The 121,896-nt window shown below is 34.6% G+C and overlaps 4 protein-coding genes across 5 annotated transcripts; 3 read left to right on the forward strand and 1 right to left on the reverse strand.

Annotated features, from left to right (window-relative positions):
* Nucleotides 1-1,262: 1,262 nt before the first annotated feature.
* On the forward strand, nt 1,263-22,679 carry LOC102802218 (uncharacterized). The gene is made up of 13 exons (XM_006825520.3): nt 1,263-1,440; nt 6,926-7,122; nt 8,185-8,340; nt 9,261-9,366; nt 9,829-9,912; nt 11,245-11,313; nt 11,404-11,535; nt 12,361-12,468; nt 12,748-12,878; nt 14,765-14,830; nt 15,380-15,479; nt 20,702-20,893; nt 21,842-22,679. The coding sequence occupies exons 2-13, from the start codon at nt 6,953-6,955 to the stop codon at nt 21,920-21,922; spliced, it is 1,395 nt and encodes a 464-aa protein (XP_006825583.1). The 5' UTR covers nt 1,263-1,440; nt 6,926-6,952; the 3' UTR covers nt 21,923-22,679.
* Nucleotides 22,680-26,820: 4,141 nt separating this feature from the next.
* LOC100375556 (tyrosine-protein kinase Src42A-like) lies at nt 26,821-66,795 on the reverse strand. The gene is made up of 8 exons (XM_085493434.1): nt 66,064-66,795; nt 39,906-40,027; nt 37,212-37,375; nt 36,769-36,937; nt 35,466-35,624; nt 33,370-33,548; nt 31,328-31,484; nt 26,821-30,839 (listed from the first exon to the last, which is right to left on the reverse strand). Exons 1-8 carry the CDS (start codon nt 66,399-66,401, stop codon nt 30,628-30,630), a joined length of 1,500 nt encoding a protein of 499 aa, XP_085349560.1. The 5' UTR covers nt 66,402-66,795; the 3' UTR covers nt 26,821-30,627.
* Nucleotides 66,796-66,953: 158 nt separating this feature from the next.
* Nucleotides 66,954-102,903, forward strand: LOC102802095 (glucokinase regulatory protein-like). Of its 2 annotated transcripts, XM_085493431.1 has the most exons (17): nt 66,954-67,046; nt 75,999-76,068; nt 79,822-79,883; nt 81,759-81,827; nt 83,176-83,244; nt 85,910-86,050; nt 86,973-87,026; nt 88,521-88,656; nt 89,552-89,622; nt 89,973-90,190; nt 91,984-92,081; nt 92,668-92,744; nt 94,128-94,224; nt 96,774-96,886; nt 98,297-98,584; nt 99,416-99,550; nt 100,798-102,903. In XM_085493431.1, exons 2-17 carry the CDS (start codon nt 76,005-76,007, stop codon nt 100,906-100,908), a joined length of 1,803 nt encoding a protein of 600 aa, XP_085349557.1. In that variant the 5' UTR covers nt 66,954-67,046; nt 75,999-76,004; the 3' UTR covers nt 100,909-102,903. The 2 variants fall into 2 exon arrangements, with proteins under 2 accessions (XP_085349557.1, XP_085349558.1); XM_085493432.1 differs by lacking the exons at nt 66,954-67,046; nt 75,999-76,068; nt 79,822-79,883; nt 81,759-81,827; nt 83,176-83,244 and adding an exon at nt 85,234-85,642.
* A 2,979-nt stretch (nt 102,904-105,882) lies between these two features.
* LOC102801158 (kxDL motif-containing protein 1-like) lies at nt 105,883-107,594 on the forward strand. Its single transcript, XM_006825514.2, has 2 exons — nt 105,883-107,307; nt 107,418-107,594. The coding sequence occupies exon 1, from the start codon at nt 106,026-106,028 to the stop codon at nt 106,488-106,490; it is 465 nt and encodes a 154-aa protein (XP_006825577.1). The 5' UTR covers nt 105,883-106,025; the 3' UTR covers nt 106,491-107,307; nt 107,418-107,594.
* Nucleotides 107,595-121,896: the final 14,302 nt, after the last annotated feature.

Here is a 121,896-nt window from a genome sequence, read left to right on the forward strand (position 1 = left end):
GGATCTGATTATTTATGTTCAAAGATGGCCTCTGTTTTGGAGAAATGTGCCTTGCTGACTTTATCTCAACACTGAATCATTTATTACTTGTATCTGAACAGCCAAATAAATGTGAAAGTAGTTTTCTATTAAAAAAAAAACATTCAATCGTGGCATTGTGTACTTTCTATTTCCTTGTAGGTAATCAAAAAAAAATTTGGGTGCATTTTTCCAGCCAAGGCCAACTTATTCAGCTATGACCTTGCTACTATGCTGTGGCAAATCATGAATGTATATATCATTGACAATTTTGACTTGTGTTGCTGTATGTTGCACCAACTCGGTTTTACCTACCTCTCCAAGGTTGAATGTCTGACCTCTTTGTAGACTCGAGCATGTGTTCATGACGGCGTACGTTTCCATAGTTTTTCACAAGTAAATCATTTTGATAAAAATCTCCCAAATTTAACTAAATTTTTATAATTCTGATGGTGGAGATTCATAACAGTAATGCATCCCTCCTTTTAAAGCATCGAATTGGATTCATAGAAGATTCATTAACACTTTAAGCACCATATTGACATCTACAAAATAATTTTCAGTCTGCATGCTCCTTCCCACAGGAATTTGGATATCAATTTACAAACTGTTTGATCGAAAAGGTAAAGCAATGTCTGAAAATGTAAATTATAAAGACTGAGATGGCTCTTTGATGTACCAACTACACCAGGCACAAGAATAGTACATTTTGCAATATTGTAAACTGTTAATTTTCACTACCAGAAATGTTTTTATGGACAAGGATTTAAAAGAATTCGTCTTAATTCCACGAATGTCACCGACATTTTGTGTCAATAGAGTACATGTACTAGAGAAATTTTCACTGATTTTTGAAAATTTGTCTCCCATGCAAATTAAATAGTATACCTGCCAAGTCTCGCACATTGTGGATTTTGCCTCCATTCTGACAGATTTTGACATCAGCTGCTGTTTAATATGTCGACAAGTTTATTAAAACCCCCAAAATATTGACGCCATAATGTTGTTCGCCTTTGTACAGAAATGAAACAAAATTACTGAAAGTCTCTGCATGAGAAATGATTATCTGTTTCAACTTATTGGAATTTGAGTGGATATTTTATTCTTAGTTAGCCTGGTTACCTTCCTTTTTTTCCTCGCCACAGGTAACCACACCAGGCTGTATGAAAAACGTGCACATGTCGTATTTTTAACAAAGTTAGGTGGTCACTGTGACTATGGGAACCGCACGAGGGCGTACTAAATGACAGAACATAAACAGCTCAAGTGTAAAGTTTCAATCACAACGTCCCATGGCAAAAGTACTAATCCATGATAAGCTATAAAAAGTGGGACTTCACTCGGCTCTAGGCATGCTAACCTGTACCGCGACTGAAACTCCACGAACACAGTATTACCGTGCGCTGTCTGTTCGAAGCTGAGGTAAGTGAAAACTTAGTACTAGTATGGACCTAAGCATAAATAGACACGGGCGACGCGCTGAGTGGAAGAGATATTTTCCGAACAGATGAGTCCTACAAGTGTATCGACTTATGCTTGGACAGGTTTCACTTGAGCGCTCAATCAAAACACTACAGGCCGTGTGATTATTTTACACGCCAATCTTAGCACGAATAATCACCCCTCATACAAGTATTTTGTGATTGTGCGTTTGGCGATGGTAATCGCATTCCCCGTGTGTATTCGCTACCTTCCGCATATGCAGTGTTTTATAGTTTAGAAAACAAAAAACATAAGCACCGACGATATTGATTACCCTCATGAACCTTCGATTTGACAAAAGAACCGCTCCTAACTATAATTGTATTCATGTCACCGTGACAAAAATTTAACTTCGTATAATCTTCCGATCCGATTTGTGTGCCCCTTTTATCGGTGTAGTCTGACGCAAAGGTAAGCCCGTCTCCGATCAGTTCTCAAATTATTTAACGTAGCTTCCATGTATTTAGAATTAATGCGTGACCTTTCAGGGGAGGTTACAGTATTCTATGAAACTGAACGTTCTCTATCAAAAGACAATAGCCATTGTACCCCGCAACACAATACATAACTGTTGACTATTGTTATTTGTTTATAAGTAGTTTAAGGGTAGGCCAGTTGTACTTAGCGATGCATTCGTGATAATATAAGGCAACCATGACCCTCCCCAGCCAGACTGTATTTGCTCTCTCCGTTAGTAGTGCACTTACGTAAATTCCAAAAGTCTATAATCAAAATATGTTGGATTTAAATGATTCTGTATGCAATAAAGGCAAGACAGTTACAGTATTTATACTGTAAATAAATAAATAAATCAATCACTCAGCATGTTCAGAAGAGCAAATTCAGCTCAGGTCATTTTTGAGGTCTTCTAGGATTGACTATATCACACTCCAATTGAAGCACATATAAACTAAAAATCCCATTGACTGTATATTAATTCATTGATATAATATTTATTATGACTATAGAAAGATCTGTTTAATTCACATAGGCACATACATTATTAACAGAGCAGATGAAAAAATACAAAAGCTCAACATCTAGTCGACATTCTGGTTAGTGACAGCGATTAAATGTTACATTCAACATATGTCAATAAGCAAATAAAGAGTGGGTTTCCATGGCAACAATAACAACATTGTTAATATCTCTTGTACACTTAATAATTTGTATGTAATTTATTATAATGTAGATTGACCATTATTTCACATATTTCATAAACCGATGTCCTGCCTATGTGTCACACACTGTGAAACTCTATTGGTTGTAGGTCAGAAGAGGGTCCACTGAGGTGACATACTGTAAAACATGTCTTTTTCCCAAGCATGTCTTTTTAGCGAATTTAGCAAGAGAACTGATTCGCTAATTCGAGATGTATGACTTTATTATAAATTCAAAATGGCCAAGGCTTGGGGATTTGTATACAGTAATCCGAAACATAAAAATTTGGGGTGCTTCCTAATTACACTTGACAGTTTTTCTTTGTTTTTATGGAGGTGATAACTGCGCATTTGTTTTGGCACGCGACAGACAAGTATTGTGAGAAAAGGAAATCAACAACGACGATCAAACATTTCGCTATTACGTCATTTTACCGTACCACAATTCACTAAAATTGCATGTCGCTTTTTTAAAATGTTTTACAGTATGTTAAATTTTAATTCATCTCAAACAGTTAATAATACATATATTAACTAAGTTAACGATAAACATTATAGGGTCTATCGGCTAGCCTCAGGACACATCTCTATCAATTATCATCTAATTTGGGAGTAAAAGCTAAATATAATTATCAGTGATGTGTTTTAAGGAAAAAATCTATAAAGATAGATTATATTTAGTTACCCGGTACTTGTTAAGAGAAACAAAACTTTTGTTTTTCTGTGCCTTGTGAACACATATCTTAACAGCATATTTGAATTTCTTAGCAACACATAGCAACAGTCCAATTGATAAGTTAATTTTAGTATATTACCGGTAATTATTTTCTATTGTGACACAATAAACTCTAGTCATGGTTAATGGTTTATTCAAAGATAGAATCATACTTAAACATGAAAATACCCATAATTCAATGTGTTCTATGCTGATTACATACCAACAAAGATGCAGATATGAAAACAACAAAAATCAGTAGTATGTCATTGTTTTACAAACATTGTTAGTTATTATAGTTTCTGTATCAGTGGCCATTTTGTCAAAATTAGGATTCTGTATATGGATACTAGCAGTTTAATTTTTAGCGCTGTAAGTTTTCACTTTTTGAGGGTAGAATTTTGCGAATGTCACTATGACTCATTTTCTTAAAGATCTCGATGAAATGATTACAACTACAAAAGTTTGTGGTTTTCACAAAATTTGTGTTCTCACAAAAAAATGATAAAGAAATTTGTCATTGCTGTAAAAGCATTTCACCACCGGTTCCCTATTTTCATCACGAATTCACAAAATAGTCTCGTTTCTTTCAGAAGATTGGGAGGAAAATGGCCAAATCTTTTGTGAAAATCTGAAAATGGACTCAAATTTTGCCTGTTGGCTCCAAAATTAGGGTTCATTTCCAGAAATATTGAAAAATATAAGAAAACAATACAGGAAAAGTTATGCATGAAAGTCTGGTTGTGAAAAGATTAATTTTCACTGGCACTTTAATTTTGCGATTGACAAATACTCGTAAATTTATGAGTTAAGAAAATTTCATTCTTAAGAATCATGAAAATTTACAGCAATAAAAATCAAACTATTTACAGAATTTTGAACAAGGCGATAATATCGCTCATTTTTGTTTATGCAAATCAAATCAAACTTTTCTAAGCATTTACTGCATACTAATGTGTTGATATGCATAATAGGATCTTCTTCTGATATCATTATAAACTCATCATTATATACTATGAGGTTATTATGAGAATGCCTCAAAATATGCACAAAGCCAGTACAGCTGGAGTATCGGCCGAGTTCATACTTTGAGGTGTTCTCTAATAACCTTATTATTATACATCTTTTCCTTGCAAGGATTCATCATGGGAATGGCGAAATCAAACAGAATCAGCAAACTTCTTTGTATGGAGTCCGGTCAAACTCTGGTGGCAGCCATGTTTGTTTTTACTATTAGAGGGCACTTACGCGCGTAATATCATTTCATATTTGGAATTCGCATTTCCTCATATGGTCGGGTGAAAATATCCCATAAAATACCGCAAAATTACGGCACGCTGTAACTTATGGTGTTACAATGACAGATGTATAATAATAGTATTTAATACATGTCATACTGTTTTTTATTTTCTAATTTTTAGATTTTAGGAATACCAGTAGGTTAAAAATAAGGAATCTATCCTCAAAATGATCAGTACGTTTTACGTATCAATATATATTTTGGTGTATTTTCTAAAAAATAAGGTTGATTGAATTATGAAATTCAGGTTGCCTATTTATCCTATCAAAATGTGGAGTGTCTATATACAAGACAGGTAGACATGTTGCTACCTAGTAGCCTGTCACTGCATTAGACAGATTGCTTTTATATATACTGATCACTTTCATGTGTTGATTACATTGAGTGTATGTTGAGTGGCTAACTGTGAACAAGTGGTCTTTATATATCATACTGTAAAACCATTTATTTTCACTGACATTTAATTTCATTGATGTTTTGAGCGTATTCACTGTATTTTCACAGGTTTGTCAAGGAAACAATGAGTGTTCTTGTTATTTTACATGTTCTCGTAGTTTAAATCCCAGTGAATAATTAATGCATTTTATATAGTAATAGTGGACACTACATCAGGTTTGACTCCATTTACAAACAGGTTGTTTGTTTGTTTATTTATTTATTTATTGTGAAAACATAGGTACATTGAGCTTACTAATTTGTAAGCTTTTTAAATATTTTAAATTTACAGTCTTCTAAGAGTGGAGAAGCAACAGTCAAGGATGAGATGTTCTTCATCTTCCACAGTACCTGTGTTGCATTTTTTACACAATCTGTAGTTTGCCTCAATTCTTGGAAATTTTCTCCTGCCTAATTCTATTTCCAAATTATGGTCACTAAGTCAAAACTTTGTAACCGTTCTTCTCAAATTGAAGTCCTGAATTACTGTAAATGCATTAACTATTCGCTGGTTTTAATTTCGCTATTTCCGTTGGTGAGTAAAATTTGCTATCCATGTGAACATGTAGAGTAGCTATACAACTCATTGTTTCTCCGCCAAGCTTGTAAAATTAAACCCCCGCAAAAATTGCTCAAAACATAAAAATAGTGAAATTAAATGTCAGTAAAAATAAATGGTTCTACAGTATTATCCAGAGTCAATAATTCAAAAAGTATTATATGTACAATCAAAGACAAATTGTTAAAATCCTTACACTGTAGGCTTTGCATTTGAAGCAGCATTTTATAAATCTGGCTTTTTTATTAATTATATTATTTTTGTTCAATACTTTCAAAAGTTTTCTTTTCTCATCTTGGATCATAAAGTCAAGAAATGTATTTTTATATTTATGATATAGAAGTTTTTTTTTTTTGATTTATAAAATAGACAAGGTGTAGTGAAATTCATATTTTATGTCATCTTTCTTGCATAATCAAACAGAATATAAAACAACAAATATAAAATATTGTGATGCCTAAACCCTTGACTGTCGACAGTTGATCATACCTAATATTAATCTGTTATTATTATTAAATATTGTGTATAAACATAATAGGTGTGAATATATTGCGAACACTGGGACAGGAAGTATGGTAGGCACGACCGAGTGTTCGGTGCTGCAGTTCACTGTTAAGATTTCCTAACAGATCTGGGTACTTACATAAAAATATGAATAGTCGCGCAGATGTTTATCATTTTATCGTGGCCAATCGTGAAAAGGGTCAGGGGTCATCAGCTACTAGGATCGCCCACGACTTGCGCAAAGTTTGTTTTGACTGTACTATACGCGATCGCGACACGACCACAGCAGTTTTTGATATCATGTCACAAACAAATTTTGACGTGAACAACCAACGCATTCAGGGGGTCATTTAGAATAAATTTGCATGCATTATGTTAATATAATTTATTTCGTGGTGTCAGCATCAACTATGAGTTATTTATATCAACTAGAAACCTGCGGACACTCTCTCGGGACTAAAGTCCCTCGCGTGAAATGGTTCGCATTTCCAATCAAACACCTTCAGCATTCGAATGTCTAGGAAACGCAATTATATAGGCCCAAAGACTGTCAACAGTCTTACTAACCCCCTGTATCTGTGATTTCTTCTTGATAGAATATGTTTATGCCTGCAGAACCGCTGAATTCACCATTTCACGCAGATGATAGTTGATCACATAAACCCCAATCAAGAAACTGATCATTAGGCCCGATTATTCTTGACAATACATATTTATTTTATTATACAAGTATCATATTTTCTTCTTTTCAGATTTGTCATAAATTCTAAATCACCAAAATGAATTTACATACTTACTTGGATCCTGGACTTGTGGACAGTCATGCACATTTGATAAAGTTTGTACCATTGTCATGGAATGTTATGTCCAAGCCACCGTTTTATTTTCTGGATCTTAAGATGTGTCAGATTGCATCATTGGCGTATAATTTCAAATTCGGTGAAGAAAGGTAATGGATCAATACTTTATTTTCACTCGAAATGTTTTTCTTTGTATATTTAATAATTTTCTTTGCATATTTATTAGTTTTATTTGCATATCTACATTTCACTTGCTTATTGGCATTTACAGTTACATCTTTAATAGTTTAATTTGCATATTTAATAGTTGTATTTATATATGCAAGTTTCATAAATGCATGTTTAATAGTTGCATTTGCATATTTAATATTTTCACTTTCATATTTAATAGTTGCACATGTGTATTTATTTGTATCATTTGCATATTTAATGGATAATTTTAAAATTCCCAGGCTGCTACATTATTTAAGTGGTACTTGCAACAGAAAATATCGTGCGATCATATATTATTCCCTTGCATATTTTCACAGTCAAGAATAAAACTGAAGGCAAACATATCAAACATAATTTTGCTGACGCCATAGTGTTCTATTTTACGCCAATGACTTGTGTAGCAGTTCTGCTCATTTTTGATATTTAATTTCCCCAATTCACAAGAAGGCACTGAATAATGATTCTGAAAATGCACACACTCAGTAGTTATCGGATATGAACCCTGAAGATCCGGACAACCTTCAGTATGTGACGCCAAAGTATGTGTCTGTCCTAGTATTTCATGCACTGTGGAGATACACACATATTGTAAATATGATAAAGTACTGTAAAAGGATTAATTATTCACTGAGTTTTATTTTGCTTATTTCAATGCACTAAATTAAAACCCAGTCAGTAAAATTTAGCATAGAACACATTGTCTAAATGATAAAACCGTGAATTTTAAACCCACTGAATATGCCAGAAATGTTAAATCAGCAAAATTTAAACCCAGTGAAAATTAGTCAGTTTACAGTAATATATAGGATGAAATTGCATATTGCAGATGACTTAGAGGTGTATCAATGCCCTTTTCTGACAGGAACGTCAATGCGATACACATGATAACCAAGCCTCAAGACAACCAAAAACATTACTGTTAACCATGGTTGTCATCATCATCTAATGCATTCATACTAGTCAGTAATATTAAAGGACACTTTACATTTTTTTTTCAGCGTTTTGAGTCCCAGATCGGCTAATATAATAGAACAACCATCAAAATGTTTGAAATTGGATTTGTCTCTCAATGACTTATCAGTATTGGACAATGAAAGTTTATTTCCGTTTAAAGAATGCCGACATTTAGATGTGTCATTGAACAGACTCGAACGGTAAGAAATGATTCTTCTCCTCACTATGAATGTAGGTATATGTCACCGTTCATCTCAGTCACCACGGAGTTGCTAGGATACCAGCAATCAGGATTTTTGTGTGTAATCGCTTGTACCTTTGATGAGATCATCATAGATCACAGGTTTATTGCACAGTTTATATTAGTAATTATTTGGTCCAAATTCTGGGATTGTGTAAACCCAAAAATATGCAAAATAAATTTTAAATCCAATGTTTGCTAATTTAAAACTATGCTAAATATGTACCACATACATTTGTAACTAACATTTTTTATTTTTAACATTTTTTATTTTTACACTAACATTTTTAATTATATTCATTGACCCATAATCTGGGATTGTGTAAAATATGCAAATTATTTCAAATCCAATGTTTACTAATTTACTACTATGCTATATATGTACTACAATTCCTACCTACACTTAACATTTTCAATTATAATAATTTTGTTTAATTGCAAATTATTCTTTAAGGAAATGCAAATTAATAAATTCTATAAGCTACTTTTATTTTGCAAGAGTTAAATTTGAGACAGTAAGAATTTTTAGTTGGGAGTTTCACATTGTGAATATTTTATATCGAGTCATGAAAAATTCCCTTGAAGTCATTATGTTCCTGGCCAAAATTTTTTGAGAATTGGTCATATTTTTCGCATTATTCAATAATTTGTTTTTATGAATTTTAAATTATTTTAATAGCTATAGATCTTGATAAACGTTTTATAAATAATTTTTGAAAAAAAGTGACAAAAGTGTTTTTTTGAACCTGATTAAATTACACATTTAAGTAATCTTTCAAGATTTAGCATCTTCAAATATATTTCAGATGACAGCGTTCACACATGCCAAGTTAAGTTTTACAATCACACATTTTAATTTTTCTTCGATTGGTTCTTCAGGTTTACAGGGATTGAAGTCATGACACATCTTGTATTTATCAATTTGTCACATAATTTTATCCGAAAACTAGAAGGTCTAGATAATTGTAAAGATCTAGAAGAGCTGGTATGTACATTATTTAATATCACAAAGGTCAAAGGTCAATTGAATTGTCTAGCTCGGTTTATTTATTATTTTTTTAAATATTTTTGTGCCAGACGAAAGTTACGGACATTGAATGTCCCTGTTGTCTCTCCCAACCTTTTTTTTTATTTGCAAATTGCAAGTGTGTTAGTGCTGGTAGCATCTAGTCTTGATCAGTGCATACCAATATCAAATTTCAGACTCAAAATGAATGAACTTGGAGCACTCAATAATTTACCATCGAGTCATATAATAATTTATTAACTGCCAAGACCTAACACAAACCCCTTCATTGACAAAGTACATTTTCTTCTAGAATCTTGGAATGAATGAACTGAGAACACTTAATGGTTTACACTCAAGTCCTATAATAATTTATTAACTCTATTAATCTGCCAGGACCTAACACAAACCATATCATTGACAAAGTACATTTTCTTTTAGAATCTTGGAATGAATGAACTGAGAACACTTAATGGTTTACCAGCATTAAGAAGCATCACAGTGCTTCATTTAAACAATAACGTGGTAAGTATTGTTTTCCTACTTTTGGTTAGACTACAGAATTAAACTTGCATTCCTTCTTTGTATTATATGCAGAAAACCGTCCACTAATTATTATGTCCACCATGAGAAATAATAAAATCAGTTGTCATGGCAACAAATCCTTAAATATTAAGCGACCCTGCACTTGACATTAAAACAGGCTGTATTTTCTGATCACCAAATCAAATATCATTTGAGTCTGCATGGTTTTAATAATACTTTATTTTAGGAAAAATTCTCCAAATTTGAATTCAGGATTCCTTTGTATATGATTTCTCATGAACTACTAGTATACAAAATGCAAAATCTTATGATACTTACAGGAGACAGTGATTGATTTCTGAAGATCATACAAAGTGGGAATATAGGTTTAATTGATACATGTTCATTTATATTTTGTCTCCTATTCAAATTTAGGAATATGGAGAGCAATGCATTATGGGAGAGAACTTCCCATTGTATCATGGCAAACTATTATCACACTGAAAACACACTCACAATTAAATGTAAATTTTTTTGCAAAAGTTTTAACAATATTAGAATTCATATATCAACATTCAGATATGACTTTTTCATCTCTTGTCACATAGCAAAAATTCAAATTATGAAGTAATAATTTAACCATGGAAACCTGTTAAAGGACTTTTTTCATGACATTTCATGGTGACCCTATTTTTTTCAATCAAAGATTCTGATTGCCATTAACCCATATTATTATACGTCTATCACCGTAACACCATAAGTTACAGCGTGCCGTGATTTTGCGGTATTTTACGGGGTATTTTCACCCTACCATATAAGGAAATGTGAATTCCAAATATGGAATGATTACGTGCGTAAGCATCTTCTAATAATAAAAACAAACATGGCTGCCATCAGGGTTTGGTCGGACTCCACACAAAGAAGTTCGCTGATTCTGTTCTAAACCTTTTGGATTTCAGCATCCCATGATGTATCCTTGGAAGGAAAAGATATATAATAATAAGGTTATTATGAGGATACCTCAAAGTATGCGCTGTACTGTCTTCGTGCACACTTTGAGGTATTCTCGTAATAACCTCATAATAATGAAATGATGAGGAACATGAATATAATATTTTGTTTATAACCAACATGCATATGTTCATGACTATATACACATTTTTTATAGAAAAATCATACTTATATGTTTTATTTACATACTTTTTTTTACTTTACTATTATATATTATTGGCTCAAGTCAAAAATTTTTTAGTTGGAGAAATCTAGATTTGAGAAAAATCTGATATTTACCACGATTTCAACTTTAATGATAATTTGTATTGTTTTTTGTAGTTGGAATCCCTCAATGGTTTACAGGCACTACCAAAACTACAAGAACTTTATGTGCAGAAAAACAGACTAGTAAGTTTTAAGAATTTGAAGGAAACATTCATTACTACATTACACTAGTGGTTTGTGGGATACTGATGGTTTGTATTTTGTTTTTTCTAGCGTGATTTGAAGTCAGTTGCAAGTTCGTTCAATCTGATGATCTTGGATGCCTCTGACAACAAAATATCAGACAGTCATCATACAATTGCTATACTCAGGGGACTGCGAAGACTGACTGAATTACATCTCTATGTAAGTCATTGTTGAGTTATTAAATCACAATGACTGTCATTGGTGTAATGGCCAATCAGAGTGACTGTGTTAAGTCATTGGTGAGATAGCAAATCAGAGTGACTGTGAGTCATTGGTGTGATGGCCAATCAGAGTGACTGTGTTAAGTCATTGTTGAGTTAGCAAATCAGAGTGATGGTGGGGGATTGGTGTAATAGCCAATCAGAGTGACTGTGTTAAGTCATTGGTGAGTTAGCAAATCAGAGTGACTGTGAGTCATTGGTGTAATGGCCAATCAGAGTGACTGTGTTAAGTCATTGTTGAGTTATCAAATCACAGTGACTGTGTTAAGTCATTGGTGAGATAGCCAATCAGAGTGACTGTGTTAAGTCATTGGTGAGATAGCCAATCGGAGTGACTGCGTTAAGTCATTTGTGAGATGGCCAATCAAATTGAATGTGGTGTAAATTATTAGTGAGATGGCCAATCTGGACTATTTTATTTTAAGTCATTGGTAAGATAGCCAATCAAAGCTAATGTGGTGTAAGTCATTAGTGAGATATCCAATCAGTGATACTTCAGTGTAAGTCATTAGTTAAATGGCCAATCAGAATGCCTGTGGTATAAGTCATTGGTAAGATAACCCGAATTAGCATTCCCTGAAATTCCAGCAATGCTTTGATGTTTGCTACCTTTTCCAAATAATATTTGTGTTTCAAAACATCAATTTGTTTCTTGTTACCACACATGATGTCTCAATATGAGTAGACCTATACCCATTTGTGAGTGTTCTGCAAGTTAAAAGTAAACCACAGAGTGTGTTGACACATGTGATTGTTTCTTTAGGGGAATCCAATGCAGAAAGAAAATCATTACAAAGAAAATCTGTTCCATTCAACAACAGTGCAGATATTGGACGGTTTGACTTTAAGAAGTCCTTATCAACCGCCACCGGTGAGTCATTTAATTGTAAGACCATTAAAACTGGGCACAACTGGCGAAAATGGTGTTCACAAGTTATATTTTATTACTGATTGAAAGCTGACATATTGTGGTGTTTATCCATATGAAACTCATACGAAACATGACATGGTGTGACCACCATCGTCCTTTAAAAGCTCTAGAAGGGAAATATCCACTGCTACAAAAGGTTGTGATATAGGTATTCATGAATGACTTCTTTCGCAGTATTGAAGTCGATAACAGTATCCATTACATACATTCTATTGACAGGAAGTAGCAGTGGAGCATTTTGGTAAGGTGAACGGATTAAAAGCAGCAGCGAGAAGAGCATATCAAGAGCAACTTCATTTCCATAAACGAGAAGCAGATGAAACGATTAAATTCCTTCAAAAAAGAATTATGTAAGTATTAGTGCGCCCTCAAACAGGACTTAATTGTGAGGATCCCCAGTAATAATGAAATTCATCAAAATCGAGTTGGATCAGTTTTTTGGTTACTAAGTGGAGGAGAGGTTTTCAGTGATGAATAAACATCGTATGTGGCTGTAGATAACTCTTGAAGTCAAAACCTAAAATGTTGTTACATTTGATTTTTTATCTCATAGTCCTGCCAGTACAATTGATGTTAATACAATTGTGTTTTTGATTCACAGTGCGTTAGATTACACAACAGCATCATTAAACATGTTTGCATATCATAATTGCTCTATTAAAAGTGCATCTCAAATAGAATCACATGTTTACAAAAAATGTTTTATACTGAATCATTATAATATTACACTGTAGCCTCGTTATAACAAACTCTTTGGGGGACATACAATTAGTTTGTTATAGTGAAATGTTCACTATAATGAAGCACATAATACATTGGGTTTGTTGTGAGCGGGAGACACGCTATGTGTTCATTATATCGGGAAATTCATTATAACGGTGTTCATTATATTGAGGTTACAGTGTACTTATTTTGACCATAAAAACACCTCTATAGTTCATATAAGGGTATCTGCTACTCAGAGAGCTAATATCGTATATATATGTCCCGGTTGGCCGTAGTGCAAAAAATAAATAAAAGTGGAATACTGTAAAATACTTAATTTTAGCTGGAATACTTTGCCAGATATTTTCAGTAACTGTTCCTAATTTCCTATAAATCATGTTGCTACAAATTAGCTGCTAATTTAAACAAAGTCCTTTGCAGGAAAAACTTTGCAGTATTAAACCTGTCAGCAAATTGTCTGCAACTTGACCATAACACTTTGCGGAAAGGCCTAAATTTTTAAAATATATTTTTTGTGCCAGGCGACAGTTCTGATCATTGAGTGTCACTGTTGTCTCTCCTGACATTATTTTTTTGTATGTGCAAATTGCAAGTGCTAGTGCTGACACATAGTGCATTTTGCCACAGAAGTCATATTCATGTTTGGGACTACATGACAGGGCTGTGCGGCCATCTCTCTGTCAAATGGCAATTTTAATGCACTATCCTGGCGTCAATCAGGCTCGGTCGAACACAAGCACCTGTGGACCTTAACCAAGGTTCCCCCAAAGTCGCATTCATTAGTGAATGAATCTCGGCCAGTGGAATTGGCCTTTCCATTGAGTTTGTGGCATACTCACCCAGGATAGGGGTCGACTCTTTGATGTTTAGCCTAAGGTAGGATTTGAACTTGGGTCTATTGATCACGAGTCTGATGCGACAACCACTATGCTACCAGTGACTGGTCTAAGGCCTAAATTTTCATTGTGTTTCATCTACTTTAGTCCAACAACACTTTTTATCACAAAATTTGAACAAGTCATTAATTTTATCCATACTTGGTATACTGTAAAATGACTAATTTTCACTGGGTTTAAATTTCACTGATTTACCATTTCAGGCATATTCAGTGGGTTTTTAATTCACGGTTTTATCATTTAGATAATGTGTTCTATGCATATTTACTGGATTTTAATTTAGCACATTTTCCAGTCAGCGAAATAAGCTAAATTAAAACCCAGTGAATAATTAACCCCTTTACAGTACATGTATTACACATATTATTTTTTGTTTTATGGTTTGACTCAAAATGTCTAACTGGTATTGTGTATGACATTAGAACAATATTTTTGCTTGAAGGTGTGAGTTTGATTGAACATAACAGCATTATAAAAATAACATGTTAACATACTCTGCAAACATTTATTTATAATCTATCTACATCTTTCATCGTTTATAATTGCCACAGTCACTAAAAACTGTAGACTTGAGACTATTTCATTTACTGTACATTGACTTGATTATTTTGCAGGTCAATTAAAGAGCAGCACGGTGACTATGAGCAGAGAATGAAACGAGATCTAAATGCTTGTCTTAGGTGAGAAACATACTGTACGGCTTTAAATTTGCAAGGGACAAATAAGTTGTTGGTTGTATACAACTTTCTTGAAGTGGCATGTCATCAGAACAGCACAAGTGCGTTTTGTATCATCCTGTTATTATTGTTCCATTTTCTGGTTGTTTTTTTACTGATATTCCATGCACAAATATTACCGGTACTTATATAGTCATAACTGTAGTGATCATTAGCGCAAAAAACCTTCAATTATGACCAAGAATGAGTTAGTTAAGTTTGTCAATTGTTTGAAATTATAGCTTGCTTAGCTCGAAATTATCAAATAACATTCAAATTTGGTGGAAAAAATTCAATGGTTTTCAGAACTTAATTTACTTATTAAGTGTTTTTTTGAATAGGGGATATTAATTATACATTTGTCAGCATATCTCCATAAGTTACAGTGTGCCATAATTTTGTGATATCAAACCGAGTATTAACTGCATCCTACCTTAAAAGGCATCCTTGTAATAACTGCATATTAAAACATTTATGATTGTCCCTTATCGCATACTGTCATTCTATTGGTAGATACTTGGACCATGTCTCGTCTGATGATGTCTATAGAATTGATGACAGTTATTTACAAGACACTGCATTTAAGCCTTATATACCTAAACCATGGACACGGGTAAGACTATTAACTCACATATTTATTGCTCATTTATACTAATAATTTCACCTCTGTGTGTGCATATATGCATCCGTTCACACCTATATCTCAGACATATCTGGGCAGATTTCATTCAACTTCACACATACAGCACATAACATATCATGCATAATTTATGCACATGCGTTTGATTCATGTTCCAAATCCAGATATTCGAATGGTGGCCATTTTAGTGCTAAAAATCATCAAAATCAAGCATTTCTGTCATTCTGGAACCAAATCGTTCATGCATATATATTATTCATGAACATATATTACATTCAAACTTGGTATGTCCATCGAACATAATGAGTTCTTGATGCACATCATTTCTTTCACAGATGTGGATTAAAATGGCTGACTGATGGCCATTTTGTTTTTAATGAATGATGTTTTTGGAGCCATATTAATTAACATGGCTGGACTGATCATGTTCAAACTTTACACATACATCATGTAACACATTTGCACAGCCACTACTGAATATTCAGACAAAAAAAACATTGTGTGAAATGTATTACAGAAACAGTGTGTAGGCCAGTGCACATTGTTGAACTAGCAATGGTATTCTGAATAAAAAAGTAAGTGTTCAATTGTGGAAAGATGAATAATTCAACCTTTTCTATTACTGTAGAATACTTTATTTTCACTTGGAATTAATTTTCACTATTTTCGCTGAAGGAATGAGTGAAAATAAAATCCAGCGAATATAATTGTTTTCCTATATTTCACATTAAACTTGTCAAAAATCAGTGAAAATACATTCCATACAAAATACCCAAAATGTCTTTTCTGCGAAAATTAATTCCAGCTAAAAAAAAGTATTTTACAGTATGTTAATTCAATCCAAGTATGCCTTCTATGGCATAAAATAATATTTGTGTCATAATTGTTCCATCTAATTGTTGGTGCAAAATTTTTACAAAATGTTAATGTACTTGTTGATAATTTTTCAATAATTTGGGAATTTTCTATTAGCTACAGGGCTTGAACAAAATTTTTAAAAGTTTGAGAAAATATTTTTATGGGTTTTATGTTGTGAACGGTGGACAAATATTGGTTCTAAAAAAGTTGAAACATAACATGGTTACCAATGTAAGAACCACAAGCAAACATCCATTAAAATCAGACTAATAAACATAGAGAAACTATCTAAGCCTTGCCCATTATAAGAAAATCAGATTTTTGGGCGACTTATGTTTTACATCTGTGAATTAAGGTAGCGAGAAGGGAAATTTTCACTTTTTTCTTGATTTTTCAAAAATTGATAAAACGGTTACTTTAGACCTTGATACATCACCCCAGGTTTACAAAAGATCGAAATTGCGAAATAACGTTGTTCAAATTAGTGTTTTAAAACACTAGCAGAAAAGACTACAACTGCCGTTTCGTGGATATTTGCATAGTGTTTATCTTTGGAAGGAATTAAATGATAAAATCTTATCTGTATACTCTGTTGTTGACGATTCTGATATAACGGGTGATAAGCTTCCAGTTGCAAACAATGCGTGTTTATCTAACGTCCATTTCAGCATTATTGTCAGTCGAGACTTCGTCGGAGAATCATGGTCATACAGTACTCATTTCGCCCAACCTTCCGCTTTTACATCGACCGCTTATCGCTTAATTTCCGACCACGCGGTCTTGTCCGACCGGAAACCGACCGCATTTTAATCGCGTTTTTTTTTTCGCTCGCTCGCTTATTGAAAACATTGACCGCTCGCCCAAACACTGAAAACTGGCACATGGGTGGTCGAAATGGTGGTTTTGATAGTGAAGTGTGAACATACAACTAGTATTAACAATTATTACATTCTGAACGACACTTCAAATCTAATAGCTGTATTACACTTGTATCGTGAAAGCAACTGAACTGGGACCTCTTGTTACGTGTTTTGGGTGCTTGTTCTAGATGTAATATTTTTATTTTTATTTTAATGAGACAGTTACGTGAAAAAAGCCTAGGTAACTCCTTTTGACAGAGCAGAGAAACGAGGAAATGTTAGTGATTAATTCCAAAAATAACGATATCGAATCCACATCGGTCCACGTCTGGTAAAATTTGACATTCAATTTTTAAAATTAAGTCACGATCATTGAATGAGCTCGGTCTATACTGTATACGTACCGCAAAAGTGTTCCCACAAAAAATATTTTCGACTAAAAACGGCCACATGCCCTGAAAAAAATCGAACAGAGCTTGACATGTATGAATAATTTATTGGGCTTAAAAGAAAAACGTGTCAAATTTAGTTATAGCCATAACTATTTGGTGGCCAGTCGATGAACAATTCAATGTCCTTCAGGGCTGAAAATCATCGACGCTACTCTGGTTTACTTTATTTCACAACTTGCAGAGAAAACTGATTCGCGTGAGCTCTAATGTATCTTAGCCTAGTATTTTCTTTTTGAACTAAGGTCAAATTCCATCAGTTTGTCAAAATATGTTTTTCAGCGAATAATTTTGAAGCCTGTCACAGCACAAACAACAATGTGAATCGACGCCGGTGATTGGATTGTACGACGACCCTTCAATTAGCGTCAAATATGCTTTGTTACAACATCATTGATTGGCTGAGACGTATTATCAACAGGACTTTGCAAAATAACCACACCCACATTTTCAATCTTTTTTAGCGCGGAAGTTGCCAACAAATGTAAAAAAAATCGTGAATTTCATGGATTCGAATAAAATAAAGCAAGCGATTGATAAGGATGATTATTAATATTTTCCCCGATGCTCTTCGAATTTTTATTTTTTTTATTTCAAGGTAAGAAATGGCTAGTTGAAGTTGCATCGTCTTCAATGCGGTTGTTTCACCGCGAACAACTCTAGCTCTGTTTTGGGCATGGTTTAGTTTTGCGATGTAAAATAAAATATATATTAAAATAATAATACTTGATTAATTATTTGGGGTTTCAGCCCACAAATTACGGACATGATCTCCATGAATTACGGTCAATGTTTGTCTTCTCTCGGCTGATTGTCACGATGTTGATCGACGCCCTTCCTAAACTCAGTATGGAGAAACCAATGGGGATCGACATTCCAAACAAACAATCGAAATTATCAACGAAAGACGAGATTTTTCTAGATATTTACAAACATACTGTTATGACAAACATATGTAAAATTAACAAATACACAAAGAGGTGTAATATTAGGTTTTATTTTAGGCTTAGAAATATTTTCTTTCACTCAGCCCATGCATGTAACTGCTATTTAGCTTTACGGTCCTTCAGCATCGGGGGAAAACAACAATAATTATACAAAACACATTGCGAAGACTCAACAATCAGGAAAGAAACCCCAGACAACCATGTCGTACTTGTGTTGAAATACATTTTGTATTTCACGTCAGAATATTGTTTAAAATAAAATATTCAGTCCACGCCAAATCGAGGTCAAAGGGTCAGATTGCGTGCATATAATTATATACAGTTAAAACAAAAAGTATTCGAACTTTTGTCAGCTGCTCAAAATATCTATAAAAACCAGAAAGACAATTAAAGGACAATGTAAACCTCGGAAATTATTCTGTTAGTCCGAATTTTAAATGCGCGCGAGCGAGCAGGTGGGCGGTGATATTTCGGGGTTTGCGCGGTCGAAAAAAAGCGGAAATTGTCCGGTTGAATTCAACAAGCGGTCGCAAAAGCGAGAGAAAAAGGTGATTGGAAAGCGGAAGCGGGCGGGAGGTTGTGCGAAAGGAGTACTGTAACTTTGCACAACTTTCTTTTAAATCGTTTTATTTTCCAAGTCAATATTCTATTTTACTAATACATTTTTTTTCTAACGCAATGGCGAAGAAAAGAAAGAAAGCGTTGACAGACGAGGCAAAGAAAAATCTGCCACTCAGTGTCGCACTCTGACACAGCAATTTTTTTTCAAACATCGGCCATTTTGTTTCACCATGAAAACTGTTTTATTAGATGTCTTATCTGAGACACTTGAATGATTATCTTGTTTGTAAACTGTCAGCGTGTACAGTGGGACAGTAATGTTTGTCAGAGGATTATCCCTCGTTGTTCGTTTGCATAACAATGGAAAACCCGAACGTTCCTGGAGTACGGACTCAAATGCCAGCAGTTTTCTTCATTTTTCACGCTCGAGCTTGAAATTATTCATTATCTGACACTCTTTATGAGTTCTATGATATCAGTGGGTAATATGTTTGACCATTTTTAGTGTATATTTATAATAATGCAGCAAATCTACAGTGTTTTATTAACCAAAACTGTTTTTCGAGTTTTTCTCGAGTTGAAGTTTTGATCGAGAACGACTCATTGGGACCGCCGCCAAATCAAGTGCGTTCGGACTAGGACATTCAAACTCACAGTTATTGTTCAAAAGATAATGATGGTGCGAAATATGTCTGGGTTTTTAAAGAAAATGCTTTGTCACAGAATAATAGTCTGTTAAAGGTGCCAAGTATGAAATAATTTGGGGACAAAAAAACAAACCTGCATAGAAATCGGAATAATAGGTCTTTTGATTATCGGAGACGCATTTCAATGCACTTGATTACGAACAATGCATAATTTAAATTTCACCAGGAAATTCCGCAGTGTGCTCTCGCAATCATTTTTACAAGGTTCGCCATTTTTGATGTCACGTGATAATTATGTAAACAATGTCTGTCCAGTTTGTGCGAACTTGCACCTCTATACTTAGTCTTTTGATATATATAACCTAAATTACTGTTCTGAACGAGACAACAGACAGAGAATGTTTTATTTAAAAACGTCACAAAACCTTCTCGCTACCTTAAAACAGATTTTAATTGCTGTAAAAAAGATCTTTGGCAATTTATGTTGGTATTTGCATTCTATGTCAAGAAATCATGAATAGGAAACAGAATTATGTAAGGTAATTTATAATTGGGCTTCTGCTGAGGATGAAAATACTGTAAACCACGTCTTTTTAGCTAGCATGTTATTTTTAAGCTAATCTAGGTAATCTGTAATTTTTCTAATTCAAGATTTCACTAATTTAACAAAAAGTATACTGTCAGAATGAGATAGTTGACACTTTAGCTAAATTAAGATTCTTTTAACTCTTGCGTTGAGTCAAATTGCTGTTTTAACTAGGTTTACAGTAGCTGTCTTTATCCATGCCAGCAAAAGTATTGCTGCATGCATTTCAGAAAACGAAATTAATCAGAACCATTCGACTGAAGTTGTCCTTTAACTCTTTTGTTTAGGAACCTCGTCATTTACCAAGAGGGGATGACTATCTTAACAATGCATTTCCACGGCGACACAGAAGAGAAGCACCATTGGACACGCCGACAGACAGAGAAAGGCGATATGATTTGTTCCCAGATGATTATGAAACTTCGCAACTTATAGTCCCTCGAGGAAATTACCACAGGGGATTAAAACGAGCCGATGATGTGAGTATAGGAAATATGTACAATGTATATATTTTATAAATCAATGTTTATTGTTCAGCTTTGAAACATATGGCATTATAATTCGTCTGTCACGCCATAATTTACAGCGTGCCATAATTTTCTGCGGTATTTTCATCCTATCATATTAAGAAATGCAAATTCCAAATATGGAATGATTACATGCGTAAGCGTCCTGAATTAATAAAAACAAACATGGCTGCTATCAGGGTTTTGACTGGACTCCACACAAAGAAGTTTGCTGAGTCTGTTCTAAACGTTTTGGATTTCGGCATTCCCATGATGTATCCTTGGATCAAAAAGATGTATAATAATAAGGTTATTATGAGGATACCTCAAAGTATGCACGAAGACAGTACAACATTGCATTGACCAACGTGCATACTCCCGCTATACTGTGTTCGTGCATACTTTCAGGTATCCTCGTAATAACCTCATATTATACAACTGACACGAGAACATAGTTTTTGGATGAATTCAAATCTTCCTTATTCGGAAATAATGCGTCACATTCGAACACTTTCTTTGTTGACTTCCGACGTAGCAAGCAGGTGAAGGAAATAGAATCCCATCACTGAACGCAAATGTTCATACATTGTGAAACGTTTTTGTTGCTATTTCAGACTTATCTCTCATTAAATTATTACTATACAAGCAGGAAATAGCTGTATAATAATAATAATAAGGTTATCACATGGCATGTATGCCTTTATATGGGCATTAGGAAGACCATTATATCTCTCATTAAATTATTACCATACAAACAGGAAATAGATGTATAATAATAATAAGGTTATCACATGGCATGTATGCCTTTATATGGGCATTAGGAAAACCATATGATATGATTGTCTTTTACTGACCAATAGAAAACCAACATTATTATGCATGGTCTTTAATAAGTATTCATGGTTTTTTTTTTCATTTCAGGTTTTGGTAGCAGCAGCTGAAAGATTAAAAAGAGATAAAAATGTGTCTGGTGCTCACATGGCAGCGCTTGACGAAATATAATTGTCAGACGTTTTAATAGTGAATCAGTATCTCAGGATAAATCCATACATACAGGATAATGTTTAAAGGGCGGTGGTTGTCGCGCAGCGCGTGTTTGAATTTCATGTAAATAAACAATGTGTTTTACACGCGTTGTATACGTCGCTATGAGGCCCATATCGAACAGGACGCGGCGCAACGACTGTCGCGCAGTGCGTGTTCAAATTTCGTGTAAATAAACAATGTCTTTTACACGCGTTGTGTACGTTGCTATGAGCCCCATATCAAACAGGACACGGCACGACGACTGCCGCCCTTTAAATTAAACCATGTCTGTAATGCACTAACTCACTTTAACAGATCTGTATTTAACAATATCTATCATGGTGTACATTGATTCATGTCACATGATCACTATGATGTCATCACGTCACATCCTATGTCACTATACACAGGTCTACGCTAGTTTCAAACATGTCTTACATTTACATACAAATCATAATTTAATGCAATACAATTCGAATAAATATAATCAAAACTTAATATATTTTATTATCATGACACAATGTAATGCTTCTTTGCATATACTATGCAAATTAATACCATATTTAAAAAAAATTAAATCATGACTATTTCGTGTATATACTGTATCATAGCAATTTATTTTTGTATTTTAGAACAATTAGATCAAGAATTTTATTAACTCGCGGATTATTTAACTCTTTTTTTAAAGTTTTCTTATTTTCTAGGTATGTATTTAGTAAATTAATCAACTGTATTTGTATCTGTATAAAGTTCTTTACAAAGTAGAACTAGTAGATTTTGTGGGCCTTGACACGCGCTGGTACTTTATTCATGACCTTAAAAGGTCACACATCCTGGTACTTTTTCCATGACCCTTAAAGGTACTTTATTCATGATCCTTAAAGGTCAAACATCCTGGTACTTTATTCATGACCTTAAAAGGTCACACATCCTGGTACTTTTTTCATGACCCTTAAAGGTACTTTATTCATGACCCCTAAAGGTCACACATCCTGGTTCTTTATTCATGACCCTTAAAGGGAACCTCAATCCAAACAACATAATGACCCCTAAAGAAAAAGCTCCACAAATGTAGGAGAATGCAATTTACAGTTTTGTTGTATCACTTTTCATTCTCTAGATATTCCACTTTTCATCATTATTACGTAGTCAGCCATTTTGATTTTCAAGCAAAGGATTATGGGTAAAGTATGACATCATAGAATCTGTTGTCAGAAATTGAGAAAATGATTTCATCTATAACTTCAAAAGTTGAACTTCAAATTGGCTGAAAGTTTAGAAATTGGTAGCATACAGAACTGAAAATATTTATTTTTATGTTTTTCTACCAAATGCTAAAATTTCCTTATATTGTATACAATTTACCAATGTGAGTAGGTTATATAGGTGATATATCACATGTTGAGCACAAAAAGAGGACAAAAAGTGACATTCTATATTTCACAACTAAAATATTGATTTTTATTTTTTTAACGTTTTTAACAATATATCCATTTTATGTGTATTTGTAAAATTCCAATTTCCTTTACTATAATTATATGCATGAGTAATATGCACAACGAAAATTTGAACTAATTCGCATCAGTATTTCTCATGTTATAGATGAAATAATTTTCTCAATTTCTGACAACAGATTCTATGATGTCATACTTTACCCATAATCCTTTGCTTGAGAATCACGATGGCTGACTACATAATAATGATGAAAAGTTGAATATCTAGAGAATGAAAACTGATATAAAAAAAGTGTAAATTGCATTCTCCTACATTTGTAGAGCTTTTTCTTTAGGGGTCATTATGTTGTTTGGATTGAGGTTCCCTTTAAATGTCACATATCCTGATACTTTATTCATGACCTTAAAAGGTCACACATCCTGGTACTTTATTCATGACCCCTAAGTCTCGCCTCCTGGTAATTTGTGGGTGTTCAAGTTCAAATTCTAAATGAAACTAAAATAAATTGTTTACAGGTGAAATTTGACTCACAATAAATTACATTACTATTATAATGCAAAACTGGTTCCTTTTCTGATGTGTTATAAATCATGGTGCCTTTTTTTTCAGGTGATGTATTTTTTGATAGAATATTGAATAATAAAATCAACTTTAATGAATGTTGAGTGAATGAATGAATGAGATAATATCAACTTATTTTTCTTAAATAGTACCGGTATGTCTGATAAATGAGCTGAGAATACTTGCACCTGTCAACAAACATAGCAAAACTTTTGTAACCTTGCCTTTTATGAGAGTCTTTGGGCAGCAACCGTGCAAAATCTTTCCGGAATCGGCTGACTGCTTAGGTTTGACTAAACAGTTTGCTTTTCATTAACTTCCTGGCTCTCATGACAAATCTAAATTTGAAAAGGCTCTTTTCATCACAAATTCACAAAATAGTTCCATTTATAGTATGCTCTTTACTTTAAAATATTGGGACAAAAATAGGCAAATTGTTTGAGTGAAAAATGAAAGTTGCAGTCGAATTTGGGAGAGAAAGGCTAGTTAAGAAAAGGTTAAATGCAACATGTAAATATTAAATCTTGTCCACTTATGGTACGTAGTGGTTGCGAGCATTTGTCCATATGTATGAACAAAGTCATAGTTTGAAAGCTTACAAGACAATTCCCTTGAAAATTGCTGTCAGGCATGGTCTTATACTTACAGCACAAACTATTAGCGTACTTAGAGGGGGGCAAGGGTTATTTTCGTTCATCGTAATTGCAATATTTTTTTGTTCGTACAACGTAAATTGAAACGTAATCAATCAAATATTTGTTCGTACACTGTAAAAATGTTTCATTTTTCTCGGTATGTACAAGAATTTTCATCCAAATTAAAAAAGTCGTAAAGAAATAATCCAGGAAAATTACATTTTCGAAACTGTAAAACGACTAGATGACACAATTCACTGCAGAATTCAATTTTCACTGTAAACTGTAAAAACGTCTTTTTTTCCTTGTAAATTGTAAAAAGCCCTTTTTATTTCCCGTAAAACTGTACCAGCTACCCCCCTTCCCCCCTCCACTTACACCTGTTTGTTGGCCATCTGGCTGTCCACATGTATGTAGACTGATTCTCTTGAAACTGTGAGTCATGATTATTTTATCAGTGAAAATAAACAAATTTGTTGGTAAATATTGTTGCACTAACTAAAGTAAGTTTGGTTCTGGTTGTTGAATTCAATTTGATAAAAAAGGTAGTGTTTTTCTATTCATCTATAGAGGGCAGACTCACCAAAACCATACTACCACTACCAGTATTTAAATTTGTATCAAGACCATTTTTTTTTATAATTTCCCATTTGATCAAAAGTTCAGAATTTGTGGTGAAAACATGCTAGATTAGTGAAAAGCAAAACAAATCTGACTTTAGGTCAAATGCTTCTAAATCCACTAGTGGAAAGTCCTTGAGTGCAGTTCACTTTGTGTAATCATTGTGGAGCAGTCAAGAGGTTACAGATTTAAAAAATACAGCTTTTCTATGCAGATTTTGTCTATACGCTTAATTCTATATTTGTAACATTTTGAATAAAACCTGATGTAGGTATAAGCTCCAATGTTTTTTCTTTTAATTTCCATATTAATTATTTTGGTTTATGGCTATTTTTGGGGGGTTTACTTTCCAATATAAAGTTTTTGACTCCCATGTTTGAAACGCAAAATGGGGGTCTTTGTGGTTACCCTGTCTGTACGTATGTGTATATACATGTATTTATGTATGTCTGTTCCTTCAGTATCTCAAGAACCTCTGTTCGGATTTTGATGAAACTTGGTACATAGATAACTAAGAATACTGGGCAGAACTGGTTAGTTTTTCGTTGATATTCATGAATATTAATGATCTCATTTGCATCTTAATGAGCCAATTTTCAGCCATTTCACTGGTTTCGCAATAACAGTTAAAATATTTCAATGAAACTTTGTACAGATGCATTGGGATAATGCACAGACATATTTAGTTATTGGTTGCAATTAATGACCCAATTTGCATATTACTAGCCTGTTTGAAGTCCTTTCAACTACTCAACAGATTTCAATGAAACTTGATGCATACATGCATATTAAAAACTAATTTGCATAATTAACCAATTTTCTGCTTATATCTCATTACTGCATTTCAATGAGACTTGGTATATAATTTCCTTGGAACAAAGACCCGATTAATTCTCATTTTAAGGAAATTTGGCATGCAGATGTTCTTGAGAAAACCACACACATTAGTTACAAACCTGTGAACGGCAGACCAATATATTCACCAAGCTTCTTATTTGAAATGATAAATTTAAATTTTGGGTGTTTTCTAAACTTTTTTTTGATTTGTATAGTGTCTTGTTCGTCTTAAAACCTTTCAGATTATATTTGTTACTAAGCATCATTCTTTCTAACATAAAATGGAGGGCAACAAAGTTGAGTAAATGCGTTTAAGAGTATAATAAGAAATTGATAGGACTATCAGCATGCAGACTTCAGTGTTCAACTAGAGTCGATGTACTTTTGATCAATGGATTCAAGGGTGCACTCCTGCTGTTCACTAATATACATTTATCTCCAAACATCCATAACAGGTCTGCATTTTCACAGGGTTTTCTTGATACACAGACGTGCCAAATCCAAGTTATCAAAAGGTTTGGTACACACCCTACCCCCACTTACCTATATTTGCACTGGAATGGCCTTTGGCCTAAACAAAAATATTGCATGCTTACCACCAAAAAAATCTGTTATTACTTTCATTTTTACCACTGCATGTTGCAAATAAAATTCTCATTGGCCCATTAAAAAAAAAAATGTTTGGCATGAAACTTTTTTTGTGTGTGTGTGTAAGCCTTACTCTGGATTACTGTATTCAGAGTATTTAATTAATCAAACTCAAGCTAAGGTCAAATATTTGTTTTTATTAATTTCGCTTTTTTTATATATAAAAAAAATACATGGCACAAACAATGGGACTAATATGTAACTGTTTTGTAATTCACATATTGAAAGTAAAACACTCATTGCAATTAATACTATCAATAGAAAAATGTGGCAAAAATAGAAATATCGCACGATTATAAATCAATCAAATTGGCACAGTAAATCTACATGTACTGTATGAAAACAGACCGATAGAAACATGATTGCTATACATTTACCCCCCCCCCATTCTCCCAAAAAAGTCTCGTACAAGAAAATGATCTTTATATTATACAGTGCTAGAAGCAAGCATGATCAACGTAAAATGTGGCATGATCTGAGATACTGAATTATGAAGTACTAAATTCTAGTCTAGATTAAATGAAGTATTAAAAGCAAGCTTTTTCACCAATTTGTATCTATAATGGTTAGGATATATAGTTAGTTTTCATTGAAATATTATATACACCCCCTCCCCCAAATGTAGAAACTTTTTATATTAAACACTCCCAGCCAATGTTCCACAAGTGTTTACAAGTGTTTACAAGTAATTAACATACATAATTTGTTTTGTTTTTTAACAACTTGTGAATTAATTCAATTCTGTAACCGCATCAATTTCACAGGATTAATTTTAGCGAGTCTGGGAAATCGTAGACACCAGGTGCGACATTGAAATGTGTCATATTTGTCATCTTGCATGCCCATGGATTAGTGTTTAGGAGAATTCCATGTGCATCATCGACAAAAGAGTGTCAGTAACTCGTTCAAAAACTCAAAATTTTGCTGTTGCAGGCCACTAGTAAATTTTTAAACAGAAAATGTGCTTTCGATATGAGCAACCTTAAGTGAAACGTACTGCAAGGAAGTCGGTAGTCTTTCTATATCATTTGGCAAATAAAAAAGCGTTGTGTGAAACGCGACTATAGCAGAAAACAGAATGTAGATAGTGAGAAAACATTCGATTGTGCAATGGTGATATTGACAGCCTAAACAATATGGTAGCTATACCAGATGGAGATCACATTTTTTATAAGTGCTGGACATAGCGACTATGTGTGTTTGATGTGGGCTGAAAACTATGCATAGCAACATGTATGCATATGGGCCGGACAAGTGCTTTATTTACACAAAATTCAAACCCACACGACTGCAATGAACTAAGACTTAAAGGGGCAGTAATCACCGCACATGTGTAAATTTAAACAAAAGATGTACCCATGAACACCTGTGTCATCCATTTAAAAAATGTGACTGTTTTTAAATATGTCATGCCTCTACATTATCAGTAATAGTTTTCATACAGGAAATATATTGCTGTAAAAAAGTTAATTATTCTCTGGGTTTTAATTTTGCTTATTTCGCTGACTGGAAACTAAATTAAAACCCAGTGAATATGTAAAATTTAGCATAGAACACATTATCTAAATTATAAAACCGTGAATTTAAAACCCACTGAATATGCCTGAAATGGTAAATCAGCGAAATTTAAACCCAGTGAAAATTAGTCAGTTTACAGTACTGTGACTGATGTTTCGTAAACCTTCAATATTATCACTAATCCGCTGACAATACAGCTGTGGTACAAGCAATGTTACTTTAAAGAAAAGCCATCAGATCATTATCAGAAGTAGCTTGCAACACAGTTGTACTGTCAACCAATTAGCTGACAATAATACTGGTTGGGTATACAAAACAAATTCGCGGCCACAGAAAATCAAAACACTGTTTTGACAGGTGCTGACATCTACTGTCTAACCAAAAAAATTATGAAAGCGGTTACCCCAGCTCTACTTCAGGCTTGAAATTAGATAAAGTTCATATTTCTCTAAAACAAACTAAATCAGTATATTATAAAGTTGTATTAAGGGGTTTCCAAAAATAATACATCTTTGTAAATGGCACAGAAATTTTTGAATAAAACCACCTCCGAGTACTGTGAGCATTATAATAACAAATCCTGCTCTTGGCTTTTAAGAATAACAGATTTTTCTCACAGTGAAGTATACATAAACATCACAATAGACCTTTATCAAATTTGACTTTTTTTCCTACATTTAAGGACGTTTTTACATTGCATTTTACCTACACACCTTAAAAATCACAAACACTGACATTTAAAAGTTAATATTAAATTTCATCATTAAAGTCATTGCAACTGACGCTAATATAAAGACAATTCATTCATTCCACAGTTTTGTGTGCATCATTCTGACAAGCAACTTTTTGCAGTTGCAGACTAGAAGTAAATATTCAGACATGTGTTTTCAATATTCTTATGCGTACCTTGAAATATAATGCAAAGCCAAAACTCTGTGATAACACTTAATGGTTTACATGTAATTATGACAACTCTGGAACATACGATTACAACTGTCAACAAAAAATAGTGGTTTGAAGCAGATATTAAAGTAAATAATTTAAAACACAATTGCAAAATTTCTGATTTCATTAAAAATAGTAATTGCATTTCCATTTATCTACAGTAAATTTTAAAATCTTGGTTCCTGTGTTCCTTCTTAGCCTGACTTGAGTGCAACTTACTCAGTAACGTCGCCAACCTGTGCAGTAATATTTCATTATCAGCATGATTTTACACTAAATTATATATATTATATTTAATTTTCCTGGCAAAGTTTCTCAGTGGCAAATTAGCGGAAAGGAAACGCTGATCATATTAACTGTATTGATAAAGCTGTCATTGTCATCACAGTTACCATATTTTCTCTATTAGAAAGACATCTTTAACAAACGTGAGCTTGAATCAAAAATTGTATACTGAATCATTAGAATATGACTTAAGTGTATGCGCTTCTAATGAAGTAAATACAGTAAAACCATTTTGTTACTAAGTGTGGACAATAAATTTGGCCACATGTAGTATACCTATAAAGTTTGCAGATATATATACTGGCTGGAATGAGCGAAAACTACCCAGTGCTGCTGCTGCTGTCCAGGAACACCAACTCACTGAATGGTGAAATAAAAGAAAGTCCAAGGACATACAGGAATCAAGTAGACAGATGTGAACTACACACACTGGCCATAGATCTACACTAGCTGCCAATCTTCACTCAAATTAATTTGTTAAAGGCTGACCATACTTTTTTTTTCATGTTTCCCTTATGATCTAGAGCAAAGTAACCAGTCAGTCAAAAACAGAATAATAAAACAGGAAAAAATATTTGTTTGTTTTCAAACCAGGAGTTGAACGGTTTACCGGTATGAGTTTTATCATTTTTTGTCAGAGATAATAAATCAGAGTTGGTCAGATCATGAGATAAAACGATAAGGTACAATGTCATTATACATGTAGTTGTTCCTGGTAATATTGCCATAAAAATATGTGTAGTCTCGCACCTGCACTTCATTGTCAATAACCACATTCCATTGAGCAGATGAAACTTGATTTAATGAAAGGTGGTTTTACTTTACCTTCTACTGCGCAAAAAATGCAAGAAAAAATTGAGCATTCTACAGAAATCAGTTTAGGAGACTGACTTCGATTACAACTTTCTCTGATTTCTCCATGGAAAGTTTTGAATTGCAATAGCGCCACCTAGAGGCAAAACTCTGCTACTTTCACAGTGACATCACAAAATAAAAAATATACAAAGTATTATGCAAAGTATGTTATTGAGTATGTTATTTTGGCGTACAAACGATGCTATGTGTTGAATTGAAAGTCTGGAGGGGGTAATCAACAACCCCACAAACTCAAATGGTATTGCCGAATCCCAGCTTGTGTAATATACAAGTCGACCACACAATTATCGTACAGGGGGATTAGCTGACAACCCCTGCATCATGATAGTCCTGGCGTTCTAAAGTAAAGAAATCTTCCAGTTTCCACTGAAGTGTTTCAAACGTTGGTCTTTCCATTTCTTCTTTTTTCCAACATTCCAACATGATCTGATACAGAGCCTCTGGACAACCCGGCGGACATGGCATGCGGTATCCGTGGTCTACTTGATGTAAAACTTCAGCATTGGTCATACCTAAACAAAACAAACATATGTAATGTCAAGTTCATGCAGACATAGATTATTATTTTCACACTGCAGTACTTGCTTCATTTGAAGCACATCTCTAATATGAACATAAACATCATTTTTTTTATACATTGTATACTGGATCATTAAAATACAATTTACTTTGGATATATATATATATATATACTGGGTTGTAAATCCATAAATTTCCTGTGAAGGAGTTATAGCATCATTTCACAGGTTCAAGTGTATTTAATTTAGCGGATCCATATTAATGAGTGTTAATTTACCATGGATAAACCTTTGTCATTTATGTGAGCTACTGCCAGAGCAAATATACAATTAATATTATTACTTTTTCAGTCATGTGTAATGTAAATGAACCATATTGTGATCAGAAGTCCACAGCCTTGACAGAGGGGCATTTACCATCAACCATGAAATAGTTACAATATAATAAACTATACTGATCAAAGGCTGTAGCATTAACTCACCTGGATAAGGAACTCTACCATATGTAATTATTTCAGTAAGTAGGATAGCAAATGACCAGACATCAGATTTAATAGTAAACCTATTATAGTTGGCAGCTTCTGGTGCAGTCCATTTGATGGGAAACTTGGCACCAACACGAGCTTCATATTCATCCTCCTGAAATGAAATACTAAGGTTATTAACTGGTTTAAACAAGTCATTGAAAATGACACAGTCCCCGTTAAATTTTTGAAAGTTCTGTTTGCGCTCGTCATATTAAAGCAGAGGGGTTGTCGCAAGCGTGTCCTTGAAACTTGAGTTCCAAGTGGGGTATACAACAGATTGTTTATTTACATCAAAACATGTGTTCCGTGTAGTAGTAATATGGCCAAAAATAAAAACAGCGGTTATTCGGCCATCTTTGATCTGATTATGAAACACACTGAAATGTATGATGTATGTGCCAAATACAAATGAAAATGGTACATAAATTGTGGAAATAAAGTAGTAAGGCCAAAAAGTCAGATGGCTGTCAATCGGCCATCCTTGACCAGATTTTGAAACAAATTGTCATGGACATGCATCCTAACATGTATAAAGTACATGTATGTGCCAAATTTGAATGAAAACTGACAGAGCACGTCCAAGATACCGCATAAAAAAAAACAAGATGCCTACCAGTCAACCATCTTTGATCCAATTGCGAAATAAATCGTCATGGACATGTATCCTAACATGTATAATCTATGTACCAAGTTTGAATGACAACTAACAAAGCATGTCCAAAATACAACATTTTCAAAAAACAAGATGACTGCCAGTCGGCTATTTTGAATTGAATCGTTAAACCACTGCATGTGCATATGTACCACATAAGATACTAGGCACATGCAAAGAATGAAGGGAATCGGTCCACAGGATTCTGAAATATGACTGGACAGACTGACGGACGGACACACGGACGGACAGACTCAGGAACTCACGGACGGTCGGGGACATGTATCCTAACATGTATGATCTATGTACTAAATTTGAATGAAAACTGACAAAGCCTGTCCAAAATACAACATTTTCAAAAAACAAGATGGCTACCAGTCGGCCATTTTGAATCGAATCGCTAAACCAATGCATGTGCACATGTCCCACATAAAGTACTAGGCACATGCAAAGAATGAACGGAATCGGACCAAGGGATTCTGAGATATGGCTCTGAACGGACGCACAGACGCATGGACGGAGACCGAATTATAAGTCCCCGTTTTCGGACTTCGTCCGAACGGGGACTAAAAATCCTCAACTGTAAATACCCCCACCCCTACCCCTACCTAATTAACCCACCACTTGGATGCTCTCAACCCTAAATAACCCATCACCTAGATACCCTCAACCCCAAATAACCCCCCACCTGGACACCATCAATCGCAATTAACCCACCACTTGGATGCTCTCAACCCTAAATAACCCATCACCTAGATACCCTCAACCCCAAATAACCCCCCACCTGGACACCATCAATCGCAATTAACCCACCACTTGGATGCTCTCAACCCTAAATAACCCATCACCTAGATACCCTCAACCCCCAAATAACCCACTGCCTGGACATCCTCAACCCCAATAACCCACCACCTGTACACCTTCAACCCTAAATAAAGTACCACCTGCATGCCCTCAACCCCAAATATAACCCACCATCTGGATGCCTTCAACCCCAAATAACCCACTGCCTGGATGTCCTCAACCCCAAATAACCCACCACCTGTACACCTTCAACCCTAAATAAACTACCACCTGCATGCCCTCAACTCCAAATATAACCCACCATCTGGATGCCCTCAACCCCAAATATCTGACACCCTAGATGCCCTCAACTGCAAGACTGAAAACCAAAAATGACCCACCACATGAACTCCCTTAATACAGGCAATTTTAACACACCACCTAGATACCTTTAATCCAGAGAAGGCTCGGAACGCAGAAAATGCTCCACCACCTAAATTAGGGTAATTAGAGAATGTACTATTCACTACCATGCTCAGTCAATTCCTCTTACACGACTTACCTTGATAAGCCTTGCTAGCCCAAAGTCAGCTACTTTACAGATATTATTGTCCCCGACTAAAATATTCCTTGCAGCCAGATCTCTATGGATGTAATTCTGCGATTCTAAATAGGCCATACCAGATGCAATCTGAGCTGACATATCTATAAGTTGTGGTAATTTCAATTTTCTACCACCACCTATAATGATATATAACACAAGAGTTAGTCTATGGTGACCATAATTGTGGCTGTTACAAACAGCATGGCTCAGAGGTGCAAATAATGACTTGTACCACGGTAGTCCGATTAAAATGCGAACAAATGTGAACTTGGGTTTGCCCAATTGCTGTCAGTGGAAGTATACATTTGCATAACTGCGGTGATCACTAATCAGTATGTGACAAAACTGTGGCTGATAACAAATCTACGTAGAGACAAAGGACCAAGTGTGGAGTTACGGAAATAACCACACAGCCAGAACCGATAGGTCACATGACAAGAGTGATAAAATAACTACAAGAATACCACACAAAAACAAACGTAGTACAATGATAACACTGACTGATGTGTAGATGTGATGCACAAATACAGAAACCATCTTTAACACTTACAAACCATTCACTAACATTTCCAGACACGTCTACACAAGTCTTAACTTATCCATTGGCTAAACATAAATGATCTTTTTATTATTTATCATAGATTTATCAGACATGTTGGACACGGGCAGAACAGCTCTCAACTCAGTTATACATTTGCATTATATTGGTCATCAATTACCAGTGAGAAAATTTGTTGGCTCGGCTTAGGGGAACAAAGTGACCACCTGGTGGGAATGCCTTGCATGATCCCACCAAGACTAATGACCTCCTTCCAAAGAGGTTTTCAAGGATAACTCAGTATGCTGATTTCATACCGACCACATATTTACCAACTATAAGTCTGGCTACTACTATGCCTACAATGTCTAAACTTCTCACACATGTTCATTTGAGACATGGTTTACAGTAGTACTGGTTTAATGTAATTACTATAAAGGCAGTAATTCTCACTTGGTTTTAATTTCATGACTTTCACTGCTAAATTAAATCTGTGCGAACATTTCAAGTAACAGAACTCATTGTTTCACTGGCAAATGAGTGAATTTCAAACCCAGTGAGTTTCTCCAAATATCAAAACAGTGAAACCAGATTCTTTTACAGAAAACAAACTCTGTATTTTTCATCATTATATACATATCACACCAGCAGTGAATGCCTAAATTGCACAGATCAAGTAATCAACTGAAACTGATATAGTGCTCTCCGCAGACCAATCATAAATATGATGGTGCAACTTATGGAATAAAAATAATCAAACAACCCTTTCACACTGTAATAATTTCAGGCAAGACCAATTTTCAAAGTAAGTGAAAACTGTGAAATCCTGCAGCAGGGAAAATTTCTCGGGGTTCCTACATCACTGAGTATGAGCAACTTTCGCGTCATTTTGTAATCATGGAACTATAAAATCCTGAAACAGCGAAAAATGTTCAGTAGAGACAGTTTAAAGTATGTAAATTAGCTGAACATTTTACTGGAGAGTAAATTTTTACAGCTAATTCAGCAGAACATGGATTACTACTAACAAAGACTCAGTATTTTGAATGTAAAATGAATGACCAGAAGCAGAAACATAGTATTATTATTATTGCTGTTGACATCTATGAAGATGATACGATAGAAAATAGACATGCAGGAATGGTATCAAGATAAAAATAGACTAGTATGTTCAAATTTCATCCAAGAACTATTTTTAATAACAAGTTTTCAATAACACTTTTAATAAACAAATAAAAATGCAATAATTGTTGCTTGAAAGCAGCTGGGGAGGACATATGTTCAGAATTTTCAGAAGTCATGTTTTTTTGTTTCCTTGTAATTAACAACTCAATCTGTTAAAGGTAATATGTTAATCTCGAAAACAATTGTTTTTAAATATGCCCTTGTATGGCAATAAGCAATCTTTTCACAGCATATCATAAAACTGTATTGATCAGCCTTTATTTCATTTCAAGAATTAGCATGTTGACATGCGTAATAAAATGAATGAATTACAAGAGAGAAAGAAACATACCTTGCAAGTAATCTAACAAACTACCATTGTTCATAAGTTCCGTTACAATATAGATTGGTTCCTGCAGAGTACATACTGCATAGAGCTGCACTAATTTGGGATGCCTCAGTTTCTTCATAATCTCAGCTTCTCGCAGAAAATCACTTGGGTCCATGGTTCCTATACAAGGAAATACACACACACACAAGTAAGTGTATCATCAAATCCTAGTCTAGTCATGTTAGGAAAATGCTAATAATACTAAGTTGTGGCAGAATATACGCAGTGATGATTAGCCACGCTTATCCACTTGAAGTAAAAGGCATGCGGACAACAGTAAAGATAATCACTTCAAGGGCAGTTGTTGTGCTGCACATTGGCGAAATATGTATTCGCTATTAACAAAGTTAGCAACTTTGATTGTTGCACAGGTACAAAAAACATATATACACTATGAAGGTTTAATTAATTGCCGAGATGAGCACGACTATCCAAAGCACTCAAGAACCAAGATGGCATTCATGTATGTATGTTTGTTTCGCTGGGAATGGAATATCTTGTCAAAATAAATCAAAGATTATGTCTGTATTATACAAGTTATGTAATTTGTTGCTTTCTACAGGGCAGAAATCTGTTTCCACCATATTGGATTTTGCAAAGGATCATGGGTTGAAAATTGACCCACAGAGGGCGCTTCGAAGGAGGGATCTCGTATCTGTGCTAACACCAACTGTGAACCTCTTGTTTTCAGGCAACGTAAGTTTTTTTACGACTGTGTTCAAAATGCCATTTTAAATCTCTACTAGTAAGTATTCTGTTGGAACTCAAGCTGTGAAGAAAGTTTCAAAATCAGAGAGCTAACACTAAAGTAGTGTCAATAAGTGGAGTTAAGGTATGTATGTATCAGATTTGATGAGATGCAACAAACAATATCAGAGTGGATTATTCAACCAACAGCCACGAAAAGTATGCAAGGCAAAAATATGCTAGCTTCTTGAGGTTAACCTTCCAACCCTATGACATGAAAGCATTTTTTTTATTTAGTGTCCACCTTTGTTCCCACTCAAATTTGGGTAAATTTTTGGTAATTTTTTACTGAATTAAATTTTAATTTTGTACTAGACAAACAAAATGTGACATTGCTTCTAGTATTTGATAGACAAATTTCATTTGGAAGAGCAGGGACTATGAAATGTAACTATTTTGTGGATGGTGCCTGAAGTTGACTTTGGCGTGCAAAAGGTTAAAATGACCCAAGTAAATTATTTTCCACGGAACATTACACAGAAGCCATGTTTGTCTTACTGCCACAAACTAAATTTACCTTTTCTCAGTTGTTTAACAGCAACAGGTGTAGTAGTATTCCAAAGTCCTTCAAAGACATCACCAAACTGACCAGAACCTAGTTTACGTATTGTCGCCAGCGATTCTCTAGGTATTTCCCATTGATCTACTGTATTATAAGACATGCCCGCCGTCTGAGGCTTCTCCATCTAGGCAAAAAGAATCATTTTTGGTCATTAAGTAAGGAAATCATTAAACTTGTGTAAAACAAAAGCTAACAGTATTTTGAAGTATTTGTTATTATATTCACAATATTTGCTGTTGTACTCAACAAAAAGGCTTAGCACAAAGAAAATGTTATTGGCTCAAAGTTTCCCTTGGAAGAGTTGTAAGCAGAAATTTTCATATGATATTCATAATGCTTCTCATCATGGAATCAACAATGGCATGTACTCATTAGCATAGAAACTCAAATAATCTTACCATAACACATGGCTTCCTCAAATTGACACATAGCCCATCTGGTACTCGACTGTAGTGCTGTACCATTTCACTAAGCGTTGAAAACGTACACCGACGAGCGATAAAATAACCACCTTCATCTAGCTGACGTATCCTATAGTGTTTAACAGTATCGCCATCTCGTACTGAAAGAAATAGACAAACAAGACCAATATACTGTAAGCCAATTTTGTGAATCCAGAAAACTGATATTGTTAGAGCAGTGAAGATTTCATTGGGATGGTTAAAAGTACAATATCTTTCCCATTAGTAACATGAAATTGGGGAAATCACTAGACATCTACATGGATCCGAGGGGATAAAATTATATATGGCAGTTGCAGTGTTCTTCCCAGGTAAACAATTCAATCATCTAATTAATGTGTTAATGGGATTCATTTGTCCTATTCGTTTTCAAAAACCTAAGCCTTAGAGAATCTTCAGGAGAATGAAGAAGAGAAATTCAGCATCTTTTGAAAAAATGTCATCCTCACTAATATTCTCATTTAAAATGGAGAAAATTGACAGCGATGAAAATAAAGAGATTACAATTCTCATTTTATTGCACAAAACACCACTAAATAAATGCATTAATTATTGACTGGATAAATTTCTATTTCTATAAATTTTCACTGATAAATAAAATCCGCTAAATTAAATACACTTGAACCTGTGAAATGATGTTACAACTCCTTCACAGGAAATTTATGGATTTACAACCCAGTGAATATACTTCAGGGGTTGCATTAGTGTTCGATAATGTGGAGTCCCTGGGACCCACCCCTTATAAAATGTGTGGGTCCCTTAAAAATATGTGGGGTCCCTGCCGCTACCGCACTTTATTTTTCTAAAATAGTTTGTTGCACGAACTATTACACAATAAACATAAACAGGTAATCACATTTATATTGTACTTTATTTACATGTTCATTCCAGCCTTTACATGTCAGCAATCTGCATTATTTACATGGTTTACTTCTATTTTTACTGTTATTAAAATGTAATGCTGCTTGTGAAAATTTTAAATCATTACTGGGTTTACCTTCAAGTTCTTCATAAGCCAAGATAAATGAGCTGGTGTCTGACTTAACTTAGACTTAATACGATTCTGTCAAGAAAAGGCATTGCCACATGGAACCTGCCGGGGAGGCGATCTTGCAAATAACGAATCGATCCATGGCTTCTAGAAAAGTGATTTTTTTCCCCCCAAAGTCACTTGTATTATATAATTAAATAGTTCATTGTTTCGATTAATATTGCCCCCAGAAAACAATACACCAAAAATGTGTACATACTAGTACTCAGTAGTACCAGATTCTGAAGTAAATTCGCATCTGGGCAGTTATGGTTTTTAAAAAAAATTAAATGGGACCAAGAAATCGGCGATTTTTTGGCAGATTTTATTTAATATTTGTTATTTAAATATTTTGCCGTCATTTTTCGGACATTTCAATCTTTCCTGACGCCTAAAATAGAGTTTAAGTTTTTATTCAATTTCAAGAGTACGTTTTTTGTGACTAGCGTGAGTGCGCAAACTTCGTTTCGGTTCGAGTTGTTGTCACTGAAAATTATGTTAAATTAGTCTTCAAACGCTTAGTTTATCTTTTGAAAACAACTATTTTTTGATTCGAAAAAAAAAATCATGCCGTTTTCCCGTAAAAATCCAAGCCAAATGATCGTACTGCTACATCGGCAAATCTCTTCCGCGTTGTGTTAAATAACATTAACATATTTAAATGAACTATGGTAATTTGAACACGTTGGCGTTATCCAGCATTTTTATTGGTTAATTGGAGATTTGACCTATTAGGTCAACCATGTTAAATAACATTAACATATTTAAATGAACTATGGTAATTTGAACATGTTGGCGTTATCCAGAATTTTTATTGGTTAATTGGAGATTTGACCTATTAGGTCAACCATGCAAGACAAGGAACATGGCGGATACTCGACAGCATTGAGCGTTAATTTGCGACCGGAATTATTTGCTTACGACGAAACGAAGTTGAATTTTATTTGCATTTCATTACAATTCAACAAATTTGTTTTTTTTAAACTTTATTATAATCACTACTGAGTAATAATCAACAATTGTGAAACTCAACATGACTGGATTGCGCAACCGTGATCATTTGTTGCTCGGCAGTTGTGATCGTTTTTACTTTGTTTAGAATATAATTTCGTTACCAATTAAATTAGGAAAATAAAGTTTATTTCACGTACCAGGTTCGTTAAAGTAATTTTTTGGAGAAAAATTACCCTGGGTGACATTGTAAGTTTTAGGCGGTTAAATTAGCAGATCTCAGTATTGACTGTCTCGCCGTACTTCAGACGGGACTTCACACTTTCCATTGTGAATTGTAGATGCTAATAGGTGTTTTTGAAGACAATGGCACAGTAGTGTACGTGAATTTAAAAGCTCTATGAACTTTGTATGCGGGACAATGGCATCGCAGACGCACACAATGCCTTTAGACCTATCATAATACGACCGAGACGTGTGCTCACCGGATGCGTCCCAGGGACTCACCAGTTGAAAAATTCATGCGTCCCACAGAAAAACTATGCTTCCCGGACGCGTAATTCCGCGTTAACGCAATCCCTGTACTTACATCAAAAATCAAAATAGTGAAATTATAAAAACCAGAAAAATACAGATTCAGAGAAACTGACCTGACAGGGAGTACTCTCCTCGTCGGCTCTCACTATCTCGTATAAGAAACGAACCATGATCATTCTGGGGCAGTAGTAATTTTTTCTCAGCTTCAACCCTGGTTATCTTTCCAAAATACCATCTACAGAAGAAACAAAAGTTTATACAATATGAAAGTACACACAATTTTCCGATTCAAATCTCTGCTTAAGTAAAGTCATTGAATTTTGTAGCAGTAAAAATGTTACTAGAGCCAGTGGTTCTTAGCGACAAAATTAGTGGTTCTTAGCGGCAAAATTAGTGGTTCTTAGCGGCAAAATTAGTGGTTCTTAGCGCCAAAATTAGTGGTTCTTAGCGACAAAATTAGTGGTTCTTAGCGGCAAAATTAGTGGTTCTTAGCGGCAAAATTAGTGGTTCTTAGTGCCAAAATTAGTGGTTCTTAGTGCCAAAATTAGTGGTTCTTAGCGCCAAAATTAGTGAAACCAGACAGTCTGAGAAACAATTTTTTTAATTTCCAGCACATTTTACATGTATTCAAAATTATATTTAAACAAGCAGCCTATCGGCTGAGATAGCTCCGCTGTTAGCAATGCACATTTCAATTAAAGAACTGAAGACATCATTAGAAAATGAACAATATGAATAGTATCAAAGCAATCGGACTTACAGTTTTTAACAAGAAGTCGAAAATATCACTTTTTACCAAAAATTACAAAAATATTCACCAAAATAAATTAATTATAGAATTGAAGATATCATCACAAAACGAACAATCTGAGAGAGGTCCACATGTAGTACCTATATATGTAATATCAAAGCAATCAGACTTACAGTTTTCAACAAGAAGTCTATCGTTATTACCATGTGGATACATATATTTTTCATGTTATTTAACCATAACTTCGCTTCTTTTTATCAGATTTACTTCATTGTTGTATGTAATTATCAGTGTTTATTATCTCCAGTTATGTTGTCAAGATTGAGTAGTTATAATCAAAGTTTCTATAGATTTATGCTGTTTTCGTGATGCAAAGAAACACACTTTGGCCTGTATTCAGCCATTTCTATCAGTTTACATAAGTGTATTCTCCCTGATTGGCTCAATTAAAACAACCAATCATATTAATTGACGCCAAGGATTAAAATTCTAAGGTGTGAATCCACCCTTGTCTTTAAATTGACAAAGAGTGTTAATTAAGACAGACTTCATCCTTTGTACTCCAAGTGATACATTGTTCCAAATCGTCTGAGCGTATGTAGTTTTTCAACTAGCTCTATCTCGTTGCTGTACAACTGGATAAATGCGTGTTCACCATTAGAACATTGCACACTGGTATACCGTCTACTGCTTGATGTATCTACAGTCTATCTGGTGAGATTTAAAGATCCTATACTGTTTGTGGCAGTTTTCCCCCACAAAATTGGTGCCGAGACCAGGATTCTCAACCAGACCTCTACGACTCAACGTCAGATCACAGCAAGCAATCATGCCAAGAACAGTTCAACTCATCCAGAAGCAGGATAAAGCTCGGACGCAACTCCGAAGAGTCCTCGAACCAGTTGAACTACTAGTCAATCAGTTCAATGAGCTACAAGACAAAGAGACCGCTCATCAAAATATACGCGTGCAGCAAGTGACGATAGAAAGAAAACTTAACGATCTCATCGCCGCTAACAAAGCAGTCATGGACGTCGTCGATGTTGACAGCCAAGAATTTGACAAAACAGAGGCGTACTAAGTCAATGTCAGCCACCGATGCACCCGACGCACGCTATTCTTGGAGGAACAAAATGCGACAGCCCAACGCGGTCAGCAGACCCAACACGAGCCAGTCCAGCAAACCCAGGCAGCTAATCCGCCGCAACATCGACATAAATCAATACAATTACCCCAGCTCAAGATACCGACGTTCTATGGCGATTCACTACTATGGTCTTCATTTATTGACAGTTTCAACGCCGCTATTCACAATGATACGCAAATTCCACTGGTCCAGAAGTTTTCTTATTTGCGTAGTTTCACTGACGGAGAAGCTGGAAGACTAATCGACGGACTCCCGATCACCGAAGTAAACTACACAATCGCCTACGATCTCCTCAACAAAAGGTATGGACAAACCCAAGATATTATAAACGCTCACATGCGATCACTGTGGAACAGACCCGCACCGGAAAACAACCCAGCAAGCCTACGCCACTTTCACGATGATCTAGAAACGACCATCAGAGCATTAAGAGCCCTTGGACGTGACGAACAAAACTTCGGCGAGCTGCTAATACCAATGCTGTTAGACAAGTTACCTATCGATTTCCAGCGACAGTTAACGCGTGCGAAAGAAAGAAATGCGTGGACACTAACAACACTCAACGAAGCTATGATTAATGAGATAAGTGTACTTTCAGTCGGACATGAACCCACTATGTTTCAACCCGACACTTATCAACCAACCGTCTCTGCGTTCCGTACACAGGTAAATCGAACCCCAGTCGATAAATGTAACGAGAGCAATCCTCAGAATATATCTGCCTTCCACGGATCTTCACAGCGACGTCCCCCGAGACAGTCCACGACGCGATACTCGAAAGGGAAGAATTACCAAAACTGTGCTTTCTGTGAGGGACCACACAAGTCGCTCAATTGCACAACGTATAACAATTACAAAGATCGCATAGACATTGTGAAACGCAACTCGTTGTGTTTCAATTGCCTCGGCAAGCACGCAGTGCGAGCATGCAGATCCCGTTTTACGTGCAGACAATGCCAAGGTAAGCACCACACGTCATTGCATACGGACAATAGCAATTCAACTTCAAACCCCAAATCGTCCGAAGTGAACGTCCATTTCTCGCATGCTACTCGTAATTCTGAATCTCGGATTCAATCGGATCGAAGAACATATACTACGCCTGAGCCCAAACTACGCAGAACTCTGCTGAAAACAGCTAAAATTCCTACATCATATAATTCAAATACTTTACCCGCCACAGTGTTATTTGATGAAGGGGCCGACCGTAGCTTTGTTACTCAAGGGTTCGCCAACAAATTACGCGCTAACGTTCATTCATCAGAAGTTCTCAATCTCAAGGCGTTTAGCAACCCGCGTACCGGATATAAAACCATCCCGCGTACTACATTGAATTTACATAAACGTGATGGTACCACCGCTCCTATTGACTTGCTTTACGTCAACGAAATATCCGATGATCTGATGAACAATGTCACCGCGGACATTTTACAACTGCCGTACCTTCGAGAATTGGAACTAGCACATCCCACTTCAAGCGAACCAACGATAACAATTGATATTCTCATAGGAGTCGACAAATACTGGGATTTCGTTGGTGACCACATAATTCGTGGTCCAGGGCCTACAGCTGTTTCATCGGCGTTCGGCTACCTGCTTTCCGGACCAACACCCACTGGTGAACCTCGATCATCACGAGTGCAAACTTTCCACATCACCGCGTTGCCTTCAACCCAGGACCAACTAGAAGCAAACGTTACATCGTATTGGGATCTGGAAGCCATCGGTATACGTGACGCGATAACCACTTCGGACGAACTCACTAACAATCAAGAGCAGTATAAACAATACACTGACAATTGTTTATCACAACAAGATGGCAGATTCATCGCTAAACTACCATGGAAGGAGAATCACAACCCTCTGCCTACAAACTACAAGTCGGCAGAGAAACGCACACGTAACATGATCCACAAATTACCACGTGACATTGTCAGTATTTACGATAAGGTAATTTCTGACCAACTAAATCGTGGATTCTTTGAAGAAGTCAACAACGACAACCCATCCGTCGGTCACTACCTGCCTCATCGTTCGGTAAAACGTAACAGTGTCACCACACCGATACATGCAGTACCCGATGATGCAACAGACATTCCGAGCAATCACCGCGTGTTAAACCGCCGCTATCAACACATTGCTTCACTCCAACGCACTTTCTGGAAACGCTGGTCGGCGGAGTCTCTTACCGCTCTTCGAGAAAGACACCTACTCACCACGAAAGGCGTGACAAATAACACAGTCAAAGTCGGTGATATCGTGTTAATTCATGATGATATTCGGAAACGAATCAACTGGCAAATGGCCAAAATAACGCGACTGTTTCCAGGCAAAGACGGTATTGTTCGTGTAGTCGAGCTCAAGACGCGACATGGGATGACAAATCAAGCCATCGCAAAAATATATCCGTTGGAATTAAATGCCGGCGTCCCGACGAACACGCCTCCGCTCAACGATGGGGATATCCCCAGAAGTCATGTGCACGACTCCAGTCCCAGTTCGAAGAATCGAACGCTTCTTACACAACGCAAATCGAATCACGCAGACACTTCCCGTTTTCAACAAAAGCAGCGAAAGGCTTCTGTGTTGGCTAACAATCGCATTAATATGCTTATCAAGAAAGACCTCGTCTAAGGACATAAATGAGACTTTATATAGAAAACAACACTTTCTTCAAACTTTATTGACTCTTTAGTTATGTGACTAATCAGTCTCATTTGTCAACAAGTAATGTATAACTATTGTAAGCATTGCCTTATCGTACAATGACTATTTGCTGACATTATTATTATTATAGTTCTAGTAATAATTTTCGTATTTTCTTTTCAGCATTTTTTTATTTATTCTAGTATATAAATAACATTCATATCGTCCACATATGCCTTGTATCGTACAAGAGTATCTTCTCCGCCCCCGGGAGTATATCGTTATTACCATGTGGATACATATATTTTTCATGTTATTTAAGTTTTAACCATAACTTCGCTTCTTTTTATCAGATTTACTTCATTGTTGTATGTAATCATCAGTGTTTATTATCTCCAGTTATGTTGTCAAGATTGAGTAGTTGTAGTCAAAGTTTCTATAGATTTACGCTGTTTTCGTGACGCAAAGAAACACACTTTGGCCTGTATTTAGCCATTTATATCAGTTTACATAAGTGTATTCTCCCTGATTGGTTCAATTAAAACGACCAATCATATTAATTGACGCCAAGGATTAAAATTCTAAGGTGTGAATCCACCCTTGTCTTTAAATTGACAAAGAGTGTTAATTAAGACAGACTTCATCCTTTGTACTCCAAGTGATACATTGTTCCAAATCGTCCTAGCGTATGTAGTTTTTCAACTAGCTCTATCTCGTTGCTGTACAACTGAATAAATGCGTGTTCACCATTAGAACATTGCACACTGGTATACCGTCTACTGCTTGATGTATCTACAGTCTATCTGGTGAGATTTAAAGATCCTATACTGTTTGTGGCAGTTTTCCCCCACAAAGTCAAAAATATCACTTTTGACCAAAAATGACAAAAATATTCACCAAAATTAGAGAATTGAAGATATCATCACAAAATGAACAAATTTGAGAGAGGTCCACATGTAGTACCTATATATGTAATATCAAAGCAATCGGACTTGCGGTTTTTAACAAGAAGTCAAAAATATCACTTTTTACCAAAAATGACAAAAATATTCACCAAAATTAGAGAATTGAAGATATCATCACGAAATGAACAAACCTAAGAGAGGTCTACCCAAGGTACATATGCACCAAGTATCAAAGCATTTAGGCTTGTAGTTTTCAAGAAGAAGTCGAAAAAGTAAAACATTGCCACTGACGACGACGACGGACAATCACTCATATGATAAGCTCCGCTTGACAAAGTCGACAGCGGAGCTAAAAAACATTTCTTGGCGACAATTTATTTTTAAAGGAAACACTGACCAGTTGATTTTGCCTCATAAATATAGCTAAAATATTAACATGAATTATTAAAGTACAATACAATTATTTGCTCTATTAATAGAGCATAAACTTACGTAAATGAAACATTATCTATGGTCAAAATAATTCATAGTTTAATACTACAGAAAACAAATGAATTTTGGTTTCAATTTGCTTCTATTGAAGATGCACTTCTTATAGAGCAAATAGGGTAGTGCAGTTTGTATTTGCTTTTGTTAGTTTAAAAACAAAAGATTTCAAAAACATCAGTGTGAGGGCGCTGACACCTAAACTGATTATGATATGATTATGATATATAAAGTGGAATGCTTTATTTTTCACTTTTTTGGAGTACAAGTCATTTTGGTAGAAATAAAATTCAGTGAACGGCATCTTTTCCCCTCATCAGTGTAAATAAATAACATTACATAAAGTAAACCAAAATTGGAGGTTTCAGCAATATTAAAGCAAATGTACTTGGTAGCACACTACACTGTTCACGAAATAAACCCAGCATTCTGACAAGAAAGGCTGAGTAACAACGATGAGTAAGAATTTCACTTATAAAATGTACAACAAAATATAATTGTTTACACTTATCATTACCTTCAAACAAAGCTCTGATAAAGCAGCATTTCAGAAAAAACACCAAATGGCCAATATGATAACCATTTTGAACTTTTTGAAAACACAAAGGTCATTATACTCTCAACAAGGACATCGCCAGCAGGAACACTGATGACAACACATTGCCCGCTGATGCCGTTTGTTTTTCTATTTATTTTGGCTATCCATGGAGTCATTCAGCAAGCAACATTTTAAACTAATTGCTAAATATTATTATAATAATATTAACACTTTAAAACAAAAATAATCACTTTTAAGAGGTGAACGACAAATAAATACATTAATTTAAAAAAATTAGATTTAAGTGCCTGTTTTTCTTTTAAAAGCGAACAAATATGTTTAGTCTGGGATGTCAGTGACGATACAATGAATCATGAAATGATTAATTATAAATTACACGTTTAACATGTCTGAACATATGCTACCAAGCACATTTGTAAATTGAATTAAGGCTAAACCTCAAACAATTATTCTGATAACAAGTACCCTATCAATATTGCCTATCAATATATATCTGAACCAACCATTTAAATTTATTAGGGATGCATTTTTTTTTGTATGTACATGTAGCAAATCAACATGAAACGCAAGGTTTTATTTTCAGTAAGTCTTATATTTTCTCTATTAGAAGCACAGTAATTTCATAATACATGTAACTACATTGTAACTCAGCTAGGTTACATAACAGACACAGAATCTCTATTACTGTAAAATCTGTATTAGAAACCGTGGCTTCTAATAAGGGGATGCGGCTTCTATTAGAGCATCTACATACACATATGAGAAATGATGAATTTTTGGTTCTCAAACATTCAAAAAGAATGGGTGCGACTTCTATTAGGGATGCGGCTTCTAATACAGATTTTACGGTACTTGTACATTTTCTACAGTGAATGAACAGTTTCAAACTTTGTGTAATAAAAAAATTAAAATGATAATCAGGGGTTACTGTAAAGGGGTTAATTATTCACTGGGTTTTAATTTGGCTTATTTCGCTGACTGGAAAATGCGCTAAATTAAAACCCAGTGAATATGTAAAATTTAGCATAGAACACATTATCTAAATGATAAAACCGTGAATTTAAAACCCAAAGAATATGCCTGAAATGGCAAATCAGTGAAATTTAAACCCAGTGAAAATTAGTCATTTTACAGTATTCTACAAAATTGTTTAAAAGAGAGCACACCTTTGTTACCACTGATCATAATTACTCAGCCTGTGGTATGAGGGTGCTGCGCTCCGTTCACCTGTCTGGAAGAACCTCTGATATTACAGGAACTGGCATTAAGACAAATGAATTTTAACTCACTTGCCTCAATAAGACTATTATAAATATTCAGACAACATATATTTCAGACAAGTGAGTTTAAAAGTTAATGTCAAGCCCTGATAAGTATGTTCTATACATACTGAGCAGCAGAAATCATTCATCTCTATTCATTAAGTGTGTTGCTAATAAAATCTGTCAGACAGCATTTTCAGACTGGTGAACCAACGAAAATATAACTGCTATTTCAAATCTTCAACCCCCGTAAGTAAGTCTGTTACATGCAAAAGCTGTTCTGACATCGCCAATGCATATAATACATGATTCCACCTATTTCCTCCTGGGCTTACTGTTATTTCTAGTTTTAAATATAACACTTGCTGATGACTACAATTTTTTTTTTCTTTTACCTCAGGCTACCAACGTTAAAAGTGGTAGTATAAATGTAATTTTTACAAATTGATGATCATTGATGTGTTTTTTTTTAGACAAACACTAATCAGACTCAATCATTTGCATTAGTATTTCTAGAACTGTACGTGTATGCTTGTTGTGTGGCTTTGTGACCATCTTGCTATTCATGCATGGTTTTCTTGCATACCTTCTTATAAATTTATAATTATATGGATATTCAGTTAAAATACACCAGAATTTAAACTCTGTTTCAGTTGCAAGAGCGAGTTCCACCCACACTGTTCTGCATCAAGACAGAAGAATACTAAAACTGGTAAATTTTCCCACCACTCAATTTTAACAATTTCATGATTTGAGGGCATTCATGACAACAAAATTTCTAAAAATTCACTGAGACTTCATGTTTAAAAAGTCAGTGAATAGTTCACTGTTACAAAGTTGTGCAATTTTTCCCTACACAAATTTTTTTTTTTTTTTGGTGATAAATAAAGCTCAATCTCTCATCTATAGAATAGATGCAAATGAACACAGATTATTGTAATAAATCTAGTTGTATGAACATGGACGTAGCACACATTCTAGGTTGCTTGATTGCCTATTTACTGCACATGTATGTTCCTGGCAAATATTTTCTGTAATGACACAATTATATTGAGTGAAGTCGTATCCCTCAAACATTAGAGCTGCAAATTACTTTTCATACCAGTCTTGTCAAGGCAGACAAATTAAAAGTGTCTTACTGTACTGACGATTCCACAATCCCACAATTCCACAAGTTTGTTACGCATGTACAAATGTATAGTATTGCAGCAATCCCCACGAAATATCAATTTCACATGGCACTACTGTGAAAGGCTAACAAAACATGCTTTTGCACAGGTCTCACTGCAACTCTCCATAGACAGCAACATAAATTGTCAATGACACGTCCCCGTTCCGTTCATATTTGAGTGACATATACATTCAAAGCAGATCATGACCAAAATGCACCTGCATATGTACAACACATTGTACTAAATCTGAACAAAATCTATCCATACATGACTGAGATTCGGTTCCCGAATTGTGAAAATACGCGATTTTGATGCATTTTCGACCTTAAAATGGCCATTATTCAGATATTGTTAAGCGGATCATGAAACAAATGCACATACATGTATCTATTTGTGACATGATGTACCTTGTGTGTGTGAAGTTTGAACTTGATCAATCCAGACATGTCTCGGATACGGATCCAGAACTGAATTCTTTAAAACAAAAATGGCCGCCAGTCGGCCATTTCAAACTTGATCCGGAAAAAAAAATGATGTGCATCAAGGTCTTATTATGTTTAATGTATGTACCAAATTTGAACGAAATCCGTCCATGCATAACTGAGAACATGGTCCGGAATGGTGAAAATGTGCGATTTTGATGCATTTTTGGCCTTAAAATGGCCGCTTTTCGGCTATTGTTAATCGGATCATGAAAAAAATGCATGTGCATATGTCCCATTATAATGTGTGATGTACGAGTGAAGTTTGAACTTAATCGGTCCATGCATGTTCGAGATACAGGTGATCACGGACACACGCACGGACGCACGCACGCACGGACACACACAGGGCAAAACACAAGTCCCCATTTTCGGACTACGTCCGAACGGGGACTAAAAAGCAGGGCAGTGTTCATTACACATAGTCAAAATACAGTTTCCTCCCAAGTAAAGTAGCATAGGATTTCAGCTAACTTACATAACAATAACATATGCTAATTTCTTCTAGTGTGTTAATTGTTAAGCTAAATAACACCTATTGCTCATCCAAAAGTGAAGTTGGGAACTCTTACTCTATTATCTATAATGCAGTGTGTAGAATTCTGGAATACTGTAAAAGGATTAAGCATTCAATGGGTTTTAATTTTGTCGACTGGAAAATGCACCAAATTAAAACCCAGTGAATACTGTAAAATACTTATTTTCGCTGGAATTAATTTTCGCTGAAAAGGCTTTTTGATTGTTTTGTATGGAATTTATTTTTACTGATTTTTTATTAGTTTAATGTGAAATATAGGAAAAAATAATATATTCACTGGATATTATTTTCACGGAATCATCCCTTCAGCGAAAATAGCAAAAATAAATTCCAAGCGAAAATAAAGTATTCTACAGTACGTAAAATTTAGCATAGAAAACATTATCTAAATGATAAAACTGTGAATTTTAAACCCACTGAATATGCCTAAAGTTCAGGGTTCTCCCCAGGGCTTTTTAGCGCCGAGGTCCGCGGCGCTATACCTGTGAATCTCGGCGCTTCACTTGGGACCTCGGCGCTATGTGTTCCCACCTCGGCGCTTGATTTCATATTTGACATGCCAATATCAGATGTGAAAAAGCTTTGTTCGCCACGCCGGTCGGCGCCGACCGTCACTCAAAATTAGTGACCACCACGGAAATGCTTCCGACGAGGACTATTGTCTGATTGTTGGTATAATTACGTACCGACCGACACGCATCCTGCCAGTCGTGGATTATAATTTATAAACAATAGACCTAGTCGCACGATACGTAGCGGCTAGTCAAATTTGTGGAATTAGCACCTCTTTGTAAGTAAATACTTTCTGCGATAGACAGTCTTTAGATTGAAAGCTAAAATTATTTCAAAATCAATTCCACCTCGATATAACATGGTCAAATCGGAGTTCACGATCAGTTCACGCTACTCAAGAAAAAAACAACGTGTTTATTGCGTGATTTGGTAAAATACATTTGAACTGTTATCATTTCGAATCATGTAAAAACTCTTCTTTCAAGACCTAATTTACCTTTTAAAAATTGCAAATCACCTCTTTCGAAAGCTGTCATGCAGTTTTCAATTGAAATCGATGCCAACACATCGTGCTACGACATCGCTTTACTTCCGCAATGTAATTTTTATGATCACTACCATTCGGAAAACTTCGGGTTCTACCGGCATTACCATGCGGCATTTTGATTGGTTAATGGAATTCTTGACCCATCGGGTCAAAGGACACATGCTAATTTTTCACAAACATCATGGCGGGTCTGTTTTCTTTTACCGAAGCGATCAAGCGATCAAAAATAATCGCTCCCGATAAAAATAAGTCGGATTTTACTTACATTTCATATCAAAAAAAAAGAAGTAAAATTTGTTGAGGAATTATTGCTATAACTGGTGTATAACATGGCCAAGTAAGTTATGTCACGTCGTAACTTTGATGATCGTTTTGAAGCTTTATTTGTTCGCTCATTACTGTAATTGTAAACGTTTTAGAAGTTGATGGTACGAATAGTAAATTACAACAATACGTCAATTAATTACGTGATCGATTTTTTGAAGGAGAATGTTTTTGGAGTGAATAAAATTATGAGATTCGTGAACATAAATCTGGCTTAACGTTTTGAATGCGTTTCCTTCAACGTTTTACAAAACAATTAAATTGCAACAATAATGTATTTGTGTTTGTTTTTAGTCTGCAGCATTTGTATTTCGAGAATGTTTCAAACTCTTCTAAATTGTGAAACATAATGTGTTGATTCCATTAAAAAAAATATTTGCCCTGTGACTGAGCTCACTAATATTCATAATTGTAAATAAGTTCTGTTAATCAATGAAGAAAAGATATGTAAATGATATGCAAATTATTATGCAAATTAGCCCCGGCGCTATGCATTTTTTCTGGGGAGAACCCTGAAGTTGTAAATCATCAAAATTTAAACCCAGTGAATATTAGTCATTTTACATTCCATGTACTTTCATAGATGGCAGGTGCAGCTGGACAGGTTGGTCTGTGGTCAAGTAAGTCACATTTTAATAATCCCGGCAGTGTTCTCCCCAGGCCAAAATAGCGTCGCGGGCCCCGACGCAATCGGATTTGCCAGCGACGCTATGCGTTTCCTCCGCGATGCTATTATTTATCCCGTGATCTGATTTCTTCAGTCTCTCACAGACTGTAAAGTTTCCTGGCTAACTAGTTAAATCTACAAATGCATTGTATTAACGCCAATTTCCCGGGATAATCCCCTATTGTTTCTCATTGGTTGGATATCGTTTTAAAAAAACAAAGCAGTTCTATAAAGACAAAGCCGTAAGCCCCAGTGTCAAACGCTCTTTGCCAAACGTATATTCATATGCAAATGATATAGTCACACTTGGGGTCAAAAGCCACATGTTTCCGGTGTGTACAAAACGTATTTTCATTATTATTTTTAGAAATGTAGTCGTACTATTATTCCAAGTTTTGATTTTTGTCAGTATTTTTGATATTGTATTTGTTTTTTGAGATCAAAATGTGAAAAAATATATATTTATGATGTAAACAATTTTGACCTCGTGATTGTGAATTCAAGATGGCGTCACCCACGTAAGATCCAGCGAGCGTGAACTTCCCACTCGGATCGCATATCGTGCTCAGATTCGGATGAATTAAGTGAAGCATAATTGAAAATAATATATTTATCAAGAAATCGGGAATTCTAATCAAGAAACGTGTGGAAATTGGAGTGACACTTGTTTTGTTTTGTTTTATTTCCCCATATGACAAACAATATGTTAATTTATGCTAATTATTATGCAAATTAGCCGCGACTATGAAAAATTTCTGGGGAGAACACTGCCCGGCATACAATAAATTATTGGCTTATGTGTAGTTTTATTGGAGTTGTGCTTCTAATAAAGCAAATACAGTCAAACCTATGTTAACGACCACCTGTGCAGAGCGGCCACCTGCTCATAGCGACCACCTTAGTACAGTCCCTTCGCAATTTACACGTTAAAGACACTGGATATAGCGACCACCTGTCCAACGCGACCAGCGACCACCCTATTGTAGACCTATTCACACTTTAACCTTTGTATAACGACCACCAACATTTCCATCAGACTGTCTCAGCAAAAAGACAATAGCTACTTGCGAATCGCTAACAGGAAAGTGGCCATATGTTACGTTCAGATTACCGAGTACGCAATCTTTAAGGCTAATAGACAGGGGTACCATCGCAACTTGGTTTGTGAAGTTACGAAAAAGTAAAAAAAAAAAAGTTGAATATCATCTGAATGTAACGTCTAGAGACTGGAAAGATTTTAACAACAAATTAAAACAGTTTCATTCAAAGTTTGAAATGAAAAACTAGCTTGTTTCGGATCGGTACTACCCCCGGTATACTATCGATGCCCAGCAGGCCAGCGGCACTTCTGTGGACTGTCTCGCACATGAAGAGCAAATTCCCCCTGTCTCGAAAACAAAAAAAATGAACCAGTTTTATTAAATGAGAGATGTTTTATTTACCTTGTCAACATGAAATATCCAAACAAAATAATAAAACATTCGTTTATTTCGTTTTCATCGCGGGATTGCAAAATCCGACCTATTTTGGCCGCCATGTTGTTTGTTGTTGATCGTTATAAATTATGCTAATAAAGCTAGCGCATGGGCAAAACGTATTTTTACTGAGGGGTCATCTCGGGGTTATTCTCAACGAAAGATGTTTTCTATTTTGATCCTCTTTTTTTATAAACGGTAATATCAATATTTCGCAATCGAGAAAATTCGTTTGGGCAGTTTTGACACGTCGATGCTTGCAACAAATAACTGTAAAATTGCGTGTACGATCACCGTGTTTCATTTCCGGTTCGTTTGACTTTCTGATTCAACACCGAGAGTTGGAGCAATCGTTACGAGTTTGGTCAATTTTGTTTATTACCAATGCTTCTTCATTTTTAATGCTTGTTTGTTTTTTCAATCACGGCAACTTTGCCTGTGCATTTTGTCACAGTGTACAATCGACAATACTAACGATGGGACTGATTACCGCCTGTGATGGAATATGTGTAAGAGACTGGGGAATAAGACTGCTTGGCGAGAGTGTGAAAGTCCGAGCTGAAACGCCAATGCGACCGATCGTTGACAATTGTTCTTCTGCATTAAATACACCAATGAATCCATGGGCAGAATCACTTGGCTTCAGTGAATTTACATGATATAATTTGTAGTAAACAAGCAGCCTATCGGCTGAGATAGCTCCGCTGTTAGCAATGCACATTTCAATTAAAGAACTGAAGACATCATTAGAAAATGAACAATATGAATAGTATCAAAGCAATCGGACTTACAGTTTTTAACAAGAAGTCGAAAATATCACTTTTTACCAAAAATTACAAAAATATTCACCAAAATAAATTAATTAGAGAATTGAAGATATCATCACAAAACGAACAAATCTGAGAGAGGTCCACATGTAGTACCTATATATGTAATATCAAAGAAATTGGACTTGCGGTTTTTAACAAGAAGTCAAAAATATCACTTTTTACCAAAAATGACAAAAATATTCACCAAAATTAGAGAATTGAAGATATCATCACGAAATGAACAAATCTGAGAGAGGTCCACATGTAGTGCCTATATATGTAGTATCAAAGCAATTGCACTTGCGGTTTTTAACAAGAAGTCGAAAATATCAGTTTTTACCAAAAATGACAAAAATATTCACCAAAATTAGAGAATTAAAGATATCAACATGAAATGAACAAACCTAAGAGAGGTCTACCCAAGCTACATATACACCAAGTATCAAAGCATTTAGGCTTGTAGTTTTCAAGAAGAAGTCGAAAAAGTAAAACATTGACACGGATGACGAAGACGACGGACAATCACTCATATGATAAGCTCCGCTCGACAAAGTCGACAGCGGAGCTAAAAAGTAAAGCTGTGTAATTATCCAGATGAAAATGACTGACTTTTATTAAAAAAGACATTCATTGTAGGTTTGTTTTTATGTTTTGCTTATGATCTCCCTTAAAATTCCGGTCCTAATTAATATTCATGATTAAATGAATAAATTAGGCCATCTCCATATAAAGACCACCTGTCTATAAAAGACAGTTTGGCTCAGTCCACTGACTGTCCTTTATAGACAGGTTTGACTGTAATATATTATTGTCTTATCTGCATATCAATGGAAGTGTTTAGTATCATTATTGTATGTAAATGTTATGCTAATGAATGTCTCCACAGAAATATAACACTTGACACGCCCCTTTTTCCTGTTCATTTCGACTATCAGTGTTAATTGTTAAAATGTTCTGCTTGACTATTAAGCCAATAAGTCCTGTTCCCAATAAGTTTTCATAGGTAGAATACTGTCAAGCAAAAATAATACGTACAACTCAAAATTAAAGTCAAATCAACCATACTGACACCATTGGAAAAGTTGATTGACCCAATTAAGTTAGCAAAATGTATCAGCAGATAGACCAACAGACCATTTCTTTCACTACAAGATCCCACTTAATGCTGTCAAATGAAATGTAAAAACTGGACAAACAATGGTCATAGCATCATAGTGGCGTCAACACTTTACATGGGAATTGACAAAAGCAAACAAAAGTATTTTTGCTTACGATATTAATGTGTTATACATATTTGATGGCTACCAATTTTGCTGAAGTAAGACTATCACAACACCATATTTCCATCAGGAAGTTCAACATTTTGACCTTGAACTATAATTATAAGTAGTCTGTTTGCTAATATAGCATCACTATATACTTTTTTTACTAAAAATATTCATTGAAATTAAAAAAATTGAACTTATCACCACAAAATGAACAAAGGTGTCTACATACATGTATAAAATATTAAAGCACTCGGGCTAAGTTGATAAGAGACCTTTTATAAACTTGCATACAGTCCCCTATTAATTGTTGTTTTTTCAATAAAACAATATATTATGGGAATGTATAAATACACAAATTTCAAATATTTTCTTAATTAAAACAATTTATTGATGATGATTCATTGATGATTATCTAAAACATTACATCAAAATCGCCAAGATGTTTTTAAAGGGGAACTAAATAGAGACTAATTTGGTGTGTCTATTTATCAAGTTATGTATATTGATTATAAATTTTAAAAAGAAAATTAAAACAAATGATTATCTTTAGAGTTATGATGATTTAAATATGAGAAACTATAAACCTGCGAAAGACTTCTGTTTGCGCCATCTTGCCGTAAAAAAACGCCCTCATGAGGTATCAACAGGAAAGGTAACAAAGCATGACGAAATAGTATCTGATTAAATATAAACAACTTGGGGAGCCATAGTTGGCTGGACTGGTGAATTGACTTCTAGTTTAGGTTGTTTCGACTTTTAAGTTAATGTTATTTACAAGCATGTCAACCTACAAATATTATAGATGTGCGATTGATCGAGACAGGCATTTTTTTTTGTCTAACTGTCTAATAAATGCTGTTTCCAATACTGCACTGTGCGTGCAAATTATTTCAAAGTCTGGATGCTGGAGTATGCAATCTTGAGTTCGTAGGGTGGTGGTGGAAACATTTTCGTATTCACGGGGCTGCACTGGTAAATCATGGGACAAATGTCACAGACTTCCGAGTAATTTGAAATAAAACTATCATCCAAACAAGGGGCATCGTCGACAATATACTCTCATCACTCACACTGGACTGATTTAAATTTTCACAGTATACCGTACTTCCCTGATCATAATCATGAGGCATGAACACGTAAGGGAAAAGTAAGGGATGAGGCTTATACTCGAGGACCAACTCAGAAAAGATGATTTTGTTTTGGGGTTAAACACTGTAACCATCTTGCCAACAACGACAAATTATCCAAAAAAATTATTCATTCACCACGCCGGGCTGGGAAAAATACTTCTTTTTGAAAAAAAATGCGTCATTGATTTCAACGACACAATGAAGAAACAAACATGTTCATAACAAACACACATTTTATTAGAATACGATTTACATACCGTCTGAATTTACGGTGAAATAACGGGTAGGGTCTGTGGGGAAACAGTCGAAGGCATTTATCATTTTCTTCGTTTTGGTATGTTTTCAATCATACGCAAACTTTCAAAGCAAAACAATTTTTCACCATGAGGTTTTTTAGCACGATTTGACCTGAAACAACTTCTTTTGACTTAACAGGTCATGTCTTTCATTAACCAATCAAAATTGTGTGTCGTAATGATGAAATTTACCGATTATTGACGATGATTTTTTAACGCAATACGGAAGTAAATTAACGCAATGTTAAAATGTGATCTGTAGCACTGATTACAACGAAAAAAAACGATGATTTTTTCCTTAAAAACTGACGATTCGCAATTTCCGAAAAGTAAACGACGGTTAATAGTAATTGTGGGTAAACTGAGTGTGGAGGAAGAATTTAAGCACCTTTCACGGTCACCAACATGTTCAAACCCTAGGCCTGTCATGATAGTCTCAAAGTAAACCATGCACAATAACCAGGTACACGACTTAATGATCACATTTTTCGCTTTTCGAAAGCTACTACTCAAAGAAATGGGGATTACTCCAGAATTGCAACATCGGGGTTCATCCTGAGTAAATGACAAAATAGAAAGGATGCTAACCACGTTGCGTACGTCCGCCATGCACTCTGAAATTAAAAGCACAAACCAAACTACCATGCCAATCTTGATTATATTATGAAATGAAACACACTTTTTACACGCATATTTTAAAGAATATCGTTGACGCCCAGTAAAACCACTCTGGGCTTATAATTGTGAATGCCGTCAACTCGATAAATACCTAGTGAAAATAGAGGGATGGGCTTACGATCGGGGAAGTACGGTACTTTAACGCAATTGGGCATCTACTCTCAGAATACTGTGGTTCAAACGCATAATGCTCTAACCCAAGTTCTAAAAAGCACATTGTGCATATAAAAGTTGAGTTTATACTAGTAGTACACAATGCTTGGCAGCATGAACGGCTATGTACAATGGTGTAGTATACGAATGCGATCAGACACTAAAACGTCATAGCTTTGAAAAATACCCGGATGTTAAATATGTTCGTTCGTTATATATTCCCCTCCATGAATGGCCTCCATAGTGTTTAATTGCAAGCACTTCAAATGCATATCCAAGCTACAGTTATAATTAAAAACATAGTTGAACTCTGGTGACCTTGCCCTTTGTTATATAATATAATTCCCTTTATCATAGTTTGTTTCAATATAAATATGCATTGTCATAATTAATTTTGAATACAAACAAGTTTTGGGGTTGAACCAACAGTGGGGAATCAGTCTACCGAATGTCCTTAAAAGATGTAAATATCTTACAAAAACATTGGTGCCTTATTTGTTTAATTATTTTAAGGGACATAATTTCCAGCTTTCTTCAAGGTAGTTCATATATTTTAGTATAAAAACAAATGTCTCATTGAAAAAAAAAAGTGCTGCATTTAGATGTGAATAGATTCATAAAACATGCAAGATAACAGAAAATTTTAGCTGGCTTTAGTCCAAGTATTTTGTACAGGTGTCTGTCAAAAATTAATGATTCACTGAGACAAATATGAACTGCCTCATTGTGTGACTACTGTATTATATGAAAAGTAAAAAAAAACATCCTTTATGAATAGCTATCATGTTGCAAGCTCTGCTTTGTATGCAAATCAACTTAAATAGTTAGTTGGTGTCCAGTGGAGGGAGAAGTCAACAGTACTGTTGCCTCCTGAGAATCTACATCTTCAAACACTGCAATCTTTGAAGTGCGTTTTTAAACTAGTATTATAAAAACTATCATTCTGTTCTAATAGCTGAAACATATTCCTGTGAGTTTTCATTTGTCGAATGAACTGTTTGTCAAATACAGAATACATATATTTTAGAATAATTTTCTTTTTAAAATGTGGATGAAATGTTTTGCTTTTAATGTATTTTTTATGTATTGTTTTTGATTTGATAACTTTGAACTAAACAGATTTTCTATTAGCTTCAGATCTTGATCAAAGTTAGGCACCCAGTTCATAGCAGTGCTTATATTGATTTTCTGACATCTTGTTTTCTATAAAGATTTTATTGGTAGGTTTGCAAATGTGTATCAGACTGTGCAATCTCTCCATGAGTTGGTTTTGAAACCCAGTATGGGATTCTGAGATACATTACCAAGGATATTATTACAAGATAAATCATTTGCTTCATTGAACACATACAACAATGCATATTTCCACTGAGATCAGTGACCTTTGATGTGTATCACCAGTGATCAGTCAAGTAGAAACAGTCAAAATATTTTATCAGATTTTCTCAATTTTTGCATGATATTTTCATACAGGACATCTGTTGTTCAAACTCAGGGAAGACTTTATACTGATGAATAAGGTGACCAAGTTTGATAAAGTTTGGAATAGAATTAGTAAAGTTATTATGCACACAATAACAATTATTAACGACGACAACAACAATGACGACGACAACGCCGGACAAAATTTTTCCCTTAATATACCTTTCCCTTCCATCTTTGATGGTACAGGCAAGGTAACAAAATTAAACCACTGCAATATTATTAGACACTCAGTGGTCAATCCCAGTTTACAGACTGTATCCCAACAGGGTCTAAAACAAAATATTAATATTTGGTAAATATCCCTAGGACAAAAGTTTGTAGCTAAGCTCTGCGCTTTGGGCTACTGTTACATTTAATTTTGAGCATTATTAATATTAAATGATTGTGTCAAGTGAGAGTTGGGCAAGAAATGACACAGACAGACAGTGATATAACTTCAGTTCAGGTAGTTTTCAGAACTCAATAGAAATAAAACTATGGTCAACTAGGAATCCCTTTAAGTACTAAATTTCAAGTATTTTTTGACTAACCCTGAAAAGTGGCAGTGGAAACTGTACTTTTTTTAAGAGGTGATTCAATCGTTGGCTTTTCAGACGAAAATGCTATTTACAACTTATTGTTATTTGGAAACTGTATATTCACTGCCTGTCCTTCAGAGTAGAGTCCTTGTAACATACATCAATCACCGATCTAACTTGAATGCAAAGCGACAGCAAGCGGCAAATTACCAACTACCCATTCAACCACATTTAATTCCAAGTTAGAAAACAATTTTTGTTCTCATTCATGCAATATCAGACCTTACTTTCTCAGGCGAATGACCACTCACTTCGTTCTAAATCAAGTCCTGGAGGATCTAAATATCATTCTCCCAATCCACACTAGATTTCAATAGCACAGCTACCTAAATTACTCTCAATACTGAACAGCCATTTTTAGCTTCCACAACAGTTTCCAAAGGAACCGTACAGAGTATGATCATCAAACCAGGATTCACACAGGTAGCATTTCATATAACACGTATCTGTGGCAGAAAGGTTTTCAAGAGCAAGGGTATATGTAATATAAAACATGAACTCTGTTGACCCCAATGTTAATCAGGGTTTTAAATGTAGGATGTTGTTTTAAACATTGAAAAGATCATCTGGTGTCAAATTACAAAGTATGGTGTAGGTAATTATCCACTGGTAATCTAGGGTAGGATAGTACATTGTTCTCAGTACAAAGAACACAGTATGGCTACTTATTATAACTATCAAGGTAAAAAAGAAAAGGCAATCCTACTGACTTTAATCCTTCTCGAATCTTTTGTTTAATTCAATGTATACATCTGTTTTTCATCCAGGAGAACAGTTTAAACATCACTGCAGTCAGAAATCATTTGAACTATTATTTCCAATATCAAAACAGAGAAAACAATAAAAATCAAAGAAAGCTTAGAAAGAACTCCCATGTGCTGAGAGTATTGGAGACACATTAAATATAATTCGAAATTACTTAGCTGAAAACTAATTATGCAAATCAGAAAATTAATATGACCAGATTTGAGTGTAAAACTAATGAGGTCTGCGCAATGTAACAGAAAATCTATGTCTCCAAGTTTAATTGAAATGTGATTAGAACCAAAAAATTATGAATTATTATGCTTATTAGGGAATTAATATGAACAGATTTTTACCCCAAACTAATTAGGTTTGTACATTGTCCTAGAGCATCTTTGTACTAAGTTTCATTGAAATGGAATAATTAGCACCGTGAAAACTCCAAAATTTCGACCCCTCTAAAAATTTGACCGCCTATTTATTTGCCGGGTTTCGGTGTTTTATTTACCTCCAAATTTTCGACTCCACTAAAAATTGCCGACTCATTCTTATTCGAAAATTGCGACCAGTTTTAGTTTTCCCCCAAACGAAAAAAAAAACCGATGTGAGCGTTCAAACGGGACCTTTCTCAAAGGCATGAATCCGGGTTTCTGATTGACTGAGAGATTTTTATTTTATTGGTAACGAAAATATATTCTAAATAAACGAAGTTTCAAATAAAAACGAACACAAAAATCTCGGCATGCTGCGTTTCTGAATTGTTGATTATTACTGTACTCAGTAGTGATTATAATAATGTACACAAAATAAATTTGTTGAATGGTTATGAAATACAAATAAAAGTCAACTTAGTTTCATCGTAAGTGAATGATTCCGGTCTCGTATAAACGTTTGATGCTGTAGGATATCCGCCATGTTCTCTTAGGTCAAATAGGTCAAATCGCTAATTAACCAATCAAAAAGCTGGATGTTGCGAAAACGGCATGATTTTTTTTAAATAAAAAAATTAGTTGTTTTTAAAAAATAAACTGGTCATCTGAAGAATAATTTAACATTGTTCACAGTGATAACAGCTCATTCTCGAAAGGAAGCTTACCCGCTCACGCTAGTCACGATAAAAATCATACTCGTGTACTCTTGAATAGACAGACGTCAATGACTACGGTAAAACTTAGACTCTATTTTAGCCGGCAGGATTGATTGAAATGTCCGAAAAATGACGCCAAAATACACCTTAAAAGTCCCATTTTATTTTCTTAAATCCCATTATATTTTTTAATCCAAGGGCGAATTTACGGCAGAATTTGGTCCCTCAAATCACCGGTACGGTGCTCAAATAAGGGACACGTGAGCTTTGATTCTAACCGGATACATTGCACTGGGTCGGGGAGATCGTTTGCTAAACTTCCATGTATCTTTTGTCCAATGGGTACCTGTACTTCGAACATTCGCAAGTTTTCCTAGGTAGTGCGAGACAGCTTTGTCTTTTGACCTATTAGTTTTGTGCTGACCTCTTCTCCGCGTCTTGATGTTTTGTTTTGCTTGTCATAATACTCACTGATTGATGACTTTGTTTAGATTTTGAGTTACAACTTGGCCACGACCTTTGCTTTTACCGTGAAACATGAGGAAGTTTACGTCAATTGACGGACATTGCATTTTTTAAAAACTAATGAAGCACACTGTCTATCATCCCCATTTTTTTTTGCTGATTTCTATTCTGAAAAATTCGACTGTCCGAAAATGCACCTTAATTTTGACTCTAAAAACACGTCACATTTCTAACACAAATTATTTAAAACCAGTCGAAATTTTGGAGTTTTTACGGTACTTTAGATATCAGTGTGAAAGATTAAAATTGGTTAATTATGCAAATTAGGTAATTAATATGTACAGATTTTAACCCACAATTATTCAGGTCTGTCTATTGTCCTACAGCATCCATGTACATTCATTGATATGTGATGTATAGTACCTGAGATATCAGTGTGAAAGTTGGTTAATTATGCAAATTAGGTGATTAATATGCACAAATATTTACCGGAAACTAATTGGGTCTGCATAATTCTAGATTCATTGAAATATGATGATTAGTACTTTAGATATCAGTAGAAAAGCTGAAAATTAATTATGCAAATTAGGTAATTAATATGCACAATTATTTACCCTAAAACTAATCAGGTCTCTGCATAGTCCTAAAGGATCTATGTACCAAGTTTCATTGAAATGCGATGATTAGTACTTGAGATACCCGTGGAAAAGCTGAAAATTAACTAATTATGCAAATTAGGTGATTAATATGCACAAATATTTATCGAAAACAATCAATCTCTGCATAGTCCTTGAGTATGTAAGTACCAAGTTTCATTGAAATGTAATGCTAACTACTTATATCAAATGCTGAAAATTAATTAATTATGCAAATTAGGTAATTAATACGTACTGATATTACCATAAAAACTATCAGGTCTGTGCAGTGTCGTATGACATCTATGTACCAAGTTTCATTGAAATGTGATGATTAGTACTTGAGATATCAGTGGAAAAACCGAAAATTGACTAATCATTATGCAAATTAGGTAATTAGTATCCACGGATTATTACCAAAAACTAATCAAAACCTAGCATTAGTTCAGAGCATCTATGTACAAAGTTTCATCAAAATCCAATGAGTGGTTGTTTAGATATCAGTGGAACAGTCATGGAACCACTAAAAAATAGCTAATTATCATGCAAATTAGGTAATTAATATGCACGGATTTTTACCAAAAATTAATCAAATCTGCGCATATGTTCAGAGCATCTATGTACCAAGTTTCATCAAAATCCAATGAGTGGTTCTTTAGATATCAGTGGAACAGTCATAGAACAGCTAAAAATTAGCTAATTATCATGCAAATTAGGTAATTAACGAGCATGGATTTTTACCAAAACCTAATCAAATCTGCGCATTGGCCCAGAGCATCTATGCACCAAGTTTCATCAAAAACCGATGTATGGTTCTTGAGATAGCAGTGGAACAGTCGGACACACATACACACATACACACACACATACACACATACACACATACACACATACACACATACACACATACACACATACACACATACACACATACAGACACACTAACTGCAAAGACTCCCATTTTGTGCTTCGCACATGGGAGTCAAAAACAAAAATCTTATGTTACTGATATCTGAAGTTTTAGTAAAAAAAACATGCCAAAACTGAAAGCCATTTGTGGTAGGTCTGCTAAATTCTAAGTTCAGTGTGTGAAAGGTTGTTTTATAGCAGGCCTGTCAAAACAAAATGTTGCCCTTTTTCACCCCGTTTCCCAGTAAAATCTTCAAACTGATGTTCTGGATAAACAATGTTATGTACTAAAGTGTGTCAATGACAGTTATAATTTTGGAGATGTGGAGGAAATTATCCAGAGTTGATACATTTTACCTAGTCAGTACTTTGTGTATATTGTTAGGATGTTAACAGTATAAACATTTCAATAGTCATGTTTTGAAGGTTCTTTAGAAGCTATGCTAGACTGCCTGCTGATAGTGTTGGTTTCAGAATTGTGTTATTCTTTAAGAGGACTGGCACAGGAAGTAAAAAACAAAAGACTTTTGTGACAGCATGGGGAGGCGGGAGTTCATTTAAAAAAACATAACTCTTGTTTGTGATTGGTCCTGGTGTCATTTGTTGCAAATGCTGTGTACACATAACACAGCTGATGCTTCAAGATACTGTTTTGAGAGTGTCAGAGTCAAATATTGGTTATATTACAATTGTAGTATTGTTGCGAGTCACAGCCACACTTTGCCCTACCATGTTGTGAACACCATGTGTAAAATGCATTGTTTGTTTGCCCTTGACAGTTACAAAGTCAACTTAAGTAGCCAATCACAATATTGAATAAAAAAGTTTTCTACATTTTTTTAATAAACATTTTTGACCAAGACCTAGAGGTAAGATACAATTGCACTTATTCGGTTAAAAATTTACAATTTTTTTTTTAGAAAAACTATATTAAAATTCTGAATAAAATATTCTACTCAACTCTGAAAACAAAATAAATCAGGAAATGTTTGGTTGATGATATACCTTGAACATTACAAACTAAAAACTGTCATTTGTTTACCTGTTGCACATGTGTTTGATACGCTGACACAACGATTAATCCAATAGTTCGTGACACTCAATAGTTCAGGAATCCGTATACTTAAAATCAAACTGTTTTTAAAATATTAATTAATAATATCGATACTATTATTTCAACACATACCAAATGTGTCCCCATAATGTGCTGTAACCAACAACAATACACAAGTTTCGAGTTCTGCAGTTACCTTAGAAACTTGAACACTCTAGTGTGAAAACGTTCCATAAGTTTCACTTTGTGTGTTTGTGTGTTGATTTCACTCCATAAATGTTTGATAGCTCATCAGAATGCAGGTAACTATGTAAAAAATTGTGCAAGCTAGAAATCTAACCCCCCATTCTTGCCCGGATGGCACTCTTCTATTGAGATAATGGGTACAACATAAACTAAGCAGTTTTAAGAATACGGAATAGTGCACTTACTTTAGTTGAGTGTTCACCAGATATTGCCATGATAATGGGGCATGATTATAAATTAACATTTTTGAAACACTTCACAAATATGCCAGAACACAAGTCATTTAAATGATTTACAATTAAAATCTTAATATAAATAAAGTTGATGTACACATAACTTTCTTCAGCTTCTGATAACGACAATCTCAACCTGCCTGCGTCACTTTACTGTGGCTTTTCTGAGATTTATTGGAATCGCAAAGATGTTTATTGCCTGAACAAAGGCCGCGTTGAGTTATTTCGATGTCACAGCATTTATATAGTCAACTATTTTTGCATTTGTTTACTTATTTGTTTGAATTAAACATCATGAACGATTAACTACATTAAATTATGTTAAGGGACATCATTTGCAAACAAAGACATTTAAAAAGCGAATGTGGATAACTTTTTGGAAAATGCATCTTTAATAATTTAACTGAAAATTAAAGTAACTTTGTCAATAAATGTAGCAGGAAATAATGAAAACCCACATGTGTCACGCGTGCACCCTGGATTTATACAGGTAATTTCAAAGCATAATAAAGAGGGTATTTTCATTAATTCAATGCAAGAATAGAGTTATCTCTGTTGTCAAAACAAATTTTTGTATTTGACAATAATTTGTATCCCAATAATTTTAATAAGATATATTATCAAACAAAATTATTTAAACATACTAAAACCAAGAATATAAATTGCTTTTTACAATTTTACCTTTCTTGGTTTTTATAGCCAATAAACTTCATAAGCAGTAATGACTCAAAAAATACAATATATATTTTGACAGTACAGTTCCGCATGGTCAAAATCAGGACTACAGCAGTACCTGCATACAGTGATTTTGTTGAGAAAGTTAGTATAGTAAATATGTGATTATCACTAAAACATACACACCACACCTATTAAAGCATGCTATGTATGAATCATGTTTCCGTTCAAGGTCATGGACGCTGAGCTCTCTTGTAGTATTATTGCAATAATAGTACAATCACCCTGTAACAAAAATGTCAGAATTCACAGTGAAATGAAACATATCAACGAAGTGAATAGCAAAACTTACGGTTCTGACTCTAAAGATTGTAACTTCGCCACATAGTTGGATGGGATGTAGCCTTCCTTGCGACCTATGACAGACCGAGCATGCCACCAATCGCCGATGCTATCGTTCAAAATTTCCAAGTGATCCCCTTTTGCAAAACTCAAGTCTTCGGAAGTACGAGCTTCATAGTCAAATAACGCTACAAACAATTTTAACGGTGAAACAGGGGGCATAATCTGCTGAGGTGGCGGTGCGGGCAGTTGAGACTGAACCGTCGGCACCTCGCCATTTCTATGATCCGAATCATGCACTGCTGTGCCCGCTGTCGGCGCGTCCTCCCGTCCAAAACAGCCCCCCATTTTAACGAAGTTGGTCCAAGTCAGGAAAACATCGGCGTTTATACACACATAAACAAATTTCGTTGAAATAACTCTCAACCGTTCAGCGAACACGATATCTTCGATCAACCATCAGGAAGTACTGGGCACCTCAATATTTTTCTTCAGATTACCGAGCTCCTACCTCTTCACACAGTAAACAATTTTAAATGCTTTCCAAAAATATAATCCTACAATCGAACTTAACTGACAGTACTGGAGATTTTCCTTTGTGAAATTAAAGTAAGCTTATTTCAGATTTAAAGCTAAATTGAGGAACACCGACGAGAGAGTAATTTACCGCTAAAAGCAACACTAGTAATCTGACACAGAGTATTGACATCTACATACGCCCAAGTGAAACGTCAGTCGGGCGTGTGCTGTAAAGGGTGATAACGATAATACTGATTGGCTGACGACCGAGAGATCGAAATAGTGAAAATAAATAAACGAATCAGGGAGCCGGTTATAAACGAGCAAAAGTAATGTCTTCGGGATACGTCGGAAATTCTCGGAACAACATAGCGACTTCCGTTGTGGGAAAAAGTGTACTGATAAAAACGTGTAGATGAATCAGACGCCCTTGTTTTTCAGACGTCACCCACACAAGATGATTGGCAGTTGTTGGTGCGTAAACATATCATCGATATGTATTGTTATCAATGAGTCTTAACGCCAACCCAACTTAAAGAAAAGTTCACACTCTGACCTTTATTGTCGGGTGATTTTTCGGGTTAACATGGGGGCAAATAAATCTGCGTGTGCTATTCTTACCGCTTGTGGCGCTGCTCAATTTGTGAATCGCATACTGTAAAATACTTTATTTTTGCTTGGAATTAATTTTCGCTGAAGGAATGATTCAGTGAAAATAAAATCCAGTGAATATACCGTTTTTCCTATATTTAACATTCAACTTATCACAAATCAGTGAAAATAAATTCAATACAAAACACCCAAAAAGTCTTTTCAGTGAAAATTAATTCCAGCTAAAATAAAGTATTTGACAGTATCCAGTTATTATCCATTATAAATACTCATGTTTCTCATATTGGTAATACACAATATTTTCGTCCTGATTGGCACAGTTTAGGTTTTGTTTTTACAGACAATTTTTTAAAACTTCATACATACATTTTGTTTTGCTTCGAAAAGAAAATGGCTGTTACTAGAATTACGTGTGGTTTAGCGAGCTAAATCCTGGAAAAAAGAACTTCAAACAGATCATTTTTATCACAGATTTCATGCTGTTTGGTGATAGTTCCTGTTGCGTGCTATGAAAATGATGTTCTTTTATAGACTTTTATGCCATTTTGGCGTCACACGTTTGTGTTACGCAAGTCTATGGAAGATACCTTAGCTCTTCTGTATCAACAACCATCCTAATGTCTGAAAGTAGCAAATTTGATGACATCAAATGTATCAGATATGAGTAAAATACCATCACAAAGACTAAAGACTGACACAAGAAGAGCTATGGACATACAGCTATCTCAGCACATGCTATCTCAGCACATGTTATCTTGTTATTAGTTATTTAAAGGGGAAGTCAAGCCAAACAACATAATGTTCCACAATGAAAGAGCTCCACAAATGTAGGAGAATGCAATTAACAGTTTTTGTATATCACTTTTTCTAGATATTTGACTTTTCACCAATATTATGTAGTCCGCCATCTTGATTTTCTAGCAAAGGATTGTGGGTAAAGTATGACATCATATCCACTGTTGTGAGCAATTGAGAAAATGCTTTCATCTATAACGTGAAAAATACTGACGCGAATTTGTTCAAATTTTCGGTGTGCATATAACTCATGTATATCATTATAGTAATGGAAATTAGAATGTTACAAATGCACATAAAGTGAAGATATTGCCACAAACGTAAAAAAAAATAAAAATCATGTCTAGTCGTTGAAAATAGAATGGTACTTTTTAGTCCCCTTTTTGTGGTCAACAGGTTATATATCCAAGGGTTTCGTTAAGAGCCGGCCCTATGGCCTGCTATAAGCCCAAATTGGCCGTCTACTCTCTGCCCTCTCGACCGTCTACGCCGGTCTCACTGCAGCGCTTTGCACTGCTGAGAACCTTTTTATTTTTTTTTGGCCTGTTACAGAATGATGGCCTGCTATTATGTGCATTTGTGAAACCCCTGATATTACCTATATAACCTACTCACATCGATAAATTGTATACAATATTAGGTAATTTGAGCATTTAGTAGAAAAATACAAAAATGAATATTTTCAGTACTGTTGCTATGACAATTATTTTATATGCAAGTTTGGCACTGGTACATGTATGCTACCATGTTCTAAACTTTCAGCCAATTTTAAACCGGGACATACATACGATATATACATACATACATACTGCACTGAAGGCCTTATTTTCACACTGGCATAGGAGTGGGTTTAAAATTTGTGATGGTGACAAAAGATGCATTAAAGGATGATAAATGAGGGCCAGAGACTAAATTAGCTCCACAAGAACTAAACCTCTCTGTCCATCTCCAGACCTAGAATTTATTTTCTACATATTGATCTGCCATTTTCATTTCTGGTGAAATAAAATCTGTCTTTCTAGAATATTTTAACTTCTGCGACCTGTGTCTAACCATTTTCTCTTGGATGTATTTAGTGTGCTTACTAGTCAAATATCCAAATTCCATTCTGCTAAAAAAATTTATACAAACTTGCATTAACTTATTGAGTGCGCTTAATTTTATACCAAAATGTCATGGTACATTATTTACCACATTTTTAAAAATTAGTTTACATTTTTTTTCTAAATTTTGCACCAAATAAATTTAATAATAAATTTTCTTTGCAGTAAAGTAATAGTTCATGTTGCATGTTTCCATGAAAAATATTTCTGAAGGAAAGAAAAAAATTTTAATATACTCGCCTTGGTGATCCAGTCACTCATCTGTCAATAGTATTTTAAGTCTGCTTCCTTATAGTTTTGGTATCCGACTTAGCTTGTCACCAACTATAAATACTGGAATGTCCAAATATTGTGGTGGTTGCACTCAAGCTGTTGGGTTTAGAAAGGTTTTCATATTCCTATGATTCACATAATTTCTATACACATAATTTCTATGGTCAGCCTGAAAATATCAGTATCTAACTAAGTTTTAGGGTTGTGCCATTGTAGTGAATTCACAACCCACTTACAGGGTTACCTACAACCCCTATTGCGTAATGATAATGGTCTGTTCCATTTAGAGTGTTTAGCAAGCATAAGTGGACTGTTTATTATCATTTTGTGACAGTTTAGTGACAGGTTCAAAGGTTGAGCAAATTGTTCCAATTTCTAGTACAAGCGGCTATAGAGATTATTACAGGAAGTAATATAGCCTTGAGTGTGGTGAATCTCAGACTTGTTACAGATATCAGGCAAGTATATCAATCAGACTGATAACCAGCATTTCTGGACCAGATTAGTCTACCAGGAATTGACTGGTAGTATAATTTTGGAACTACAGAAATGTTGTTTCATACAGTGTACTTAGCTGTAGGCAGAAATGGTGATTCCCACATTTATACAGGGGGGGGGGGGGGGGGTCTGTTGTATACTGGTTTTATTGCAGCACAAATAACACTGGATATATGACAGGGTGATGAATTTACTGTTGATCAAAGTAAACATCTACTGGGTGGGTGACTCGAACCAATGCATGTTCTGCTCAGCCATATGACCCCCCCCCCCCCCCCCCCCCGAACAATATGCTTAAAGCGGGAGGATCGTCATCTGCGCATGCGCGGGAATTGAGTCCCAGGCGACGGTAACACACACTAAAAATGCAAAGGCTCATGGGTAGACGCTTGTTTGTAGACAATGACATGCTATGGCCAGCTGACGTATGTGCAGGTGAAATCTCATCTGCTTCAACAGCTTATGCCCAGAGACCCAATGGAATCTCTTACTTTCCTATGTTAGCAACAACTATGAGTTTAAAATAATACTAGTCTTTTTAGTTTTTTAGTTCATGTTTTTGAGAGAAATCCAGGGTTAGACACTCACTCACTCGCTCATTGTTTTAATGAATGGAAGGATAAGTACCCTTGGTTGTAATTCTTTATTAGGAAAAGAAAGGGGAAAATGTTCTGAGATGTGTGCTGAAAATATGACAGGCATGTAAGTGAGAGGATGTACCAATTTTAAGTTGTATATCATCAAATCATACAGTATCTTTGCCTGCACCCATACCAGAAATTTTGTAAGAAATACTGTGGCTGAGAAAAACTCACAAATTGTGGTTATGTGAATTCGAATACAAATCAAGAACTCGGTTTGATTGAGTAATAAAGTTGCTAGTTGTACACTAACGTTTTTGTCAGTTACAACTATCACAGGCGTGCAGACACACATCTCTGTACAGGGTACATATACCTGTCCCATTATCTCCATTCATGACTTACTGTTTCAGAACATTGCTATGTAAATGTTTCTATATTCAATTCAAAGTGATGGCAAAAAGAGACGACTATTGCAAAACGTAGCATGACCAGTAAGATTTTAGTTGGGATAGCATTTTTTCATGTTTGCTAGCCCTATTAGATAGTGATGAATTTTCTTGACTGTCTAACCCTGGAAATCACCTGAGTACATAAGTTGAGATGTTTATAATGGGTAAACAATTTGAAATCATGGGGGAGGGGAAATGTTTGTTTTTTTGTGTTTTCTTATTTGTTCATTTTTCTTGGATGTGGGAACATTTTTTTCCTGCAACACCTTGCATAAATTTTTTTTGGGGTGTCTATACCTTGCAAAATTTTGTTTTTACAAATCTTCCAGCTACCCCTCCCCCATCCCTTTGAGTCTCGTATTGTTCCTACCAGCAGGTTTATTTTATGAAAGTTTCATTGTCATTCTAAATGAGATAACCCTTTGAATGCCAAGTCAACTTTTGTTGCTTTTCACAATTTTTTTTTTTTAAATTATAGCAAATTATATTGTAAAAATTGCAAAATTGTAAATTGAGATTGTAAGAAATATATACATAAAAATATTCAAAATGACGCCCGTCTGTCCACACCGGTATCTCAGACATATCCTTACTACTATACTCATGCATTTGTTTTATGTTCAAATAGCGGCCATTTCACTACCATTAATTCATAAAATCACAATTCTACAAATTTGAAACTAGATCTCAAGTGTATGTTTTTGTTCTTACTTGGACATGTATTAGACATTAGGGGAACTAGATGCATGTCCTATGCCCCGTCATTTTGGTTCACAAATTGGACTCAAAATGGCCAAACGAATTCAGTTTATATACGTCATATCACACATATTCACAAACATTTGTTTCAAGAGCCAATTCAAGAAGGCCGGCTGGTGGCCATTAAAAATCGAGCAATGTTGTCTTTCTAAAATAAGATCTTGGTTATGCATGAACATATTTTATTCCAATTTTGTTCCAATTCCATTGGTCATCATGGGACCTTGATGCACGTCATTTTGATGAGAACCAAAATGGACAACTGGTGGACATTTTCTTTTAAAGAATGCTTTTCCTTGCCATATCTTTGATTATGTTCAAACTTCACCTATGCTAGACTTGCATATTATCCCTTGATTGGTTTTTGGTATTTTTCAATAAAATATTGAGTGTTATCTCATTCAAAACTACCATAAAAAGCCAACATATAGAGGAACACATTGAAGGTACTGTGTAGTAATTCTGTGATTAACAATAGCATTTTCAATTTATATTCCATGAAAACACGTCTTGTTGCATTGCATTGTTCTGTGTCTGGTTTAGCACAGACCCTAGAAACCAAGGATGTGAACATGCATGCAACTGTAGATATCCCTTTCATGTAGCCATATAATTAGTTATAATTCCCTACCCAATTCACACCATAGGATGGTGGATGCTTCATCCTCTCCTGTTCCATTAGCCAAACATGGCTGCTAGGGTGTAGCTACACAAAAGGAGCCAATTTGTGGTTAGAATATAATAAGATTTTTATCAAAAGTGAATGGCTCGATCAGTCAAATCTATTGATATGAGTAAAAACTAAACACTGCGATGGTAACAGTTTTTATTTCACTTTGAAAACAGGGAAAGGAAACAAAAAAAGGACATTTTTTCCTGCAAGTAACCAAAACTGCCTGGAAGTAAGCAATGGCTTATCAAAACTTTGTATTTTTATAACAAGTGTATTTTTATCATATATATAGTACTGATATAGCCCAGTCCACCTGTTATACTGTGATAAATATGAGTATATTGACACAGTATAACCAACAAACATATTAAAAATAGAAAGGTAACAGGTGTTTCATATATTAAATCTACCAGTTATAAGCTTTAATGGGATTAACTGTACTGGAGATTATCTACATTGCACACAGGAAGTTGGATTTTCTTTTGTCTGAAAAACGAGATGATATCCATGTTTTCTATGGTCTATTGTTTTAGTGAACTGCACGTCTCTATTCTTGCTTGTAAATAAAATTTTATTTTACAGTGATAATGATATTACCATGTTTCTTTAAAATTTTGCTGAATGATAAAATCTGTCACATTTACCAAACAGATCGTATATTTCTCATTTACAGGCAGGGATCATACATACATCATATTGTAAGAAAAACCCCCTGGGTTGCTAGGTAACCAACTTTCGCGGGACTTCAGCGAGTCCTTGCTGGCGGTTCTCTGCAATGGCCTCTAGCGAGTAGTACATTGCTGACGAGCTCCAAACTACTTTTCCTACTCGTCTTGTTGTCAACCAACAACCCCTTTGAGTCCACGTGATTACTGCATGGGCAGGGCGTGGCAGTGTTCTTGTTAGGAAATCGTGCCATCACAAAATCGCTACATATTCAACGATTTCCGTAATAATATCTTGCTTGACAATATTTGCACCCATCCCACTGACCTTTCCTGCCCTCAGTACATTTTGAGATGGTGTTACTCACACTAGCCACTCATTCGATTACAACAATGAGAGATGTTGACTTTTTCTTGACAACAACTGCTCCAAATGCTTTGATGTTTTATATGTAGACACCTTAAGTGGACCTAGTCAGATTTGTTTATTTTGTGACAATACTAAATTTTGGTAAAAATTGCTATTTTCAACTTCTACTTTAAAATGGCTTGCCCAATAACTTTGATTTTTTATATGTTGACACCTTCGGTGGACCACTGACAGATTGAATCATTTTGTGACAATGAGTTTAATTTTCTAGATTTAGTGACTATTTTTTGTCATTTTTGGTAAAAAAAAATTGTCAACTATTTAAGTATACACCGAACTATCAGTCAACAGGCTGCTTGTTTATCTAGTTTTCCACCCTGGAATCTTGTCAACTTTGATATACCCCATTCTGTTTAGAGTTTACCGTCCTTGACTCCATCCATAGGAGCAACTCAAGATACGAGGCAGACATGAATCAAACTGGATATGTGTTGTGATTGAGGTTCGTCTTCTGCATGACCCTAAATGTCTTACATCGTGGTACTTCTGGGGAGACAAATTGACTATCAATAATGACAATTAGTTTTTATTAAGTTTGAATAGTTGTTGTCGCTCAGCGCATGTTTGAATGTTGTGTTAACAAAAATGAATTTTACACACATGGAATAGAATGAAATAGAATGGAATAGAATAGAATAGAATAGAATAGAATAGAATAGAATAGAATAGAATAGAATAGAATAGAATAGAATAGAATGGAATAGAGTACATTATTATCACCATAAAGAAAGTTTGAAATTTTTTGGCATATATATGATAATAATGATTTGGTTAGAAAACAAATGGATGCCAATGGATTTCTTTGTGTGTCCCCCACCCCCCCCACCCCTATTTTGCCAAATTAATAAACTATTTATTTTTCATGTACCTATTTGTGTTTGTGTCATAAATACGGAAATAGTTTTTTTTATGCAGTGTAAGACAAGTTGACTTAAGGTTGACAGTGTCAGGTAGTACCAGTGTGTATGCAAATTAGTCATACAGTTCTTATTTCCTGCTTGGCTTTATTCATAGGTAGTCCCACTGAGAAATATAAACATTTGTTGATTCAATCTTCATATTTGTGTCCATGTTTACGTATTAATGACTTCAATCAATAATAATAACTTTATTGCCCCCTTGTAAATAATTTAACATTTGGCTATAGCAAAAAGTAATATTTTATCTGTACTCGTTTCCATGGAAAAAATAACTGTGATTTTCCCAAAGTGTTATATATAAACCCTACTGTGGTAGCTATTTTGAATTGAAAAATTGATCAAAATACGAACAGTCTCATAATTCAAAAACTACCAAAAGAATTTTTTTTTCAAACTTCAAATAACCAGTCAAAGAATAACTTTTCAAAATTTTAGAACATTCATGTTAAAAGTAAAATCAATGTTCAAGAACAAGACGTTAAAATAGGGTTTTTCATCCAGTCAATGGATAGGTGGTTATATTCGCTTTTCAGATGAAGCTCACAAATTGGGACGTAAAGATTCATGCATCTATGTATTTTCATCCATTTATTTGTGTAAATGTGCGTGCACTAAACTAATTGACGAAATAAAAACAATAACAATAATAAGAAAAAAATTCTTTGAAAGACTTCTTTTAATTGTTATGTTTGACAAACACAAGTTTGACATTTAATACATTTTTTATATTGTTTATTGTTACTATCTTATGTTACTGATCACACCTGCTAATCAAGTAACTTAGTATTTCTCTGTTTTGTAACATTTTCCTTTGTGAAACCCTTAATTTAAAGCGAGAGGATCGTCACCTGCACACATGCGGGAATCGAGTCTCAAGCGACGATAACAACACACGCTAAAAATGCAAAGGCTCATGGGTAGAGCCTTGTTTGTAAACAAAGACACGCTATGGCCACCTGACGCATGTGCAGGTGACGACTCCCCCGCTTTACCACTTCGAGTGCCATATTTTTCATACCAAAATTTTTTAGCATTATTTCACACATTTTTTTGTATTTTTCTACAATTTCTTTGTTAGTTTTGATTTTCATGGACATTATTTTTCACTGACTACACGATTTCATAAATTTTTTGCAAAAATCTGGAAAACATTATTTTGGTCCGAAACTGTGGAAGGTGACAAAAGTTTAATGACTTTGGTGATCAAAGTTGGTTCTGAATTATTCAAAAAGAATAGGTACGACTTCTATTGGGGATGTGGCTTCTAAAACAGATTTTACGGTAGTACTGATCAGTGGGAGTCATTTGTTATCAGAAATTTGCATACTGGTCGACATGTATGTCAATTTGTGACGGCCTATACAATAGGGATGTTGATTGAGTTTGATATACATACACCACCACCAATATTAAATGATAATTATTTTAATAATGTTTCAAACCATGCTAAAAGCCATGCACTATACTGGCCCCTACCCCAAACCTATAATTACTCTTCAGCAAAATCTTTAATTCTAAAATACTGCACCTGTGTCTTCAATTTCAGATAATTTGTTTCTTACAAACAAATGGGTCAAATATTGTGACAGAAAAGAGCTCTAATTCTATGTATCAAAGAATTCAGTGAATATTAAGCACACCTTGTTTATTTGTTTTTTTTCACAGGGGACTATGCAGCCTGTTACTGAAGCCTCCAATGACATCACACAGAATATTGATGTAGCATCACCCAAAGGTAATATATGGATATGATCAATGTACAACAAACAAACAATTGAAAGATCAGATAAGATGGACTATCATTGGATACTTTCAGTCTTCGCAGCTAGTGTATCTGTGTGTGTGTGCTAGTCTGTTCCTCTGACGTCTCAAGAACCAATTATCAGAATTAAATGAAACTTGGAAACTTGGTTCTGGAATATTGTGCAGACATGATTAGTTTTTTTGATAAAATCTGTGCATATTAATTGCCCAATTTGCATATTAATTAGCCTATTCTTAGTCTTTTTAATACTAGATATACTTTCTTTCTCATTTTCAAGTTATCTTCAAGTTATTTTCTCAGGGACTGTGCAGCAGATGTCAATGAAACTTGGCAGGTTGATGAACAAGTCTGTGTTACATATGTGCATAATTTTTTTTCCAGATCTGAAAATCCTAAGTGGGTCTTTTTCAAGATTTAGATCCAAAATTACCTCTCTCTACTACACTGACAGAGCAACTGAGCATGCTCAGAATAATTGATTCTGTTAAATTCAGATTCAGATTCATGAATTCCTGATTTCTGATTCACAAGTTTTACCTAATGTATTTGAACCTAACTAAATGAAACAGAAACTCAGTTTGCACTATACATCAAAAATACAGAGCTGTCACTAAGAAACCAAAAACACTTAGGACAACTGAGACTAAGAATTTGTGTGAAAATATTCACATGTATGAAATTACAGCATGCCTTATAACCATGAATTTTAAAATTATTATTATATATTATGTACTGTTTAAAATAATAAAAACTTTTTATTTCGAAAACATAATTTTTTTTCCAAAATTACCTCTGCCTACTGCACTGACAGAGCAGCTGAGCATGCTCAGAATAAATGATTAGCTTAGATTGTAATGCTAGGGTTTTTAGTGATGTTATGACCTTGATCTGAATCAGTGACAGATGGGTCGTAACATTACCAATCTCAGTGGAAAATCTTGAGGGCTCTCAGGCTACATTTTGATGGGAATTATAGTGGTGATACTGAAACAAACCCAGGTCCCGGTAATATACAAAGACCTGAATTAACAAAGAAGTCAAGTTGTTAATAAAGGTACATCAAGGTTTACTCAGATTTATGAATGCAGTTTCTCAAGCATTTATGAGACATAGTTTGGTTGCACTTGTGTTCTCTGAGATTTTGGACAGGGGTCAATGAAAGTTTTCAGTTATCAGATTAAGGGAAACATGTTATGATGAGTTGCACCCACATAGAGTACATATTAATTCACCTGTTTGCAGATGTTCCATGTATTATTTTAACATGAGTATTTTATAATTAAATAACGGGTCTGTGACATTTATGTCTTGTAATTTTTTTCTCATAAACCATTCAGCGGATTTCAATGAATCTTGATACACATGTGCTCTTGGATAATGCACAGACCTGATTGGTTTTTTTTGAAATACATGCTTATTAATGACCTATTATAGTTAGTTAGCACATTTTAAGCATTTTCACTTTCTCAAGTGCCATTCATCAGATTTTATTGAAATATGGCACATAAATGCTCCGGGATATTGAGCAAACCTGATTAGTTTTTGGTTGAAATCATGTGACCTCAATAATATGTTCAACTGTAATATCTTAAGTACTGTTGCAAATAGGGACATGCAACTGGTATTTTAATTTAATTTGTTGTCCTACAAAATGTGTAAATGCTGCATTTGCTCTTAGCTACTGTAGAATACTTTATTTTCGCCATTTTCGCTGAAGGGATGATTCCGTGAAAATAAAATCCAGCGAATATACTTTTTTTCCTATATTTCACATTAAACTCATCAAAAATCTGTGAAAATAAATTCCATACAAAACGCCCAAAAAGCCTTTTCAGCAAAAATTAATTCCAGCGAAAATAAAGTATTCCACAGTATGTGCTAACTGTAAATATAAATTATATACAGTATTCCTTATTTGTACTTTATGCCTCCAATGCACACAGAAGTTCTTTCTAAGCTTTCCTCAAATAGGTTTAAACTTCATCAAAATCATGCTGCCATTCCTTGGTCATGTATTTTATTCAGTCTTAGTACATACATTGGTCATTTTGTTTTTCTGATCGGTTTCAAAATGGCCTACTGGCGGCCATCTTTTTTAACAAATGCTGATCTCTGACATCATGACCAATCATGTTCAAACTTCATTAGATACATATCATGCATATGTATTTGTCAATTTCAAATGGTGGCCATTTTAATGTTAAAATTCATAAATTGTGTATTCTTTGATTGTCACAAAAAAATCTCTGTATTATGAGATTGAACTCTACTTTAGTCTTTCGATCTGTTGAATTCTCCTGATTTTGAGATTTCATGAGCTAATGAAAGCTCTATAAACGTAGGTAGCAGAAATAACCAAAAAATGAGCTGTTAGAAAAATTGTCATATATCTATGATTGATTTGTTGATTTTAATCCTAAACACAATGAACAATATGGTATTGCCTGTCACATATATAATTGCCACATTTGTTCTATTGAATAGTCTTCATGGAGCTATAGTTTGAATTAACGTGAGAGGTAAAAAAAAAAACCATAGTGGGCTCAAATTTTATGTGCATAGATTTCCTGTATTTATAAAGAGTATTTTTTGAGACAAAATTAAATAACCCTTTATCCCCAGGGCGGAACTACGTCACGAACATTCTACGTTGCTAAGACGCACACCACTGTACCACGTATTTCTATGGGCTTTGTGTGCGCTGCTGTGGAACGCCGGTCGAGCCGGTGAAAACTCGAGAAAACAACACAAACTCAACTTTGAAGTAATCCTGAACAACCAAATTCATATATGTTACACACGTAGGGCTAATCTTGTTGCACTGTTCAGGGGACTTTCAACGACCATCGCAAAGTACCGTTTTCTGTGAGTTTTTGGTCTTTGTTTTCACCGCGAGGGTTGCCAGGCGGTAGAAAATGCCCGGATGTCTGCCCCCCGAGGATAGGCAATTGAGTGCTTGTGTTAAACACTTACACTATATCATCATATTCTTGTGAGTAAACATCCTGGGATTTTCATCACATGGCAAAATAACAATCGAAAACTCTTCTTGTTTGAGACACTCTTGAAGAATGTAACAAAACTACCCCTATATATGCAACATATAGAAATTTGGTTGCCTGGATTACTTGAGAGTAGTTCTTGATATTAGTTGTTTTCACCAGCTCTTTGACCTGCATTCCACAGCAGCTTCCACAGAGCCCATAGAAATACATGGTACAGTGGTGTACATCTTAGCAACATGAAATGTTCTTTGACGTAGCTACGCCCCCAAGAATAACGATCTATTTATTGCTGATCGTATAATTTTAGTCTTTATGTAAACGTTTTAATTAATGATACATCCTTGGTAAATAATGATAGCTTTTTACATAGAAACTTATACACAGCTAAAAATGATATGAAACATACTTCAAAATTCAGAATCGCACTCTTATATATCATAAATGCATTTGTAAATTTATAGCCGTTCTGAGAATTATTCGAACATTCAGTTAGCAAAATGACTTGCAACTTTGCAAAACACTTCACACATCATTTTTTGTCCAATCTTACATTGACACATGCACAGTTTAGATCATGCCATTAATCATATGAGATAAGGGCAAATGCCAAAATGTTTTCAAAGTTGCGAGCCATCTTGCTAACTGACTGTGCTAATAATTCTCCGAATGCTTGTAATTGATTTTGAACTTTTCTTTTCACATGGTTTTATACTTTCAGAAATTGTCCAACTATTGTGTTCGTGCGATGTCGAAATTTTTGATGGTTGGCATGGTTACCCAGTAAGTGTAATTCTTCTACATTTTTTCCAGTTGATTTTGTAATACACTTCACTGAAAGCTACTGTAAAATAACTAATTTTCACTGGGTTTAAATTTTGCTGATTTACCATTTCAGGCATATTCAGTGGGTTTTAAATTCAGGATTTTATCATTTAGATAATGTGCTCTATGCTAAATTTTACATATTCACTGGGTTATAATTTAGCGCATTTTCCAGTAGGCAAAATAAGCTAAATTAAAACCCAGTGAATAATTAACCCTTTTACAGTATCCTCTCTTTCCACAATTGAACGTATTCACATTTACAATGCTATTACTTGTCTATATGCTGTTTTTGAATACATCTCAATAATGGCTTTTTGGATTTGCCAAATAAAAATCAAACGATGACCAACTTTTTCTTGCAGTATAATTCACTCTAGTGGCACTTAATTATTACAGTTTAGAAAACAAATTTTTTTTTTACTCGAGGCCAGTAACATCAATTGTCTTCTAAAAACCATTCTCTGTATAAGATGAGTTTGTCTTTCCAAAGTCTACATTGCATAATACTGTAAAATACTTTATCTTCGCTTGGAATTTATTTTCGCTGAAGGGATGATTCCGTGAAAATAAAATCCAGCGAATATACTTTTTTTCCTATATTTCACATTAAACTCATCAGAAATCAGTGAAAATAAATTCCATACAAAATGCCCAAAAAGCCTTTTCAGCGAAAATTAATTCCGGCAAAAATAAAGTATTCCACAGTAATTTTTCTATGTTTTCACCTTATATGTCATCCCAAAGATTGAAAAAAAATATCAGTATGGGATAATCACTTTAAAAAATAGTTGTTTGAGTATTTGAAATCAACTTTTTTTGGAGATTTAGAGAAGTAGAAAAAATGCTGTAACTGCTCAGGAAATGCTAAAAACCTATCCTTGCAGATTTTTCAAAAAAAGAAGAAGGAAACCAACTGTTTAACCACTGAGGGCAATATTTTAGTGACTTGTACTTTAAAAAATGTCACCTACATTTCTGTTTTTGCTTCACTCACCCTATTTTTTGACCATTTTTTTCTTTCATTTTGACAATATTTTGGCAGAAATCAGAAAGAAAAATTTGTGAGCGGATCCTTTATAATAATAATATTATCTTTATTGCATCCTTAGAAATAACATTTTCTATCGGTTAATAGCAATAAAATTAATGTAATAGTAAAAGGGAGAAAGTCAGTATTACAAATCAAGAGAATGCTCATTTCATCCTTTTGAACTAATGCTTATGATGACCAGAAATGTATTCATATACACATGTTCATATAGGTGATTGTTCATCTCCGTCGTTCGTCAACAATTAAATTGTCATATTATTGAAAACTACCAGCACTATTGCTTTGATACTTTGTACGTGGTGTCCATAGGTTGACCTCCATGAGATTTGTATCAAGATGGCAACAATTACCGGGTATAATTACCATGGCAACTACCACAGAAACTATACCATGGTTGTAATATGTTAGAACATTGTGGGAACACTTATAACCATGGAAAATAGTTAATAATATCTCATCCTGCAGAACATTTCCAACTTTATTTTGAGGAAGACACTCTACAAAAACGGCGGAGCTGTTTTAACCCTTGATTCATTTGTTTAATTTATCCTCAACTGATTTACTTCCTTACCTTTTAATCCCCAAATTTTTTCCTGCTTAAAATGATATAAATTTATGTATAAATTTTCACTGAATTCAATATTAATTTTGTACAATTTGCTTTCAGTTTTTGATCAAAACAATTGAAATTTTCGTAAACATTTTTCGTTGAAAAAATCAGACTGTAAATTGAGAGTTAAATAGTTTACAAGCATTTGTTTGTTGTTTATATTTGTCAGAATATTCATAGCAATGAAATCATCCATACCATAGGTGAAATCGCTACAGCTGGGGTGGAAATATTAAAGGTGAGCATCAGAATGTATTATTTTTGTTTTCATTCATGGTATTATTATATACACCTCTATTTGTGTCTAATGTCAGAAATGTTCATAGTGTTTCCACTGACTTTTTATGGCTATATGGTCAAAACTACATTGTATCTTGATTGTCTATTTTTAGCTCCGCTGTCGACTTTGTCGAGCGGAGCTTATCATATGAGTGATTGTCCGTCGTCGTCGTCCGTCGTCGTCATCCGTGTCAATGTTTTACTTTTTCGACTTCTTCTTGAAAACTACAAGCCTGAATGCTTTGATACTTGGTGTATATGTACCTTGGGTAGACCTCTCTTAGGTTTGTTCATTTCATGTTGATATCTTCAATTCTCTAATTTTGGTGAATATTTTTGTCATTTTTGATAAAAAGTGATATTTTCGACTTCTTGTTAAAAACCGCAAGTGCAATTGCTTTGATATTACATATATAGGTACTACATGTGGACCTCTCTCAGATTTGTTCATTTTGTAATGATATCTTTAATTTTCTAATTTTGGTGAATATTTTTGTAATTTTTGGTAAAAAGTGATATTTTCGACTTCTTGTTAAAAAACAATAGTTCAATTGCTTTGATATTACATATTTAGATACTACATGTAGACCTTTCTCAGACTTGTTCATTTCGTGATGATATCTTGAATTCTATAATTTTGGTGAATATTTTTGTCATATTTGGTAAAAAGTGATATTTTCGACTTTTTGTTAAAAACCAAAAGTTCAATTGCTTTGATATTACATATATAGATACTACATGTAGACCTTTCTCAGATTTGTTCATTTCGCGATGATATCTTCAATTCTCTAATTTTGGTGAATATTTTAGTCATTTTTGGTAGAAAGTGATATTTTCGACTTCTTGTTAAAAACTGTAAGTCCGATTGCTTTGATACTATACATATTGTTCATTTTCTGATGATGTCTTCAGTTCTTTAATTGAAATGTGCATTTCTAACAGCGGAGCTATCTCAGCCGATAGGCTGCTTGTTTTCTTTCACATTCCAAAGTGGACACATGAATGCATGATTTAGCGAAACAACTTCTGTATTTCCAAAAGTCAAATTTATCTCAAAGATGCTTTATTGTATGTCAAGACAGTAACCTTTCTTGTTACTGTGACAGCAAGTGCATTCAACTAAAAAACAAGTTGAGCTCATGCAGTAACATTGATTTTGATAATCAAGATAAAAATGATAACCCCAAATCCATATGAAAGACTTCCATTCATTCTGTGGCTACTTCTTAATGCTCTGGCTGATGAAATAAGACTATTTTTAAGACAGTAAATGTTTAATACTTTTTTCATCACATTTGGACTTACAGGACCCATCCAACAATATAATCGTTTTAAGTGGCTGTGGAACATCAGGAAGATTGGCCTTCATACTGTGTGTAAGAAATTTTTCTGATATATAAAATACTGTAAAATACTTTATTTTTGCTTGGAATTAATTTTCGTTATTTTTGCTGAAGGAATGATTCAGTGAAAATAAAATCCAGCGAATATACTTTTTTTCCTTTATTTTACATTCAACTCGTCAAAAATCATTGAAAATAAAATCCACACAAAACACCCAAAAAGTCTTTTCAGCGGGGTCTAATTCCAGCTAAAATAAAGTATTTCACAGTAGAATAAAAAAATAATGCAGAGTTTCCTAAGCAACCGATTATAATAAACAGAATCTTTCTTTTCCATATTTTTTCAAAAATTTTGTTCAAAACTTTTAAGCATTAGAAAGTTACATCCATTTGGTTCAAAATTAACCAAAAAAATATAGAAAAATATAAAAATTGAAAAAACATTCTACCAAATATTTAGTAGAAAAGGTAAAGGAATTGGTAAAGGGTTGATGTCTTATTCAAGATATCAAATTGTAAGAAGTAATAAATGTAATGTTTTTTTAATCATTAGGCACGACGTCAAAAGATCGATGTTGGATAAAAAACTTATTTGCTTCAGTTTGGGGGTGGGGGGTTTTTGACCTCCTACAAAAACAATTTTATTTTTAATGAAGCCAACAAAATCTTGGAGTATTTGTAGTTCGTTTTTTAGCTCCGCTGTCGACTTTGTCGAGCGGAGCTTATCATATGAGTGATTGTCCGTCGTCGTCCGTCGTCGTCGTCCGTGTCAATGTTTTACTTTTTCGACTTCTTCTTGAAAACTACAAGCCTAAATGCTTTGATACTTGGTGTATATGTACCTTGGGTAGACCTCTCTTAGGTTTGTTCATTTCATGTTGATATCTTTAATTCTCTAATTTTGGTGAATATTTTTGTCATTTTTGGTAAAAACTGATATTTTCGACTTCTTGTTAAAAACCGCAAGTCCAATTGCTTTGATATTACATATATAGGTACTACATGTGGACCTCTCTCAGATTTGTTCATTTTGTGATGATATCTTTAATTCTCTAATTTTGGTGAATATTTTTGTCATTTTTGGTAAAAACTGATATTTTCGACTTCTTGTTAAAAACCGCAAGTGCAATTGCTTTGATATTACATATATAGGTACTACATGTGGACCTCTCTCAGATTTGTTCATTTTGTAATGATATCTTTAATTCTCTAATTTTGGTGAATATTTTTGTCATTTTTTGGTGAAAAGTGATATTTTCGACTTCTTGTTAAAAACCGCAAGTCCAATTGCTTTGATACTACATATATAGGTACTACATGTGGACCTCTCTCAGATTTGTTTATTTCGTGATGATATCTTCAATTCTCTAATTTTGGTGAATATTTTTGTCATTTTTGGTAAAAAGTGATATTTTCGACTTCTTGTTAAAAACCGCAAGTGCAATTGCTTTGATATTACATATATAGGTACTACATGTGGACCTCTCTCAGATTTGTTCATTTTGTGATGATATCTTTAATTCTCTAATTTTGGTGAATATTTTTGTCATTTTTGGTAAAAACTGATATTTTCGACTTCTTGTTAAAAACCGCAAGTGCAATTGCTTTGATATTACATATATAGGTACTACATGTGGACCTCTCTCAGATTTGTTCATTTTGTAATGATATCTTTAATTCTCTAATTTTGGTGAATATTTTTGTCATTTTTTGGTGAAAAGTGATATTTTCGACTTCTTGTTAAAAACCGCAAGTCCAATTGCTTTGATACTACATATATAGGTACTACATGTGGACCTCTCTCAGATTTGTTTATTTCGTGATGATATCTTCAATTCTCTAATTTTGGTGAATATTTTTGTCATTTTTGGTAAAAAGTGATATTTTTGACTTCTTGTTAAAAACCGCAAGTCCGATTGCTTTGATATTACATATATAGGTACTACATGTGGACCTCTCTCAGATTTGTTCATTTTGTGATGATATCTTCAATTCTCTAATTTTGGTGAATATTTTTGTCATTTTTGGTAAAAAGTGATATTTTCGACTTCTTGTTGAAAACTGCAAGTCCAATTGCTTTGATATTACATATATAGGTACTACATGTGGACCTCTCTCAGATTTGTTCGTTTTGTGATGATATCTTCAATTCTCTAATTAATTTATTTTGGTGAATATTTTTGTAATTTTTGATAAAAAGTGATATTTTCGACTTCTTGTTAAAAACTGTAAGTCCGATTGCTTTGATACTATTCATATTGTTCATTTTCTAATGATGTCTTCACTTCTTTAATTGAAATGTGCATTGCTAACAGCGGAGCTATCTCAGCCGATAGGCTGCTTGTTTTTCTTTCCAATCATGGACAAAATAGCAGAAAATGAAAAAAAAACATCCAAGACGAGAAAATGGTTTGGTCAGAGTGTAAATACGGTATGTGCGTCAAATGAGGTCAATTTCAGGGCATGGACCTAGAGCCTGCACAGAACCAAGAAAAGTAGTTTGCGCTTGCGTATATTTCCCTTCATTATTACAACCAGCCATACTACTGTCGAATTATCAATTTGTATTTAATGGTGAATGTAGTCTGACGCCATGATCAATATTTATCAATTAAGTTTCAGTAGGGGGGGGGGGACTAAAGGAATTGAGTTTTTTTATCCTACATTGAACTTTTGATGTTGTCCATTACTCTCACAGAGATCATTTAATAAGCTGTTGAGAGAACAGGGCATGCAAGAATGTTATGAGTATGTGATAGCAGGGGGAGATAAAGCACTGTTTACATCACAAGAAGCTCCAGAAGATGACCCAGAAGCTGGAATACAGGCACTGAAACAGGTAAATACTGTAAACCACTTCATTTTTATTTATTGATGGCATTCGTGAAATTGGAACTTTGTGAAAGTCACTGATGCTGATAAGACCCAAGATAAATTTTAAGAATATTTGCTGACATGCGAAATTTGCGAAAAATTGTTTTTCCCACAATAAAAGCAATTTTCACTAAGTGAATGTAAACTTTGATTTTCAATGAAACACTGAAAGCTTTACTTCACTGTACTTGTTCTATTAGAAGCGCAACATACAGTATTTATGAAAACATTTGTTTTTTAATATCATATTTCAAACTATAGATTGAATTTGACTATTTATAAAAATGTTGTGTTTGCAAGACACACAACAGTATGACCAATGAGTGGTTAGCAAGAGGTTAGCATGTTTGCTTTGCATCTACTGTTGTGCAACTTGTGGCTTCCAGATCTCTAATTGATTTGTGCAATGAAAATTTGCTGACCATTTTCAACTAGTCGACCGTTCATGCCCACCCCTTCTGATCACCTCTAATGAGTAGTACTGTAAAATCTCTATTAGTAGCTGCGGCTTCTATTAAAATGGTACAATTCAACCGAGGGGATGCGGCTTCTATTAGAGCATCTACACATATGACAAATTGTGAATTTTGGTTCTCAATTGTTCAAAAAGAATGGGTGCGGCTTCTATTAGGGATGCGGCTTCTAATACAGATTTTACGGTAGTACTGATGAATCCTGGCCATAAGACATTGATTGTTTCTTTGCCTATTTTTTCTCAAGGTTGCTTGAAAAACCATGTACCAAAATTGTCAGGGTTGGGGTCACTGAGCACTAAGACAATAAAATGGTGTAATTTTCTACAGTATTTAGTGTGTGTGACATTGCATTGATATAATATAATTTTCTGTTTGATAACTACATGTATAAACATCATTTTTGTTTTGAAGGTATCTCAGGGAAAGAGAAAAGTGTTGTTTATTGGTATTACATGTGGTTTATCAGTGAGTACCAGCAAGTTTATCATTTTTTATGTTCGAGTTTTATGTCTAGTCACTAAAGTGTTTGTGTGGACAGAAAGTTGTGAAGTAACTGGCACCCTGTCATAGGAATCTTCATGCCTGTGCACGGCTACAAAATGTTTTCTGTGAATGTTCCTTGCAAAATTAAACAAGTGTATCAACCAGCCACAGTGTCCAGTGTTGGATTGTTTTTACATTCAGCAATTTGCATTTGTCCTCCTGGCAGTATACATTCTGCTTCATCTGGATACAAAATGCATTTAAGGTAGAAATGCAGTTTACCTGACAGGTATTTTAATTAGTTAATTAGGAAACCAAGATGACCTCCCTTGTCCACAAAACTATATATTTTCGGAAAGCTTATTGTATGAATTTAAAAATTTAAAAATGAATTTAAAAGTATTTTTTTTTTTTTATGGACACTTTAGTTTGAAATATGCACAAAAATGTGTTTTTTTGGTCAAAAGTGATTTAAAAAAAATTAGCTTCTAAACCATGCCTCTGTTTCCTGTCAAAATTGGTTTAAGGGTACATATGTTTGTTATGAAGAAAGTGTCATCTTGAAAACTGTCTACCAGTTGTCATTTTTGCAGGGTAGCAGCTCAAATTTCACTCATTCAAGTTTATGCATAAATTAACACCCAGGCTAGTTGTCTGTACGATTGTTGTAACACTGTTCAACCAAAAACAATGCCCAACGGCGTTTTGAAGATTTGTCAATCATTTGTGAAAATTTCAAAGTAAAAGGTCAAAGCGTCTAGGAGCTATTTTTTTTTAAAGTTCTGAGATGTGCACTAAATACAAGCTGAGATAATTGCTAATTTGCATAACAGTTCACTCAGTAAGAAGTTTGCTAATGCTCATAATTAAAAATGGCTGTAACAAGTTTCGAACTTAAATGTATTATTGTTTAGTGAAAAGTTAAATATAGTGCATAATATGGAGATCCCGTCATTACTTTTTTCACCATGTTTCTTTTTTATTATTTTTGTACAGCCTTGCTAAATCTTGCTAAGCATTCATAAGAGAGAATGTTTGCACCTGTTATCTATATTTTAAAATCTTCTTTTGAGTACGGTATGTTCCACTATTCAAAATTCTACAAAATTTTAACAGTCTATAGCCATGACTGTTTGGATAATAAAAAAAAAATTTCACTCCCTAGTGCCCACGAACCTGCATCTCTACCTTAAAGTGAACTTTTCTATACTGGCGACCGAATATGGACTTTTGTGCCCAAGCACAGGTGATATTTGCCCACTGTTAGAATAACTTCTCTGCATGGCAATGGATATTGCCAGCTTTATTTAATATACAACTAAATACTACAGATTTTCTTATTTGGAAATTACATTTGCATGAAAGTTTTTTGATAATTGCAGAAATATATTTATAAATCTTCACTGCGCGCTGTCACTCAGAAAATGCATCATTGTTCATTTACTTGTGAAATATTGATGTACAATTTCATTTCAGGCGCCATTTGTAGCTGGACAGTTGGATTACTGCATGGATAATCTTGATAAATTCACTCCAGTTTTACTAGGCTTTAATCCTCTTAATCTAGCTAGAGATTTACCAATAGAGAATTGGAATAAAACATTCCTTCAAGGTGAGATGTAAGGGATATAGCATTAGAAACTCTAAGGGGGAGGTGGTAATAATTGGTTGATGTACATCTATTATTAAGTACTTACTTAGGGTTTGCAACGTGCATAGTACTGTATGGTGACATCATGCCAAGATCCCATTCAAGTCTCATCTCGTAGATAGCGAGACTGATGCTACGACTTTCTGACATGACATAGGCAGTTTGTAATTAAACAATAAAACATGTATTACCACATTCATAGTGAAAAAATGTAATACCGGTACATCGAAAATGTACAGAAAATATAGTTATCGTAATACGTGATATCGTGAGCAGCTATTTTGATCCATGTGCAAAACAACATATGTTTTTTTGTAGTCTTGTTTTGACGTAGAATAAAAATGGTGCCCAGTTTGATGCTTGTATGAAAACAATTATTTTTTCCCAAATAAATGTCCCATTTCTGATACAATTAAAAATGCATAATTATCCTATCCAGAGCACTATTGCAGATAGAGACATTCAACCAGTGCTTTATTGAAGACTTTACACACTAGATCTGATCAGCATATATTTAAGGATTATATATGGTCATGTTATCTCATTAAAACTTCATAAATATCATATTTGGATCACTATTGCCATCTGCCATCTCCGATGGCTTTCTTGTTCTTGTTATATTTCTATGACACAATTGCCTTTATGCTAATCCTAACTCTGTTTGGGTGGTTTTACAGGCACGTCCAATCAGATCTGTGTATTTTAGCGAGATCGAATATTGACCTTTCGGGAGAACAAGTTTGTGAAAGAATGCATATGTTTATCTCTAATTTGCAAATCTATTTGGATGGTGGTTCAATTATATGTTCGATTTAAAACAAAAATTTGATTTGTTAATGTTTATTTTTCTTTTCAGTAACAAAGAGATTGGAAGATCTTTGCCAGAAACACTCAGATAAATGCTTTATATTGAATCCTATTGTTGGGGTAAGTTAGTATTATTGTACAACTTTAGCAGTTAATACATAACATGTTGGAAATTGTTTTGAATGGGCAAGGTGATGAAAAATCAGGTAACTTTTTTGATTAATTGTGAAATCTTCCTATGAATATATACCAGGAAAAAGTTCCTAACTATAACCCTTGCCAAAGCCCCCTAGTTCAATTGTATATTCCCTCTCTAGATAACTATAGGTGTCCTTAGGAGGGGCGCATCTACAATAAAATTGAGAAGAACTGGAGGGTAGGGTTAGAGTTGAGGTTATGGGGGGGGGGGGGTGTACAAAAGGAACTCTTTCCTATGCAGGCAGTAATAGATTACTGTTATTTAATTGCAGCCAGAAGCAATTCGTGGATCATCGCGTATGAAGGGTGGTAGCGTTACAAAGATTTTACTAGAAACTATATTTACCATATCACACCACATCAGGGACGACAAGAACCAATCGCTGCATATTATGGTTCAGAGTTTGTTATCAGCGTATCGCCACGTCTATGAGATGACGTATTCCTACATGGATGATATTGCTGTTATGATCCAATGGGCTGCTGAAAGGTACTATTCTGATCTTTTAGAAGTGTTTGGTATTCTTTAGCATGAGTTTTTATTGAGCAAGTTATGTTTGTATGGTGTAAGAACACCTGTCATCAATTGATTCAAGTCCTGAAGGAAACAAGTAGTAAATTATCTTGGTTTTTGGTTCGTGAAATTTCATTGGGCAATATTTCATAATACTCTGTTCTTGGTCCTTTATTTCATATATGTATTGTACCCCATGGTAGATCACACTCAGATTTCTAGTGTACGTCCACAATAATGAAACAACTAAACAAATTTATTCAAGCCACTACTTGCATTCTGGTATCTAGTATGTAGACTGAGAAAGTATGCTGTTCTTTCGATTGACATCACCAAACATTATGTAATGAGATTCATTATTCATAAAGACTTTCTATAGGTAGTGACAGATACATTCAGAACCTTTGTCGCAAAAACTGTTCATTGGCACAATAATATTTTTTGAAAATAAAAATCTTTTGATTCAAAACCAAATCACCAAAAAAGGCACAGTGGAGTAATGAAGTTGGGGTCATTATTGCACTTTGCTCACATTTTACAAGTTCTTTTCTGAAATAGGATCTTGTAATAGTACGCTCTAATATGGCATAGTCTTTAGATCATGTTCTGTTTAATGTGCATTCCATGTAGTATTTACAACCTGTACGAAATGCATTGTTTACATGATGTATAACTAGTGGTGCTTTATATTAATGTTTTAAATATTTTCAACTTTTCTATAATTTCTTAATTTGTTTAGACAAATGAATTAGACATAATTTTGATTAACTGAAGCCAATCTCACAAGACGTGTTTTCATTGACACTAATCTCACAGGATGTGTTTTCATTGAAGCCAATCTCACAAGACGTGGTTTCATTGAAGCCAATCTCACAAGACGTGTTTTCATTGATGCTAATCTCACAAGATGTGTTTTCATTGAAGCCAATCTCACAAGACGTGTTTTCATTGAAGCCAATCTCACAAGACGTGTTTTCATTGACGCTAATCTCACAAGATGTGCTTTCATTGAACCAATCTCACAAGACATGTTTTCATTGATGCTAATCTCACAAGACATGTTTTCATTGATGCTAATCTCACAAGACGTGTTTTCATTGAAGCCAATCTCACAAGACGTGTTTTCATTGAAGCCAATCTCACGAGATGTGTTTTCATTGAAGCCAATCTCACAAGACATGTTTTCATTGAAGCTAATCTCACAAGATGTGTTTTCATTGAAGCCAATCTCATAAGACATGTTTTCATTGAAGCCAATCTCACAAGACGTGTTTTCATTGAAGCCAATCTCACAAGACGTGGTTTCATTGACACTAATCTCACAAGACGCGTTTCCATTGACGCTAATCTCACAAGACATGTTTTCATTGAAACCAATCGCACAAGACATGTTTTCATTGAAGCCAATCTCACAAGACATGTTTTCATTGACGTTAATCTCACAAGAAGTGTTTTCATTGAAGCCAATCTCACAAGACGTGTTTTCATTGAAACCAATCACACAATACATGTTTTCATTGAAGCCAATCTCACAAGACATGTTTTCATTGATGCCAATCTCACAAGACATGTTTTCATTGATGCTAATCTCACAAGACATGTTTTCATTGAAGCCAATCTCATAAGACATGTATTCATTGAAGCCAGTCTCATAAGACATGTATTTATTGAAGCCAATCTCATAAGACATGTATTCATTGAAGCCAATCTCACAAGACATGTTTTCATTTTCCACAATACCAGGAACAATTTGCCTTTCTTTTTCACAGCTTGAATAATAATGGACATGTTTATTATATTGGAGTGGATTCATTGGCAACAATTGGTATCATCGATGCATCGGAATGTCCACCAACATATAGCTCTAGTAAGTTTCAGTCATAGACCGGTCACTGGTAGCATAGTGGTTGTCGCATCAGACTCATGATCGGTAGACCCAAGTTCAAATCCTACTTTAGACTGAACATCAAAAGGGTTGACCCCCTTCCCTGGATGAGTGTGTCACAGACTCAATGGGAAGGCCAATTCCACTGGCCGAGAGATTCATTCACTAACGAATGCGACTTTAGGGGAACTTTGGTTAAGGTCCGCAGGTGCTTGTGTTCGGCCGAGCCTGGTTGACGCCTGGCCTGGTTTCAGTCACAGTGCTTGTACTATTTAATTGTTGACTAACCATTATGGGGATTATTAAAAAATACAATTGTATTATGTGGGACTATTGGTTGACACATAATGGTAGTCGATGTAAATACATACAGTCCTGAGTGCATAATGTGTGGTGTAACTTATTATTATATTGTACATCTCCCTGATTCAACCACTTAGTTCTTGAAGCCCATGTAAAACTGTAATAGATGCAGTGAAAGATTTATAATAATGTTTTAAATATTTAAAAACAAATGAGAGTTTTATGAGCATAATCAAAATAATTCATCCACCAATACATTTTCTAGGTTTAGAGGATATTAGAGGCTTCATATATGGAGGATACACAACATATAAAAACAAAGAAGGGGATATTTCTCACCATGTAAGTAATGTAATGCCTATATCGTTGCACTTGTCTCTGCGTGGATGTGTGTGTGCAGTGTCTGGTTGGCTATAACTGGTCATCCGTACTTGAAGATAAAAAAAAAATAGTATTGTGTGTGTTGTTGTTATTAAATATACTAGTTTGTGTTCCTGCTAATAAAACAACTTACGGGCAATGTTATCACAGCAGATTATGAACCTATGTTAAAGCAGGGAAGTCGTCACCTGCACATGCGTCAGATGCCCAAAGCGTGTCATTGTTCACGAACAAGCGTCTACCCATGAGCCCTTGCGTTTTTATTGTGTGTTGTTATCATCGCTTGGGACTCAATTCTCGTGTGTGCGCAGGTGACAACCCTCCGGCATTAATCATTGAGCAACGTTTGTCATCAGACCTTCACATGTTGATTGTTAAAAATGTCAATAAATGATGTCACAGTGAAACGTCTATAGCTACTTGGTGTTTAAAGTTGCATTCACTTCCAGAACAATCTAAAAACATAAAATGTGTAAAAATTATGTTGTTTTTTGTGACTTAAGAGACTCACTTAAATTCATTTTGTACTGTTCGTTTTTTATAACAATCTACATTCAAAACATTTTGTGGTGTATATTTGTCAGAATATGGTACCTCACAGACTCTCACAAGTGGCTATGCAACTTTAACAAAATTCAGACCATATGTCACAGTAAAATACATGTATATGCTTATCAGACATATACAAAATTCAGACCATATGTCACAGTAAAATACATGTATATGCTTATCAGACATATACAAAATTAGACCATATGTCACAGTAAAATACATGTATATGTTTATCAGACATATACAAAATTAGACCATATGTCACAGTAAAATACATGTATATGTTTATCAGACATATACAAAATTAGACCATATGTCACAGTAAAATACATGTATATGCTTATCAGACATATACAAAATTAGACCATATGTCACAGTAAAATACATGTATATGTTTATCAGACATATACAAAATTAGACCATATGTCACAGTAAAATACATGTATATGTTTATCAGACATATACAAAATTAGACCATATGTCACAGTAAAATACATGTACATGTTTATCAGACATATACAAAATTAGACCATATGTCACAGTAAAATACATGTATATGTTTATCAGACATAATTTTACAATGTAATACCTAATAGTTGTTAGTGTTATCTGTTTTAACATTTTATTGTATTTTTATATCTGTATTTCTTGTTATTGTGTTTTTGTGTGTGACCATGACCATGGTTAATGTATTTCCAATTCATTAATTTGAGTCAAATAAAATATACTATACTATACTATACTGTACTATGTAAATGTAAAGCTAAAACATTATTTTTTATTCCATTTCAGGGAGAACCATTCAACATATCAATAAATAATTTTCAAGAAAACCTAATTGATCAACTTGCATGCAATGATACTGTACTATTTCTACTTACTTATCAAGGTATGTACCAGAATAAGTATGTACAAATACATGCAATGATACTGTTTTATTTCTACTTACTTATCAAGGTATGTACCAGAATAAGTATGTACAAATACATGCAATGATACTGTACTATTTCTACTTACTTACCAAGGTATGTACCAGAATAAGTATGTACAAATACATGCAATGATACTGTACTATTTCTACTTACTTGCCAAGGTATGTACCAGAATAAGTATGTACAAATACATGCAATGATACTGTACTATTTCTACTTACTTACCAAGGTATGTACCAGAATAAGTATGTACAAATACATGCAATGATACTGTACTATTTCTACTTACTTACCAAGGTATGTACCAGAATAAGTATGTACAAATACTTGCAATGATACTGTTTTATTTCTACTTACTTATCAAGGTATGTACATCTATGGATGCTGTAAAAATTTTACTGCTATGACTGTTTGTGATTTGGGAATTTTTTCGAAATTCACTGACATTCCGTGTCATAGGGTTCCCAAAAAAATTTTCACAAAATTTCATGACTATAAACTATTACTGTTTTGCAAAATTTGTGTCTGCAATATCCCAAAAATAACTACATATTATGCACCTTACAGTAATTGTTATTTTTGTTATTTTTCTTGTCTAAACAAATTTTATGCTGTCAAAAAAAAATTATGTGTGGGTGTTTACTATCTGCATATGAATACAATTGTGGGTGTTTACTATCTGCATATGAATAAATGTATGAGTGTTTACAATATGCATATGAATACAAGATTGGAGTTTACAATCTGCATGTGAATGCAAGTGTGGATGTTTACATTCTGCATATTAATACAATTGTGGGTGTTTACTATCTGCATATGAATAAATGTATGAGTGTTTACAATCTGCATATGAATACAAGTGTGGATGTTTACATTCTGCATATTAATACAATTGTGGGTGTTTACTATCTGCATATGAATAAATGTATGAGTGTTTACAATATGAATACAAGATTGGAGTTTACAATCTGCATGTGAATGCAAGTGTGGATGTTTACATTCTGCATATTAATACAATTGTGGGTGTTTACTATCTGCATATGAATAAATGTACGAGTGTTTACAATATGCATATGAATACAAGATTGTAGTTTACAATCTGCATATGAATACAAGTGTGGATGTTTACATTCTGCATATGAATACAATTGTGGGTGTTTACTATCTGCATATGAATAAATGTATGAGTGTTTACAATATGCATATGAATACAAGATTGGAGTTTACAATCTGCATGTGAATGCAAGTGTGGATGTTTACATTCTGCATATTAATACAATTGTGGGTGTTTACTATCTGCATATGAATAAATGTATGAGTGTTTACATTATGCATATGAATACAAGATTGGAGTTTACAATCTGCATGTGAATGCAAGTGTGGATGTTTACATTCTGCATATTAATACAATTGTGGGTGTTTACTATCTGCATATGAATAAATGTATGAGTGTTTACAATATGCATATGAATACAAGATTTGAGTTTACAATCTGCATATGAATACAAGTGTGGATGTTTACATTCTGCATATGAATACAATTGTGGGTGTTTACTATCTGCATATGAATAAATGTATGAGTGTTTACAATCTGCATATGAATACAAGTGTGGATGTTTACATTCTGCATATTAATACAATTGTGGGTGTTTACTATCTGCATATGAATACAAGATTGGAGTTTACAATCTGCATGTGAATGCAAGTGTGGATGTTTACATTCTGCATATTAATACAATTGTGGGTGTTTACTATCTGCATATGAATAAATGTATGAGTGTTTACAATATGCATATGAATACAAGTGTGGATGTTTACATTCTGCATATGAATACAATTGTGGGTGTTTACTATCTGCATATGAATAAATGTATGAGTGTTTACAATCTGCATATGAATACAAGTGTGGATGTTTACATTCTGCATATTAATACAATTGTGGGTGTTTACTATCTGCATATGAATACAAGATTGGAGTTTACAATCTGCATATGAATACAAGTGTGGATGTTTACATTCTGCATATTAATACAATTGTGGGTGTTTACTATCTGCATATGAATAAATGTATGAGTGTTTACAATCTGCATATGAATACAAGTGTGGATGTTTACATTCTGCATATGAATACAATTGTGGGTGTTTACTATCTGCATATGAATAAATGTATGAGTGTTTACAATATTCATATGAATACAAGATTGGAGTTTACAATCTGCATGTGAATGCAAGTGTGGATGTTTACATTCTGCATATTAATACAATTGTGGGTGTTTACTATCTGCATATGAATAAATGTATGAGTGTTTACAATATGCATATGAATACAAGATTGGAGTTTACAATCTGCATGTGAATGCAAGTGTGGATGTTTACATTCTGCATATTAATACAATTGTGGGTGTTTACTATCTTCATATCAACAAAAGAGTGTGGTATAATCTGCACATGAAATATAAGTGTGAGTATTTTAAAAATCAGCGTGTCTGCATATTCTTTGTTATAGATGTGTGCAATGAGAACGACAGTGTTACTCAACTCACCAAATCAATTCTGCAATATACCAAGCACATTGGTGCTATATACTTCACAGAACCACATAATCCAAGTGGAAACACAGTAAGTAATCCATAGTTAGACATTTCAACACCTGTGTCCCCTCTGAATAAAGTAATGAGTGGTTTGTTCATACACAAGTAGATTGTCAACATCGTTCATTTTATCAGTTAAACCGTGTTTTGAGAAAAGAGGCTCATAGAATGTGTGTCATTTTTGAGAATTTATTTTTTTCATTCACTATATATATATATATGTATAATAAAGGAAATAATGTATATCAGACACACTCAGGCTCATCACATTCAGACTTGTGAGAGACATATTTCTGACATGTATTGGCCAATTGCATTCATACTTTGTGTGTATACATAATTATATAGTTCTATCATGGGACACATGCACAAATATACCTGTATTGTGATTAGATTTAATATGACTGACTGCATGGCAGCCATTTAGTGGTATGAGTGAATTTTGAGAGCAATTTATCTCAGACATGTCTGGACTGATTGCATTCATACTTTGTATATACTTTCCTATTTGTATATTGTTATAGCGAAAATATATCTTGTCATAACTTGTTCATATTACTGATTGTCCGTCGTCATCAACTTTACAATTTCAACTTCTACTTCGAAACTGCAAGTCAGAATGTTTTCAAATTTGATATGCAAGTACTTTGGATGCTTCTTTCTCAGATTTATTCATTTCATGTAAAATTCTCTATTTTTGGTGAATATTTTTGACTTCTTGTTAAAAACCGCAAGTCCAATTGCTTTGATATTACATATATAGATACTACATGTGAACCTTTCTCAGATTTGTTCATTTCATGATGATATCTTCAATTCTCTAAATTTGGTGAATATTTTTTGTCATTTTTGGTAAAAAGTGATATTTTCGACTTCTTGTTAAAAACTGCAAGTCCAATTGCTTTGATATTACATATATAGATACTACATGTGAACCTTTCTCAGATTTGTTCATTTCATGATGATATCTTCAATTCTCTAATTTTGGTGAATATTTTTGTCATTTTTGGTAAAAAGTGATATTTTCGACTTCTTGTTAAAAACTGCAAGTCCAATTGCTTTGATATTACATATATAGATACTACATGTGAACCTTTCTCAAATTTGTTCATTTCATGATGATATCTTCAATTCTCTAATTTTGGTAAATATTTTTGTCATTTTTGGTAAAAAGTGATATTTTCGACTTCTTGTTAAAAACCGCAAGTTTGATTGCTTTGATACTATACTAATGATATCTTCAAAAATGTGCCTTGCTAACAGTGCAGCTATCTCAGCCGACAGGCTGCTTGTTTCTATAACTTCTTTGTTAATTTTTAACCAAATTGACATAATTTCCCACAAATCTTGACCAAATTGTCAACAAATATGAAAGAAAAAAATGTGTATTGGAAAAGTTGAATGTGGTGTTAATCTGATCTTCACATTTTATTTTTAGGATGAGTCAACAGTATTATCCTATTTCAAACATGTTGCCATGGTGACATTACCATGGCACCGTATCCAGGAAACAATTTCTCCTGTCTTCCCAACACTCTCAGGAACAAAACTATATGAAGAACTCCGTCATTTTGTTGGTTTTCTGTGTGAAATATCTTTAAAATGGATACTAAATGCCATCAGTACAGGTAGTCATATTATGAAGGGCAAGATTTATAAGAATCTTATGATTGATGTCAAAGTCAGCAATAATAAACTATATCACAGGGCTATTAGTATTATACAGGTAAGGAGTGCATGTTACAATTATATATATTTACACTGGGACAAACTGTATATTTTTCATATCCTATATAGTTGCTCTATTATCAACTCACACACTTATGATACATACTGTCACTGTATTAGAAGCACATGTCTAATAGAAGCTCACATAAACCGAAAAATTGCAATTATTATAATATGACTTATTACATATGCACATTGCTACTATTAGTACAAGTCTGTCTATCTGTTCGTCCGTCTGCTTGTCTGTATGTACATCCATCTACCTGTCAGTCCTTTTGTTTATTTGTCTGTTTGTCAAGAACTGTTATCAAATTTCAATAAAACATGATACACAGGTGCATTGTGATAATATCCAGATTTGATTACTTTTTGCTTGACATCTGTGAATATTAATTTTATAATTTGCATAACAATTAGCAAATTTTAGCTACCGGTATTTTAGTATTATCGCAAGAATTTTTCTGCACATTTCAATAATAATATGGAACATAGGTGCTCTGGAACAAATCACAGGCCTGATTACTTTTCGATTGACATCTGTATATTAAAATTAATTATCTAATTTGTATATTTCTCATTTTTTAGCGTTCCATCATAAAACATACAGTAAACAAGTTATTTGTGGCATATGGAAACTTTCTTCACATATACATGTATTAGAAATAAACTTTTTTTTACTGTATCCAGTTTATTATTTAGATCATTAGATCAATGGTATGATAAGTAATTATAAATCAGAGGTATACATTATGTGGTTGCATGTGATTTTACTTATTAAACTCAATTGAGTTGATATTTTGCTCACAAAATATAATGTTTCTGTCAATAGAAATTCGCTGGTTGTAGTTTGGAAGAAGCCAGATGTGCTTTAATTAAGTCTATCTATAAAACTGATACCCTCACCGCCGAGCAGGGCAGTGCAGCTATATCAAAACATATTGATATGGCCACGACTATGAATAAGGTAAGATACTTTTGTATTTGTGAAAATTCTTCCCATAATGCACTGCAGATGCTCAATGAGGTGAACAATTAAATCACACTGTAAACTCATTAAATTATAAGTAACTGTTTTGTGATATTAGATTCATGTCAACAATTTAAGACTTTTTCTGTCAGTATGTCACTCAGCAAAACTTTATGATATGATGAAACCAATGCTAAACAAAAATAAAATTCAAATTCCACCAATTTGATCTTAAATAATTGTCTGATAACGCCAACAATACACACAAATTATTCAATACAAAATGTGAATGAATAGATATTTTAAATATGAGAAAGTTACGAGGCTGTCTTGAAGAGGCTGTCTTGAACTCATTGTTGATATATGGCGTACCAAATCACCCTGCTAAGAATTCTGATATACTTATCCACTTGACTTTCCAAACAAAGGAATGTTTAATTTACTGGTTATATTGATGTGAGAATTAATGCTGGAAACAAAGTTGATGTACACTTTCATCATGTAAAGAATCTTGATAGGATACACTGCTAGAAATTATATGTACTGTAAAAGCTGTATTAGAAGCCGCAACTTCTATTAAAATGGTACAATGCAACAGAGGGGATGCGGCTTCTATTAGAGCATCTACACATATGAGAAATGATGAATTTTTGGTTCTCAATTGTTCAAAAAGAATGGGTGTGACTTCAATTAGGGATGCGGCATCTAATACAGATTTTACGGTAGTAAGTTTGTGGATTTGTACACCATAGCTAATTAGATTGTACTGACCGTTGCGAAAATCCTCATGGCATGTCATGTTCGATATCAGTCGCATGCGACAACAACTTGTATAAAGATATAATAATGTTTTTAATGCATAAACTATCGACAGTTCTCGAGCCTAATAAAGAGTCACTTATTTTCAAACGCCGTAGGCATTTCAAGCGAGAGCCGTAATGCCTGAAAGACTGTTATAGCATGTAACGCCCTCATGCGGCATTACGTGGAAATTACCCGGTGACGTTCCTGTTGAGACTTGTCACTCAAACTACTACTACTTCCTGTTTATTGGTGACCCGTTTCGCTCATGATTGGTTGAGTCTCAGCAGGAACGTCACTGGGCAATTTCCATGTAATGCCGTATGAGGGTGTTACATGCCCTCAATGACAAACACCACCTTTTTTATTTCAAGTTTCTTTATCTCTCAGATCTGGAAATTTACTGCTTTTTTGTGATGTAAATTTTTTCATTCAATTTCCAGGTTGTGCCTGCAGCGTTGTTAATTGCTGTACGACAGTGTAGCGTACATGAAGCTATACAGATACTCAATGATGTCAAAGTGGTGTCCAAAGCTATTTTAATGTCTAAATGAAGACTAACAATTACAAAACCATATTCAGAAATCCTCAAAATCCGCCAAGATGGATTGAGTTACTGTAATGTTTAAAATCCTTAAATGTAAATACATTGCCACCAAACGAAATTTTTTTCACAAAACTCCTCCGAAAAATGATCAAGTTTGAGTACTAATAGTTTGGTTTCTATGGCAGAAACATCATATCTCAACATTTTGTTCGATGACCTATGCTAAGACAATTATATGTAGTGTTACATTTGACTCACAAATTTTGAATATTAGTATATTATCAATGGAATAATGTGTTTAAATGGATTCCTATGGGAAATGTTCTAAAATGGCCGCTTTTTAAGATTATTTTGCATATATGTCCTTGAAAACACATTCATTTTATTATTTACAGTTGATATAAAAGCACATTAAAGTATGAAAATATGCAAAAAAGGACATTTTCTGTTCCTTGCGAAATTCCATGTTATGTGTAAATTCGAGCATAAAAAACAAGGCAAAGAAAGGTCATAGTGGCATCAAAACATTGCATGGGATTTGTCAAAGTATTTTACAGATATTTCCAGGCTTAATAATGTGCGATACACATATGATAATGGTCAATTTTGATAAAATAAGGGTATGCCATATTCCCCCCCTGAAGGATCAGCATTTTGATCATGAGTTACAAAAAAAATTCAGGTAATCCGAGGTGCAAAATCAAATTGTACAATTTTTGCAGCAGTCCACATGCATGCAATATCTCACAGGGAATGCAAAATCACCTGTTTATTGAATCTTTCATTGCATCCATTAATCATTCTAGTTTAATATTATCATTTTTACAAAGAAACAAAGGGAAAATTAAAATTATATTAAATTGGGATGGAATAATGAATAACATTAAATAAATATATTATTAATTCATTTGTAATTGTACCAAATATAACTCTATTGATATACTGTTTTACAAAAAATATTTCATATATCGAATTTTAGTGTCTGTAACTATAAAGACAATAGAGGGAGATTTTCTTTGCTGTAACCCGCTATGAAGATGTAAAAAGAAATTAAGAAATATATCGTGATTTAAAAACATTTGCATCTTAAATACAGGTTTTAAGTAAATGGAAATTAACATGAGGTTATTATGAGGATACCGTAAAGTATGCACAAAGACAGTACAGCAAGAGTATCAACCGACGTGCAGCGGAGGTCAATGTGACAGCCTACTGTCTGAGTGCATACTTTACGGTATCCTTGTAATAACCTTATTATTATACATCTGTTCCTCCCAATGATACATCATGGTAATGCCAAAACCCCGAAAGTTTAGAACAGAATCAGCAAACTTCTTTGTGTGGAGTCCTGTCAAACCTTGGTGGCAGCCATGTTTGTTTTTATTATTAGAGAACGCTTATGCACGGAATCATTTCATATTTGGAATTTGTATTTCCTAATATGGTAGGATGAAAATACCCCGTAAAATACTGCAAAATTGCAGCACGCTGTAACTTGTGGTGTTACAATGACAGATGTATAATAATATACTGTATTATGATGTTACATAAAAACTGTTACCAAATTTGTAATTTTTTTATAATACTTTAACAGGAAATTGATATACCTCATTATAAACAGTTATGTAATTTGAATATCAATATATTATCAGGTGATTTTTATAAATTTATTGAAACATGTATATATATATTCAATGAGAGTGTATAGCGAAAAGTTTTATTTTAATCAAAGTTATGCGCCCTAAGCATCAAGAGACCCTGATTTCACCAATTGTTATTGCAAATTAGGAAGTTTTCGACCACTCAAATTGTGTTGGCAATATAGTTACCAGTTTGAGCTCATACATGTTACGGCATGTAATTGAAACAACTCAAAAATATCCAAGAATTGACTAATTCAAGACAGCTGTGATACAAGTAAATGTAACTTTTGTTTATTATTAATATTTATCATATTATAATAAAATATATATTCATATAATATGAGTATTATGTATCAACACATATTTGTGTGTTTTTAGCTTTATTTTGTGTGTGTGTGTGTGTGTGTGCGTGTGTGTGTGGTAACAACGTTGTGATGACTTCAATTTAACTTTACACCGACTTGTGATGTCAGCACCTACATTATGACGACCCTCACTATTTTCATAATTTATATTAATATTTAATCAAATTTAAGTCAAGTTTGCGAAGTTTAGGTTCAGTAAAGCAATAGGAATGCATTTTAATCAAGTTCATATCGCAATTATATTAAAAGTTAATTCAACTACATGTATATTAAAAGTTAATCCAATGTGTGTCGTTACATTGACGATAAGATGTGTGTGTTTGATCCTAATGAAAATTTTGTACTGACATCTGATGAGTTTTAAATATCTCTTTATTTGATAAATTACTAGTAATTACTGAATGAGAGATGAATTTTATAATTGATTGATTTTCTCAGAAGAAGTTTATACATAATAATTGCATATTTTCAGCCCCTGACTATTCTGTTCGTCTGTCTGTTGCATTATCACAAAAGTTCATGGGCTGATTATTTCCAAATATGTATGCCTCAGATTTTGTTTCTGTTTGATACAAAATGGCTGACTGGTGGCCATATTTAACCCCAAAGTCCCTAGAAAACCTATATTTTATATGTGTAGAGCATTATCTCAAACTTATGCTGTTCAATCCTGTTCAAATTTATAATATGGGTAACACCTATTGCCATATTAAGCCACATCCACTGTAATTTGTTCTTGTTTGTTTTCGAAATTGGCCAACAATGGCAGCAATTTTCTTATAAGGGATTGGTCAGTTACTTCGGCCTAGGGGGGGGGGGTCGGTGGATCAGTAGGGGGGTTACCCTGTTTTTGATTGTGCCAATAGGGGGGTCACCCTGTTTTTGATATCATGTTTTCCAGAATTCACACACGCGCTCATGCATATATTTTTAAAAATTTTATTTCAGAACAAACGATAAAAAAGTTAATCGTACAAATGTGTTCTTAATAATAACTATGACTTTGTCGAGCGGAGCTTATCATATGAGTGATTGTCCGTCGTCGTCGTCCGTGTCAATGTTTTACTTTTTCGACTTCTTCTTGAAAACTACAAGCCTGAATGCTTTGATACTTGGTGTATATGTACCTTGGTTAGACCTCTCTTAGGTTTGTTCATTTCATGTTGATATCTTTAATTCTCTAATTTTGGTGAATATTTTTGTCATTTTTGGTAAAAAGTGATATTTTCGACTTCTTGTTAAAAACCGCAAGTGCAATTGCTTTGATATTACATATATAGGTACTACATGTGGACCTCTCTCAGATTTGTTCATTTTGTAATGATATCTTTAATTCTCTAATTTTGGTGAATATTTTTGTCATTTTTGGTAAAAAGTGATATTTTTGACTTCTTGTTAAAAACCGCAAGTCCAATTGCTTTGATACTACATATATTGGTACTACATGTGGACCTCTCTCAGATTTGTTCATTTCGTGATGATATCTTCAATTCTCTAATTTTGGTGAATATTTTTGTAATTTTTGGTAAAAAGTGATATTTTCGACTTCTTGTTAAAAACCACAAGTCTGATTGCTTTGATATTACATATATAAGTACTACATGTGGACCTCTCTCAGATTTGTTCATTTTGTGATGATGTCTTCAATTCTCTAATTTTGGTGAATATTTTTGTCATTTTTGGTAAAAAGTGATATTTTCAACTTCTTGTTAAAAACCGCAAGTCCAATTGCTTTGATATTACATATATAGGTACTACATGTGGACCTCTCTCAGATTTGTTCATTTTGTAATGATATCTTTAATTCTCTAATTTTGGTGAATATTTTTGTCATTTTTGGTAAAAAGTGATATTTTCGACTTCTTGTTAAAAACCAATAGTTCAATTGCTTTGATATTACATATATAGGTACTACATGTGGACCTCTCTCAGATTTGTTCATTTCGTGATGATATCTTCAATTCTCTAATTTTGGTGAATATTTTTGTAATTTTTGGTAAAAAGTGATATTTTCGACTTCTTGTTGAAAACCGCAAGTCCAATTGCTTTGATATATTATACATATAGGTACTACATGTGGTCCTCTCTCAGATTTGTTCATTTTCTAATGATATCTTCTGTTCTTTAATTGCCATGTGCATTGCTAACAGCGGAGCTATCTCAGCCGACAGGCTGCTTGTTTGTTTTTTTAACTTTTAAATATGCATATTTTGCTCTGTAAAATACCAAAATCCAACACAAATTTAAGCAAAAATCAAAATTTCCTTTGTTTTCATAAGCACATAATAATATAATGTTGGGGGGGTCACCCACTTTTTTTTATTTGATAGGGGGTGGGTCAACAGATTTACAGCTGGCAAAATGGAATCTGCCGACCCCCCCCCCAGGCCGAAGTAACTGACCAATCCCTAACTTATAACTTCAGAATACAGTTACTAAAATTATCTCAAATTCACACTGTCAAATTACATGCATACGTCCAAACAGATGATTGTGCTCTAAGCAACATCAAGTAAAATAGACAATGTTAGGATAGGATATATTACTTGAAACATTTACAACACATGTACATGCAGCAGTGCATGAAGTTCAACAAGCAAGTTGCTAAAAATACCAAAAAAATCATTTAAATATACATCTGGCATGATAGTGAGTTATACTAAAAGTAATGCAATTGTTTTTATTTACCTCAGACATGGGGAAAACAAAAAATGTCCATCCAAATTCAGATTTTGATGAAGAATAACTTAATAAAACAAAATAGCAGATGAAAAGTATATTTAAGTAAAAATGGTATAAAATATATCATTTAATTAAAGGATAAATCTTGTTTCTTTATTTAAATATTCGATGTCAATAGTTTAATGTTTAGGGTCAAGTTAATTTATTTTTAATTTAACTTTGTTAATCCAACGTCTTTCATGGCTGAAAGAGACACAGCGAACAAACGAACTGAACTGTTAATATAGGTCATAGTGGTGGCGCTATTTATGCTGGATCGGAGGAAGTGAATTCTTGATCGATTTTGGACGAAAACCGCTACATTTCTGGAGTATTTCTGAGAGTTATTGCGACTGAGATGACCTTTTGTTTATCGTCAGTAATATTTTAACGCCATGGATGCTCCCAAAACACCTCTGAAGACAGACACCCCAGCGTCGGATGCGTTCATTTCGCTGCTATCGTCGCTTGTAAACAGAGAAGATGTTGATGAAATAATATTAACCCAGCGACAGATGCTGAATCGATTTGAGAAGACAAACGAAATGCTGTCTAGTTTCAACAAACTGTCTACATCGAGATACGACGAATCGATGAGACAATTCAAGGAACATACTAGAACGTTAGTCGATATGAAGAAAGACTTAGAAACTGTGTTTACGAGGATACGGTCGCTGAAGATTCAAGTCGCCAAACAACATCCAAATGCGTACGCTGCAAGTCAGGCCGAAATCATGAGCTTGATGACCCCGGAGGAGGAAGAGGTGGCTAAAATGATTGGGGACAAGCTTGGTGAGCAGGACGGCAATCATGATGTAAAGTTGACCCCTGGTGCGGAAACGACTTCGCCTCAGCAATGACGTCATTATTACTCACCATGACCTGGATTAATACATATTTACAGTTCGCGAAATATGTTACCATGGAACCCCATGTTATCATTATTAAGCATTACGTATTGTGGTGAATTATTTATAAAGCTGTTAAAAACACAAAAGGTGTATTTATGCACATATTTTAGTTTTGATGTTGAAATTAATTAAAACATGGTAGTACTGTATCTAGTTTTACCTTGTCACACCATGAATCACCTTTTCTATGCGAGTGTCATTATGCTTGAACAAAAATCAAACACTCACTGTGCATTGGCTGTGATGCTATAACCATTTTTTTTTCTTCCACTGAGAAATGTTTTCATGAGTACCTTGAGTGTAACTCTCTTGCTTTCAAGTTCGTGAAAATGGTCTGGGGTATGTGATTGTTTGCTGTGACAAGCTATCTGACAGTTTCAGAGACATTGTTCCCAGATCAAATATAAGTAATACTATATAGGGCTTAGCTATTAGCATGGTTTTATTCTCACTTAAGGTAGAAGCCTACTCATAATTTTTTAGTGTAGCAAGTAAATCCAGTTTATATTCAAATTTAACAATAGAATATATACTATTATTATACATCTATTACCGTAACGCTATAAGTTACAGTGTGCCGTATGTGAATTCCAAATATGGAATGATTACGCGCATAAGCGTCCTCTAATAATAAAAACAAACATGGCTGCCACCAGTGTTTGACCGAACTCCACACAAAGAAGTTCGCTGTCATTCTGTTCTAAGCTTTTTGGGTTTCGGCTTTCCAATGATGTATCCTTGGAAGGAAAAGATGTATAATAATAAGGTTATTACGAGGATACCTCAAAGTATGCACTCAGACAGTACGCTGTCACATCAACTTCCACTGCGCGAAGGTCAGTACTTCCGCTGTATTGCCTTCACGCATACTTTGAGGTATCGTCATAATAAACCTCATAGTATACTAGTAGTAGTATTGTTTTATTCATAGATCATTGAATTTAAAACCTCAAAACTGCTAAAGTTGTACCCATGATATTTCACCTTCAGTATTTGACTGTAGTACAGTGTTTGTAATGGACAATAAAAATGTTTACCATGTTTGCTTCGCTAGACATGCATCTTTTATAGAAGTGTTCATAAACAAAGAATTGCTTTTGTTGTATGTAAGATCATTACAATATAACATATTGGGACATACGTTTAGTGCATGCACTACTAATAGAGAAAATACAGTACGAGTGATGGTGTTACAGAATTTCCCAACTAATGAATACTGTCTTAGTACAGGCATACATTCTTCTCTGAGTATAACAGCTGCACATCAAAAATCAGATGTAATCAAAATGACAGATTCACCAATATATAAAGCAGTTCAATACATGGAGCAAATCCTTAGGTGCCTTCACTTCTTCAAGAAGAAACCGTGAGTGCTCTAAGCATTTTTATTAAACCATCAGTTCTTCACAAGCGTTACGTAGCATTAGCTAACATTGCTATGAATTGACTTGCAGGGGAAGGTTAAAAAAAGTTTGTCCTACTGAAAATGCTCCTACATGATCCCCTGTATACATGTATTTGCTTCTTATATGTAGCAATAGAAACCTGATTGTATTAAGTTATCGGTAAAACTGTAAGACCACTTTGGCTTGCAAGGTTTACATACTGTAGAATACTTTATTTTCGCTGAATGGATGATTCCGTGAAAATAAAATCCAGCGAATATACTTTTTTTTCCTATATTTCACATTAAACTCATCAAAAATCAGTGAAAATAAGTTCCATACAAAACGCCCAAAAAGCCTTTTCAGCGAAAATTAATTCCAGCAAAAACAAAGTATTCCACAGTATCTGTATTCTGAGAGTGTGCAATTAAAAAGCATACATTTCTTAAAGTGCAATTGTGAAGAAAATATCTGACTAGGCATTGACCTCTATGAAATTATTTTCTCAACACTTCTAGACTGTGAAAATATAATATGTAATCAAAATGCCATGTACTATAATTGGTGGAGTCATGTATTTGAGAAGTTATATGCGTATATTTTTTGCAGGGGTTTTTCTAGAAAAAAACTGCAAGAGGGAGCACTGCAATTCAGTGGCGCCACCAAATAGGGGAGATATGGTTCTCCCTACCAGGATGTGGAGTTTTTGATAATTCTAAGTTAAAATGGAGCATTCTATGGCTTGCTTGGGGCCAAAATTGCTATCAGACAGGTCACAGTTGAAGACTGTGGCCATATGTGATCCCTGGTCATTCAGAATTTTATGGTTGCCAGAGGATCTGCTCCTCAGGGTAAGGGGGTGCATGACAATGGCATGAGGGCGCTGCGCCCCTGTTCCTTTGTTTAAAAAAATCCCAACACTTCTAGATCGTGAAAATATAATAAATAATATGTAATCAAAATGCCATGTACTATAATTGGTGGAGTCATGTATTTGAGAAATTCTATGCGTATATTCTTGTATGTATGAGAATGTTACAGGACTAATGCAAGTACCATGTCACATTATATGAGCCTGGCCTTGGGACAGTACTACTGTATATATGTACCAGATCTACGCTTTAGAAAATACACATACCTACACAAATGAATCAATGTCTATTTAGTGTACTCAAAATTCCACCATTTCCACATTTTTTTAGCTCACATGATAGAGTTGTGCTTATAATAGAGCAGATGCAGCAGTTATTATCACTTACATGTACCGGTATATGTTTTGGGAAGTGTGTGCAAGAATGTGTACTGTAAAATACTTTATTTTCGCTTGAAATTAATTTTCGCTACTTTCGCTGAAGGGCTAATTCAGTGAAAATAAAATCTAGCGAATACAAGTAACCTGTAGAATACTGTGTGGGTAATATTTTTTATATTGATTTTTGTTGCATTTGCAGCAAATAGTTACCAAACAATGAGAAATCTATAGGATTGAATATACCCCACAGCTGGCTTCACATGCATTGTTCATAGTTCATATGGTGCTTACACCAGGATTTAATTACAGCACCTAGGCGGTATGTGGTTACAGCTTAATGTTCGAGTAATCGCAAGAAATTGACATGACAATAGAAATTCATTAAAGACTGCCACTCCCATACAATTAACAGCGAGTGAAATTCCTGGGATTGAAACATATATTTTGAAGTCACTGGTGTAGGCAACGAATAACTGCAAGTTGACATAAAGACGAGGTAGTTTATTTAATCAGTGGTCAACTAGAGGCTGAAATTATAATTAATTTGTTTATTTCAATTTCTCCTGACGTCAAATAGAATACACTGGTGAAACATGGTAGTAACTGTGGGTGAAAGGATGTTTTGGGGTGTAGTTTACATTGTATATAGAGTGGTAGGGTCGGGTGTAATGTGTTCATTTCCAACTATTATGAAGTCACGTAGAATTTCACTTAATTTATTTTTGCTGACATGTTTTCAAGCATTACATGTGAATCTAATTTTCACTGCGCTGTGTCTCAATATAGTATGAGGGAAATGGCATATTCACTGGAATTTATTTCAGGGGAAAAATGTTTTCAGTGATAATGAAGTATTATGACAGATACCCTCCCCATGGCTTTCATTGCGTATGGAAGTTATTTTCACGAGTGATGCGGTGTATCCTGCTGCCGTACTTTCACGAGCGAAGCCACGGGGAGGGTGTGGGGTTCTGTTATTATACACATGTCCCATATTTGATTATTTCATATTAAAAAAAGAACGTGCAACAAACCGGGATAGAAATTTAGATCGGGGAACCCAATTGCCCATTAATATGCTCCAAGACAGTGCTGCGACCTAGCAACGCTTGTCAGTGTAGAACGCGTGTCGCTGTACGTGTGAAAATAAAATAATCAGACGTCTAATTTAAGTCATTGTCGGAATAAATAACTCGTGGATGTTTAAGCGCGGTGGTCGTAGCACAGCGCGTGTTCGAATTTCATGTAAATAAACAATGTATTTTACACGCGTTGTATACGTCGCTGTGAGTCCCATATCGAACAGGACGTGTCACGACGACTGTCGCCCTTTAGTTGGGACCACGACAGAACCAGAACTTAAACTGGGCGACTACGATACACGGTTGATGTTGAAGTTAAAAGTTCCTCCATAGATCTGTACATTGGCAAACATGCCGTGCAACTGCGGTACTCCACTGACGGAATGACTTTCGTTGAAAACGGTCGTCGCTGACTCGTGAGCTGCACACTACAACCTCGTTTGTGATGTTGCTTGCTTGTCGTGGATAGACTGAGTCTTAGTTACCGGTTAAATTTTGCTAATTTGGCGTTGGTAATCTTTATTTGGAACTGAGTAACGCCGCAACGTCGCCAGCAGAAACCTCTTGGTATATCGATGTTGATGGTTGCGGCTCCATATTAATCGGAGATTTTACTGCGGGTCCAGGCAGCGGGTGGATCTTCCGAGAGCCCTTCAAGATTTATAAAACTCAGATTCCAGGTGGTCAACAAACATTAAGTTCTTCCAATCCTAGCATTCTATGTGATGTACATCTAACATGTCAAAAATGCTGGTGAACGATTTGAACCTGACAAAAATACTTGAAATAGATACCAGGAAGGGGAGGGGGTAAAAGAAAAGTTATATAACATTTTATTATTCAATAATTTATTAAAATACACAAGTTTGTCCAACTCCCTGTGATACAACACCTCAGACATAGCTCATTGTACTCGGCTGGAGTGTGGGCAAAAAGTTACTATTTGAATTTTTGATATCTTTTTTCATTAATGAGAAAGTTGACCCCGAAGTTAGAGTAACTGTTCAGCAGGAATGGCTTTTTAACTCTTCTGTGATTTTTTTTGGCTTGGCTGATTTTGTCACGGTTCATACTTGACAGGCAGGTCGTACCATCACTAATTGGAAAAACAATCCTGACCCACCGCTACCATGGCAACAGCCAAAGTCTTGTAATAGCAGTGCCCAAATGATCATGCCTTTTATTGTGGCTACGTTGCGCACTGGTAAGAGATCACCGGCGCCGACATTGTTACCACTGTCAACGGAATCCCAACGCAGCTTTGAACTTTGAATAAAATGTAAATGCTGCTTCCAATCTAGAAAATACTATCGCAAAACGATTGGAAATTATACATTTAACGGCTGAATACGTCCTAACAATAAAATAAAGTGACTTCTAATGACTGCCATGTTATTTTGCAAACCTCGTATAAGGTGCCCGGTTTTAGTTATAAACAGACGTTAGCTTCACGTTCATGTCCCTTCCATGATAACAGCCGAAAACATATTGCTTGTTTTTTACCGGTTTTCATTGGCAACCGAAGTATTTTTATTTTGTAAACAAATTTTCGTCTGCTATTTTTATTCAGTTCAAATCGTTCAGCAACATTTTTGGCATATTAGGTGTACATCACATGGAATACTACGATTGAGAGAACTTGATGTATGTTGACTGATTTTTATCATAGTACGAAGTACCAGGAAGTTACTCAGTTCCAAATAAAGATTACCAACGTCAAATGAACAACATTTGACTGGTAATCAAGATTCATGTAATCCATGGCTAACAAGCAACATCACAAGCGAAGTTGTAGCATGCAGTAAGTCATCCCGTCAGTGGAGTACCGCAGTAACACGGCATGTTTGCCATCAGCATTGTATTCAAACGAATCACGTGGTGTGCCGTTCTCGTTCAAACCCGGGATTCGATCAATAGGGGAGTCCTATTAAAAAAACACATTGCAAATCATGCAAGTTCAACATTTTCAAACCAATATACTAAAACAGAAATGCTCAGAGATGTAAATGAAGGACAGATATTACTTTTCACTATACACATCTCTGTTGATACTATCCCTCACATATTCTACTCCCAATTACTCCTGCGTAAAATGGACTAGCCTCTTCATGTTGACATTCAGACTAAAATCACGTGACAGGCTGTTAAAATTGGCTGTTGCATACTCTTTCGCCGGTCTGGAAAGTGTGTTTAATTAACTCACATTCAAGCAACAATGCAGATTTCCCAGTGGGAGTGAGACTATTCAAACTCTGCCACTAAAAAATAGGGGTGTTTTCAGCAAAAAACGAATAACCCTGGAATACACACAATATACTGAATTTCGGAACAAATCGTGCATTACTTACAGCAGCAGAATACCACAGAAATATCAGACGAAACATGAAAACACTATATATTGTATTTCAGCCTGAACCCTCTATATTGCAATTCAAGGAATTAACCCCATATGTGCATCCATTTCCCACCTTGGTATCACCCACCCCTGAAAACAAACTCTTAATACCACGCTGAAGCGTTTGGTAATAACCTTTTTCCTATATTTCACATTCAACTCATTAAAAATTTAGTGAAAATAAATTCCATATAAAACACCCAAAAAGCCTTTTCAGCGAAAATTAATTCTATCTAAAATAAAGTATTCTACAGTATTTGAAAACAGTATATACTGTATTGTTACCTTACCTGAATCATGGATAAAGGAAAAGGTATATGAGGGGAAAATGTCTGTCACAGTCATGAACTATTTCTTGTGCTAACAGTTTTAATCCAGTTTGGAATCTTGAGTATGTGTTGGTATGTGTTCTATGTATATTTTTATCTTAATCTCTATAAAATGTCCACTAAGTTCAAATGTGTTTGTACTATTTTCAAGATTTCAAATTTGGCTAAAATAAATAAAACACTTGAGTGCACTGAATGCTGACGTTTATGCTGATGATTATGAGAACAAGATGTTACTCCATTGTTCTTCTTAATTTTTGGTCAGAATTGTTCCAACCTGAATTTTAGCCGGTATTTTCGATGGAAAATTTTGATTAGCTACATTATTGCATTGTTTCAGGACTTTCTTACTTTTGCCCTGCAAGGAAAAGATTGTACATGTATGAGGCAGTTTATTTATTATTTAATATCCAGATCCCAATGAGCAAGTTTGTAACAGTTATGCTGTGTTTGTTTTCAAAAACTTTTGTGTTGAAGCAACTGTCATCTTTTTTGTGCTTACTTTCAAATATTGGTGGCTTTTCATGTTACCGTATCCTGTGATGTACTTATATTAGATTTTATTTCAGTGGTTCTCTAATTTATTGCATACATGTGCACTGGTGGTCAAAACTTAAAGGGCTTTACTGAGTTTTGCCAACACTATAAATTTATTATTCATGAGCTCCTAGATATTTGCATATCATGTTACCAGATGAATGGGTGCAAACACACCCTACTTCCTGCTAGTTGTTGGTCCAGCGAACCAGGCAACGAACATGTCATCGTTGGTTGTAGAGTCTAGCCTGACATGTAAGCGTGAGTAGGCCCTCGTCGGTCGAACAGCATCAGACTCCACCAACGCCTGACAGAATAGTGTATGTCTCGTCGGCAAGATCAATGCTGTGAATTTGCATAGTTCACGCCTTCTTGCAATGAGTTTCAATGAATATGTATTTTGGTTGTCATGGTAACACCGTCAATCAAAGCCGTGTTTGCATTGTTGGCAAATATCTTAACAAGCTGATGACTGTTTTCAACAAGATAATAAACATTGGATGGAAACTTGCCAGCACCTTATCACACATATGTCAACAAACAACTAATTCTGCGGGGAATGATTACTTAAAGATGGCTGTCACTATCTGGCGTTCCTGCAATTTGATTGGTACCGACAAAAAAAACGTTGCGGAAGTGAAAAACTACAACGTTCTGTCAGGCATGTGTTGGGTTCGGAGCACCGCTGAGGGCGCAACTCACACGACCTTGTCAGGCTATTGTAGAGTTCTATGTAGCCTAATTATTCCACTGCCAACTCAATGATACTGTCATCATGGGACATCATAGAAAGTTGTACAATAAAAGTGCAAACAGAAAACGTAATAACAAAGCAAACGATAGGTATTTTTCTCTCAAATGTCATCTCTGCATCTTATGCAAATATTAGTTTCAGATTGGTTATATAATTAGTTATTTCAGCAACAGATCTAGTTATGTCAACGTCACTTGTGCCACTAAGGGATGCAAGTTGTTTTCATGATCCTTTCATTATTTCGCATTTTTGCTATTTCGAGAGATTATTTTTTTTAATTTTCTCATTTTTTTTTTCAGTTTCAAAAATTTGCCAACATGCATCTTCTTTAATTTTAATTCGTTACTTAATTTTATATATTCTCAATCCAATATTTTGTTAACATTGACCATCTGGAGGATATTTTTTATTTGATAATCAATTGTTATGCTAATATAAAACTGGTTTTACATAATTTTAAGTGAATGTACTTGGGTTGTAACATTTCATTGTTTTTGCTATCATGTTTTTCTTGGTTTATGGTCCACTCCTGCCTTGTAGTACTTGTAGTGTAAGTATCATAGTGAAGTAAAATACAGGCTTATCAAAAAAATGTAATGGATAATGTTTATAATGCCCATAAAATAGCCTAGTGCAGATATAATTTCTCGATGATGGTTATTTTTTTTAATAAATTCTGATTGACACAATAAATATAAAAATCAAAAAAACTGCAACAAATCGCGCTCAATCAGTTCATTAATATTCAGTGAGTAAAATCCTATTTCAACTTAAAATGTTTCCTAATCGCGGTGCGGTCGATGCCATTCTGGTGTGGATATTGTCTTTAACATCACAAATCTTGATGAATTCTTATTTCTGTTTTTTAAAGGCTGGAATATAGTCACCAAGTTTGTCACTGTGAGTAAAACAATGAGAGAAAATGGTATGCATGTTAATTACTGGTAACATTATAATCCTGGTGTTGGGCGTGTAATACAACATGTGATCATGCATTTTTTGCATTGTGGTTGGAATTTTTTTTCTGGGAGGTAATTTTGAAAATTTTGTATTTTCGATGCCCAGCCCATGATTATAGATTGTCCATACTCTAAGCACATCATATTTCTTTTAGTGCAACTGAAGTTTTTTTCAAATTAAAGAGAATATCATTTTGCTGATCATGTGTGACGTACCTTTTATAAAGCCAGGCTCCAAATGCTCCCAGTGTGACTAAACAACCAACTCCAGCACCTACCCATACTGTTAAACCTGCAAGAACATAAACATAATGTGTTAGATGTAATTTAATTTTGTCAACATTAATTTTTCCAGATTCACTACTGCAATCAAAACAATGGTCCGACACATGAAGAGCAATAGACCATTGTACATTCATTCAAGTCAAACGTAAAAATAGGATTCGACAAACACAAGTATTGCGCAAGATATACGGGTCTCATATAAACAAAAATGGCAACTTTGACTGTTACCAGGCATTAATGGGGTATTTTTAGGTGATTAGAAGGTATCGAAGGAGTCACCAGTTGTAATTAGAGCAAGTCGCGCCAAGGTCAAACCTCATACTTGTGCACTGGATTGTGGGAAAATCAATGTTTATCAACACAAATGTCGCACATGTGCAGCGCGACGACCACCGCCCTTTAATAATGTGCTGTACACATTTGATGTTGGCCAATTTTGAAGAAGTGAGGGTATCTGAACGCAATATTCACCTGTCAAAGACTTTGAGCTGTGAAAAACAGAAATTTGAGTTCAAAATCAAATCGATTATTGCGACAGACGTTCACGTCTTTTACGCAATATGCAAGATCTCGTAGTTGAATGGAAAATCACCTATTGGGTGTGTCTACATCATAGAAGCGGTTTCTATTCTTGAAGGTTCTACAAGAATAACTATATCATATTCTCAAAGTAAATCCTTTGTGATGGTGCAGTACTGATCTCCAAAACTGGGGTCCGGATGATTGCCCTTGGTATTGAAACATTTTAGGAAATTTAAATTTCTCAATTGTCGTGTACATGAGAGCTGTCCGATGAGAATCCATTGTGACTCTTATTGACCTATTGACCTATTACTGGTAGTCAATCACTGTGTTCACTGCAAATCATATGTAAATGTCTACCAAAGGGCTCCATGCATCATCCTTTAGGTCAATTTCAATGCAGTAAGTGCAAAGACTGATAAATTAAAATATGATAATATAATCACACATACAGACAGGGAAACCATTATAGATATACATAAAAAAGCCAAATGACTGCCTGTTATATTTGGTCTAGTCTAAAAAAACCAAAAACTATGTGACATGCATCTGTAACCCAGTATGTATATTCTGATACAAGTCCTGTTCATCTGAGAGAAATGATTCCAGGCACATTTACAGACTGCGATTTTAGAATTTTAGATAAAATAATTTGTCAAATATGATGAAGACACACCAAATGTATGTATGTATGTTATTACCTATGAGTATAAGTGCAGACTTTCAACTGAATCAGGCGATATATATTAAAGCGCGGTAGTCGACGCGCATGTGCAAGATATATGAAGAAAGATGGCGACTTTGACTGTTGCGCAGATCAACGAGTACGAACTGACACGTTTCCGAGCTTTAATTACGTAATTTCCCTGTGATTGGAAGGTATCGAAGGAGTCACCGGCGGTAATCAGTGCAAGTCGCGACCAGGTCAAACCTCATACTTCCTTTTGAAGAGTGCAATGGATTGTGGGAAATGTTTATCAACACAAATGTCAAACATGCGCAGTGCGACGACTACTGCGCTTTAACGGTAGTATTAGACATGAATGAAAAAAACAAAATGGTCACAATTGTTTGGATCTCGAAAAAATGCAACGTGCACCTGTAACCCAATATGCATGATCCTCGTACAAAAGTTTGAATGAAATCGCCATGTTTATGTTTGAGAAACTGTTCACATTAAAGGGCGGTAGTCGTTGCGCCGCGCATGTGCGTGATATATGGGTCTTATATAAACAAAGATGGCAACTTTGACTGTTGTGCACACCAACAAGTACAAACTGAGACGTTAACAAGCTTTAATTAGGTATTTTTTTAGGTGATTGAAAGGTGTTGAATAAGTCATCGACAGTAATTAGTGCAAGTCGCGCACAAGTCAAACCTACTTATGATTTTCATTAGAAGAGTGCATTCGATTATTGGAAAATCAATGTTTATCAACATAAATGTCGCACATGCGCATCGCGACGACTGTCGCCCTTTATCTCCCTCCTTTATAGATGAAATTCACTGGAGTGTATTGCGCCCTCTGCCAGCTGGGGAAAACCTCCACTGGTAATAGAGGGCGCAATACTAGTAAAAAATAAGCAATACTGGCACCTGGAGTACCCCCTGACTTCGCTTCCCCTACTGTTACCAATAGCTCATTGGTTATCACAGTAGTCTTGGAGTATGTAACTTGACATGTGTAGATGGCACTATCAGTGCTCCCAGAGTGGAAGATAGCCAGTGTCCAAGTCTCATCGAGGCTAAATTTCAAATCATCCCTTTCCATAAATTTCCCATTCTTGTACCACCTGTAGAAAATAACAATGTTTAGGCTTTATACAAGTATTCATGAAACTCACCAACACGTGCAGATCTTTAACATTTTCATAATGATGTAAAGAACTTAAATTAGAACAGTATGACATTATGCACGGGTACTTCAAGGTACTATAGGGCAAGCACTTTACCAAATGTAACATTTTTACGAAAACATAAACATGCGTAATTTGAGTAATTAAAGCATACCTATTTTGCCAAAAAGGGGAGATAATGTTGCGAGTTTGTCTGAATTTTCAGGGAATCATTAGGCTAAAATAACACACCATGGGCTCCAAAGCCACTGAGACCCTGGGTGCCTAGTCATAAAATATACACACTAACAGTGTGGCAATTCCTGGAGAGTACTTGACCGGGCATTGTAGTGAAAAACTTACCCTATTACAGCACTCTCTTGGTAAAGCGATACGAACTGTGATTTACAAGGTAGAAATATTTCTTTCCCCGGTTTAAAATTCAACTTTTCTTGAAATACAGCGGTACCTGGCGGGGATAAAATTTACATTAATATAATTCATTGTGAATATAAATACAGGGGTTTTCCAACATGTCCGCACTGTCGTAAGTAAACCCTGTTGTTAAAGGATATTTATCTCAATCGAGAGGATATTTCTATTCTGATTGGAATATTTATTGTTATATGGGGCCCCGTTTTTATATAGTGTATATCTAAAGTCAGATAACTGATTTCCGTGTCTACTACCTCTGTGAACAGACGGAGTAAAAAAGATGGTCAGAATAGTGTTTATTTACTCACGTTTAGTCTCCGTCCCCTCCCAAATTGGCGCCGCTAAGGGTGTTGGATGACTGGAGTTCGTTCCCTGCGATGTCGGTAAAGTCAACATGAAAACACTGAAAACTAGAATTGCGCCGACTGTTGAAATTCTGCTATGTAACGATGTAAGCATAGTTCCACAAAATGAAGACTAAACTTCATTTTGATTTCGTGTGGCATTTCATTTAGTGCAGCTTAATCACATCGTACACAATGAAGACCACATAAACCGTTGCGATACGTCGCAAGGCGTTCTTTTCCGAACATTCGAAACATGGAAATGGAAAACTGAGCCTCTCTCAAAAATATTTATTCCGAATAGAGTAACTTAAACTGTTATATAAAATCGCCTGTTGAGCAGTTGTATACGCCATCAGTTATAAAGCGCAAAACAGAGGAAAAACTTCGTGTTCTGCTGTATTTGCACGATTCGGAGTTCGGCGAGCAAATTGAACGCCCACAACACAAGATTGCGCGTGTTTTGCGCGTTGCGCGTAAACGAGAGTTTGCCGCGCAAATGCAACAAACTTGGAACATCACGTACACTCACTGTACCAGTTTGTTTGATTGTCGCAGTTTTTGGACACTATGATCAAATTAACACACGAGTCTCTGACCATTTAATGAACCGACTAGTTGTACCGCTGCTGTCTTGTCGGTATTTATATTGATTGAAAAAGAAAAAGCCATTTGAAACGTTTGTGACTTAGTAAGTAAGCATGTACTATGATCCGACACTCGACATCCGGGCTCGACACCGACACGTCATGCAGGTCTTCCCATGAACCACAGTGCTTCCATGAAAACGATGAATACCAACAGAGTTTATTATGTACAGAGAGCGTGAAACCCGTCCACGCCGATCCACGGGCCGTGTTTCTTATTAGTTCTAGTAACTTGCGCAGATTAGTTTTTAGCTTCTTCATCTTATACTGTTCATGGAAATCGATTTACATATGTGACGTGGTCATATGTCAATCTATAAAAGCAAACTAATTGTTGGTCGTTGTAAATAGTTATTTAAACAATAACTATAAATGTTAAGCCTTAAATCAATACAAATGCGGACAATCATATTACTCACAGTTTAGAACGTGTGCACATGTTCAAAACATGTCAAGAGTTTTGTCAAAATACCAAAATACGGGGGATGTTACAAACAAGAACGGAAACTATATGCAAGAGACGCAGATTCTCATCGACTACCGATTAACATTGTTAAAGGGCGGTACTCGTCGCGCCGCGCATGTGCGACATTTTTTTGTTGATAAACATTGATTTTTGACTACCACCCTTTAACTAACATTATTGTTAGAAGAAGTACAATGTTTCTGAGCGATAAAAATCGTAGACAACCTTATGGTTTGGTTACAGGGCTCTCTGCGAAATTACCTATGTCGATTATTTACTTACTCCACACTATCGGTATATTACTAAAACTCGGAACTTAAAGATCAAAAACACACACCCGTGATTCTTTTGAAATAGATATTCGTGTTCATATTTAGTTCTTTACTCTTGGTTTAGTTACATACATTTAAATAGTGTTTTTGTTTGTTTGTTTTTTTAGAAAACTAGATCACGGTACTCTGTCATGACCAGTGTAACAAAATACAGTGCCTCGAATGAGGATGTGATGGAATGCACCGAGATTAATATTAATATATGTTTTAATTGATTCTTATATCATCCCCGTGTCTGAGTAAAGCCCTCCATCCAATTTATAGGTCACTGTAATTTAGAAACCATACTATTCCTCGCAAATGACGAGATACGCATTATAAATATAAAAACACATACTGTTTTAATCTGCAAAACCCAACACTGAACGTTATGGTCCATATCTCGAGCATAGGGACACCGATGGTCTCAATTATTTTAAAGATCTGGGTTTTAAAAAGTGGCAAAAAATTTAATTTGTCTTTAACATTGAGCTCCATGAAACTGTTCTAAAAATACTAGTAGCATTTTTTGAAAAATATTAGGACAAGTTTCTCAAAATACGCCACACAAAATAATGCTATTTCATGGAGCCATGGAACATTAGCTTCATGATTTTACATAATAGACCAAGGAACATTATCATGCAATTTATGACCATCTTTTTCAAAAATTCTGAGTAGGCTTCTACCTTAAATATTCCCAGGGTGTGAACCCGGCCCATTTGTGTAGTCCGTAGTTTTTTGCAAGATAATTGGAGGTACTGTAAAGGGGTTAATTATTCACTGCGCTAAATTAAAACCCAGTGAATATGTAAAACTTAGCATAGTACTCATTATCTAAATGATAAAACAGTGAATTTAAAACCCACTGAATATGCCTGAAATGGTAAATCGTCGAAATTTAACAGTAATCAAACATTATAAATGACGTTTAGTATTAGGTTGAGACCCGGTCACACCGCCCGAACTTTGCCGGAGCGGAAAATTGCCCGCTCCTCACCGCTCGCAATATTTTGTGCAGCTCAAAACTTTTGGAGCGGTAGGAGGGACAATCAGCGATGGCCGAGTGTATACGGCGTTGCCTTAACGGTGGTGAACGGTAACGAGCGGTGATCATTTTTTTCCACCGCTCTAGGAACGCTCCAACAAAGTTCGGGCGGTGTGACCGGGCCTTCACAGAACTCTCCCTAACATCTTTAAAATTAGATTTTGTCGATTAAACATATTAGAGGAATATAAATTGTCGACAGGCCTCTGGTCAGTCTGCGGCTGTAGACCATCATCTATTATTTTGCATTTCAATATAGATTTTAGACAAGTACTTTTCATTTTCTGGAAATATCGCTGATAGTAGATAAATAAAATATATCACCAAGCAAAAGGCTGAGATGTTATTTTCACTGTATATTATTGATTGATTTTCTCTGAACTGAATGAATGAGTGACCCCATATTTTTATTTAATTTTCTTTACTACGTGTAACATGATATACCAAATATGTAAAAATAAAGAAAATGACAATTATTGTCTCGGCCTGTGGCCTCGTGAAATAGCGGGTATTTTTGGTACCCACCGTGACAGTCCCTCAGGGGAAATAGACTCGTTTACTCGTATCCTCATGGCCATGCAATATGTGTTTAATATTTTAATCTTGGTCTGACGCGAAATTACCGCGACTGGTCTATACTTGAGCGTTTTCATTGCTATTATCTATATTTATTCATATGCAGTGACATTATGTAACCCGGGAGTAGAACAATTGAAACAACTTAAACAAAAAGAAAGTAGGCGCGCACTTGCGCAAAGGATTCCATGCG

Source organism: Saccoglossus kowalevskii, chromosome 18 (assembly GCF_978046115.1).
Source record: "Saccoglossus kowalevskii chromosome 18, keSacKowa6.1, whole genome shotgun sequence".
NCBI lineage: Eukaryota > Metazoa > Hemichordata > Enteropneusta > Harrimaniidae > Saccoglossus > Saccoglossus kowalevskii.

Bases quoted from the DNA above. Each gene is read 5' to 3' on its own strand.
- LOC102802218 (XM_006825520.3), top strand. From the start codon at position 6,953: ATGAATTTACATACTTACTTGGATCCTGGACTTGTGGACAGTCATGCA. The intron at 8,341-9,260 runs GTAAGAAATGAT...TTGGTTCTTCAG, and splicing joins TCATTGAACAGACTCGAACG to GTTTACAGGGATTGAAGTCA. The intron at 9,913-11,244 runs GTAAGTATTGTT...TGTTTTTTGTAG, and splicing joins TTCATTTAAACAATAACGTG to TTGGAATCCCTCAATGGTTT.
- LOC100375556 (XM_085493434.1), bottom strand. From the start codon at position 66,401: ATGGGGGGCTGTTTTGGACGGGAGGACGCGCCGACAGCGGGCACAGCA. The intron at 35,625-36,768 runs GTAAATTTAGTT...TTCCTTGTATAG, and splicing joins TGTTAAACAACTGAGAAAAG to GAACCATGGACCCAAGTGAT. The intron at 30,840-31,327 runs GTGAGTTAATGC...TGTTTTGTTTAG, and splicing joins TGGTAGAGTTCCTTATCCAG to GTATGACCAATGCTGAAGTT.
- LOC102802095 (XM_085493431.1), top strand. From the start codon at position 76,005: ATGCAGCCTGTTACTGAAGCCTCCAATGACATCACACAGAATATTGAT. The intron at 76,069-79,821 runs GTAATATATGGA...TTATACTTTCAG, and splicing joins TGATGTAGCATCACCCAAAG to AAATTGTCCAACTATTGTGT. The intron at 92,745-94,127 runs GTAAGTAATGTA...ATTCCATTTCAG, and splicing joins AAGGGGATATTTCTCACCAT to GGAGAACCATTCAACATATC.
- LOC102801158 (XM_006825514.2), top strand. From the start codon at position 106,026: ATGGATGCTCCCAAAACACCTCTGAAGACAGACACCCCAGCGTCGGAT.